The sequence below is a fragment of the Pristiophorus japonicus genome, chromosome 15 (genome assembly GCF_044704955.1).
Source record: "Pristiophorus japonicus isolate sPriJap1 chromosome 15, sPriJap1.hap1, whole genome shotgun sequence".
NCBI lineage: Eukaryota > Metazoa > Chordata > Chondrichthyes > Pristiophoridae > Pristiophorus > Pristiophorus japonicus.
In genome coordinates this window covers 132727068-132871246 of record NC_091991.1, presented here as the reverse complement: position 1 = coordinate 132871246, position 144179 = coordinate 132727068, and positions in this window count along the sequence as shown.

Sequence of the window (144179 nt, the reverse complement as noted above, 5' to 3'; positions counted from 1 at the left end):
GTTCAAGGAATACTAAAAACATTCGATGTCTGTCAAAGAGCATTACACCTATCAAATTGTGCTGATCAATAACTAAAAGTAAAAAAGGGCTTACTGCCTGCAGTAAATCCACTTCGATACTACACTGCTGATTGTAAGCCTCATGTTGAAATATTTAAATATACGCCTGCGGTATTATAATGGCTTTTATGAGAGTCTCACAGAGATTGCAGAGAAAAAGATAGAAGACACAAACTCTAGACCAGTAACTAAATGCCAGCTGCTTTGAAAAAAAATTCTAAAAATATTTCAGCCCACTTCTCCCACGGCCTAAACCCATCCTAAGTACATTGAGGATAGGAGTGAACTCCAGCTGCAGCAGTTTAGTGATAGTAGTTCTTTAAGCCTGACCTGTGTGGATTACAAGCACTCTCTCACTCCTGGGCTGGGAAGTGACTGTACCAGAATGCCGTGGATGGGGGAATCATATTGACTTAGGGTGTTACAGGTGCGACATCCAAAATCCGGAGTTCCGGAATCCGGAATGTTCTGGAATCCAGACACCGGGCCGATCCGTGGCAGGGTTGTCTGCAAACTGGAAAATGTTCCGAAATCCAGACTCCCCCAGCTGCCCGCCGCTCCACCTCCCCCGACCTCTGGCCCGACCTCCAGCCGTCCGACCTCTCCCGCCTCGGCCCGACCTCCGGCCGCCCCCCGACTTCCGGCCGACCTCCCCTGACCTCCTGCGGCCCGACCGACTTCCCCGGCCTCAGCCCGACCGACCCCCCTCCGACCTCGGCCCGACTGATCACCCCGGCCTCAGCCCAACCGACCCCCCTCCGACCTCGGCCCAACCAACTCCCCCTGACCTCGGCCCGACCGACCCCCCCTGACCTCGGCACGACCGACCCCCCCGACCTTGGCCCAACCGACACCCCTTGACCTCGGCCCAACCGACCTCCCCCGACCTCGACCCGACCGACCCCTCCCGACCTCTGGCAGCCCGACCGAACCCCCCGACCTCGGCCCCCCCAACCCCCCCCGACCGAAGCCCCGACCTCCGGTGGCCTGACCGACCCTCCTGACCTCGGCCTGACTGACCCCCCCCCGAACTCGGCCCGACCAACACCCCACCGACCTCGGTCCGACCGACCCCCCCGACCTCGGCCCAACCGACCCCCCCCCGACCTCCGGCGGCCCGACCCCCCCCGACCTCCGGCAGCGACCCACCCTCTCCTGACCTCCTGCAGCCCGACCGACCCCCCCCCCAACCTCCAGCAGCGGTCCACCCTCCCCTGACCTCTTGCAGCCCGACCGACCCCCCCGACCGGCAGCAACCCATCCCCCACGACCTCTGGCGGCCTGACCGACTCTCCCTCCCCTACTCTACCTACCTCCCTCAGCACAGGCAAAGACGTTCCGAAATCCAGAAATACACGGCATCCCGAACGGTCTCAGTCCCAAGGTTTCCGGATTTCTGACGTCACACTCTATTGTATTGGCTGCCTATTATACACACCGCACAATTTTCCCTTCCATTGACTTCAATGGAAAGGAATCAGAGATGTTTACAGCACAGAAGGAAGCCATTTGGCCCATCGTGTCTGTGCCAGCTGAAAAAAAGCTGTCCAGCCTAATCCCACTTTCCACCTCGGGGCTCAATTTTCCCGAATTATCTGCGCCGTGTTTTTGGCGCGCACCGCTTTTTTTGGCGTAAATTAAAATCTCCAAGTTTCCCCAAAGTTTCTGCGCCAGCGTAACTCAGTTAATTACGATTGTTTAAGATTAGTATTTTTTTGTGTCATGGGGGCGTAACCTGATGTCTGTGCCAGTTTTTCACATTTAAGCAAATTTGGCCAACTTAAATTTCTCCTGGGACGGCGTATGTGACCACTCTCAAAAAACCTTCTGGGCACTTAAGAAAAAGCAGCACACATTAAAAAATTGGTGCAGAAAGACGCCATTGTTTTAAGTCGAAATTTTGGAGGGAGTCAAGAAGGCACAGAATATGCATCATGAAGCTTAATTTTTTCAAAGTGAAAAGGGAGAAGATGGTTATCTAATGCAAATATTTAATTGTTGATTTTTTTTCAAAGTACCATGCCACCACCGAACATCTCCTCACCGGGCTCATTTTTAATTATAGACCAGACACAGGGGCTCGGGGCTCGGCTTCAAAAGAAGCCCGGGGGGGGGGAGGTGGAAGCCGAACTGAAGGGTTGAGAACCCTTAGGCTATACAGCAGCTTCAAAAGAAGCCTGGGAGTGGGGGGGCGATGGAGGTGGTGGACGCCGAGCCCCTGTGTTCGGGTGAGGGAGCGACTCTGCCGGCCAACTCTCAAACCTGGTGAGGAGACATTCATTAGTAGGGCAGTACTTTGAAAAAAAAAAGCAAAAATTAAAGAATTGCATTAGACTTTGTTTCTTTATTGAATGCCTAGCTTCCCATTCTAAGCAAGCCTATTGTGCATGCACAGACCAGGGTATTGTAGTGTCCTTACACCTTACTATAGAACCACACGAGGCATGTACTGCAGACATGGTCACTCTGTGACCTGAACCTTTATTCCCAGGACCAAGAAGTGATGACGCTGCGTGGGACCTCCTTTTATATACCTGGATGACTAGGTGAGGAGTGTCTCCCACAAGTTCACCCCCTATGGTCAAGGTGTGCATTACTCAGGTGTATACAGTGTACAGTGTTGTTACATAAAGGTTACAGTTATGTGAAGGTTACAAACATGACATCACCTCCCCCCAACCTCTTTGGGTCAAAGATTGAGTCTTTCAGGCGGTCGACGCTCTCTCGTGGAGCGCCGCAGTTGGGGCTCTGGAGGTTGGGCCTTGGCATGGGTGTCTGTCGCCTGAGGTGATTCCGGCCTGTCCGGGCCGGCCGCAGGGACTGTGCATGCTGGTGAATGTCGTTGTTGCTCGTTCACTGGCGGTGGTGTGGGTAGCATCTCATGATCTTCCTCAGGTTCCTCAGTGTCCATGCTGAACCTTTTCTTTACTTGGTCCAGATATTTGCGGCATATTTGCCCATTGTTAAGTCTGACCACTATGACCCTATTCCCCTCTTTGCCAATTACCCTCAAGCCACTTGGGTCCCAAAGCATGATTGAGAACGAATACAGGGTCATCGATTTCTATGCATCTCCCCACTGAGTTGCAATCATGGCACTCGATTTGGGACTGGCGCTTGCCCTCAACAATGTCTGACAGGACTGGATGATTGAGAGATAGCCACGTTTTAAGTGTACGTTTCAAGAGTAGTTCCGCGGGCGGGACTTCCGTGAGCGAATGCGGGCGGGACCTATAGGCCAGCAGGAGGCGCGATAGGCGGTACTGAAGGGAGGGTCCTTGAATCTGGAGCATGCCCTGTTTTATGATTTGAACCACACGTTCTGCCTGGCCATTGGAAGCTGGCTTGAACGGTGCTGTCCTGACATGTTTGATCCCATTACCCGACATAAACTCCTGGAATTCATAGCTAGTGAAACACGGGCCGTTATCGCTAACCAGGATGTCCGCAGGCCGTGGGTCGCAACGACCGTACGCAGACTCTCCACAGTGGTGGATGTCGTGCACGAATTCAATATGATGCACTCGATCCATTTCGAGTATGCATCGACAACAATCAGGACCATTTTTCCTATCAACAGGCCCACATAGTCTACGTGAATACGTGACCATGGCCTGGTGGACCAGGGCCACGGGCTGAGTGGGGCCTCCCTGGGGGCATTTCCCTGCTGAGCACACGTCGTGCACCTGTGAACCCAGTGTTCCAGGTCTGAGTCAATTCCTGGCCATCATACATGTGACCGGGCAATGACCTTCATTAACACGATGCCTGGGTGCTCGCTGTGGAGTTCCCTGATGAATGCCTCCCTGCCCTTCTGGGGCATGACTACCCGGCTGCCCCATAGCAGGCAGTCAGCTTGGATAGAGAGCTCGTCCATCCATCTGTGGAACGGCCTGACCTCCTCGGGATACACTCCTCAGTCAGGACACATTTCTTTATCAGGGATAGGAGAGGCTAGCTGTTGGTCCAGATTTTGATCTGGCGGGCTGTGATAAGGGAGCCTGTGCTGTCGAAAGCCTCAACAGCCATGACCATCTCCGCGCTTTGCTCTGACGCCCCCTCGGTGGTCGCCAGTGGAGCCTGCTGAGCGCGTCAGCGCAATTTTCGGTGCCTGGCCGGTGCCGTATGGTGTAGTCATACGCATGCCAGTGTGAGAGCCCATCGCTGTATGCGAGCTGACGCATTGGCATTGACAGCCTTGCTGTCGGACAACAGGGATGTTAAAGATTTGTGGTCCGTTTCTAACTTGAACCTTCTGCCGAGAAGGTACTGGTGCATCTTTTTCACCCCGTGCTTCCTTTTCAACCATTCCATATCCCCTTTCTGCTTGGGAGAGCGACCTGGAGGCATAAGCCTCAGGTTGGAGATGGCCCTCACCATTACTCTGCTGCAACACGCACCCAACCCCATAGGATGATGCATCACATGTCAAAACCAATTTCTTACAGGGGTTGTACAGGGTCAATAACTTATTAGAACAAAGCAGGTTCCGCGCCCGATTGAAAGCCTGTGCCTGACAGTCCCCCCAAAACCAATCGCAACCTTTGCGCAGGAGCACGTGTAGCGGCTCCAGCAATGTACTTAAGTTTGGCAGAAAGTTTCTGAAATAGTTCAATAGTCCCAGAAATGAAGGCAACTCTAGGTGTTGCCGGGCCTGAGCGCGTGACGGATCGCCTCCGTTTTGGATTCGGTGGGCCGGATCCCATCTCTGGCAACCCTCCTGCCCAAAAACTCGACCTCTGGGGCCAAAAACACACACTTGGACTTCTTTAGTCGCAAGCCTACCCGGTCCAGTCGGCGTAGCACCTCCTCCAGGTTGTGGAGGTGTTCCTCGGTGTCTCGACTCATGATTAGGATGTCATCTTGAAATACGATTGTTCCAGGGATGGATTTAAGCAAGCTTTCCATGTTCCTCTGGAAGATAGCGGCCGCTGAACGAATGCCAAACGGACACCTGTTGTAAACAAATAGCCCCTTGTGCGTGGTTGTTGAAGGGAGAGAGGGAAGGCTTCTTTTCCCACGAGCGGGCCCACTGATATAGAGGGTCGACGCTCGCCCCACATAGCAATTCTCGAAGTTAGCAGACAGAGACGGATGGCAAAGTATACCGATCTTTATTACGAATGTCCGAGAACATCCCTCATCACAGCCGCCTGTGAGTGGAGATGGTCCCTGAACAGCACAATCATACAACTTTTATACATTTCAAAAACCCCTCTGTTCCCGGACAAGACCTCCCTAGATTTCTAATTGGACTACCTTATCAGTGCTACTCCGGATTGACAGGTCATGAGCTCTGACTGACAGGCCATGATCTCGTGACCATCTTAGACCGTTCCCAGAATGGTATCTCTAGGGTGGAATTTGTTATACATTTCCTTTGGTGCCATGAAGTCTATCTCGGGTCTCTTCTCACGTCCTTATCAGCAGTCTGTTTAGGTTCTCTCCTATTGACATTCCATGTTGGAATACTATCTGGTATCCCAACCCATAACAGTATCTACTGGAGCCTTGGTGCTGGAATGTACAAGGCGTGAAAAGAAAGGTCTTTACCTCCTTATGGGCCAGTGCAGGAACCAGCACTTTAACCCTTGTCCCACTGGTACCCCTAATGCCAAATTTTCCTCTTACTGTGGTGATGGTGGTCAGAAGCTTGGATTCATCAGCCAGTTCCTGAGTCATGTAGGCTGAGGTGAGATCCAACTTGGTGAACAGTTTGCCACCTGTTAGCGTGGCAAAAAGATCCTCCGCTCTCGGAAGTCGGTATTGGTCCTGTAGTGACACTCGGTTGATGGTGGCCTTGTAGTCGCCACAAATCTTGACCGAGCCATCCGCTTTAAGGACAGGAACGATGGGGCTTGCCCAGTCACGGAATTCAACAGGTGAAATTATGCCCTCTCTTAGCAGCCTGTCCAACTCACTCTCAATTCTCTCACGCATCACATACGGCACGGCTCTAGCTTTGTGGTGCACCGGTCTAGTGTCTGGGGTGATGCGTATCACTACTTTGGTGCCCTTAAAAGTCCCGACACCTGGTTGAAAAAGTGTCTCGAATTTCTGTAGGGCCTGTGAACATGAACTTCACTCCACAGATGAAATGGCGTGCACATCCCCCCATTTCCAGTTCATCTTGGCTAACCAGCTCCTCCCCAAGAGCGCGCAATCATTCCCTGGGACAATTCAGAGTGGCAGCCAGTTCTCCGATCCATTGTGTGTGACCACCAAGTTTGCACTGCCTCGTACTGGGATGATCTCTCTGATGTGCGTCCGTAACTGCGTGTCAATGCATTCCAATTTGGGCCTGTTAGCTTTGTGTGGCCATAGTTTTTCAAATTGTTGGGCACTCATAAGTGACTGGCTGGCTCCTGTGTCCAGCTTCATGTGTACCGGGATGCTATTTAATAGAATTTTCATCATCATAGGTGGCGTTTTGGTATACGAGCTGTGGATGTCTGCCACATGAACCCTCTGGACTTCAGCATCCATAGCTTGGCCCCAAGCATCACCCTGCCTTGCAGACCCCTCGTCTGGTTCCTCTGCCTCATAAACTAGCCTCGCTACGGGCTTTCTGTACATTCTGGCCAGATGTCCACTGAAGTTACAGTTTCTACAGATAAATTGTTGAAACTTACAGGTTTTCGCAGTATGTCTGCCACCGCAGCTCCAGCATGAGCTGAGATTGTTGTGAACAAAGGAACTGTTAACAGGCATTCCTCTCTGATTGTCTCTTTGCTTACTCCTGAGCACTCTGTTGCTGAGTCTCAATGGTCCCATCCCGGGACGCATTGTCCCTTGTGATGGTGTGAATTGCCAATCCCCCTGCCATTGTCTCTGTTGCTGGCCCACTCTAGAGCCTGTTGCTGCCTGGGTGGTGTCAAATTGCCATTGCCTGCCTGCGGGGTTCTGAGTCTCGTTTACAATGTTAACTCGCTGGTCCATCGCCACGTTGGAACCAGGGCTGCGTGCGTAAATTATCTTGGTCTCCTCTTCCCCTGCCATGAAGGTCTGAGCTATCAACGTTGCCCTTTCCAAAGTCAAGTCCTTGGTCTCAATAAGCTTCCTGAAAATCCCGGCATGACCAATGCCCTCAATGAAGAAATCCCTTAACATCTCCCCCCTGCAGGCGCCTGTGAACTTACAGAGGCTGGCCAAACACCGAAGGTCCGCAACGAAGTTCGATATGCTTTGTCCCTCCCGACGCCGGTGTGTGTAGATCCGGTGCCGGGCCATGTGTATACTGCTCGCCGGTTTGAGGTGCTCAGCGGTCAGAGTGCTGAGCTCTTCAAAGGACTTGTCTGCCGGCTTCTCGGGTGCGAGCAGGTCTTTCATCAGCGCATACGTCTTGGATCCACAGCTGGTCAGTAAATGCGCCCTCCGCTTACCAGCCGCTTCCTCTCCCAGCCAGTCCTTCGTGACAAAGCTCTGCTGGAGCCTCTCAACGAAGTCGTCCCAGTCCTCACCGACACAGTACCGTTCCTCTGTGCTACCGGTGGCCATCCTCATGGGTCGTTGATTCCCGTTTCCCGTCGCCAAATGTAATGTCCTTATACCTTGCTATAGAATCACACGAGGCATGTACTGCAGACAAGGTCACTACGTGACCTGAACCTTTATTCCCAGGACCAAGAAGTGATGACCCTGCATGGGATCCCCCTTTATATACCTGGATAACCAGGTGAGGAGTGTCTCCCACAAGTTCACCCCCTGTGGTCAAGGTGTGCATTACTCAGGTGTATACAGTGTACAGTGTTGTTACATAAAGGTTACAGTTATGTGAAGGTTACAAACATGACAGGTATGGTTCACACTAGGGAGTCGACCTTGGGGAGAGGGACAGGAAAAAAGGTGTGAGTGCTTTCTCCTTTGTTTTGAGCTTCTTGCAAAGCTGCAATTTAATCATGGGGGCGATATTGACAATGCCATACCTCGTACAAGCCTTCTGCATGATGGTGCTGTGGAGGAAAAGATTGATTAGACATCATCGCTTGAGGAACCTCAGAGCACGTAAGGTGATGGGCAGGAGGCCTTACCCACGTCGGGTATATCAAGACAGGCATTCACACCTGCACCTGAGTGATGCAGACTGTGTGAGAAGGCTGTGTTTCTGCAAAGAAGTTGTAACTGAGATCTGAGTTAATAAAAGCAGACCTGCAACATGGAAGCGTCAGGAGGACTGCTTTGTCAGTTGAAGTGAAGGTTACAGCTGCACTTTCATTTTATGCATTTGGATCATTCCAGGCCACAACTGGGGATGTGAGCACCATTTCTCAACACACAACACTTATCTGCATTCAGCAGGTGACTGCTGCATTATATGCCCGGAGGAATGGCTACATAAAGTTCACCATGACCGCCTAAGTAATGTGTAACAGGGCTGTGGGCTTCTCCAGGATTGCTGGCTTCCCAAAGGTTCAGGGCTGCATTGATTGTACCCACATCAACTTGCGAGCACCTTTGGAGGATTCCGAGATGTACAGGAACAGAAAGGGCTTCCACTCCATGAATGTGAGCTCGTCTGTGACAACATGCATCACATCATGTCAGTTGATGCGAGATACCCTGGGAGCACCCATGATACATTCATCCTACGCGAGAGCGCTATATCTGCCATGTTTCAGCAGCAGCCAGAAGGGCAGAATTGGCTGCTGGGGTCAAAGGGTACAGCCTCGCCATCTGGCTCATGACACCCCTACACGTAACCCAGACGGAAGCTGACCGGGAACACAACATGTGACACGCAGCATAATAGAGAGGACCATTAGCATCTTGAAACAGCGTTTCCGATGCTTGCACCATTCCGGAGGCTACTTGCCATACTCCCCTGAGATTGTCAGTCTGTTATATGCTGCATGCTGCATAACTTAACCATCATGAGGCAGCAGCAGCTGGTAGTAGAAGACGTACCTGAGGTGAGAGTGGCTGATGATGAGGAGGAAGATGCAGATGACGAGTAAGAGGTCGAGGAAGCCATGCAACTACATGAACCCGGAGCATGATGGCGGAGGAGGGCGGACCGTCATGCCCCTTTAACGATTGCTCAAGCCTTGGGCCAGCAGTTCATCCGTGAACGCTTTGCTGCCTGAAGGCTCAGTGCCAACTATTCCACATGGACCATGTTTACTGTTTGGACTTGTTCCGTAATGTGTTGTGTTAATGGAACAATTAATGGAAATAATTATTCTTTAGTTCAAAAAGTTGTGTTAATAATGGAACAAATAATGGAAATGATTCAGTTATAAATTAAAATATATTTTATTCAAAAGTTTAACACTTGTTTATACTTAACTTTAATAAAAATATTCTTGTATTTCAGTTAAGATCACTTACAAACTTTATGATCACTTAAAAACTTTAAGGTCACTTACAAACTTTTACACTTGTAAATTTGCATCATTTACAAAAAACTTTTAATTTGAGAACAGATACAACAGATACAGATAACAACAATAATAATAACAACAACAACACAAGCAGCAAAGAAAGGCTGCACCCATCTCTCCTCCACCTTATTCTAAGACCGCCCGCTGCGCTTGGTCTTGGTGACTCCACCCCTGCCTTTAGGCAGTGGTGCAGCATTTCTCGGGTACCAAGTTTATTATTTCGAGCATCTCGGGTAATGCACACTTCTTGATGGGGGACATCGGCAGGTGGTAATGTGGAAGGCTCAGCTTAGGCCTCTTCAGAGGCTGGTCTTGGGATTGGAGTGGGAGTGGCTGTTGATTCCGTCAATGGCCATGGGGTCTGGGTGTGTTCCCATATTGCAGCAGCTAACTCCGACATTCCCTCCCTCATGTGCCCAGACAGTGTTCCCATTTCTCGTGAGAGTGTTGTTACTTCTCCCGACAGTCCAGATACCTCATCACCCACCCCACTAATGGTGTCCAGGAGTGATCGGGTAAGGTCAATGCTCGACGCGCTCATTGCTATCACCTGAACCACATCTGTTATATCTTGCACCTCAGGAGAGCGCTGTCGAGCTCTCCTTCCCTCCTCACTCTGGGTGTGCCTCACTGCATCCCATAGGGACCCACAGCCTCGGATGATGGGGCCCTGGGTGTAACTCGCTGCATCCCACTGGGACCTGCAGCCACAGACTGTGTGAAACCTGGAATGTCCCAACACTCGTACTGCTCGTACCTTAATCGGCGGCACCTGCAGCTCCTCCAGAGTGAGTACAACAGTGGGAGCTTCATCCTCCCCCTCCCCATCCATCCCCCTCCCCCTCACCCCATGCTCTTGGTCTGGAAGGTGGGTGATATGTCCTTACTATACAGTATAAATGCACACGAGGCCCATACTTGAGAGAAGGTCACTCTGTGACCAGTTACCTTTATTACCAAGACCTCAAGTGATGCAGGTGGGTGGAGCTTCCCCTTTTATATCTGAAAGTCCAGGTTAGGAGTGTCTCCCACAAGTTCACCCCATTTCGGTCAATGTTCTCAAGGTGTACAACTTAGGTCAGCTTATACATGGGTTGCAATGATAGTTGAATACATGACATCACCTCCACCCCAAAGTCTTATTGGGATCACAGGTTAAGTCTCTCTGGTGGTTTACACTTCCTTGTAGAGCGCCTGAGTTGGGACTCCGGTTGTTGGGCGCTGGCCTGAGTGTCTGCTGTTTGTGGTGCCTCAGGCCTGTCCGGACTGCCCACAGTGACTAGGCACTCCTCCACTTGGTTCCGGTGTGCGGTCATCTGTGGTGGAGTAAACTCTATGTCGTGTTCTTCCTCTGCTTCTTCTATGGGGTTGCTGAACCTCCTTTAGTTTGATCCACGTGTTTGCGGCAGATTTGTCCATTGGTAAGTTTAACTACCAAAACCCTATTTCCCTCTTTGGCAATCACAGTGCCTGCAAGCCATTTGGGCCCTGCAGCGTAATTAAGAACAAAAACAGGGTCATTGACATCAATACATCGTGCCCTCGCATTCCTGTCATGGTGGTCACATTGTGACTGACGTCTACTCTCAACAATTTCTTTCATTGTAGGGTGTATGAGGGATAACCTTGTTTTGAGCGTCCTTTTCATTAGCAGCTCTGCGGGTGGAACCCCTGTGAACGAGTGTGGTCGGGGTCTATTGGCCAACAGAAGGCGTGATAAGCGGCTTTGTAGGGAACCTCCTTGGATTCTGAGCATCCCCTGTTTGATTATTTGCACTGCTCGTTCCGCCTGGCCGTTTGAGGCCGGCTTGAACGGTGCCGTTCTGACATGGTTGATTCCATTGCTTGCCATCAAGTCCTTGAACTCAGTGCTTGTGAAGCACGAGCCATTGTCACTGACCAAGACATCTGGTAGACCATGGGCGCCGAACATTGCCCGTAGACTTTCTACCATGGCAGAGGATGTGCTTGAATTTAAAATGTCACACTCGATCCATTTGGAGTAGGCGTCCATTACAACCAAAAACATTTTTCCCATGAAAGGACCTGCGTAGTCCACATGGATGCATGACCATGGCTTGGCGGGCCAGGACCAGAGGCTAAGGGGGGTTTCCCTGGGTGCGTTGCCCAGCTGAGCACACGTGTTGCACCTGCGAACACAAAGTTCCAGATCTGCATCTATCCCTGGCCACCAAACATAAGACCTGGCAATTGCCTTCATCATGACAATGCCCGGGTGCTCATTGTGAAGTTCTCTGATAAACACCTCTCTGCTCCTCTGGGACATGACTCGGTTTCCCCACAGTTCATCCTTCCGCCTATGAAACGGTTTAAATTCCTCAGGGCATGCCCCGTATGGCTGTCCAGTCCCCATTCAGGACACATTTCTTAACTAAAGACAGTAGCGGGTCTTTATTTGTCCAGATTTTAATCTGACGGGCTGTCACAGGTGAGCCTTCGCTTTCGAAAGCTTCAATAGCCATGACCATCTCAGCATCATGCTCAGTGGTGACTAGTGGGAGCCTGCTGAGTGCATCGGTGCAGTTTTCAGTGCCCGGTCTATGCCGAATTGTGTAGTCATAGGCAGCTAACGTAAGTGCCCACCTCTGTATGCGGGCCGATGCATTCGCATTTATGGCCTTGTTGTTGGCCAAAAGGGACGTTAGGGGTTTGTGATCTGTCTCCAGCTCAAATTTCCTGCCAAACAGGTACTGGTGCATTTTTTTTACTGCATATACACATGCTAGCACTTCCTTTTCTACCATCCCGTAGCCCCTTTCTGCCTGGGACAGACTTCTGGAGGCATTAGGTACCGGCTGTAACTGACCATTGGCATTCACACGCTGCAACACACACCCGACCCCATAGGACAACGCATCGCACGTTAGAACAAGTTTCTTACATGGGTCATATAACGTTAATAGTTTGTTGGAGCATAACAAGTTGCGTGCTCAATCAAAAGCCCTTTCCTAGCTGTCCCCCCAGACTCAATCGCGACCTTTGCGTAGGAGCATGTGTAGCGTCTCGAACAGCATGCTCAATTAGGGAAGAAAGTTACCAAAATAGTTCAGGAGCCCCAGGAATGAACGCAGCTCCGTCGTGTTATGGGGTCTGGGTGCTCTCTGGATCGCTTCCGTTTTGGACGCAGTGGGTCTGATCCCGTCTGCTGCTACCCTCATCCCCAGGAATACTACCTCTGGAGTTAGGAAGACGCACTTCGCCTTTTTCAGTCGCAGCCCTACCCGGTCCAGTCTGCATAGCACCTCCTCCAGGTTCTGGAGGTGTTCTTCAGTATCGTGACCCGTGATGAGGATGTCGTCTTGAAAAACCACCGTCCTTGGAATTGACTTGAGGAGACTTTCCATATTTTGCTGAAAGATCGCGGCGGTCGGATGAATCACGAACAGACATCTGTTATACTCAAACAACCCCTTGTGTGTTGTGATGGTGGTCAGCTTCTTCGACTCACTCGCCAGCTCCTGGGTCATGTAAGCTGAGGTCAGGTCCAATTTTGAAAAAGGTTTGCCACTGGATAGCGTCACAAAGAGGTCCTCCGCTCTCGGTAGCGGGTACTGGTCTTGGAGTGACACCCGATTGATGGTGGCCTTGTAATCGCCACATATCCTGACTGACCCATCTGCCTTGAGCACCGGCATGATCGGGCTCACCCAGTCACTGAATTCGACTGGCGAGATGATGCCTTCCCTCAGCAGGCGGTCCAATTCGCCTTCTATCTTTTCCTGCATCACGTACGGCACCGCTCTGGCCTTGTGGTGTACTGGCCTGGCATCTGGGTTTATGTGAATCACTACCTTGGCCCCCATGAAAGTGCTGATGCCGGGTTTAAATAATGAGTCAAATTTGTCCAGGACCTGTGAGCATGATACTCGCTCCACAGAGGAAATTGCATTGACATCGCCCCATTTCCAGTTCATGACAGCAAGCCAACTCCTCCCCAGTAGTGCAGGACCACCCTCCGGGACAATCCAGAGTGGCAACCTGTTCTCTGAATCTTTGTGGGTCACGACTACTGTGGCGCTGCCTAGCACCGGAATGATCTCCTTTGTATATGTCCGTAGCTGTGCGTCAATCGGCAATAAGTTTGGCCTCCTGGCCTTGAACACCCACAACCTTTCGAACTGTTTGATACTCATCAGGGACTGGCTGGTCCCCGTGTCTAGCTCCATTAATACTGGGATGCCAGTGAGGAGCACTTTCATCATTACCGGTGGCGTCCTGGTATATGAACTGCATATGTGCTCCACATGAACTCACTGAACTTCAGCTTCCAGCGATTTACCCCAGTATTCATTTGGCCTCGTAGGGCTTACATCGGACCCGTCCTCCTCGTACACCAACCTCGCTGCAGGCTTCCTGCACATACGCGCTAAGTGACCGCTGATGTTGCAGTTTCTGCAGGTATATTGCCGATACCTGCAAGCTCTGGCTGTGTGTTTGCCTCCACACCTCCAACATGAGCTGGAGGTCCCGTTGTTGGAAACAAAAGGTCCATTACCAGTAGATTGTCTCTGACTGACTCTGTAACTGTCCTTAAGTGCACTTTTAACAGGTGTTGATGGCCCCATTTCTGCCCGCATTGTCCATTGCGCTGGTATGAATCGCCGTTCAGCTAGCCATTGTCTCTGTTGAATTCCCCCTTTGGGTTCGACTACATGCTGGGGCATGTCCGATTGCCCTTGTCTGCCTAGAGAACTGTGTGGCGCGTTAACAATGTTGACTCCCTGGTTGTTCGGCACATTTGTGCCAAGATTTTTGTCATACATCATTCTTGTCTCTTCCTCCACTGAGATAAATGTCTGGGCTATCAGAGCCGCCGCTTCCAAGGTCAAGTCTTTGGTCTCAATCAGTTTCCTGAAAACCCCAGCATGCGCGATGCCCTCAATAAAAAAGTCTCGCAGCATCTCCGCTCTGCATGCATCTGTGAACTTACATAGGCTCGCCAGTCACCGGAGATCTGCCACAAAGTCTGGAACGCTTTGCCCTTCTCACTGCCGGTGCGTGTAAAACCGATGTCTCGCCATGTGCATGCTGCTCGCCGGTTTAAGGTGTTCCCCGATCAACTTACTGAGCTCTTCGAACGTCTTGTCCGCCGGCTTCTCTGGCGCTAGAAGGTCCTTCATCAGGGAGTACGTTCTGGATCCACAAACCGTTTCGAGATGAGCCCTGCGTTTGTCGGCCGAATCCTGTCCCAACCATTCCTTAGTGACAAAACTTTGCTGTCGTCTCTCAATAAAGTCGTCCCAATTGTCACCAATACAGTACCTCTCTTCTGTGCTGCTAGTGGCCATGCTCACGTAGTTTAAATCCCAGTTTCTCATCGCCAATGATATCTCCTTACTGTACATGTATAAATGCACATGAGGCCCATACATGAGAGAAGGTCACTCTGTGACCAGTTACCTTTATTACCAAGACCTCAAGTGATGAAGATGAATGGAGCTTCCCCTTTTATACCTGAAAGTCCAAGTTAGGAGTGTCTCCCACAAGTTCACCCCCTTGATGTCAATGTTCTTAAGGTGTACAACTTAGGTCAGCTTATACATGGGTTACAATGATAGTTGAATACATGACAATGGGATTCGAAGATGTTCTCCTCTTCAGACTTGTCCGCGTCTGAATCTTTTGCATCGGCTTCAGCCTCGTCAGGGTTGGCCTCAAGTTCTGCAAAATATAACAGAACAAACAAATGGTTAGTAACAGATGAGGGGCAGGGTGGGTGGTATGAGTCGGCTCACACAGTGCAGGCAGCAGGCTGATTTGAAGGACCACGATGAATGATAGCACATTGCATCAACCGAAGCGTAGCTGACGGAGACATCCCCAGGAACCGAAGCATGGCTAGCCCACGCAGTACTTAACATTTAGCAAAGCCAGACTGTGGAATTTGCAGGACTTACTCTCTCCCTCGAGTGTGGGCCCAACTTGTGCAGTGGTGGTTGCTTTTCTCCAGGCAGGACCCATCAAATTCGCGACCCTGTCTTCCAAGGGTGTCAGTGGGTGCAGATTTGCCGGGCCTCCTCCTGTTCGAGTTCGCTCTCTTTTGTTGTGTGCCACCTTCCTCTGCAAGGATGAAAATATAACTTTTTAAGAGAGGGTGTCTTTCTGCTGGGGTGGGACATACAGGTGGTCACATTTACAATTGCTATTCAAGTGAACAAATGAAAATATTACTTACACTAACTACTTGACCAACGTCCTTCCATTTGCTTTTGCACTGGCCTCCAGACTCGGGGTGGTCACCATTGCACAGTAATCTTCTGCAAGTTGGTTCCAGTGTTTCTTCATTTCTTTTGGTGAAACTTTTATGCGACCTCTGTTGGTGTCCAGCTCGTACCATCTGGCCTCAATCACAGTAACTAGTGCCTCCACTTCATCCTGTGAGAAATTCTTGGTACTTGCGCCGCATTGCATATTGCAGCTGTGATTATTTTCACTGAGAATTAAAGTTCTCACACACAACTGGCTCTCTTAAAAAAGGTCGAATGTGGACCGGGAGGTGTACTGGGCATGCATGCCCATAGCAGTCACATAAAAACTTTTCTTTTTCATGCATGCGCAGAAGGGGTGGGTCTCCTTTTTTCGGTGCAGACATTAGGCTCCACACCCCGAAGTTAAGCCAATTTAAAAAAAATAGAATGGGGGAAACTTACAAGTTTTTTTTTGGAGTAGCTGGGGCCAAAAGAAACGGGCATAATTCTTGATATATGCCAAAAAATGGCATTGGGGAAAATTGAGCCCTTGGTCCGTTGCCTTGTAGGTTTAGGCACTTCAAGTGCATAGCCAAATACTTTTTAAATGCAATAAATGTGTCTGCCTCTATCACTTTTTCAGGCAGTGAGTCCCAGACATCCAGCACCGTCTGGGTGAAAACATTTGTCTTCAACTCCGCTCCAATCCTTTTGCCACAGGGACGAAAATAGGGCGTGGTGCATGATGTGCGGTGAATCCGACAGCGCCTGTTTTACACCATCTCCCAAAGTTAAAATCACCCCTGACTCCCGGCGAGAGAACGCCAGCAGAGCAGGACCAGCTTTAAGGATATTCTTCCCCCTCATATTTCAAAAACTGGAAATCAGGAGTGACCATTTGCTCTAATGGTTCATCCCTTAATTATCCCTGAACTGTGCGCAGCAGGATAACCTGGTTATCCTGATTAAATCGTGGTTTAAAAACTGGTATTAAAACACTCTACCTAAATGCACGCAGCATTCAAAATAAAGTAAATGAGTTGACGGCATAACTCATTACAAATGGGTATGATTTGGTGGCCATTACAGAAACGTGGTTGCAGGGTGGCCAAGACTGGGAATTAAACATACAGAGGTATCTGACAATTCGGAAAGATAGACAAGAAGAGAAAGGAGATGTGGTAGCTCTGTTAATAAAGGATGATATCAGGGCAGTTGTGAGAGACGATATTGGCTCTAATGAACAAAATATTGAACCATTGTGGGTTGAGATTAGAAATAGTAAGGCGAAAAAGTCACTGGTGGGCGTAGTTTATAGGTCCCAAAATAATAAATTCACGGTGGGGTGGACAATAATCAAGGGAATAATGAAGGCATGTGAAATAGGAACAGCAGTAATCATGGGGGATTTTAACCTACATATCGATTGGTCAAATCAAATCGCACGGCGTAGCCTTGAGGAGGAATTCATAGAATGCATACGGGATTGTTTCTTAGAACAGTATGTTACAGAACCTACAAGGGAGCAAGTTATCTTAGATCTGGTCCTGTGTAATGAGACAGGAATAATAAATTATCTCCTAGTAAAAGATCCTCTCGGAATAAGTGATCACAGTATGGTTGAATTTGTAATGCAGATTTGGCGTGAGGAAGTAGTGTCTCAAAAGAGTGTACTATGCTTAAACAAAGGGGACTACAGTAGGATGAGGGCAGAGTTGGCTAAAGTAGACTGGGAACACAGACTAAACGGTGGCACAATTGAGGAACAGTGGAGGACTTTTAAGGAGCTCTTTCATAGTGCTCAACAAAAATATATTCCAGTGAAAAAGAAGGGCGGTAAGAGAAGGGATAACCAGCCGTGGATAACCAAGGAAATAAAGGAGAGTATCAAATTAAAAACCAATGCGTATAAGGTGGCCAAGGTTAGTGGGAAACTAGAAGATTGAGAAAATTTTAAACAACAGCAAAGAATGACTAAGAAAGCAATAAAGAAGGGGAAGATAGATTACGAAGGTAAACTTGCGCAAAACATAAAAACAGATAGTAAAAGCTTTTACCGCTATATAAAATGGAAAAGAGTGACTAAAGTAAATGTTGGTCCCTTAGAAGATGAGAAAGGGGATTTAATAATGGGAAATGTGGAAATGGCTGAGACCTTAAACAATTATTTTGCTTCGGTCTTCACAGTGGAAGACACAAAAACCATGCCAAAAATTGCTGGTCACGGGAATGTGGGAAGGGAGGACCTTGAGACAATCATTATCACTAGCGGGGTAGTGCTGGACAGGCTAATGGGACTCAAGGTAGACAAGTCCCCTGGTCCTGATGAAATGCATCCCAGGGTATTAAAAGAGATGGCGGAAGTTATAGCAGATGCATTCGTTATAATCTACCAAAATTCTCTGGACTCTGGGGAGGTGCCATCGGATTGGAAAGCAGCTAATGTAACGCCTCTGTTTAAAAAAGGGGGCAGACAAAAGGCAGGTAACTATAGGCCAGTTAGTTTAACATCTGTAGTGGGGAAAATGCTTGAAGCTATCATTAAGGAAGAAATAATGGGACATCTAGATAGGAATAGTGCAATCAAGCAGATGCAACATGGATTCATGAAGGGGAAATCATGTGTAATTAATTTACTGGAATTCTTTGAGGATATAACGAGCAAGATGGATAGAGGTGTACCGATGGATGTGGTGTATTTAGATTTCCAAAAGGCATTCGATAAGGTGCCACACAAAAGGTTACTGCAGAAGATAAAGGTATGCAGAGTCAGAGGAAATGTATTAGCATGGATTGAGAATTGGCTGGCTAACAGAAAGCAGAGAGTGGGGATAAATGGGTCCTTTTCGGGTTGGAAATCAGTGGTTAGTGGTGTGCCACAGGGATCGGTGCTGGGACCCCAACTGTTTACAATATACATAGATGACCTGGAAGAGGGAACAGAGTGTAGTGTAACAAAATTTGCAGATGACACAAAGATTAGTGGGAAAGCAGGTTGTGTAGAGGACAAAGAGAGGCTGCAAAGAGATTTAGATAGGTTAAGCGAATGGGCTAAGGTTTGGCAGATGGAATACAATGTCGGAAAATGTGAGGTAATCCACCTTGGGGAAAAAAAACAGTAAAAGGGAATATTATTTGAATGGGGAGAAATTACAACATGCTGCGGTGCAGAGGGACCTGGGGGTCCTTGTGCATGAATCCCAAAAAGTTAGTTTGCAGGTGCAGCAGGTAATCAGGAAGGCGAATAGAATGCTGGCCTTCATTGCAAGAAGGATGGAGTACAAAAGCAGGGAGGTCCTGCTGCAACTGTACAGGGTATTGGTGAGGCCCCACCTGGAGTACTGCGTGCAGTTTTGGTCACCTTACTTAAGGAAGGATATACTAGCTTTGGAAGGGGTACAGAGACGATTCACTTGGCTGCTTCCGGAGATGAGGGGGTTACCTTATGATGATAGATTGAATAGACTGGGTCTTTACTCGTTGGAGTTCAGAAGGATGAGGGGTGATCTTATCGAAACATTTAAAATAATGAAGGGGATAGACAGGATAGAGGCAGAGAGGTTGTTTCCACTGGTTGGGGAGACTAGAAATAGGGGGCACAACCTCAAAATACGGAGGAGCCAATTTAAAACCGAGTTGAGAAGGAATTTCTTCTCCCAGAGCATTGTGAATCTGTGGAATTCTCTGCCCAAGGAAGCAGTTGAGGCTAGCTCATTGAATATATTCAAATCACAGAAAGGTAGATTTTTAACCAATAAGGGAATTAAGGATTATGGGGAGCGGGCAGGTAAGTGGAGCTGAGTCCACGGCCAGATCAGCCGTGATTTTATTGAATGGCGGAGCAGGCTCGAGGGGCTAGATGGCCTACTCCTGTTCCTAATTCTTATGTTCTTATGTTCTTATTAATGTTGGGGAAGTCCAGAACCAGGGGTCACAGTCTAAGGATAAGGGGTAAGCCATTTAGGACCGAGATGAGGAGAAACTTCTTCACCCAGAGAATTCTCTACCACAGAAAGTTGTTGAGGCCAATTCACTAAATATATTCAAAAAGGAGTTAGATGTAGTCCTTACTACTAGGGGGATCAAGGGGTATGGCGAGAAAGCAGGAATGGGGTACTGAAGTTGCATGTTCAGCCATGAACTCATTGAATGGCGGCGCAGGCTCGAAGGGCCGAATGGCCTACTCCTGCACCTATTTTCTATGTTTCTATGTTTCTATCCCAGGGCCGATACCACTGGGAAAATAGTGTTGCTTGGATGCTACCACTGTCAAGTAAAATGAGTCATGGATACTGTAATGTATTTGCTTCATGGGTTCTTTATTTAAGAATTCATAGCAACACATTGCTATTAAGAACTAGTCGGTTTATTAGCAAAAGGTTTAACAATCACACTGCACATTACCCGTTCATCCACCAAGCTCACAACCACCTGCCTCATCGTGGATCCCATGAACCCAACTGGCTGGGGCTTTATTGAGTCTTGTGAACATCACGTGGCTGGCTAAGCCAACTTAACAGCTCTACGACTATTTTGTTGTGGAACATTAATACAAGTGACCCCTGATTAAAGGGGGGCACTAAAACCGGAAAACTTAAATAAATTCAATTTTAGGCAGTCAACTTAAATCAAATTAAAATTGGTTGCCAGGGGTGATGATGCACTCCAGTCCCTCCGGCGCCCACCTCTCACGGAAGGCCGCGAGCGCACTGGTGGACACTGCGTGCTCCATCTCCAGGGACACCCTGGCTCAGATGTAACTGCGGAAGAGAGGCAGGCAGTCGGGCTGAACGACCCCCTTGACCGCCCGCTGCCTGGACCAGCTGATGGCCCCCTTGGCCATGCCCAAGAGCAGTCCTACGAGGAGGCCTTCTGACCTGCCCGCTCCCCTCCGCACAGGGTGCCCAAAGATCAGGAGTGTGGGACTGAAGTGCAACCAGAATTTGAGGATCAGCCCCTTCAAATAATGGAATAGGGGCTACAACCTCACACTTTTGACATAAACATGGAACACGGACTCCTCCAGACCGCAGAAATTGCAGGCGGCCTGGGAGCCCGTGAACCAACTTAAAAACATATTGCACGGAACTGCTCCATGCAACACCCTCCAGGCCAAGTCCCCAATAAATAGAGGGCGGACTCCCACGTAGAGAGCACTCCATGGGGGACCCTCGCCTCTTCTGGTCAACAGCTCTGTAAACCTGTGAACATACTCACAGGTGCATATATTACAGATACTTATTGTCCTTGTATTGCAGCACTTTGCCCATGATTTTCAACCATGAAGGTTAACCAGTTATTCCGGCACAGGATGGTAAACAGGAGGTTTCACCTTCAGCTACTAGTTACCCAAATAATGCACTGAAATGTTAGCGTTTGATTTCACAGAGAATTATATTAGGAGTGAGATTCAAGATCAGCAAGTATAACATGGATTATAAATCCACTTAAACACACGGAGCTGCATTTATTTTCTGAGTGACATGTATCAAAATACCTTACCCTTTTAAACCAAAGGTTTAACTATTATTTCCAGTCTGCCATGGTTATTATATTGCACAACTCCCTCAGTACCTAATTTCTCGATAGGAACTGTCAGGAAAAACCATCAACATTTATTCGTGGTCGATATGGTCAATTATGTAACTGGGCAAGATGCAAAAATCCTGCTGTGGTCAGTGCTGGAGAAACTAACTCAGCAGGTGTTTAGCAGCAGAATTTCTGCTTCCCATTGATCAGAACCAAAGTATTTTCAAACTTGTGTTACGAGTGAATTTCTATCTTGCTTAACTCCTTGACCAATTACAATATCTCTTAAAGAAAAACTTGGATTTACATAACGCTTTTCACATCTCAAAGCGCTTTACAGCCAATGAAGTAGTTTTTGAAGTGTGGTCACTGTTGTAATATAGGAATCCACAGTTCACTCTTGTCAATAGAAACCACAGTTCTCTGAATTTTGTATTAGATTTTAAATTGCAGCGAATGAAAATGACTTACTTTATACAGATATATTACACTCTTACTGAAGTACTAAAATGTATTGAGTTCTGGAGGTGCATATCATCCACCTAGAATTGCAATTGGAAACATAAACTATGCTTCTTAAAGTAAAAATATGTCTGTTCTATAAATCTCTCTCTTAGATTCATTTTATTTTAAGATGCTGGAGCCAGATATTTCCTTTTTTAAATAGTCGTCACCTGTGAGTAATGTTCTGACTCAAACTGTTTTCTCAACAGGAGAAAGTTAAATATTAAAATAAAAACAGAACATGCTGGAAATACTCAGCAGGTCAGGCAGCATCTGTGGAGCGAGAACCCGAGTTAATGTTTCGGGTTGATGACCCTTTGTCAGAACTGGAAAAAGTTAGAGATGTAACAGGTTTTTAAGCAAGTGTAGGGACAAGGAAAGGGGGCAGGGGAGGCATGAACAAAAGGGAAGGTCTGTGATAGGGTGGAAGGCAGAAGAGGTTAAGAGACCAATGGGATGATGGTGCAAGGCAAAAGGAGATGGTAATGGGGCAAGTTAAGAAACAAAAGATGAGTCTAGATGGCAGGAGCATCAACAGCTGCCATGGGAAACAGAAAAAAAATATGGGCAGAGGTTATTGTTTGAAATTGTTGAACTCGATGTTGAGTCCAGAAGGTTGTAGAGTGCCTAAACTAAAGATGAGGTGCTGTTCCTTGAGCTTGCGTTGAGCTTCATTAGAACAATGTAAGAATCCGAGGATGGAGAGATCAGAGTGGGAGCGGAGTGGAGTGGAGAATTAAAGTGACAGGCAACCGGAAGCTCGTGGTCACGCTTACGGACTGAACGGAGGTGATCTGCAAAGCGGTCACCCAATCGGCCCATATTTTTTTGATTTTTTCTCTTTCCCATTGTTCTCTCTCCACAGCTGCTGCCTGACCTGCTGAGTATTTCCAGTATTTTCTGTTTTTATTTCAGATTCAAGCATCTGCAACATTAATATATTGCACGGTGCTTCCTGTGCACATTTCTCACTCTTTTGTGAAGAATGTTGATGCTGTTGAGTTTTAGTTTACCCAGTTGTATATACTTCTTGTGAATTCAAAATGTTGACAATACAAGAGCAAGAGGCCAACAATGTGAAGGATTCTGCTACTTCAAGAAGTTATCCTTACAATGACATGATTTTTACATTAGTAACCACAGTATGCGTCGGATAATGTTGTAGCCTTGAAGTTGGAATAAGCAATTGCACGTTTCCATCTGTCTGCTGTTGATTCATCAACATCATAAATAATGAGTTCCATATACTGTCTTCCAATGTATTCGCTTATTAAGTGCTACGCCTTTTCAATCAACTTTTTAAATAATATGCTCACAGTTATTGTAACCTTTTCAAACAATTTGTCGGCACTTGTACAGCTTATTTCCTCATCTTACCAATCAAATTCATGTGGTTCTTTCCTAAATAGGTCATGTAAATGCTCCATGTAATTGCAGTGGTAGGTATGCAAGCTTCATTTTACATTTTTTGCATAAACGCAATCATTTTTATTGAAGTACTCCTTGATTAACAAGCCTTCATTGCACCCCATATTCGCTGTAACTTGCTGTCTCTATCGTAACTAGGAAAGGAAATAAGAACTGATTGGAATACATATTAATAGTGTCCGGGCACACCAACTGTTCAGGACAATCCAAGGCTTTAATTTGTTTTCTGTGTAACAGATGCTTCCAGCTCATTATAAAAGCAGGTTAATTCCCATCTTGCAGTGGTCAGTAAAGCAGCATAATGCAGGTAATTTAGCATGTGATTAAGAGCAAAATTTTTTGTCCACTTTAATTAACCACACGACTAATGATTATGATTCTCGTGCCCATGCAGTGATTCATATCAGAGGACCTAATTGTAGGTCCCTTTCAATGAATAATAAATCTTGTCTGTACAATAGATTTTAATGTTACTTTCCTGTAATCATGGATGTTATGTTCAGAATAACTCCACAAGACAGTATACTGTAAGCTCAAACTGTTGTGACCTTGGTCTCTTTAATGTAACTCCAGAGTGAGGAAGGAGCATGGTAGATTACCTTTTATACCTGCTTGCCCAGGGTGTGCAGGTGACCCTTAGGTCTCCAACAGGTGCGCCCCCTGGTGGCAAGTCTTACACACTAGTAAAGTTTACATACATAACATCACTCCCCCCAAAGTCTTAGATACAAGTTATTTACAAGTTGAGGCGATCTGGGGCTCTATGTTCCCGGGTTGATCGCCTGAGTTGAAGTCCTGGCATGGGTGAGTTGATCAGATCATTGCTGCACTGCAGCGCGGCTGGCCTGATTGGACTGTTGGACATGGTGGGTTCATCCTTGTGGTTGAGCGCGAGGTTGATTGCTGATTGGCTATACAGTGTTGGTTTTTAATTCTCTTGTTTAAAAAAAAATCCTGAACAGATTTTGGAAAAGCCTGTAAGTCTTGTTAATGAATGTTGTATTGGACTAACCTGTGCTTGCATGTGTGCTCAATTAAAGGTGCAGTGCCCCACAAGTGTGACAGAAGTATTATTTGTATAATACTTGGTGGATCAATGATGGTAATGTTCTCTTCAAACTGTTCTTGGTTGTCAGTGAATCGCAGTTTGGTCTGATCCAAATGCTTTCTGCACGTTTGTCCATTCAAAAGTGTGACAACAAACATTCTATTCCTCTCCTTGGCTAAAACAGTGGCAGCAACCCATTTGGGACCATGACCGTAATTAAGAACAAACACAGGGTCATTAACCTCAATGTCACGTGATACAGCCGCGTGATCGTGGTACATGTTATGCCGGTGACGCTGGGTTTCTACATGATCATTGAGATCTGGGTGGACTAAGGAGATCCTGGTTTTGAGTGCTCTCTTCATTAAGAATTCTGCAGGGGGAACACCAGTAAGCGGGTAGGGTCGCATCCGGTAGCTGAGCAGAACCCGAGATAACCGGGTCTGCAGAGAACTGTCCGTCACGCATTTCAAGCTCTGCTTGATAGTTTGGACTGCTTGTTCCACTTGACCATTGGATGCGGGTTTAAACAGGGCAGATCTGACATGCTTGATGCCATTGCAGGTCATGAACTCGTTAAATTCCGAGCTGGTGAAACATGGTCCATTGTCACTAACAAGGATGTCGGGCAAACCATGGGTGGCGAACATGGCCCGGAGGCTTTCAATGGTGGCAGTGGACCTACATGATGACATTATTATACATTCAATCCATTTAGAGTAAGCGTCCACTGCTACTAGGAACAGACTCAGTGGGGCCTCCCTTGGTGCATTGCTCAACTGTGAGCAAATGTTACATTGGTGTACGCATGACTCCAATTTGGAGTCAATGCCGGGCCACCAAACGTGCGACCTGGCGATAGCCTTCATCATGACTATGCCTGGGTGGGTACTGTGTAGGTCGCGTATAAACGTTTCCCTGCCTATTTTTGGCAAAACTACACAATTCCCTCATAAGAGACAATCCGAAAGAATGGACATTCCATCCTTGCGTCGGTAAAATGGCTTGATTTTGTCTTGCATTTCCTCGGGAACAGCCGACCAGCTCCCATTAAGGATGCAGCTTTTTACTAGTGATAGCACAGGGTCCTGGCTAGTCCAGGTCCTGATCTGGCGAGCCGTGACGGGTGAGCCCTCGCTCTCAAAAACATCCATTACAAGAAGCAGGTCTGCGGGTTGCGCCATTTCCACCCTGGTGATGGGCAATGGTAGGCGACTGAGAGCATCAGCACAGTTCTCAGTGCCTGGTCTGTGGCGGATTACATAGTCAGATGCACATAATGTTAGTGCCCATCTTTGGATGCGGGATGAAGCATTGGTGTTAATACCTTTGCTTTCTGAGAACAGCGAAATGAGCGGTTTGTGGTTGGTTTCGAGCTCGAACTGGATTACAAATAGGTATTGGTGCATTTTCTTAACCCCGTATACACATGCTAATGCTTATTTCTCTACCATACTGTAGGCTCTTTCAGCCTTAGATAAACTTCTAGACACATATGCAACCGGTTGCAGTTTGCCTGACACATTGGCTTGCTCTAACACACAACTGACCCTGTACGAAGATGCATCACAAGCTAGTACTAAACGTTTACATGGGTCATACAATACAAGTAACTTGTTAGAACATAGCAGGTTTCTGGCCATATTAAAGGCTGTCTCTTGAGATTTACCCCAAACCCAGTCATCACCCTTGCGTAGCAATAAATGCAAGGGTTCCAGCAAAGTGCTCAACCTCGGTCGAAAGTTACCAAAATAGTTGAGGAGTCCCAGGAATCAACGCAGCTCCATCACATTCTGTGGTCTGGGTGCATTCTTGATGGCTTCCGTCTTGGAGTCCGTGGGTCTGATGTTGTCCGCCGCAATCTTTCTCCCCAGAAATTCGACTTCTGGCGCCAGGAAAACATACTTGGAGCGTTTCAGCCTGAGTCCCACTCTGTCTAGTTGCTTGAGAACCTCCTTCAGGTTGTGCAAGCATTCGGTGGTGTTGCGACCAGTGATCAGGATGTCGTCTTGAAACACCACGGTGCATGGAACCAATTTCAGCAGACTCTCCATGTTCCTCTGGAAGATAGCTGCAGCCGAGCGAATCCCAAAAGGGCACCTGTGGTATATGAACAATCCTTTGTGCGTCTTGATGCACGTCAATTTTTTCGAAGGCTCAGACAGTTCTTGTGTCTTGTAAGCAGAGGTTAGATCAGCTTGGTGAACGACTTCCCCCCTGCTAGCGTTGCGGACAGGTCATCCGCTTGGGTAGTGGGTGCTGGTCCTGTAACGAGACTCTGTTGATCGTTACCTTGTAGTCCCCGCAGATTCTGAACGCCCCATTGCTCTTTAACACCGGAACAATTGGACTGGCCCACCCATTGAACTCGACTGGCGATATGATCCCCTCACATTGAAGTCTGTCCAGCTCGATCTCGACTTTCTCTCGCATCATGTATGGAACCACTCGTGCCTTGCAATGAATGGGCCGTGCATCAGGGACTAGATGGATCTGCACTTTGGTGCCTGTGAAGTTGCCGATGCCTGGCTCGAATAACGACGGGAATTTGTTTAGCACTTGAGCGCACGAGGCATCATCCACCGAAGACAGTGCTTTGATGTCGTCCCAGTTCCATCGGATCTTTCCTAGCCAGCTTCTGCCGAACAGCATTGGGTCACCGCCTGGTACAATCCATAGTGATAAATCAATTCCATCGTACGATACCTTCACTGCTGCACTGCCAATGACTGGTATGAGCTCTTTGGTGTAAGTACACAGCTTGGTGTGAATCGGGCTTAGTTTTGGCCTTTGTGCCTTGTTGCTCCACAATTTCTCAAAAGCCTTCTGGCTCATAATTGACTGACTCGCCCACTGTCCAATTCCATGGAAACTGGAATGCCGTTTAATTTGACTTTCAACATTATCGGAGGGCTTTCGGTGGTGAAGGTGTGTACCCCATGCACTTCCTCTTCAGCCTCGGGTTGAGTTTCCTCTCTTACTCATTCAGCCTGATCTGCGCCAGATCAGTCACCTTCTGCCGACCCTGCCATGTGGTGAGTCGCAGTACGTTTGCACATTCGCTGGAGTTGACCCATTGTTCCATAGCCCTTGTACACGTCGTGCTTGTGGGGCCGATGATTACCCCCGCAGTGCCAACATGGTGTTAATGGATTCGCATTACGCCCTACAGTGGACTCTGAGTCATCCTAGGTCTGGCCTCTGCAGGCGTATAGGCCCTGCCATGTACAGTTCTGCCTGCTGAAGACATTATTTTATGCAGAGTATTTGCCGGTGAGCTTCGATGCTGCAAAGATATCTGTTTAGTGTTATCGTTCGTGGCCATGAAAGCCTGGGCCATCGTGATGGCCTTTTTCAGATCTAGGGATTCGGCAGACAGCTGTTTGCGAAGAATAACCTCGTGGCTGACCCCAAGCACGAAAAAGACCCGCAACATTTCCCCCAAAAATCCAGAAAATACGCACGGTACCGCAAGGCGTCTTAGGTCGGTGACATAGCTCGCCATGTTCTGGCCCTCGGAGCGATGGTACATGTAAAAGCGATACCTGGCCATTAAGATGCTCTCCTTCAGCTTGAGGTGTTCCCGAACCAGTGTGCACAACTCTGCATATGTCTTGTCCATTGGTTTCGTCATTGCTAGCAGATTTTTGATGAGGCCATATATCGTGGACCCACAAACAGTGAGGAGAATCGCCCTGCGCTTGATCGTGGTCTCTTCCGTATCCAGCTCGTTGGCCACGAAGTACTGGTCAAGACGCTCAACGAAGGCTTCCCAATCATCACCCTCAACAAATCTCTCAAGAATACCAATGGCAGCCATAACCGCGTGAAAGTTCGTGATCTGTTACTCGTCGCCAATTGTTACATTCAGAATAACTCCACAAGACAATAAGCTCAAACTGTTGTAACCCTGGTCCCTTTAATGTAACTCCAGAGTGAGGAAGCAGCATGGTAGACTGCCTTTTATACCTGCTTGCCTGGGGTGTGCAGGTGACCCTTGAGTCTCCAACAGGTGTGCCCCCTGGTGGCAAGTCTTACACACTAGTAAAGTTTACATATATAACAATGGAGACCTGGGAAGGGAGCGGGGGGGCGGGGGGGAGCAGTGAAACCTGAAGATTATATTTACCACTGGACCAGTCTGATAAAAAGACAACCAGGCCTGTATTTTTCTTCAGATTACCACCTATTTTGGGGTAGTTAAAAAGAAAAATGATCTGAGCGATTTCTGCCTCAAATTTGATGCGAAGAAAAACGTACATCTATTTTCCTCCCAGAAAGTCCCCTTCGAAGCGCACTGGAAGCCCGACCCACTCTGCGTTAATGGAGCTATGGGCGTGTGGCTAATCCCTCCAACCCATCTCTCCCGACTTTTGCCTCAAACCCATCCAAATGATTTCCGCCCCTGGGAGCTTCAGGAACATATCCCTGAATCCAGCTACCACACTGAGGATGTCATTTAGTGTGCCAGTCACCATTCACTCCTGTGCTCGCTAAACCAACATTGGCTGTCAGTCCACCAACACCTCAGATTGAAAATTCTTATCCTCATGTTTAAATCCCTTCATGGCCTCACCCCACCATATCTCTGTAACCTTCTCCAGTCCTATAAACCTCTGAAAACAATGCATTCCTTCAATTATGGTGCCTTGTGCATCCTGAAATCCATTTGCTTCACCACTAGTGGCCATGCCTTTAGCCATCTAGACCATAAGCTCTGGAACTCCCTTCATGCATCTCACTATCTCGTCACCTTTCTCTCCTCCTTCAAGACCCTCCTTAAAACGCACCTCAAATATTTAGTCACCCTCTCAATATCTCCTTCTTTGGCTCAGTATTGATTTGTGTCTGATTACGCCCCTGTGAAGTGTCTTGGGACAGTTTTCCGCGAAGAGTTTGCCCAGTGGCTCTAGCTGCTGAGCTTCCATTGAAGGCACTTCAGACCAATGTGGTGGGCAACCTTGAGCAGCTCTGGGCCTTGCAGGTCTAGCTACAGACTGCAACATCTCAAGATGTGCCGGGGCAGTCTGGCTCAGCTGGCTGTGTGGCACTGATAAGGTCACTGATAAAGTGGGTTGGGGGCGGAGGAGGGGCGGGGCAGGCATACTGTCATCCCGAGAGAGGACAGCGTGTGCCTCTTCCATGGAGTCAAAGCCACTTTCCTGGGGCTGCGCCTCAGCACTTCTATGGCTCTGCACAAGGACAGAGTGCAGGAGTAGTGTGACATACTGGAAACCCCTGTCAACACTGGCTCCCCGAGCCAATACATCAGCCAGCTGAGCTTTCATGGCAGAAGTGTGAGCTCCCATCGAAGCTGTTGCAACAGGCAGCAGAGGCTCCATGATGGTGGACCCTACTGTCCTGCTCACAGAGTTGACCAGCCGTTCCATGTTGGGCAGAATGGTCTCTTGCTCTGTGCGAGTTGGAATTGGACAGCTCCATGCTCTGTGCCATTGTACCCAAGGTCGTTGACAGGCTGCCCAGTGCACCAAGCATCTCCTGGTGTATGCCCACAAGCCTTCTTCAGTAGTCTGGGCCATCGAAGGCAGCATCTAAGCTCTCTGCAGCAGAACAAGGAGGAGCTCTTGCCCCCCAGTGAGCTGGCACCTGTTGTATCCTGTCCCTCTGCCCTGGCTCCTGCACACATGCCCGATGATTTACCATGTGAAGGCCCCCTTCTCTATCCCACTCTCTAAAGTACGTGCGGTGCCAGTGACTGAGCTGGTGACATTTGCAGCACCTGAAAAAAAAGAGAGGGGGACATGGGTTAGCTTTTAATGAAAAGGGAGAGTGATGAGTGGCTGCTGAATTCAGCTGCAGTTTGTCATGCAGAGGCTGGTGCTGTGGTCAGTTTGAGTGACCTTCCATCTTCAGGAAGGCTGGCCTCCTCATCCTGAAATGATGCAGGGGCCTCGACATATTCAGTCCACAAAATGAAGGAGAGGGACAAGGATTAACGTTTAGTGTGAGGGGAAAGAAGAGTGGCTGTTGAATGTCGCTGCAGTTTGTCATGCAGAGTGTTCAGGGCGCGATAGAAGCATGTCGGCAAAAAGAGGACAGGTGTGTCGGTTCTGCGACAGGGAGGAGAGGAGGGGCGTGGGCCGGCAGCGGCCAGTAGCAGTGTTCTGGAACAGGAATAGCCCCACTACTCCTTAAAGTACTTATCTTTGTGGTGCCGGCCTCCAGCTGTACCTCTACGGTTAGGCTGCAGGAGAGGTGAGGACCTGAAACAACGCCTTATTAACATAAGCAGGGAGTCTGATGCCTGTTTTAGGCAGCCGGCAGGAAAGCCTGAATATCGCTCGACCCAATATGGCATCAGATGTATTTCAGGCGCCCTTGGGGCACGGGAAGCAGCACTGGGAAGTTGGTGCTTTTTGCCCCATTTTGTGCCTGGAAAATGTGTGTACTGGGTCCAATTTCTACCCCAATGGATGGGAAAGACAAATGAAAAGTAAGCATATATAAAAATAGCTTACTAATGTATGATTACAGTATGGCTTTTCGAGCTCCACACTACACAAGCTGATCCAGAAATCCATGGATCAAAGCCTGCATTACACAAAGCCGTACACATTCATCACTCTCCTTGTCCACATTGACCTCTTCAGCTCATTGACTTCAGAATCCTCTTCCTTAGATAGTGCATGCGTTCATTCTATCCTACCTCTGCAAAACTCTCCGACCCTTTGTGTCATGTATCCTACATACATGTTACTGTATGTACTATCACAAGGTGTGCCACCAGAAGGCACTGCAGTGGGAGACTTGTACAGGTGTGCCAGGCCTAGTATAAAAGGCAGGCCACCATGTGTGATCCTGCCCTCTGGAGTTACATTAACTGGACTAAGGTCACTACAGTTCAAGTATAACACATTGTCTCGTGGAGTCATTATCAGAGCATCTGAAGACATAACAATTGGCGACGAGATTATGGACCTTCACGCAAAAATGGCTAACTTTGGTATGTAACAGCAGTTAATCGATGGTGATGATTGGGACGCCTTTGTGGAGAGGCTCGACCATTTCTTCACAGCAAACGACCTGGCAGGCGACAATCCTACCACATTGGCTGATAAGCGCAGAGCTATCCTGCTAACCAGTTGTGGGCCCACCGTCTATGGCCTTGTCAGGGACTTGCTGGCATCAGCGAAGACCAAGACGTACGAGGAGCTTGTAATGCTGATCCAAGAGCCACTTAAATCCAAAGAGAGCATCCTCACAGCCAGACATCAGTTTTATACACACCGACGGCCCGAAGGACAGGAAATCGCGAAATATTCTGCAGACCTCAGGAGACTGGCGGCACTGTGTGATTTCGGCGACCACCTCACCAAAGCGCTGTGGGATATCTTTGTCATCGGAATCGGCCATGGGGGCCTTCTTCATAAGCTACTATCTGCGGATACCACAGTCACACTGCAGAAGGCCATTTCCGTGAGCCAAGCATTCATGACCTCAACCTGCGGCTCTAGGCGGATGACTCATCCTCAGGACGCAAACCCGGCAAGTACTGTGCACAGAATGGCGCCTTTTAGAGGCTGGGCTGTAGAACGTGAATCTTCTTGGGGAGAGAGAACAGGCCCCCGAGTCCCTTAACTCAGGGCATGCTGGCGCTGCGGAGGGAATCACAGAGCTCACCAGTGCCGTTTTAAAGACTATATGTGTAAAGGCTGCAGCTCAAAGGGCCACCTCCAGCAAATGTGTAAAAGAAATATGATTCACTGTGTTGATGAAGAGTCTGCAGATGGCCATGAATCCAGCACGGATTATGAAGCGATAGAGAGGCAGCTCAGCCTCACGAGGAGGTATATGGCATGTTTGCCTGCACCACCGAATGTTCTCCGTTGAGGATGGAAGTCGAGATAAATGACGTTCCAGTCTTCATGGAAATGGACACGGGGGCTAGCCAGTCAGTAATGAATCAAGAAGCCTTTGAGAGGCTATGGGACAATCAAGCTGAATGACCCAAGTTGGTCCCGGTTCAGGCAAATCTGCGCACCTACACCAATGAACTTATCCCAGTCGTTGGTAGTGCAGATGTAAAGGTACTCCATGATGGCGCGGTGCACAAGTTACCCCTGTGGGTTGTTGCAGGTGATGGACCAATGCTACTCAGAAGAAGGTGGATGGAGAAGATCCATTGGACCTGGGAAGATTTCATCCCTCCAGCTATCGACATCCTCCGCGCTCAGAGGCAAAACAAGCCCTCACCTGAGGTTGGATCCGGCACCAGAGAGCAGACTAGCACAGCAACCGAGGCACAGACCATTCAGCATGACTGCTTGGAGATGATCCAGCTGAGACGACCCGAACACACCTCCCGGGCTCCAGTGGTAGGACTCCGGAGGAGGAAAATCGGATCCAGAGGTGACTTCCCAGCCTCGGTGGCAGAACCCGGGGAGAAGAGGATCACAGCAGTCGACATCATGGATGGAAGAAAGATGGCGCACAAACCACGAGGTGAGGCGCTGAAGAAAAAGATGGCAGTGGCCAGACCACGAAGTGCAGCGTTGAGGGAGCAACACGTGGAACCAAGCGAAGAAGAGGATTGGGCTAAAGATAGCAAGGCTCTCTTAAAGGAGGCCTGCAACTTACCACACTTAAAGGAATAGTTCCACTCTCTCAATCAATGCAACAACAACTGTGAGTTAGATGTAAAATGTGTAATTGATGATCAGAGTTGTGTACGTGCAATAAGCAAAGAAAAGTTGCGCGATTGCTGTAGGATATGAAGGGGACGATTGGGAGGCCTTTGTGGAGAGACTCGACCAATGCTTTGTGGCCAATGAGCTGGAAGGGGACGTGAACACTGCCAAACGAAGGGCAATCCTCCAAACTGTCTGTGGGGCAACAACCTATAGCCTCATGAAGAATCTCCTAGCTCCAGTAAAACCAACAGCTAAATCCTAAGGAAAGCATTTTGATGGTGAGATATCAGTTCTACATATGTCAACAGTCAGAGGACCAGGAAGTGGCGCGTTATGTCACCGAACTAAGGCGCCTCGCAGGACATTGCGAATTTGAGGGATTCGTAGAACAAATGCTTTTTTGTACTGGGCATTGGCCATGAGGTAATCCTTTGCAAACTGTTGACTGTTGAAACTCGAATATAAGCAAAGCCTTAATGATAGTCCAGGCATTTATGTCCACCAGTGACAACATCAAACAGATCTTGCAGAGTAAAGAAGTTTTGGCCAGTACTGTGCACAAAGTAATGTCGTTTTCGAGCAGAAATATACATGGCAGAACTTACGCGCCGGCTGCTGCTGCTCGACCTCAGTTGACCCAGAGTTCGCCATCAATCGTTAATGCGAGGCAGTTAACACCTTGTTGACGCTGTGGAGGTGATCATCGGCCCCATCAATGCCGCTTCAAGCACTATGTGTGCAACGGTTGCAGAACAGTGGGACGCCTCCAGTGAATGTGCAGGCGTGCTGCAAACCCTGCAAACCCTGCAAACCACCATGTTGCAGAGGAAGATTGATCCACTGTGGATCAGGCTGAATTGGAGATTCATACCGAAGAGGCAGAAGTGTACGGTTGTAAGTGTGGGGGGGCGGTGGAAGGGGATGGTGGTCTCTATGAGGGGGTCAAGTTCCCTTCTGACCAACTTGAGCAGTTTCAAATCGCTCCCCCTCCCTTGGGTTCTGTACTCTGGATTTATTTGGGGGGTGTGACAAAAGTGCAGAGGACGCTGATTTGATGCAAAGAACTTTGGTTTTGTTACAGTCAAGGCAATACAGGCTTATTATTCTAGTAAGAAAATACAAGGCCAAACTTATAATCACTCGAATAAAGAACAATACAAGGAAAGGTACAAGGTCAAACTTGTAATCACTCGAATAAAGTACCTTACACTACACATTCAAAGGGGGTTGCAGTAAAATTATGCCTCCCACCTCCCAATACCTAATTCTAGCTAGGTTAGACTCCAGGGCAGGCAGGGACTTATGCTTACCAATCTTTTTGATAATTAATGGTAGGTGGTGATATTCTTCTTTCCTTCAGGACTTCAAGACTTCGAGGCTGGAGAAGTTAGTTTACAACTGTCACGTTGGTTTCTCTCCTTGTCTTGATGAGGTAGTAGCAACCACCTCTCTCCCCTCTCTCTAACCTCTGTTGAAAACAGTGCCCAGTTATACGACTCTATACTCCTTGAGTGTCAACAGGGGGGACTGCAGAATGCAAAATTCACCAGCACCCCTGTGTTTGAGCTCATTCGAAAGGAAATTTAATTTGGGACTATCTACCGAAAAGTTTGGAACTCGAAAGTGCTTATGGAAGAAACTACGAACTTTAATAGAATTATGAACTTTTGCAAGACAAATTCAAGCCTATGGGCGACCTAGGAAACAAAAGAAACCCACTTCATTATTGGAACTGTCTGAGTGTGAGGACTGTGTTAACCTGTCTGGAAGAATGAGTATCATCCAGAGATAGCTCCCCATCAACATGGGTCTGGACAAACCATTGCAGCATGTACATCACAAAGAGGCCCAATCCAGCCTGTATGCGAAAGACTAAGCGCAAAAGGACATTGCAATTACCAAACTAATATTTCCATCCGGAAACAGTTTTCAAACATCAACCCACCCAAGACATATCAACTTTAACGAGCCTGACAAAATATTACAAAGAAGAACCAAGCCCGCCACAATTATACAAAGGATTGTGAACAGATTGGGCGGCAAGATTAGAACACTGAAATCGTATAACTGGCCACTGTTTTCAACAGAGATTAGAGAGAGAAGAGAGAGAGAGAAAGAGGAGAGAGAAGAAAGAGAGGAGAGAGAAAGGAGAGAGAGGGGAGAGGCTCTCCAGCCTCGAAGTCTTGAAGTCCTGAAGTCCTGAAGGAAGGAAGAACATCACCATCTACCATTAACTATCAAAAGGATTGGTAAGCATAAGTCCCTGCCTGCCCTGGAGTCTAACCTAGCTAGAATTAGATATTGGGAGGTGGAGGTATAATTTTACTGCAACCCCCTTTGAATGTGTAGTGTATGGTACTTTATTAGAGTGATTGTAAGTTTGGCCATGTATTTTCTTACTAGAGTAATAAGCCTGTATTACTTTGACTGTAATAAAACCAAAGTTCTTTGCATCAAATCAGTATCCTCTGCACTTTTGTCACACCCCCCAAATAAATCCAGAGTACAGAACTCAAGAGAGGGGGAGCGATTCGAAACCATTCAAGTTGGTCAGAAGGGAACCTGACCCCCTCATAGAGACACACAACACCAGCCCCCCCCTACTTACACGATGTACACACATTCACCACAAAATGTCCACCAATGATGTTGAAAGTTGAACTGAACGGAATTCCAGTATCTATGGAACTGGACACGGGTGCGAGTCAGTCCATAATGAGTAAAAAGGCTTTCGACAGGCTGTGGGACAACAAGGCACACAGGCCCAAGCTCAGCCCCAATCACACCAAACTAAGGACTTAAACCAAGGAACTAATCCCTGTAATTGGCAGTGCAGAAGTCAAAGTCTCCTATGATGGAGCAGTGCTCGAACTCCCACTGTGGATTGTGCCAGGGGATGGCCCGACATTGTTTGGGAGAAGCTGGCTAGGAAAAATCCGCTGGAACTGGGACAATATCAGAGCGCTTTCGTCCATCGACAACGCCTCATGTGCCCAGGTTCTGAGCAGGTTTCCATCATTGTTCGAGCCAGGCATTGGAAGCTTCTCGGGGGGGAAAGTGCAGATCCATTTGGTTCCCGTCACACGATCATCCACCACAAGCCATGGGCGGTACAATACATGATGCGTGAGGAAGTGGAAATTGAACTGGACAGGCTGCAGCGAGAAGGCATCATCGCGCCAGAGGAATTCAACGAGTGGGCTAGTCCGTTGGCCCGGTACTTAAAGAGGACGGCACGGTCAGAATTTGTGGGGGCTATAATGTAACGATTAACCGTTTTTTGCGACAGGACCAGTACCCACTACCCAAGGCAAACAACCTATTTGCGACCCTGGCTGGAGGGAAGACGTTCACCAAGCTGGACCTGACCTCGCCTACATGATGCAGGAGCTGGAGGAGTTTTCAAAAGGCCTCACCTGCATCAACACGCACAAAAATCTGTTCATTTATAACAGATGCCCATTTGGGATTCGGTCGGCCGCGGCAATCTTCCAACAGAACATGGAGAGCCTGCTAAAGTCGGTTCCTCGCACCGTGGTTTTCCAGGACGACATACTGGTTACAGGTCGGGACACCATTGAGCACTTGAAGACTCTGGAAGAGGTTCTTAGCTGGTTGGATCACGTGGGGCTCAGGTTGAAACGGTTGAAGTGTGTTTTCCTGGCACAGGAGGTCAAGTTCTTAGGAAGAAGAATCGCAGCAGACGGCATCAGACCCACCGACGCCAAGACGGAGGCCATCAAGAACGCGCCGAGACCAAGAACGTGACGGAGCTGCGGTCGTTCCTGGGACTCCTAAACTATTTAGGTAATTTCCTACCTGGGTTAAGCACCCTGCTAGAACCCCTGCATGCGCTACTGCGCAATGAAGACGACTGGGTATGGGGGTATTCACAAGAGGCTGCCTTTAGGAAAGCCAGGAATCTGTTGTCTTCGAACAAACTGCTTGTCCTGTATAACCCGTGTAAACGATTAGTGCTAGCTTGCGATGGGTCGTCATATGGGGCCGGGTGTGTGTTACAACAGGCTAATGAATCGGGGATTCTGCAACTGGTCGCTTATGCGTCCAGGAGTTGGTCCAAGGCCGAAAGGGCCTGCAGCATGATTGAAAAAGAGGATCTGGCGTGCGTTTACAGGGTAAAGAAAATGCACCAGTACTTATTTGGCCTCAAGTTTGAGCTTGAAACTGACCAGAAGCCGCTCATATCGCTGTTCTCTGAGAGCAAAGAGATTAACACCAATGCCTCTGCCCGCATCCAAAGATGGGCGCTCACGCTGTCGGCATATAACTATGTAATCTGCCACAGACCGGGCACATAGAACTGCGCTGATGCTCTCAGTGGAAATGGCACAGCCTGTGGACTTGCTCATGATAATGGATGCATTTGAAAACGAAAAGTCCCCCGTTACAGCCCGCCACATAAGGATCTGGACCAGCCAAGATCCTTTATACTGTCCTTGGTAAAAAAATTGTGTCCTCCATGGGAGCTGGTCCAGTGTCCCAGCGGAGATGCAGGAGGCAATGAAGCTGCTCCACAGGCGCAAAGACGAAATGTCCCTGCAGGCGGACTGTCTGTTGTGGGACAATCGCGTGGTCTTGCCCAAGAAAGGCAGAGATACGTTCATTTGTGAACATCACAACACCCACCCAGGCATTGTAATGATGAAAGCCATAGTTAGATCCTATGTGTGGTGGCCTGGCATCGAATCAGATTTAGAGTCATGCGTGCACCAGTGCAACACTTGCTATCAGCTGAGCAATGCACCCAGAGAGGCACCGCTAAGTTTGTGGTCATGGCCCTCCAAACCGTGGTCGAGGATCCATGTGGACTATGCAGGCCCATTTCTAGGCAAAATGTTCTTGGTTGTCGTGGATGTTTACTCAAAATGGATTGAATATGCAATAATGTCTGTAAGCACGTCCACGGCCACTATTGAAAGCCTACAAGCCATGTTTGCCACGCACGGCCTGCCTGATGTCCTAGTCAGCGACAAAGGGCCGTGTTTCACTAGTGCTGAATTCAAGGAATTCATGACCCGCAATGGGATCAAGCACGTCACATCAGCCCCGTTCAAGCCTGCATCCAATGGCCACGCAGAACGGGCAGTTCAGACCTTCAAGCAAAGCTTGAAACACGTGTCGGAAGGCTCTCTGTAGACCTGGCTATCCCAAGTGCTGCTCAGCTACCGCACCAGACCCCACTCACTCATCGGGGTTCCTCCAGCCGAGCTTCTCATGAAAAGGGCGCTCAAAACAAGGCTCTCACTTGTCCACCCTGATCTCCATGATCACGTGGAGGGCAGGTGGCATCAACAAAGTGTGTACTATGACCGCGCAAATTTGTCACGCGATAATGAGATCAATGATCCTGTGTTTGTACTCAATTATGGACATGGTCCCAAATGGTTCGCTGGCACGGTCATAGCCAAAGAGGGGAGCAGGGTGTTTCAGGTCAAATTGCCCAATGAACTAACGTGCAGAAAACATTTGGATTAAATAAAATTGCGATTCACCAACAGCTACGAACAACCCGAAGAAGACACCACCAACTTTGACCCTCCAACACACACGCGTGGCAACTGACATCATGGTTAACCACAAAGCCAAACTCACCATCCCCAGCAGCCCGGCAAGGCCAGCTGCCCAGCAGCCCAGTGAAGAACTAATCAACTCACCCACACCCGCATTTGTACTGAGACGATCGACAAGGGAGCGAAAAGCCCCAGATCATCTCACCTTGTAAATAAGTGTACTATTGACTTTACAGGGGAGTGATGTTATTTATTTAACCCCTTACAACCTGTATTATACTACCACCAGAGGGTCTACCTGTTGGAGTCCCAAGGGATCCCAGCATCCCTTGGGAGCACGGTATATAAGCAGGCCACCCACGCGGTACCTGCGCTCTGGAGTTCTATTAAAGGAGCTAAGGTCACATTTGCTCATTGTACACAGTACTCAGTTTCATCTTTTATTATGAACGCATCAGAAGTTTGCTCATTAAATCTTTAAATCTGCTACGTCTCCACCCCATCTTCAAAAGCTTCCTTAGAATTTGTCCCTTTCTCCCCTCTTTTAACTCTCTACCACTCCCCACTTGGCATTCACTGCTGCTCTGGTAAAGTGCCCTGGGACTTTTAGTTACATGAAAGCTGCTATATAAATGTATGTTATTACAGAATAATATGGAGAGGGTTAGGTGAAAGAGCATATGTTTCTAAACACATTCCTGACAGCAAAGCTATTCAGTCAATCCACTGGTTAAATAATACTCCTCACTCCAGCCAAGCCCCTCCATACAGTATCCATTAACTTCGCCAGTGATCATTGATCACACTGTGACAGTGACATCACAATGATCAGATTGTTGCAATCACCTGATTATCTATCTTCCGTTTCTATAGTAACCATTAACATAGCCACTGTGGAACCTGCTGCTCCGATGACGGAAGCTTATACTCAATTCCTCGCACCTGCTGATATTAATACGGTGGTGAATCAACACACGTCAGTCAGTGTAATACACATCTCTGATTCATTGGCCACTCATTCGTTCATTTATGGAAACAATACAATTCCTTTGAAGACAACACATGGAATATCTATACATATTTTGTTACATTGCCAACATCCTAATATCTAAAATTATAAATCGTATCACTGTCACAGAAAAATATTGGTTTCGTTCCAACTTTGCACAATTTAAATATTCAGGAATTTATCAGCCAGTTCTCAGTATGAAGCCATGGATTAAACCCTTTCAAAACATTTGAAGTTACCAGGCTCCACAAGTGAAAGATAAGGCGCATCAATCTTTCAAGGATCCCGTGGGTGATCTCAACTCTGTAGACGAGAGTGATGCCCCTTTGTTTTTCTATGTGCTATCTTAATGGAGTTTCTCTAGTTTTATTTCAAGTCCTTTGCACACAATGGATCAATGCAGATAGCTGTCCCCAGCACCAGCCCAGGGTGGATGGAGGCTAAACACAATCTCCGACATTAGTCTGGGACCTGTAGTATCTGGGTTCGGCTCTCATTTCTAGCCCTTTCACCAGAGTTATGGTGGGAGTGCACTGGCAGGGCTGACCCCAGCTGGACCAGAGATTGTTGCTTTATTATAATTGATTTTCTGCTATCATGCACGACTGCCAAGCTTACACTTCATTCTGGATGCTGAACCCTCCAATAGTGAGGGAGGGAAGGAGGCACAATAGCCCAGAAATCGCGGCCTCCCCAGGTCCGTACGGAGTTTCTCTGGAGCCGGGAAGGCATCGGTAAAGCTGGTTTTGAGCACGCAATGTGCACGCACTGAAAACCGGCTTTTCCGATCTGTCAAGTTTCTGGCTTGACACATCGCATACCTCTCGGGGAGAAGGACAGTCCCACGGCAGAGATTGGGCTATTTGTCCATCTCTTGCCCAGCGAATGTCCTTAAAACTCTTGTGACTGGTAAAAGCAGGCGCAAAGCCTACTTTTACCAGCGTAAGAGTTTAAAAACATATCGAAAACATGTTAAAATAACATTTAAAAATACATATTTATGTTAAAAACCCTGCCCACTCAGGTAATTTTATTTTAAACCATAATTAAAACATTTTTTTAAAATTGGCAAATATTTTTTTTCAAATACATTTCTATCAAGTTTAATTTCTATAGTGTATTTATGTGAGTTTTTAAAAAATGTTTTATGTAGTGTTTGGGTGTTTGGAGGTGTTTCTCATTCATAGTAATAGTAGTTTCGGATTTACGAAACGCCTATTACTATGAATGAGAAAATACTTTACTGTGATTGGCTGTCCAGGCCTATGTGACTCCTACGAACGTCCCAATGTGAACGCGCTCCGTTGCGCAACAAGAGGAGGCCTCAAGTCCGGGATCTCTGGTGAGCGTTCGACCAAAAGGTAAGTGCGCATCTTTTCTCCTATTTTTAGTCAAATGCCCGCGGGAAGAAGAAACCGGGATTTCAGGGCCAATATATTCACCCTCCACCACCCGCTGCCCCCAATCTGTTGCTGTCATTGTCGTATCGTTATTACCTGTACATTAATTTTAAGTATAAAAAGATTGATTCCTGGTCTAGTCATAATATCAAGGTGAAAACAAACCAGTGGCAGCTAAATCTTCCTCATTTCCCATTTCCCTGCTTCCTGCTCTCTCTTCCTGTATGTTCATACGCTGTGGCTCAGTGGGTAGCACTCTCGCCTCTGAGTGTAGAAAATTGTGGGTTCAAGTCCCAGGGACTGGAGCACAAAAAAATCTAGGCTGACACTCCAGTGCAGTGCTGAGGGAGCGCTGCACTGTCGGAGTTGCCGTCTTTTGGATGAGGCGTTAAATCAAGACTGCGTCTGCTGTCTGCTCTCTCAAGTGAACCTATAAGATTCCATGGCACTATTTCGAAGACGAGCAGGGGAGTTCTCCCTGGTGTCCTGGCCAATATTTATCCCTCAATCAACATAACAAAAAAACAGATTATCTGGTTATTATCATGTTGCTGTTTGTGGGAGCTAGCTTGTGTGCAAATCGGCTGCCTCATTTCCCACATTTCAACTCCAAAAGTGGTTCATTTGCTGTAAAACACTTTGAGATGTCCAGTGGATGTGAAAGGTACTATATAAATCCAAGTCTTTTATATAATTGTGATCTCTACCTCTTGTGCTTTCACTTTCCCTCTCCCCTTTCGGTGCTCACTTGCATGCTCACTCCCATTCGCTCTTGGCCCTTACATGGTACATCAGTCATTGAAGGTAGGCATGCAGGTACAGCAGGCAGTAAAGAAAGCAAATGGCATGTTGGCTTTCATAGTGAGGGGATTTGAGTATAGGAGCAGGGAGGTCTTACTGCAGTTGTACAGGGCCTTGGTGAGACCACACCTTGAGTATTGTGTGCAGTTTTGGCCTCCTAATCTGAGGAAGGACATTCTTGCTATTGAGGGAGTACAGCGAAGGTTCACCAAACTGATTCCCAGGATGGCAGGACTGACATATGAGGAGAGACTGGATCGGCTAGGCTTATACTCATTGGAATTTAGAAGAATGAGAGGGGATCTCATAGAAACTTATAAAATTCTGATGGGACTGGACAGGTTAGATGCAGGTAGAATGTTTCCGATGTTGGGGAAGTCCAGAACCAGGGGTCACAGCCTAAAGATAAGGGGTAAGCCATATAGGACCGAGATGAGGAGAAACATTTTCACCCAGAGAGTTGTGAACCTGTGGAATTCTCTGCCACAGAAAGTTGTTGAGTCCAGTTCGTTGGACATATTCAAAAGGGAGTTAGATGTGGCCCTTACAGCTAAAGGGATCAGCGGGTATGGAGAGAAGGCAGGGGTGGGGTACTGAGGTTGCATGATCAGCCATGATCATATTGAATGGTGGTGCAGGCTCGAAGGGCCTAATGGCCTACTCCTGCACCTATTTTCTATGTTTCTATGTTACTCTATGTCTTGTTCTTCCTTCTCTCCACAGTTCCCCGACATTTGTTTATGCTGCTGTTCCACAGTTGCTATTCAAATAATAAAATAAAAACACTCATGTTACGCTCCTTGGAATTTCTTATCAATTACCACGGTACACCCTTCAATGTCCACTTCTTGCATGGCCTGTCTCTAGACGTGCGTTGTGTTTCTTTATTCTATCATAAATTTGCAAGCCTCTCTCCCAGCTCCTGCAGGATCACGTTAAGCTAGTTCCAGCTGTCAAATCCTACCCTGAAAATCTTTAGTGATGAATCAATAATATCCAGCACATTCGTTCCTTCTGCTCCGCTCCCTTATTTTGGAGGTGGGAGTTTCTTATTCATGGGGAGGGTATACAGTCCCTCCCTTTCATAGTCGGGCATTTTTCACATTGCTCACTGCCAGGTTGTTACCTGAACAGACTAATTGCCGACCAACAACAAGTAGGAATTATTCAGTCTTTTTGTTCTGCCATGCTTTGCCAAACCTTAGTGACTCCATCAGCAATGGCACCTTTGTTTTCATTTAGCAGGCCGAGCTTTTCTGTCTGCACCCTGCTCTTTTCTTAGATCATCAGGTGGTGTCCTCTGAGCTTATACCTTGCCAATCGGAATTTCCAAGAACAAACCTTTGCAGCGCATTATAAACAGACAGGATCTGAATGATTGCAGCTTAGTTTCTAATTGAACAACTTTGCAAAACCAGACAAAATGAGCAGACACAGGCCATACATACAAATAGCTCCAGTTTCAAACAGTGATTGGCACTGGCTAGTCAAATCAGTTTACATTTATGTAAATTCATTATAAATCCTGTTTAACCCTGAGAACTGCCAGCATTTCTGTGTCAAGATGATAAATGTAAGCATATCACAAGTGTTTTTAACTGGTCCAAAGTACTTTAGTGGGTAACACACTTGCGTCTGAGTCAGAAGGCTGTGGGTTCAAGTCCCACGCCAGAGATTTGAGCACATAAATCTAGGCTGGCACGCTAGTGCAGTGCTGAGGGAGTGCTGCACTGTCGGAGGTGCCGTCTTTCGGATGAGACGTCTGCTCTCTCAGGCGGACGTAAAACATCCCATGACACTATTCTGAAGAAGAGCAGGGGAGTTATCCCCGGTGTCCTGGCCAATATTTATCCTTCAATCAACATATCAAAAACAGTTTATCTGGTCATTATCATATTGCTGTTTGTGAAGGCTTGCTGTGCACAAATTGGCTGCTGCCTTTTCCACATTACAACGGTAACTACATTCCAAAAATACTTGCACAAAAGTGTCATGTATCCTACATTATTATAAATAACTGTATCCTAACATGCTATACATGACTGTAATAAGATATGACCTGTAACCACCAGCATACCTTGCCACCAGGGGTGCACTTGAAGAGACAGGTATATAAGCACAGATCTCAGGCAAGTGCAGCATTCCGGAGCTGGGAAATAAAGGTGCAGGTCCAGAGTGACCTTGACTTCACTACATGCCTCGTGTGAATCTGTACTGAGGGGACAGGACTTTACAGTGGCGACGGGTTACGGGATTACAGAATTCACAGAATGGCGAACAACGGATCAGATGAAAAGTGCGGGAGACAATTGGGAGCCTTTATAGAAAGGCTCCAGCAAAGCTTTGTAACCAAAGACTGGTTAGGCGACGATAAGGCAGACAAGAGAAGAGCCCATCTCTTGACCAGCGGTGGCTCGAAAGCATACGCTTTAATGAAGGATCTGTTGGCACCCGAGAAACCAGCAAGCAAGTCGTTTGAAGAATTGAGCACACTGGTAAGAGACCACCTGAAGCCAGCGAGCAGCCTACACATGGCCAGACACAGGTTCTACAACTACAGACGCTGTGTGGGCCAGAGCATACCCGACTTCATGACGGAACTTCGGAGTTTGGCTAGTTTATGTGAGTTCTCCGATGAACTGAGGAGAGAAATGCTGAGAGACTTTTTCATTGAAGGAATAGGCCACGCAGGCATATTCCGAAAGCTCATAGAGACCAAGAACCTGACCTTAGAGGCAGCAGCACTGGTTGCACAGACATTCTTGGTAGGGGAAGAAGAAACGAGGTTGATTTACAATGCAGATACGACACCTAACGAAATATCGGAAGAAGAAGTTCACAGCACTAAACAAGCTGCTACCCCCACACACAGACAAAACCGGGAGAACAGGTTCTCGACAGCAGGCAGAAGCCATCAAGGGCCACAGGAACGGCCGTGCACACCTCATCAACCCACAATGCGAGCAATCAACTACAAACTGAGAGAAGCTCAAGAGAGATCAGCCAGACGCAGCTCATTCGTTGGGAACACTTTGAACAATGGAACCGGTCTGTGCTGGAGGTGTGGGGGTAGGCACTCATCAAGGGGATGTCGATTTCAGCAGGCTGTTTGCAGAAATTGTGAATATACAGGGCATTTGGCCCGCATGTGCAAAAGAACGGCAGCTCGGCTGGTATACGAATCAGATGGGTCGGAAAGCGGACCAGAAGATGGTGGGGACAGTACCCGGGACACCGGTGTACAGCGGGTCAACACGATCAATGGCCGCTGCTCCTACAACAGGATGCCTCCTATAATGATGAGGGTCCTATTCAACGGGATATCTGTCAACATGGAGCTGGATACGGGAGCGAGTCAATCTCTGATGGGCGCTCAACAATTTGAACAACTGTGGCCGCATAAAAGAGACAGACAAAAACTCACAAGGGTCGACACCACACTAAGGACCTATACCAAAGAAATCGTACCAGTCCTTGGCAGCGCCATGCTCTCTGTCACACACAAAGGGACAGTGAACCGACTTCCCCTGTGGATTGTCCCCGGAGACCCCCCCAGCACTGCTGGGGAGAAGCTGGCTGGCAAAACTAAACTGGAAATGGGATGATGTCCATGCCATGTCATTAGAGGAACGGACCTCCTGCTCAACAGTTATAAAGCAATTTGAACATCTCTTTCAGCCAGGTTTGGGCACTTTCAAAGGGGCCAAAGTCAAAATCTACATCACACAGGATGCTAGACCGGTCCATCACAAGGCCAGACCTGTACCCTATGTGATGAGGGAAAAGATTGAACACGTACTAGACAGGCTTCTGCGGGAAGGCATTATATCACCTGTGGAATTTAGCGACTGGGCAAGTCCCATCGTCCCAGTCATGAAGCCTGATGGATCCGTACGAATCTGTGGGGACTACAAATCTACCATAAACAGAGTCTCCCTACAGGACCAGTACCCGCTGCCCAGAGCGGAGGACTTATTTGCCACATTGGCTGGAGGTAAACTTTTCTCAAAATTAGATCTCACATCTGTGTATATGACGCAAGAATTGACCGAGGAATCCAAGCTACTCACCACCATCAACACACATCAAGGCCTTTTCATGTACAATAGATGCCCATTCGGCATCAGGTCAGCAGCTGCCATATTCCAGCGCAACATGGAGAGTCTGCTCAAGTCCATCCCAGGGACGGTTGTATTTCAACCGCCGCGAATTCAATGGTGGGCACTCATGCTGGCGTCCTACGACTATACCATAAGGCACAGACCAGGCACAGACAACTGTGCCGACGCGCTCAGCAGGCTACCCCTGGTGACCACGGAAGGGTCTGACGAACAGGATTGTGAGATAGTCATGGCAATCAATGTCTTTGAGTCCACAGGTTCGACCATGATGGCTCACCAAATCAGAGCCTGGACGGCCAGCGACCCCACGTTATCCTTAGTAAAAAGATGTGTCCTAACCGGTGACTGGGCAGAGGCTCGCGATGCTTGCCCCGAGGAATTAAAACCCTTTCATAGGCGCATTCATGAGCTATCACTACAAGCAGACTGCCTGATGTGGGGCAGCCGAGTAGTCATGCCTCTGCAAGGCAGAGAGGCATTTGTCCGGGAGCTCCATCGCGAGCACCCGTGGATCATTCTCATGAAGGCCATAGCCAGATCCCACGTCTGGTGGCCTGGTATTGACGCGGACTTGGAGCTCTGCGTCCGAAGGTGCACTATTTGTGCCCAACTCAGCAATGCCCCCAGGGAGGCTCCACTGAGCCCCTGGCCCTGGCCTACCAAACCGTGGTCGCGAGTGCACGTAGACTATGCGGGCCCATTCATGGACAAAATGTTCCTCGTAGTTGTAGATGCATTTTCAAAGTGGATCGAATGTACCATTTTAAACTCGAGCACAACCTCCACCACTGTGGAGAGCCTCGCAACCATGTTTGCAACGCACGGAATCCCTGACATATTGGTCAGTGACAATGGTCCGTACTTCACCAGCGCAGAATTCCAAGACTTTATAATTGACCACGGCATAAATCACGTCAAGACGGCACCGTTCAAGCCGGCCAGGCGGAGAGAGCAGTGTAAATCATTAAACAAGGCATGCTTAAAATCAAAGATCCCACGCTGCAGGGTCACCTGTCGCGACTGCTGCTGGCATACAGATCTCGTCCGCACTCACTGACTGGGATCCCCCCTGCGCAACTGTTGATGAAAAGGACTTTAAAAACAAGGCTCTCATTAATCCTCCCAGACATGCATGAAATCGTTGAGGCAAAGCGCCGTAAGCTGACTGAGTACCATGACAGAAATTCGAGGGGGAGATGGAATGAGATAGGGGACAAAGTGTTGTACTAAACTATGGCAGGGGTCCCAAATGGCTTGCAGTGACAGTAACGGCCAAGGAAGGAAACAAGCTACTGGTAGTACAAATGGACAATGGCAAAACCTGCCGGAGGCATGTAGACCAAGTCAAAAGCAGATTTACCAACAACACTGCAGAACCAGAGGCAGACTACAATGTGGAACTCGCACCACACCTGGTGGACAGACAGAGGGAACAACCTGAGGAAAGAGCAATCCCAACAGACAGCCCAGGCGAGTCAACAACAATCACACCAATCGAAACAGACAGCCCAGACGAGATACCAGCAACCACACCCAAAGAAAAACAGACACCAAGGCAAACAACTGAACCACAACTCAGACGCTCCACGCGAGAGCGTAGACCACCTGAGAGACTGAACCTATAAAGACAATAAGACCTTGGGGGAGGGTGATGTCATGTATCTTACATTATTATATATAACTGTATCCTAACATGCTATACATGACTGTAATAAGATATGACCTGTAACCACCAGCATACCTTACCACCAGGTATATAAGGACAGGTCTCAGGCAAGTGCAGCATTCCAGAGCTGTGAAATAAAGGTGCAGATCCAGAGTGACCTTGACTTCACTACATGCCTCGTGTGAATCTGTACTGAGGGGACAGGACTTTACAAAAAGCAAAATACTGCGGATGCTGGAATCTGGAATAAAAACAGAAAATGCTGGAAATCTCAGCGGGTCAGGCAGCATCTGTGGAGAGAGATAGAGAGTTAGGGGCCGAAATTGCCCCTTTCAATAAAAGCCGTGACTGCCTCAAAGAAGTGGCCTTGGGTCGGTAAGGATTAACCGCTCTGTCAGCACGGAGGGGTGACATTTTGAAAATTGCTCTCCATTATTTTTGCAGCGGTGTGTGGGACCGCCCCAGCCATCTTCCCGCCCCATCAGACACGTGCCGACCCCTTCCTGTCCCGTCGGACAGGCGCCGACCACTTACCGATCGGCGGCGACCCCCTTTCCACCCCGCCTGTGAAATTGCCCTGCGGGAGCGGATCAGCCGCCGCTCGGTGACCCCGACAGTTTTCCCTGGCGGGAAGCTTCTTGTGGCTGGGCGGTGCGTCCGCCTGTAAAGGGGAGGGCGCATTGCCGCGGCTGCCATTTTATTTTATTTGTCGGCCGACTCTGAGGTCGGCCCGACAATGGTGGCCATGGGTTTGGCCAACTGCCCACAGGCAGCCCGGCACCCCTCTTGGGTACCGGGCCGCTGGCCGGCCAAAACCATCCGTGATATCATCGCCATGCGCAGTACTCCAGCAGCTTTGCTCGTACCCCCTGTGTTTCCGCCTGGCACTGACAACGACAGCTTCAGCTGTCGAATTTCAGTCGGCTGGAGGAGTGCTATTTAAAGATGCCATCTTTGGGAAACATTTTAATCGGCCATTAATAGTTTCTGCTTACTGCCACATAGGCAGACAGGCTTTTTGACAGATTTCAGCGATTTTCAATTAAACATTCGTGACTTTCATAGAAGGCAGATTTGAAAGTCCAACATTTATGTTGTGTAGGCATGCCAGTTCTCTGTGTGATGTCTGTAACACTGGCATGCAACATTGAATGTACCTTGTACTGTACACACAGCTTGTTGTCGTCACTCAGGAGCTGCTAATAAAGGACTGCAGGTCTGCACAGTTTAAGTATCATACCCTGCCTCGTGGAGTCATTACTAAAGATGCCGACATACACTACAACTGGCGACAGGAATACGGGATCACGAACTACACGCTCAACATGTCTAACCTCAGCAACTTTCAGCAATTTACAGAGGGGGAAGATTGGGATGCTTTTGTGGAAAGATTGGAACACTTTTTTATAGCCAACGACCTGGACGGGGACACACCGGCCACACTACTGGACAAACGCAGGGCCATCCTGCTTAGCAGTTGTGGGCCCACAGGAACAACTAAAACCGAAAGAAAGCATCCTCACAGGCAGGCACCGGTTCTACACTTACCGGCGACCTGAGGGCCAAGAAATTGCCAAGTACACTGCACACTTAAGAAGTCTAGCTGCACCGTGTGAGTTTGGCGACCACCTTAATGAAGCACTAAGGGACATATTTGTCATCGGAATCGGCCACGAAGGCCTCCGACACAATATGCTCTCAGCTGACATAACGGCCACCCTGCAGAAAGCAATTCAAGTGAGCCAGGCCTACATGGTTTCGGCCAGCGACTCCAGGCAAATACTGACCCAGGACTCTAAACCGGCGAGCGCAGTGCACCGCATGGACACTTCTAAAGGCAGAAATGCTGCCCCGAGTCCCGCAACCCTGAGTCCGCCACATGGGGCAAACCGGATGGTCCCGTGCTGGCGCTGTGGAGGAAACCACAGGGCCCACCAGTGCCGCTACAAAGACTATGCATGCAAGGGCTGCAAAGAAAAAGGGCACCTTTAGGGAATGTGCAGAAAAGGCTGTACTCACTGTGTCTCTGATGAGTTGGCTAATCACCGGGGCTCCGACACAGATGAAGATGAAGCTGCTCAAACCCTGGAAGAAGAGTATGGAATCTTTACCTGCTCCACCGAAAGTTCTTCGTGGATGATGGAAGTGGACGTCGACGGGGTCCCAGTCTCCATGGAGATTGACATGGGGCGAGCCAGTCTGTGATGAGCCAAAAGACCTTTGAAAAAATTTGGAGGAATCCTGCCACTCGACCAAAACTGTCTCCTGTCCAGGCAAAGCTGCTCACCTATACCAAAGGTAAAATCCAAATCGTTGGCAGTGTGGACGTCCAGGTCTCCCAGCGCGGCGTGTTGCACAAACTCCCCCTGTGGATTGTAGCCGGCGATGGTCCCACGCTGCTGGGCAGGAATTGGATGAACCGGGTCCACATCAGGTGAAGTGGTGCTGTGGAAGAAAAGAGCACCACAGCCTGCCTGCAGCAAGACCACAAAATGGCTGCAGTACCACAAGCATGTGGAAGAAAGGAGTACCACAGCCTGCCTGCAACAAGACCACAAAATGGCTGCAGTACCACAAGCATGTGGAAGAAAGGAGTACTACAGCCTGCCTGCAACAAGACCACAAAATGGCTGCAGCACCACAAGCAGCAGACCTGCATTCAAAATGGCCGCCTCCATGCCACGAGACAACATGGAGGAGCATCATGTGACATCGAGCGGCCAATCGGATTTGAAAGCTCCCTTAAAGGAGACCAGTAACCAAAAAAATTTAAAGGGGAAGTTCCAACTATTTGAGTACATGGACTTTAAAGCTAAAGATGCAACTAAAGGGTGCAAGTATGAAAATGTATGCAATGTAACCATGAATTGTGATGCTGGTTTAACTAATGTGACTAATGAGATGAATGCAGGTGTCAGTAAGGTTAAGAACAAGTTTATTATGCTTAACAATAATGATAGAGATTGTGAAATGCCTAATGTAACCATGTCTGTTGAAACCAGGACACCCAAAAGTGATGCAAGTGCTACAATGTATAATGCAGCTCGACTATGTGTGATCAGAGCTAAGGTGTCATGCATACCGGTAGGACACTGCCAAAGGACATTGGATCCTACAGGGACCATGCTGATGCCAATGGAATCCCCCTGTGGGAGACCCCCAGGTCCAGCAGGCTACCTGACCATGTAGCCTGGACCTTTGGAATGAATGTGATGCCCCTTGCAGGACACATACACAGCTAGTGGGAGCAGACCCACTACAGGAACAGTGGTCAATGGGTAGCCCAGCCACCACCAATGGCAACCTGCACCAGACCAGCCCTACAGCCCCTGGCCACCAGGGCCAACACCAGAAGCATGAGGCCAATACCCTCCAGCTTCCCTGGCAAACCCTGGGATGACCTGACCCTCATACCCATTGTGGACAAGGAGCCCACCCAGTCTTGTGGCCCTGCCCACCACCCCACAACTACCCATAATCACAGTGTATACACACCACCCACTGCTGCCGTGGCTACCTCTCCGAGGGATCCCACAACAGTGACACCCATTTGGTGTGTGTGAGGGAGGGGAAATGTACGAGGCCAGCCTCAAGCACAGGGGTCACACCTGGCAACCACACAACCCTCACCACAACCTCCCATAGCCCACCACTGATCACCTCCATTGATCATGACATCTAGGATATGAAAAATGCTCATGGGGGAGTATTGTTGTGTAGGCATACCTGTTCACTGTGTGATGTCTGCAACACTGGCATGCAACATTGAATGTGCCCTTGTCCTGTGCACACCTTACCGGTACACTAGAGGGTGCTGTTGCTGGAGATCCAGGGATTGCCTGCACACGGCAGGTAACCCAGTATAAAAAGGAACACACAGCTTGTTGTTGTCACTCAGGAGCTGCTAATAAAGGACTGCAGGTCTGCACAGTTTAAGTACCATACCCTGCCTCGTGCAGTCATTACTAAAGGTGCCTACATATACAACAATGTATATCCTTTCAAAGGGGCTGTGTTGGCACTCGATCTCCTGCTCCGAAGTCACCATCAGAGGCAACTTAGGCAGAGAGAAAGGCAGCAAAATGTGGCCAGAGCGAGGATGGCCAACAGGGCTCTCAACAGGAGACCTTACCCTCCCAGGGTATTCCGGCAGCATTTGTCCTACAACAAATTCACTGAGAAGCAGTGTGTTCGAAGGCTATGCTTCAGAAAGGATGTGGTCACAGAGCTCTGCCATCTCTTGCAACCAGACCTCGAGCCTCTGACAAGGCGGCGGACGGCTCTCGCAGTGGCAGTCAAGATCACCATCACGCTCCATTTCTATGTCAGTGGATCCTGCCAGTGTGCATCAGGAGACATCTTCAACATCTCCCAGTTTGCTGTCCATTGCTGCATCCATGAGGTTAAAGATGCACTCTACAGAAGGAGAAGGGAATAAATTACCCTCCCCATGACCAGAGAGAAGCAGCAGGAGTGTGCATGTGGCTTTGCCAGAATAGCAGGCCTCCCCATAGTGCAGGGCACCATTTAAGAATCACCCTTGTGCAATACCTTATAATCCCCTCTAATCACTCAGTTTTTCTATTCTAGAGCTCCTTCGCAGTGTGTCCCCTGTGGCTGCAGCACGACTGGTGGAGGGCTGCTGTATGTCAGGGCCAGAGACTACAGATGGCCTTGCAGGATGCCCTCGACCAGCTCTGGGCCTGGAAGGCCCGGCTGTAGACTGCACCACCTCAGACTGGGCGGCGTCAGTCTGGGCTGGCTGGGTGACAGGCAGCGACAAGTGCAATGGCAGAGTGGCTGTGTTGGGCTCATGGAATGCTGTCATTCTGAGAGAGGACAGCAGATTCCTGCTCCACTGACCCACTGCCACTTCTCTGGGGCAGCACCTCAGCATCCCCACCAGTCTGCTGGAGCACAGATTGATGGGCTGCTGTGACACCGTGAGATCCCCAGTGGCCTGTGGTGGAACCAGTGGTGATGGCAGCAGTCAGAGCACATGTGGCATCCAGCTGAGAGTGCATGAGAGCAGTCTGTAACTCAAAGCCAACAGCCATTGACTGCATGACAGCACTAAGACATTGCGTTGCTTCACCTGTGCTGCAATGGAAGCTGCCACATTGCCAATGAGATGCCTCATGAGGTCTGGATCCGCACGGTTTCTCTGGGAGTCCACAATCGTCTGCAAAAATGATGGGCTCCATGGTGTGGGCAGAGCTCTGTACAATGCTGGAGACGAACGCCTCCATGCTCCTCACCATGGCTGAGAGGCTCTCGGGCATCCTTGCCATTGCACCTATCATGTCGGAGTGCATAGCCATCACCTTTCTGTGTAGCCATGTTGGAGGACAGGGAGTTGGAGGCATCATTAAACAGCGAGCATTGCGAGGGATTAGTTATGGAAGTGGCTGCTTTAAGAGGGTGAAGACCGTGCTGGTGTCAAGGGTGGGTAAGGAGGAAAAGGGAGCGGTGTGTCATGTGTTACCTGGCCTAATCTGCTGAGGATGCGGAACTTCTTGCAGCACTGTTCTGCAGTGCTGGGGTCAGAGAGTTGGCAGTCAGAGCCAGTGTCACTTCCCGCCAGGTAGCACGCTGAGGATGCTTGGTGACATGGTGTCACCCAGGCCCAGGAGTCTGTTTATCCTGCCTTCCGTGCTCCAGGAGGGCTTCGAGGTCTGAAGGTTTAGGTTGTGCATTCTTCAACTCTAGCTTGGTGCCATCCCCTGCTACTCTTTGAGCACAGATGACACTTAATATTTATAATTCAGCCCAAGTATAATAAAAATATTATTAAGACAGAAAGTGAAGTGATTTTGAGAGTGAAATTAAAGCGCCAAGCAGTGTTCCTGCCTTACCTTCCTGCTGCACCGATTTTACACCGATTTTACATCACTGCTGACATCAATGGATATGAAACTGAGCATACCCACAAAACTTCTGTGTATCTCCTGCTAGAGGTGGATACAACACTTCTTTTTAAAGAGTGGTATAAATCACATTCAGGAAATTCCAGGCATTAAGCCGGTAATTTCCTCAGCATGCTCCCGCACTGCTGTGGTAACCTGGGTTTCTGCTGCACTTCTGGCAAAGTTATGGAGGAAGAGTAGTAGGAGCTTTGAGGAAATTCCTGGCCTTAGGGGGAGGAATTGGCCAGGTTTGCGCCTCCCATTAGCACCTGCGAGGGGCGGTAATGGGGCGCTGAAGGGTTACTGACCAGGCACGCAAATTCACCGACACCCACAAACTTCCCTGGCGGTTATGCGCTGGCGCTAACACTTACCACCTCACTCTCTTGCACGTCATCGATCATGATGTCATCCGGTGCGCAGTGCCCTGCTACTGCCCTGGATGTGATATTCACTCCCGCCCCTCCTGCAGCATCGCCGGGCATCAACAGCGGCAGCTGCGGGAGACATTGTCACCTCAGCTGGCTGCTTGGGGAGTTGGTCAGCTAGGGCAAACTTTATTACTCTCCCCAGTTTGGTGCCTCCTGATTGATTTTGACCCTGCGATTGCTCAGCCCGCCACTCTCTGAGAAAGCTTGGGGCTAGTATGCAAGTAGTGCAGGTCTCGTGGCCCCACAGAGACCGCATGAAGATTGATTGAACCCATCATTGGTCCTTCCCTTTAAGCGAGGGAAGGAGCCTCTGATGCCAGCAGCACCGCACTGAACATTGCGCAGTGCTCTGCCGCGATCCTCCCTCTCACACACTTTAGTGCTCTAAGGGAACTGGTAGCGCTTGATTTCGTGCTCCACTTCCCTCTTGTAGCGCCAAAGCTGAAGTTCCCGAGAACAAAAAATCAATTTCGCCTGGTGATACTTTTACGACTCTTCAAAGGTTATCACCCCAAATGGGCCCAAGTGTTCATTCCTATCAATTTACTGAAGGCTAATTGATAAGCAGACTCTTGTGCCTAGACTGCTGTTACACCGCACATGGACTCAGACTGTAGCCATAAAAATAGTGCCGCACACACCAATAGTGGAAGTACATAATAATATTAGAGTTATTTCAGAGTCTTATTATTATTTACAAAACTGAATACATTGTTCCTGATGGAATTGTATAGCCCGTTAAGAACTGAATAACCATCAATATAATTTATTATAGTAGATGTGAACATCAATCATTTTCATTATAATTCATCTTTTCTAATTAAGTAAACGCTTCTCCCATTTTTCTCTTCATAACCAGAAGTGCAAATGCAGGGCAAAGACGTATGCAGGACACCCTAAGCAAATACGTGGAGATACTATTTACCTTGTAGACTATTAATTGGACAGTTTCAATAAGCCAATTAGTTCCATCTCGGTTTGTGTGCAGTTGCACCCATCCATGTACGCAATCAAAGTGGAGGATGCACCTGGAGTTAAGAGCATGAACTTCAGAGCTTGTAAAAAAACATTTATCCATTCAAAAGTGGTGGTTCAAATCTTGTTGGTATCTGAATGGAAAAAACATAATTTCTTTAATTAAAAACAGAAATTGGATACCAATGTAGCATATAAAAAAGGAGGCAGACAAAAAGCAGGAAACTATAGACCAGTTAGCCTAACATCTGTCATTGGGAAAATGCTGGAGTCCATTTTTAAGGAAGCAGTTGCGGGACATTTGGAAAAGCATAATTCAAACAAGCAGAGTCAGCATGGTTTTATGAAAGGGAAATCATGTTTGACAAATTTTTTGGAGTTCTTTGAGGATGTAATGAGCAGGGTGGATAAGGGGGAATCAGTGGATGTGGTGTATTTGGATTTCCAGAAGGCATTCAATAAGGTGCCACATAAAAGGTGACGGCTCAAGATAAAAGTTCACAGGATTGGGGGTAATATATTAGTATGGATAGCGGATTAGCTAACTAACCGAAAACAGAGAGTTGGGATAAATGGGTCATTTTCCAGTTGGCAAACAGTGACTAGTGGGGTGCCGCAGGGATCGGTGCTGTGTCCTCAATTATTTATAATCTATATTAATGACTTGGATGAAGGGACCAAGTGTAAGATAGCCAAGTTTGCTGATGATACAAAGATGGATGGGAAAGAAAATTGTGAGGAGGACACACAAATTCTGCAAAGGGATACAGACAGGCAAAGTGAGCGGGCAACAATTTGGTAGATGGAGTATAATGTGACAAAATATGAGGTTATCCACTTTGGCAGAAAAAATAGAAAAGCAAATTATAATTTAAATGGAGATAAATTGCGAAGTGTTGCAGTACAGAGGGACCTGGGGGTCCTTGTGCATGAAACACAAAAAGTTAGTATGCAGGTACAGCAAGTAATCAGGAAGGCAAATGGAATGTTGGCCTTTATTGCAAGATGGATAAAGTATAAAAGCAGAGAAGTCCTGCTACAACTGTACAGGGTATTGGTGAGACCACACCTAGAGTACTGCATACAGTTTTGGTCTCCATATTTAAGGAAGGATATACTTGCATTGGAGGCTGTTCAGAGAAGGTTTACTAGGTTGATTCCGGAGATGAGGGGGTTGACTGATGAAGATAGGTTGAGTAGGTTGGGCCTATGCTCATTGGAGTTCAGAAGAATGAGAGGTGATCTTATCGAAACATATAACATAATGAAAGGGCTAGACGTGGTGAATGAAAAGAGGATATTCCCACCCATAGGGAAAACTAAAACTAGGGGGCATTGAATAAGAGGCCGCCCATTTAAAACTGAGATGAGGAGGAATTTCGTCTCTCAGAGGGTTGTAAATCTATGGAATTCTCTGCCCTTGAGAACTGTGGAGGCTGGGTCATTGACTATATTTAAGGCGGAGATAGACAGATTTTTGAGCGTTAAGGAAATCAAAGGTTATGGGGAGCAGGCAGGGAAGTGGAGCTGAGTCCATGATCAGATCAGCCATGATCTTATTGAATGGCGGAGCAGGCTCGAGGGCCAGGCGGCCTACTCCTGCTCCTATTTCTTATGTTCTTATGTTCTTATATTATTCATACATTCATGGTTTGGGTTTGTACCACACTAAGCTAATGGCCACAGACAATAAGGAAAGATTGGACTCAGGCAAAAACCTAGCACTTTTATATATGTTACAAATTTACATTGTTAATGCCTACAAGTACATCACAGGTTGAAAAATTGTACAAAACCTGTTTGCCTAAAGCAAATTGAGAGCAAGTCACAGACAAAACTAAAAAATGAATATTGGATGCAACACAGAATTTTATAACCTTTGTGGAGTTGTATTCTGTGACCCTGTGATTGGATAATGGGATAGAAATTGCTTTCTGAATGTAATAGTTTTGAATTTTACAGCAAGTAAAATTTAAATATTCATAACCTGACATTGGATGAAATCTTGAAGAGTATGTGTTAAGTTTTCTTCATGTCACAGTAGGCGAAAAGGTTTTTTTACTGTACTCAATAATGCATATGACAGACAATTTTTACCACCAAGTGGAGATACTCAAACATTAAGTACAAGGAGATCATGAATTTCTTCATCACCACAACCAAGTCTATCCATGCAGCTGCCTTTTGTACCCTTCCCCTGTCTCTCGTGCCAACCCGTCCTCACAACTCTGAAGGAATGGATGTTCTTACTCATAGGTTTTATGTAATTTCTCAAGATAATAGGGTTCAAAAACATTTATTGGCTCTCACTGGAATTAAGTATAATGATAACTATTATTACCAACAATTACACATATGCAATAATAGCTATTATTCATAAAAATAATACTCGAGGATATACTTATTGTGTAAAATACTGGAGAATTCACACATTACAGTTCTCAAGCTCGAGGCCATCTGCTGGTCAGGCCTTGATGGATTCTGAAGAATTTATTCTAACACCCTTTATGTATTTTTTCTCTAGTGCAGATTCATATATTATCAAAGGATTACCTCATCCCTTTTTCACTTAATGAATTTCAGTTTTAACAACAAGGCCTCCCTGACCAAGGCTTTATCTTGACTGGGTTGTCACTTAAATCATTCAACTAGAGGCAGTTACAGAGACCCAGGGGTTGAAATTCGGTTTGTTAGCGCTGGAGAGGGGCGGAGCTGGTTCCTCGCTTCCCGAAAAATGTAGTTGGGCAGTGGGGGCGGCGCTAAGAGATACCATTGCGCGCTCTTCCGCCACCCACGTGGTGACGTCATCGAGCGTCCAACGTCCCCTTGGCGCTGCGGCCACGACTTTAGGTAGGTTTGGCGGTTTCACCGGCAGGCGTTTGTACCGACTGGGAAAGTTGTCGATACATCAGGGATCCCGGGGCGGTATCGTCCAGAGATCAAGGTAAGTTGTTAACTTAAATTTTTTCAGCATATATTTACTAATGGCGCCACTGGGGGAGTGTGGGTGTGGGTGAAATAAATTTTTGTAAACTTTGTTTTCAGTTTTATCGGCGAGGATGCTGGTGGTCTACCATCAGGAAATTGAGTGGGCCTCCTGAGCTCGTGCTCCATTGGTGCCCGAGGACGAGTGTGTAATGCCTCTATTAGTGCTGTTTTCTCATCTTTGGGTAAAAATACTGAATTTGGCAATGTGAGGCGGTGATTACCGCCTGGTGGTAAAATCACCCTTCAGGTAGTGTCACCGCCTCAAAAATGGCAGTACCGAATTTCGACCCCCAATACTTTAGTTATCACTTGAACAAATTCCTCAACAAAGTTTTCGGAGGAACTAGCTATCTGAGCTACATCTCAAATGGATGTCACCATTAACCTGTCAACTACCTCACAGCTGCACACCTTATGGAAGTTGATGTCGAACAAGGGAGGTCTGGTTATACCTCTGCTGAACTCTTATCAGTTAATATACTGTCCTTGTTTTTCATTTCACTAGAAACAAAATTTCCAGCCTTCTTACAGAAACTCACATAGCAGAGAAAAGCCAGAAATTAAAGAAATTGATAAAAAAAGAAATCCATATTAAATTATTTCTTACACAGCCTCTAGCACTCTATCTCTGTTTGACCGATCTTCCTTCATCTCCCGCATCCTCTCGAAACTCATCTGGTCCATGAAACACACTTCCCATTTCTTCGATCTCCTTCTTACTCAACTCCTCACCACCCAGCTCCCTTTCCAGGTCCCCATATTAGCTGACATGGTTAATGGTGGGAAGGGAAGCCATTACTCAAGGTGCTTTGAGTTCCTCCAGTCCAGCTTCCATCCTTCTCCCAGCACCAAAATGATCCTGAGTCAAATTCATGAACGACATCCACTGTAGCTGTGAGTGTAATGCTTTATTATGCCTCAACTTCTCCTCAATGCTCAACTCTGTTGACCAGACCATCTTCCTCCAACATCACTTCTCCATTGTCCAGCTTCATGTAATATTCTTGCATGGTTCTATTTCTGCCTGCCCAAACGTTGCTGAGGAATCTCCAACAATGGCTTCTCTTCTATTCGCCGCACAATTTCTGAAATCCCAGCAGAATCTTTAAGAACATAAGAGATAGGAACAGGAGTAGGCCATACGGCCCCTCGAGCCTGCTCCGTCATTCAATAAGATCATGGCTGATCCGATCATGGACTCCGCTCCACTTCCCTGCCCGCTCCCCATAGCCCCTTATCATTTAAGAAACTGTCTATTTCTGTCTTAAATTTATTCAATGTCACGGCTTCCACAGCTCTCTGAGGCAATGAATTCCACAGATTTACAACCCTCTGAGAGAAGAAATTTCTCCTCATCTCTGTTTTAAATGGGCGGCCCCTTATTCTAAGATCATGCCTTCTAGTTCTAGTCTCCCCCATCAGTGGAAACATCCTCTCTGCATCCACCTTGTCAAGCCCCCTCATAATCTTATACATTTCGATAAGATCACCTCTCATTCTTCTGAATTCCAATGAGTAGAGGCCTAACCTACTCAACCTTTCCTCATAAGTCAACCCCCTCATCTCCGGAAACAACCGAGTGAACCTATCTTTAACTCTCTCCTCTTCTTCGTCGATGTGCTGCCCCTCGGAGGCATTTTCTGGAGACATGGGGCACCTTTCCCATTTACACTGAAAATACCCAGCTCTACCTCTTCACCACATCCCCTCTGTTCTATAAGACAGCTTAGCTGATTCTGGGATTGGATTTTCCTCTGCTATCCTGACCCAAATCAGGCAAGATAGTGGCAGAAATGGCAGGAAAATAGGTTGATGAGGCCTTTCTTATTTAGACCTGGATTTCCCTCCCCCCACTCTATTGGGACTGTCGGATACTCCTTCCTTGTGGTCTGGTGAGGGACAGGGCCCGGCCTTTCGTGCCAATTCCCTCCTGTCCACTCCTCTTATTGCCACACCATGGGCCTGTCTTATGGAAGGTGTCAGTAGGCCTAGGTTAGCAGTGGTAAGGTGCTGATGTCAACTTATAGAGGGAGGGGACCTAGTAAAGGCCTTATTTCCTTCAAATTTGGGCCCCATGTACCTACCTTTTGAGGCTTTGGTCTCAGCCAAGACTGACATGAACTGCAGCTGCTTTGTACTTTGGGAATCTTCTCCCCTTTAAATTCCCTTGCTTCCTCTTCATGTACAGTGGTGTTATCATTGAAGCACCACTGAATTACCCTCTTCCATGCTGGTGGACTCCCTCTTGACGGCAAGAATCCCTCCTGGAGCCTGCCTTGCATGCTAATGTCCCCCAACCCAGAAAAGTGGCTTTGGAGTTGCTGCTGCTTAGAAGGGGCAGCCGTAAATCCTGCCCCATCACTAGTTTAGCTTAAGCAGCAAAGCTCCAGATTCCCATCTTCGCACAGTCCCAGTAGGTGGAGGGAGGGAAATCCAGGTCTAAGCGGGAAAGAAGAAATAGGCCTCATCACCCTATTTTCCTGCCAATTCCGCCACTATCCTGCCTGATTTGGGCCAGGATAGTAGAGGAAAAGTGTCATCCGTGGCTCAGTGGGTAGCACACTTGCCTCTGAGTCAGAAGTTTGTGGGTTCAAGTCCCATTCCAGGAACTTGAGCACAGAAATCTAGTCTAACACTCCAGTGCCGTGCTGAGGGCGCGCTGCACTGTCGGAAGTGCTGTCTTTCGGATGAGACGTTAAACCAAGGCCTCGTCTGCCCTCTCAGGTGGACGTAAAAGATCCTGCGGCACTATTTTGAAGAAGAGCAGGAGAGTTATCCCCACTATCATGACCAATATTTATCCCTCAATCAACATAACAAAAAAACAGATTATCTGGTTGTTATCACATTGCTGTTTATGGGAGCTTGCTGTGCGCAAGTTGGCTGCCGTGTTTCCCACATTACAACAGTGATTACACTCCAAAAGTACTTCATTGGCTGTAAAAGCATTTTGAGACGTCCGGTGGTCCTGAAAGGTGCTATATAAATGCAAGTCTTTCTTTCTTGCTTCTTTCTTTCCACAGATCGGGTCTCCCCTGCCCCCAGACACCTATCATACTTCAGCCCAGAGGCTGGCCACTCCGCCTGATATTGCGCCAACCCCAGATCCGGCAGGCTGTCCTGGGACGTCCGATTTCCTGAGTCCACCAGCCCGATACAAATGAGGCCCTGTCCTCAACTGGGCCCAGGTCTCCCGGCAGGAATACCAGCCAGCCAGCCTCCAGGGGGAAACCCCATCCTGTCGTCTCCCCACCTCCCTGTCCTCCTTTGCAAACTTGTTCAAAGCCCATCTCTTGGACCACCCGTGCTAACCTCTCCCTTGCTGATTTTGGCACTGATTTTCCTCATGCCTACCTGTACTTTTTCAGAAAGGAGCTTTATAGATATGAGTTGTCTGCTATTTTAACAGAAGCAGTAAGCCATTTAAAATAATTTCAAGGCCACAGTCCAGCTGAGTGTAAGAGCCACTTTAACTCCTGGGCCCTATTTACATTTTTCTGGACTGTCTCCCACCTGAAGCCGACAGGAATGAAATAAGAGCATAAGAAATAGGAGCAGTAGTAGGCCATTTGGCCCCTCAAGCCTGCTCCATATTCAATGAGATCATGGCTGATCTTCCACCTCAAATCTATTTTCCTGCACTATCCTCACATTCCTTGATTCTCTTAGTATCCAAAAATCTATTTATCTCTGTCTTGAATATACACAAAGCCCCACAGCCCTCTGTGGTAGAGAATTCCAAAGACTCACCATCCTCTGAATGAAGAGGTTGCTCCTCATCACCGTCCTAAATGGTCGAGCCCTTATTCTGAGACTGTGACCCCTGGTTCTAGACTCCCCAGCCAGAGGAAATATGCTCCCTGCATCTACCCTATCAAGCCCTGTAAGAATGTTATATGTTTCAATGAGATCACCTCTTCTAAACTCTAGAGAACATAGGCCTATTCTACTCAATCTGTCCTCATAGGACAATCCCTCCCCATCCCACGAATCAGTCTGATGAACCTTCATTGCACTCCCGCTCTGGCAAGTATATCCTTCCTTAGGTAAGGAGACCAAAACTGTACACAATACTCCAGGTGCGGTCTCACCAGGGCCCTATATAATTGCAGTAAATGCCGGCGAGCGGGAGCGGGAAATCAGTCGGGAGGCCTTCGCTGCCTGGGACCCAAGTGATCCTTCCCCGGTAAGGTAAGCGAACAGGAGGGGGCCAGGGCCGGTCGCAACCTGTGGAGGGCGAAAGAAAGCCCGAGGGAGAGGAGGCACCTACCACTCCTCCTGGGACACAAGCAACCTTAAGAAAATGTGAAAAAAGTAGCACTTACCTGGGCCTTTTCTGGGCTGAAGCTGATTGCTTGCCACTTCTGCTGGTAGGTTTGGTGTCGTGTGGGCCTTCCGATCCATGGAGTTAAAATTGCAGCGCGGCGCCAATGATGTCATCAGGCTGCGACTTCCCATTTTAATCAGGCCCATCTGCGGCAGATGGCCTTTACGCTGCCGGAATCCCAGCAGTAAAAATGTCGTGGGGCAGGAATGTGTCGGGAACTCAGTGTCAGGCAGGCTACACTAAAATCTGAGCTTCACAGTGCCAGCAAAGCAGATCAGAGCATCATTAAAAGAACTGATTCTATAAATAATACCATGAAGCATACTGTATGGAAATTTTAATAAGCAGCATTAATTTAATCACGGTTATCTTCATGCTCCAACAATAAGTTAGAAGTGATATGCAACACGGGTATGAACTAATGTCAGCAAAAATGACAACTAGCCACTGCCCTGTTTAGTAACAGTTCGCAGCTGTTTATCCAGTAATTGCTCATTGTCAACGGCCTCATTGCCATTCAAAGCAAATAGCATAATTTACATCCTCAGCTAATTGTTCTCTCACACATAGTTTGATCTTTAGTAGTCATTAATCCCTGTCGAGGAAGGAACTTTACTATCAGTTGGTGGTGTATTGCTTGGAGCTGTTTATTCATAGTTTATCTAAATCACAATGTTTGTTTTAAAGACACTCCGGTTCGCTGTGTAATGTGCATTTGCTTTGCTATTCGCTATATTTAAAAATTTGTGTAATACATTTCTTCTGAAATATGAGAAACATTAATAGGGGCCGATTTTCAGCAGCCCACCACCAGCTGCCACCGACTGCCGCCCACTGCCGCCGACATTCCTTGCGTAGATCCGCCCAGTGCCACTTTGGAGGTGGCCTGGAGCAGGCGGGAGGGGAGAGCCGCCGGGAAGTGCCCGCTGACGTCAGCGGACGGCCGAGTGACTCAGCTGACCTCCCGCTCGCTGAGCTCCCAGATTCCTGCGGGCGGGAGTCGGCGGGACCCGGCGGCAGAACGGGGGTGGCCCGCTGGCTGGAGGCCGGTCTGTCCCCGACGGTAAGTATGAAGATCCTGAAAAAAAGGTAAGTGAATATTTAAAAAAAAAAAAATTCAACAGCAACTTACCTGCAAGGGGTCCCCTGAAGGTCTTCAGATAGTTTTTGTATTTTTTTATTTGTGATTTTTTTTTTCAGGTCTTCGACCCTCCGTGAGCCCAACTCCATCCTTGGCGGCACTTGGGCAGCAAGCGCCTCTGCCACCGAGAATGTGACCTTCCGCCTGCTGCCGCCCAGATTGTCAGTGTACGTTGTCCATGTGCCGCCCGCCGACCTTCGAGGGACCTCGGCGATGAATATCCCGCCCAAATTACCGTCTGGTACCTCGGCAGCCATCGCCAGCACTTGGGCAGCATTTGGGTGGGCGGAGGACTTACTGAAAATTGGCCCCTAAGGTTAACAAACTTTGGAAGAATTCCATTTCTTACAGAGGGTTTTTTTTATTCAGAGCAGTTTGGATCAACTCTTAAACTCCAATATTATAGAATCATAGAATCATACAACACAGGAGGACATTGGGCCCATTGTGCCTGTGCTGGCTCTTTGAAAGAGCTCTCCAATTAGTCCCACACTCTGCTCTTTCCCCAAAGCCCTGCACATTTTTCCTCTTCAACTATATATCCATTTCCCCTTTGAAAGTTACTATTGAATCTGCCTCTAACCCTCTTTCAGGCAGTGCATTCCAGATCATAACAACTGATTGTGTAAAAAGAAAATATATCATCTACCCCCTGGTTCTTTTCCCAATTATTTTAAATCTGTGTCTTCTGGTTATCGACCCTCCTGCCAGTGTTCCTATCTACTCTATCAAAACTCTTCAGTTTTGAACATCTCTGTTAAGTCTCCCACAACCTTCTCTGCTCTCAAGAGAACAATCCCAGCATCTCCAGTCTCTACATAACTGAAATCCCTCATCCCTGAGACCATTCCAGTAAATTTCCTCTGCACCCTCTCCAAGAGCATGACATATTTCCTAAAGTGCGGTGCCCAGAATTGGATGTAATCCTCCAGCTGAGGCCAAACAAGTGATTTATAAAGGTTTGGCATAACTTCTCTTAACCACATACTTGTTTAAGATTTCTTAGTACATGTTGAATGAATAACATTTCCTTTGTTTTATGTTCTAAATGATGTTGCATGTTTTAACCCACTCTAATGCTTATGGCTAAAAATCAATTTACAGCAGAGCACTGATTTCTGGAGCAGCAGAAACAGAAACAAGAATTCCTGATAATCTTTTGTTCATATAGAAAATAGGTGCAGGAGTAGGCCATTCGGCCCTTCGAGCCTGATATAATTTGTGATATATAATTATAAATTTCAGTTATAAATCCAGATTATTGAGGAAAGAGTACAATAATCAACGGGAACCCGAGAGAGAATTAATTTAACAGCCCCCTCCTGAAGTCATTGGTGAGAGACCCAATCCATTTTGAAAGGTTTAATGCTGGCAAGCTGTGAGTGCTGAACCAGCTTGCTGGTCGACGGGGGAAAGGGGGGTGTCGAGACTTCCATTGGTTCCTCCATGGAGGCGAGCCAGAAGTTTCATCTTAAAGAGAAGGAGAGTCAATTGTTCGGGTGGTGGGGTGGGTGGGGGGGGGCAGGGAGGACAGATAGTCCTTCTGGCCCACATAAATTAGTGCAACAGCATTTAGGCCATGCTTTCTGAATGACCTGCAGCAGTCCCTTTAGGATCGTTGGTTAGGTCTCTCACTGACTGGTACCAGTGGTGCAGAGCATGCTTCATTCATTGGTACCTCACAATTGCATTGGAGACTGACAACTGGCATGGAACCGAGATTTGCATATTATAATTCGGCTCCTGCCTGAAACAGGTGGGCACCTGGGCCACCCATGTGAAAGCCCCAGTGAAAATGACAGTGGATGGATCGAGAGTGGGATGGGGTGGTAAGCTCTGTGCCGTGATATTCAGAGCACTACCACCCTGATCTCCCCAGGCGGAGGCCCTCAAAACTGGGGCCCAAGATTATATCGGCATTTGCAGACCTCTCTCAATTTTAGAGTACTACGATCAGGTTTCCCCTCAAGGTTATGGCGGACAATCGGGAGAACACCTGTGAAAATTCCAGACAAAAGTGTTTTCGTTTATGTATGCATAATTGTCTACTTTCCCTTATTAGACCACCTAATTTCCCACACTGCTCACATTAAACTTGTGATGTATGCCTAAAAATTCCGTGGGGTTCCCACCATAACGTTAGATGTTTCCTGCGTGTCTTGCCAAAGATGGAAACTTCATGACAAATGGTAGCCAAGGGGTGCAGTCATGTTCACTGAGGACTATAGGATGATTTACAGAGTGGGTTGGATAGGCCCTGGACAACACCCCATTCCACAGGTGGCACAATGCTGAGGTCCATGGGCATCGGACGGGCGGGAACCAGAGATGAAACCAACATGGCTTTTGAGCCCATCTGTCCCATTCTAAGGATGTGCCCTCTCATGGGCCCCATTCGGAACTCCTACATGGCAAGCGAGCCCCAGGTGGGCAGAGGAAACATTTCATAGACCTGCAAGGTCTCCTTGATAAAATGCAACAACCCCACTGGTACCTGGGAGTCCCTGGCCAAAGACCGCCCTAAGTGGAGGAAGAGCATCTGGGAAGGTGCTGAGCATCTCGAATCTCGTCGCCAAGAGCATGTAGAAAACAAGCGGAAGGAGCATGCGGCAAACCAGGCTCCCCGCCCAGCCTTTCCTTCAACGACTGTCTGTTCCACCTGTGACAGAGACTGTAATTCCCGTATTGGACTGTTCAGTCACCTGAGAACTCACTTTTAGAGTGGAAGCAAGTCTTCCTTGATTTCGAGGGACTGCCTATGATGATGAAAGTCCCCAGTGGGGTCAGTGCTGGAGGACACTGTCGCGCATGATGTCAGCGAAAAAATAGGATATGGTGCTCTCTACGTAATTCTGGTGAAAAGATGTCCATTAGTAACCTATTGTTGTGCTCCACTAAGGCTCTTGAATAGCAACTAATCACAGCCGGGTTTTGCAAACCAAGAACAAATAGGAAACATTTACAAAGATGAGCTAATGAAAATATTGTTTAGCTTGAACACTGAGGTCTAACAGCAGACTGAAAGGATGACATACTATGCTTGTAGTCATTAATATGAAGTATTAGTCAGATATGCCAGTACAAGAGGCCTGGAATTTATCTCTAGTTGAAACCACTCAAAACCCATTAGCAGTTGCTATGTAAAAGTATACCATTTATGTACAAAATAAGGTGACAGAATGACACAAACAGAGCATTAATAGCTGAATTGTCTCCTTTTAGCTTTGAATAACAATCATTTGTTGTTCTGTAAAGTAATGGTGAATTTCATAGAAGGTTTTTTTTATGTAATCAGTTATGCAGTATGGTTCATAATACATTCATGCACATTGCTGCTGTTGCAAGACTTCAGAAGGCTATAGCTCAGAGAATGTGACTTGAAATTTATGGATACAGAGTTTACTTACAATCTGTTGCCTTGACAATGCACCTCAACCCTAACCTCTTCCTGCACCAGCATGATATTTTATTCCTTACGTTCTGTATCCTTGAGGCATGAGTGGCAATTAGTGAATACATAACGGATAGGTGCTTAGACTGCTAGAACGCCATTCTTCACAGCCATCACAAGACTCTTTAATCTCATCTGTCTGAACTAGAATCAAATCTAGTTCTCAAACTGAAAGTGCAGTGTTCCTGTGCAATGCCATTACATCCCAGAGTATTGCCCAATAACAAAGGCGGATCAAGTGTCTGTGAAGAGTAAGATGCATTCTATACCTGACAGATATCCACGGGGTGTTCTATCTGTATCAGATGTGTGTCTAACACCAGAGTAAAAGACCTGTTCTTTTGTGTAATTTTTGATTCTTTACATTCAGCATGAGGCATTTGTTTCATGGAGGAAGCTCGGTGGGCGTGTTTAATCATTTCTGATGGAGATGTCACTGTATTGGATTACCTTAGAGACCATGGCAATGACACCTTGGGGATACTGCTCTATCATAAGGTTTAGATCAGCTATGGAAAAGGACACAGAGCAATCTAGAGTAAAAATACTTAATTGGAGGGGGGTTAATTTCAGTGGGTTATAAACGGATCTGGCCTGGATAAATTTGAATCAAAGATTAGCAGGCAAAACTGTAATCGAACAATGGGCTGCCTTTAAAGAAGAGATGGTTTGAGTACAGTCGAGGTACATTCTCACGAGGGGGAAAGGTAGGGCTCTCTATCTCAAAAGAGATAGAGAGTAAGCTGAAACAGAAAAAGGGGGCGTATGACAGATGCCAGGTTGAGAATATAAGTGAGAACCAGGCTGAATACAAAATGTTCCTAGCTGACGTTCTCTTGCAGAGAGCCAGCACGAGCTTGATGGGCCGAATGGCCCCCTTCTGTGCTGTAACCCTTCTATAATTCTACACTCAAAAGGTGAGTTTGTTTATTCTGCAATTTTTAGGTTTGTTATGCTTTGCATAATAAGTGAATTGATGTAAGTGATCTCATAATTATTGCAAGGGAACCCATATTTTTATTTATTCCAAGTAGATCTGGCAGGTCAGTAACACATGGGAAGGAAAGAAGGAAGGGAAGGGAAAGAGAGGGAGAGAGGGAGAGAGGGAAGGGGAAGGGAGGGAAGGGAAGGAAGGGAGGGAGGGAGAGAGGGAAGGGAAAGGGAAGGAAGGGAGGGAGGGAGGGGGAAGGGATGGAAGGGAGGGAGGGGGATGGGAGGGAGAGAGGGAGGCAGGGAAGGAAGGGAGGGAGGGAATGGGAACGAAGAGGAAGGGAGGAAGGGAAGGAAGGGAAGGGAGGGATGGAAGGAAGGAATGATTGGAAAGGAGCTGGAGAGAAAGAGCAAGTGTTGACTATTATCTGGATTTTATAGTGTGTTTACAGTAACTTGTTGAGAGGATTCAACAAAAAATAAAAATACGAAAATTAAGTTTAATGGATACTTCTGGACTTGCCAGCTGTGGCTCAATGGATAGGACTCACACCTTTCAGTCAGAAGGTCGTGGGTTCAAGTACCTCTCCAGAGAGTTGAGCTCAAAATATAGACTGATCGTCTTTTTGACCTGAATCTATGAGACTTCATAGGACATGGGGGTCAATGAGGACCTCCAGGGCCACTCTGTCCCAACTATATACCACTATGCCCTCCCCTCTGAAGGGCATTGGTGAACCAGTTTGTCTTTTATAACATACTGGCAGGTTCCATCCCACAAATTAACAGATTTTATTGAATTTGATTTCACAACTGTCATAGTGGGACTTGAACTCCTAGGGCGGAATTTTAACCTGGAGGAATTGGGTTTAGGTGCAGGAAGAGGGATTAAAATTCGGCAAAAATGCAAGTATGTTGGCAAGCCGGTTCCAACCCTTCTGCATTTAGCTCGGGTGCATCAGACTGATTGCACGCAACCCCTCGGGAGAGGCAGGTTGTCTATTAACATTTGGTAACCGCTCAATTGGAGCAATAGTTCAAACAGTTTTAAATTTAACAGCACATCCATGGGTTTCCCGGGCTTCCTGAAACTCCCTATTGAAACCAAGGCAAGAACACAATGGCAATCGAGGGGGCTGATTAAAACTCATGGAAATACTGCAATAAATACTGAGTACTCACAGCTGCTTTCTCACCTACTAGTGAGAAAAGGTTTGTTCACAGTATGTTTGTGAGAGTTTACTTTCTGCACTTTGGAGGTTTTGTGAATCACATCAGGCTGGCTGGTGTCTTGGCTGCCTTAGGTTGGACCTCGGACAAGGAGCAATGTGACCAGCAGCAGCAGCAGCTGGCAGCAGAGGAGTGCAGCTCGAGAATCACTGCACACCACACAGGGTATACAGGCAGAGGCTAAGTTTCCTTGACATGTCAGAACAGCAGTGCTTCAGGATTCATTTGATTGCCATGTTTGTTGTTCCACGGAGTTGGCGACTCTACCAAGCAAGACATCTTCGCAATGCACTGTGACATCATCCTAGTCATGCTTGAGGCAGACTCCTCCATTCTCTCTGCCATCATGATCAGTGTGCTTAGAAGGACTGTCAGTACATCACACGTTCTCTGCTGCTCTTCAATAATTATCCTATATATCGATGGCCCCTGGGGTACAGCATCTGTGCCCAGCTGAGTAGAGCTTGCAGAGGGCTGCACCCTCCGACGCGGAATCCCCACTGCTATCCCCGCCACCACCATCTGCTCTTGCTCACTTGTGAAGTGTGAGTCACCAAGGGAAAACCCAACTATCTGTCTTACTGGTCCAACTGAAGTATGAGTATCTGAGCTGATGCATGGTCTGAATGAGTCCTGTGACGGTGTGCCCTCAGAATGAAGCAGCTCCTCTGAGCAATCGTCATTGGCGAGGTCCATGGACTCCTGCTGCACACGTAAAGGCACTGGTGAAGATAAAAGATATGAATTAGTATTGACAAGGTAAGAATATTGCAAGTTGTCATCATGAAGATGATCATATTTCACTCCCTGCTGAAATCAAGTCAATATATCTGTTTTATATTTGATTCTGTCACCAGGTAGCTGCGGAGTCCCCATCTTCAATGGCCAGAGATGCCACTGATCCCAACGCTTCCTGCTCTGCATTTGTCAACTATGTGATCTGTGGAAGCCCATCTCCGGTTCCCTCCCTTGTATTTTGTGCTCTTTTCTCCTGCAAAGGGGGAAAGATCAGACCTATGAATGTGTGTAATGGCATGAGTTCACACGATGGATGCAGTGCATTTGGTGAGGTTGACTATCAGGGAGAGGGATGAAATCGTATAAAAATGAGGGTGAGTGGCAGTGGTGGATGGTTAGATGGAGAGGTGAGCAAGTGCACAGAAAGAGAAGAATGGGTGCGCTTGCAAGGTAAGTGGGTATGAGGAATGATGTGCTGGAGTAGGCTTGAGAAGGCAGAGTTGGGGGGGTGGGGGAGAAAGTGGTGGGTGATGCGCACAGCAGGATGTAGGTGAATGTGCAACTGTACTCACCTTTCCCGATCTGGTTAGATCATTAAAGCTCTTCCTGCACTGAATCCAGGAGTGTGGCACCATGCTTCTGCTGCTGGCTTGCAGGGCCTCCTCTTGCCACATCTTCTTGGTGGCAGCAGCATGTTGTTTCCTCCCATTTCTGGGGAAGAATATTGCTCTGTGCCTCCTTACAGCTGTACATCAAGGGAAATGTTGTTGAAGTGTGGCGCAGGCTTTGATCATCCTGAATCCATTGCCACAGTTTGTCTTCCAAATCCCAACTCCTCCAATTTCCATCTTAGGATTGGTGCTTTTAATACTCGTCATGCCCGCTGCCACGCATTGGACAGCAAGCCCTGCAGTAAAACAATAATGAGGTGGCTGCGTTAAAATGCCACTAACAGGTACGCTGAACTTACTTTTGGGATTCTCACACGATATCGAACCCCCCGCTTCCAACACGACTCTGAGTGACTATCGGGACCATAACCTCTGGATAGCTCGTCTGATATATAATCACTACAATACGATAGATGCTACCATGTGCATAAACAGAGATACATTAATAATAATAGGTGCAAGTTTAACTCGTTACCCTGGCATTGTTGCGCATTGGCATCAAAATGGGGTTTTCAGCAGTCTGGCACCCAAAAGGTCAAATTTACCCCAAACCTTCTCATCGCAGAACTGTTGCTGAAGAGGAAATGCTGCCACTCGGATTAATATTTTATTGAGTTTGGGGTTGGGCTAGAATTTCGCCAGACTGTCATTATTTGACAAATAACGGCATTTTAGAGAAAAAATAATAAGAAAAATATCGTCATTTTTTTCATAGGGTAAGTTTGACCAATAAATACACCCATCGTTAAAAAACTGCGTTGCTGGCGGAATCGTGTTGGAAAACGCCGTCCTCTCCAACTTTACCCCGAGGCCGATATCACGAAAAATACAGGGCGAAAAACACCCCTAAAAATTTTCAAAAATAAAAAAATAAAAATTGAGAAAACATTCACAAAAGCATTAACAATAGAATTGCTGAAAAAAATTTTAAAAATTCAACATACCTTTTTTGTAGGTCTTCTTACTTATCGACATTCTTGAAGCTGCAATGCAAGTTTTTCAAAGCGATGTTTTGCAAAGCGAGTACGGCGGTGCCAATCAGCCAAACTTAGGCAGTACGTTTTTTTAGGAATGGCGTTACTGAAAATGGTGATATTTTGGCAACGCTATCCTTAAGGTTTAAGCGCTTTATTTTAAGGACAAAACATTTGTTTTTGGTCCATCATGCCTGTGCCGGCTCTCTGAAAGTGCTTTCCAATCAGTCCCATTCCCCTGTTCTTTCCCCAGAGCACTGTGTACTTTTCAAGTATATATCCAGTTCCCTTTTGAAGCTACTATTGAATCATCTTCCTTCACCTTTTCAGGCAATGCATTCCAGATCATAGCACCTTGCTGTGTATAAAAAGAAAATTCTCCCATCTTCTCCCTAGTTGTTTTGCCAATTATCTTAAAAACACTTTTTAGACTATTTTATAGCTAGGACCTTAGTTTGTTCATTCACAATGCAAAGCATTATGATTTGCATCAATTCTGTTCCGATCTGTTCCCTTGTATTGCATGCTTCCTTGTCCTGCAAGCAGAGAGAGAATCTCGAGATATAAGCTGAAGGAGCATATACTGTGACACACACGGTGAACCTGCAACCCATTCGCTGAGTCAGTAAGTGACCATGCATCATGCAGCTAGATTGTGTTAGAATGGGTTGTTGTGTGAAGCCTTGTTTAAGATGTCAGTGCACCAGAGTTTTCAGTTGCAATCTGCTGCTTCAATGTGTGACCTGCAGATGTACAGGCATGCATGGCACGTACTGAAAGAGCTATTGGGTTGCCTGAGGGCTTTGCATGAGCCAGCAGTAAATGTGGTAATAGGTTGACAGGCACCATTTTGTGGCATGCATACTTGATAGATAGTGCTGATAGATAGTGCTGCTCAGTAGCTGTGCTACAGCAGCTTGCTGAAGGTCTTCCATCTTCTTCACCTGCTCCCAAGGCCTGTGGGTACTGTGCATGGTGTAGCCCATAGCCAGTACTTGCAAGTATACTGCACTTCTGTCCTTTGGGGAGGGTGCCCTAGAGTGCCAAACAAGGCAATCATCCTCATACCCATCTCCTGACACATTACCTCCACTTGGCCATCCATGAAATAGAAGGGCGAACACTTGGGCACAGACTGTTTCCTGCCTCTATATTTTGCTGGTTTCTATCAGCCACATTTTTTTTCCATTAGGAAACCTTCTAGAGCATTTATAAGTATTGCCCACCACAGTCTTTTGGAAGCCTGAAACAATTTTTGCCCGACATGCAGACATTTACCTTTAAGCATCTAACGGGGAGCAATTTAGCTGCTTTGCGCCTCCTGGTAACGCCTGCAGGGGGCAGTAATGGGGCACTGAGGGGTTACCGACCGACGCGGCGAATTCACTGACGGCCGTGAACCTCCCTGGTACTTTGGCACTGGCGCTAACACTTACCGCCTCGCTCTCTTACGTCTCATAGATTGTGATGTCATCAGGTGTGCAGCACCCTGTTTCCGCCCCGGATGTGATATTCGGGCCTGCCCCCTGCAGCATCGCCGGGCGTCAACAATGACAGCTGCAGGAGGAGTTGTCACCTCAGCTGGCCGCTTGGGGAGCGGTATTTAAAGGCAGTGGTGATCAAGTAGGGCAAACCTTATTACTTCCACCAGTCTGGTGCCTTCTGATTGATATTCACCGCTGATTTCTGCGCGATTCCTCAGCCCTCCACTCTCAGAGTGTGCTTGGGGCTGTAATGCACGTCACGCAGGTCCCGTCCCCCACAGAAAGAGCGCAATAAGAATGTTTCAACCCATCATTGACCCTTCCCTTTAAGCGAGGGAAGAAGCCTCTAAAGACAGAAGCACTACACGGAACATTGCTCAGGGCTCTGCCGTTACCGCCCCTCTTACACACTTTCGCGCTCTAAGGGAAGTGGTTAGTGCCAGATTGAGTGCTCCACTTCCCTCTTGGAGCGTTAGAGCTGAAGTTCCCAGGGGCAGCAAATAATTTTCGCCTGGCAATACTTTTGCAATAATTCAAAAAGTTATCGCCCCAAATGGGATACTGTGCAATTTCTAGCCCTTCAGCTTGGCTCAGTGGAAGCACATTTTTGGCTACCAACGCAAACTATTTCCTGACACTAAATTTATCCACCACCCAATGTTAACGCCTCAACAAACCATCAAAAAACAGCCCTATGATCTCATGGCATTATTTGAAGAAATAACACCACCACAACAGATTACCTGATCGCTTATTTCATTGCCGTGTGTGGGATCTTGCTATGTTCAAATTGGCTGCCAGGTTTGCCTTTCTCATCGATGTAACTCAGTACTGTGCTAGGTGGCACATTTATCACTAAGCCATTAGGTAAGCAATTCAATTCTAAATACAACATTCAACTAAATATTTTGCTATGACCAGTGATTCTATCAAACACTAACATGGAATCTCTGAATTTTCACTCATACCAACTTCCCATGCAAACGATCCTCAGTGCCAACCATATCATTAAAAGTGCACACTGCTGCACCAGTTATCATTTCCAGTCTCCGGGGACTAAATTTGATAGCCCCCGAAAACAGGCGTGGGTATCGCGATACGCGACTAGCCTGTGCCTGTTGAGTCTGCCGCAGGCAGCACGTAGATTTTGTGCAGCCTGCTAATTTAAATGTTAGTAGCACGCAGCCCAGTGCTGAATGTGTTTTTGAGTGGCTGCATGCCTCAGCAGGGGGTCCAAGTTCATGCCAGGCTAGCACCACTTAAAGCTAACCTGCACTTCTTAAAGCCAGCCTTCATCTCTTAAAGGCGAGCTGCATTCTGGCTGCAGCAGGTGGTGGAAGTGGCTGGGGAAGAGAGTGTGAGCAAGAAGAAGGCATACAGGGCAGAGAGTGTGCTCCAACCTTTTCCGACACAGCACTGGAGGCCTTGGTGTGGGAGGTGGACAGGAGGAACGAGGTCCTCTACCACAGGGTCCAAGCAAACTGTCTCCAGACAAACTGTGAGAAGGCAATGGGAGCAGATAGCCGTCGCAGTCTGTTATGTATGTAATAACTCGGTAGACTGAATACTCTAAACTAACATAGGTACAAACCTGGCTCTGCTTGATTAGGGCCCAAAGTGATTACATTACATGATGGGTTTTCTTTTATACCAGGGCCGCGCACACGTGCGTACAGCCCAATGACCTCCGACAGTGGCGCCACCTGGTGGCTAGTAACCCCAAGCATACATACATGACAATATCCCCCTTTAAGATATTAGTAACAGTCTTTTTACAAATTGAGACGGTCCGGGGCTTTCCGCTCCAGAGTTGTTCGTCTCAGTTCAACTCCAGCTTTGGGCGAGCGTTCTGAGTCTGTTATGACTGGGGGCTGGGTAGCCGATCTGATTGGAGTGGCAATGACCACGTCAGGGATTGAAAGTCCAGATTCATTGATGACAGCGGAGTCCTTTGATGACTGAGGGTAGATTGGTTAGTCACTGATTGTGTCTTCCTCAGACTGTTGCAGTTCATCCGTGTGCTGCAGCTTTATCTGATCAACATGTTTCCTGCATGTTTGCCTATTCTTGAGCTTGACGATAAACACTCTGTTACTCTCCTTGGGCGTAACAGTACCGGCGATCCACTTGGGACCTTGACCATAATTTAGTACATACACAGGATCGTTAACAGAAATGTCGCGTGACACAACAGCGCGATCATGACACCACTGCTGACTTTGACGTCTGTATTCAATAGCCTAACATCTGTGGTTGGGAAAATGTTGCAGTCCATTATTAAAGAAGCAGTAGCAGGAGATTTGGAAAAGCAAAATTCGGTCAGTCAGAGTCAGCATGGATTTATGAAGGGGAAGTCATGTTTGACAAATGTGCTGGAGTTCTTTGAGGATGTACCGAACAGGGTGGATAAAGGGGAACCAGTGGATGTGGTGTATTTGGACTTTCAGAAGGCATTAGACAAGGTGCCACATAAAAGGTTACTGCACAAGATAAAAGTTCATGGGGTTGGAGGTAATATATTAGCATGGATAGAGGATTGGCTAACTAACAGAACAGAGAGTCGGGATAAATGGTTCATTCTCTGGTTGACAATCAGTAACTATGGGGTGTCACAGGGATCAGTGCTGGGACCTCAACTATTTACAATCTATATTAACAATTTGGAAGAAGGGACTGAGTGTAACGTAGCCAAGTTTACTGACGATACAAAGATGGGAGGAAAAGCAATGATTGAGGAGGACACAAAAATCTGCAAAAGGACATAGACAGACTAAGTGAGTGGGCAAACATTTGGCAGATGGAGTATAATGTTGGAAAGTATGAGGTCATGCACTTTGGCAGAAAAAATCAGAGCAAGTTATTGTTTAAATGGAGAAAGATTGCAAAGTGCCGCAGTACAGCGGGACCTGGGGGTACTTGTGCATGAAACACAAAAGGATAGTATGCAAGTACAGCAACTGATCAGGAAAGCCAATGGTACCTTGGCCTTTATTGCAAAGGAAGTATAAAAGCAGGGAAGTCTTACTATAGCTATATAAGGTATTGGTGAGGCCACACCTGGAATACTGCATGCAGTTTTGGTTTCCATGTTTACGAAAGGATATACTTACTTTGGAGGCAGTTCAGAGAAGGTTCACTAGGTTGATTCCGGGGATGAGGGAGTTGACTTATGAGGAAAGGTTGAGTAGGTTGGGCCTCTCCTCATTGGAATCCAGAAGAATGAGAGGTGATCTTATCGAGACTTATAAGGTTATGAGGGGGCTTGACAGGGTGGATGCAGAGAGGATGTTTTCACTGATGGGGGAGACTCGAACTAGAGGGCACGATCTTAGAATAAGGGGCCGCCCATTTAAACAGAGATGAAGAGAAATTTCTTCTCTCAGAGGGTTATGAATCTGTGGAATTTGCTGCCTCAGAGAGCTGTGGAAGCTGGGACACTGAATAAATTTAAGACAGACATAGACAGTTTCTCAATCGATAAGGGGATAAGGGGATATGGGGAGCTGGCAGTGAAGTGGAGCTGAGTCCTTGATCAGATCAGCTATGATATTGATCGGCGGAGCAGGCTCGAGGGGCCACATGGCCTAGTCCTTTCCTATTTCTTAATATGTCCTTACTATACAGTATAAATGCACACGAGGCCCATATTTGAGAGAAGGTCACTCTGTGACAGGTAACCTTTATTAGCCAGCACTGAAGTGATGAAGGTGGGTGGAGCTTCCCCTTTTATACCTGATAGTCCAGGTTAGGAGTGTCTCCCACAAGTTCACCACCTGGTGGTCAGTGTTCTCACGGTGTACAACTTAAGTCAGTTTATACATGGGTTACAATGACAGTTGAATACATGACATCACCTCTCCTCAAAGTCTTATTGGGATCACAGGTTAAGTCTCTCTGGTGGTTTACGCTCCCTTGTAGAGCGCCTGAGATGGGGCTCCGGTTGTTGGGCATTGGCGTGAGTGTCTGCTGTTTGTGGTGCCTCAGGCCTGTCCAGACTGTCCACAGTGACTGGGCTCTCCTCCACTTGGTTCCGGTGTTCGGTCACCTGTGGTGGAGTGAGCGCTACATCGTGTTCTTCCTCTGCTGCTTCTATGGGGCTGCTGAACCTCCTTTTTGTTTGATCCACCTTTTTGCGGCAGATTTGTCCATTGGTAAGTTTAACTACCAGAATCCTATTCCCCTCTTTGGCAATCACAGTGCTTGCGAGCCATTTGGGCCCTGCAGCGTAGTTGAGGACAAAGACAGGGTCATTGACATCAATACATCGCGCCCTCGCATTCCCGTCATGGTAGTCACATTGTGACCGGCGCCTGCTCTCAACAATTTCTTTCATGGTGGGGTGTATGAGGGATAACCTGGTTTTGAGCATCCTTTTCATTAGCAGCTCCGCGGGTGGAACCCCTATGAGCGAGTGAGGTCGGGATCTGTTGGCCAACAGGAGGCATGATTGTAGGGAAGCTCCTTGGATTCTGAGCATCCCCTGTTTGATTATCTGCACTGCTCGTTCCACCTGGCCATTTGAGGCCGGCTTGAACGGTGCCGTTCTGTCATGGTTGATACCATTTCCTGCCATGAAGTCCTGGAATTCAATGCTTGTGAAGCACGAGCCATTGTCGCTGACCAAGACGTCAGGTAGACCATGGGCGGTGAACATTGCCCGTAGACTTTCTACCATGGCAGAGGGTGTGCTTGAATTGAGAATGTCACACTTGATCCATTTGGAGTAGGCGTCTACTACAACCAAAAAAATTTTTCCCATGACAGGACCTGCGTAGTCCACATGGATGCGTGACCAAGGCTTGGTGGGCCAGGACCAGGGGCTAAGGGGGGGCTTCCTTGGGTGTGTTGCCCAGCTGGCCACACGTGTTGCACCTGCGAACACAAAGTTCCAGGTCTGCATCTATCCCTGGCCACCAAACGTGTGACCTGGCAATTGCCTTCATCATGACAATGCCTGGATGCTCATTGTGGAGTTCTCTGATGAACACCTCTCTGCCCATCTGGGGCATGACTACTCGGTTTCCCCATAGTAGGCAATCAGCCTGAATCGAGAGTTCATCCTTGCGCCTGTGAAATGGTTCAAATTCCTCAGGGCATGCCCCGTACGTGGCTGCCCAGTCCACATTCAGGACACATTTCTTGACTAAAGACAGCAGTGGGTCTCAATTTGTCCAGACTTTGATCTGATGGGCTGTCACGGGTGAGCCTTCGCTTTCGAAAGCTTCAACAGCCATGACCATCTCAGCAGCATGCTCAATTGCCCCCTCGGTGGTGGCTAGTGGGCGCCTGCTGAGTGCATCGGCGCAGTTTTCGGTGCCTGGTCTGTGCCGAATTGTATAGTCACAGACGGCTAACGTGAGTGCCCACCCCTGTATGCGGGCCGACGCATTTGCATTTATGGACTTGTTGTCGGCCAAAAGGGACGTTAGGAGTTTGTGATTTGTCTCCAGCTCAAATTTCCAGCCAAACAGGTACTGGTGCATTTTTTTTACTGCATATACACATGCAAGCGCTTCCTTTTCTACCATCCCGTAACCCCTTTCTGCCTGGGACAGACTTCTGGAGGCATAAGCTACTGGCTGTAACTGACCCTTGGCATTCACATGCTGCAACACACAACCGACACCATAGGACGACGCATCGCACGTTAACACAAGTTTCTTACATGGGCCATATAGCGTTAACAGATTGTTGGAGCATAACAAATTGCGTGCTCTATCAAAAGCCCTTTCCTGGCTGTCCCCCCCAGACCCATTCGTGACCTTTGCGTAGGAGCTCGTATAGCAGCTCTAACAGCGTGCTCAATTTGGGAAGAAAGTTACCAAAATAGTTCAGGAGCCCCAGGAATGAACGCAGCTCCGTCGTGTGACGGGGTTTGGGTGCTCTCTGGATCGCTTCTATTTTGGACGCAGTAGGGCTGATCCCGTCTGCTGCTACCCTCATCCCCAGGAATTCTACCTCTGGAGTTAGGAAGGCGCACTTCGCCTTTTCCAATCGCAGACTTACCCGGTCCAGTCTGCGTAGCACCTCCTCCAGGTTGCGGAGGTGTTCTTCAGTATCGCAACCTGTGATGAGGATGTCGTCTTGAAAAACCACCGTCCTTGGAATCGACTTGAGGAGGCTTTCCATATTTCATTGAAAGATCGCGGCGGCCGAGCGAATCCTGAACGGACATCTGTTGTACTCAAACAACCCCTTGTGGGTCATGATGATGGTCAGCTTCTTTGACTCACTCACCAGCTCCTGGGTCATGTAAGCGGAGGTCAGGTCCAATTTTGAAAAATGTTTGCCACCGGATAGCTTCACAAAGAGGTCCTCCGCTCTCGGTAGCGGGTACTGGTTTTGGAGTGACACCCGATTGATGGTGGCCTTGTAATCATCACATATCCTGACCGACCCATCCGCCTTGAGCACCAGCACAATCGGGCTCACCCAGTCACTGAGGTCGACTGGCGAGATGATGCCTTCCCTCAGCAGGCGGTCCAATTCGCCTTCTATCTTTTCCCGCATCACGTACGGCACTGCTCTGGCCTTGTGGTTTACTGGCCTGGTGTCCGGGTTTATGTGAATCCCTACCTTGGTCCCCATGAAAGTGCCAATGCCGGGTTGAAATAGTGAGCCAAATTTGTCCAGGACCTGTGAGTGTGATATTCGCTCCACAGAAGAAATTGCATTGACATCGCCCCATTTCCAATTCATGACAGCAAGACAACTCCTCCCCAGCAGTGCGGGACCATCCCCCGGGACAATCCAGAGTGGCAACCTGTTCTCCGAATCTTTGTGGGTCACGACTACCATGGTGCTGCCTAGCACCGGAATGATCTCCTTTGTATATGTCCGTAGCTGTGCGTCAATCGGCAATAATTTTGGCCTCCTGGCCTTGGACGCCCACAACTTGTCGAACTGTTTGATACTCATCAGGGTCTGGCTGGTCCCCGTGTCTAGTTCCATTGATACTGGGATGCCATTGAGGAGGACATTCATCATTATCGGTGGCGTCCTGATGTATGAACTGTATACGTGCTCCACATGAACTCGCTGAACTTCAGCTTCCAGCGATTTTCCCCAGTGTCCATTGGGCCTCGTAGGACTTACATCGGGCCCGTCCTCCTCGTGCATCAACCTGGCTGCAGGCTTCCTGCACATACGCACCAAGTGACCGCTGATGTTGCAGTTTCTGCAGTTATATTGCTGATACCTGCAAGCTCTGGCTGTGTGTTTGCCTCCACACCTCCAACATGAGCCGTTGTTGGAAACAAAAGGTCCATTACCAGTCGATCGTCTCTGACTGTCTCAGTAACTGTCCTTAAGCTCACCATTGACAGGTTGATGGCTCCATTACTGGCTGCATTGTCCCTTGCGATGGCATGAATCGCCGTTCAGCTAGCCATTGTCTCTGTTGGATTCCCCCTTTGGGTTCGACTACATGCTCGGGCATGTCCGATTGCCCCTGTCTGCCTGGAGAACTGTGTGCACATTAACAATTTTGACACCCTGTCCATTTGCTGCATTTAAACCAAGATTTTTGTCAAACATCATTCTGGTCTCTTCCTCCCCTGAGATAAATGTCTGGGCCATCAAAGCCGCCGTTTCCAGGGTCAAGTCTTTGGTCTCAATCAGTTTCCTGAAAACCCCAGCATGCCCGATGCCCTCAATAAAAAAGTCTTGCAGCATCTCCGCTCTGCATGCATCTGGGAACATACATAGGCTCGCCAGTCGCTGGAGGCCTGCCACGAAGTCTGGAATGCTTTGCCCTTCTCGCCGCTGGTGCGTGTAAAACCAATGTCTCGCCATATGCATGCTGCTCGCTGGTTTAAAGTGTTCCCCGATCAAGTTACTGAGTCTTCAAAAGTATTGTCCGCCGGCTTCTCTGGCGCTAGAAGGTCCTTCATCAGGGAGTATGTCCTGGATCCACAAACCGTCAGGAGATGAGCGGTGCGTTTGTCGGCCGAATCCTGTCCCAGCCATTCCTTAGTGACGAAACTTTGCTGTAGTCTCTCAATAAAATCATTCCAATCATCACCAACACAGTACCTCTTGTCTGTGCTGCTAGTTGCCATGCTCGCGTGGTTTAAATCCCAGTTTCTCGTAGCCAATAATATGTCCTTACTATACAGTATCAATGCACACAAGGCCCATTTTTGAGAGGAGGTCACTCTGTGACCAGTAACCTTTATTAGCCAGCACTGAAGTGAAGAAGGTGGGTGGAACTTCCCCTTTTATACCTGAAAGTCCAGGTTAGGAGTGTCTCCCACAAATTCATCACCTAGTGGTCAGTGTTCTCACGGTGTACAATTTAGGTCAGTTTATACATGGGTTACAATGACAGTTGAATACATGACATTTCTTATGTTCTTATGTTCTTATTATGATTGTTCAAGTCAGGGTGGACAAGAGAAAGCTTAGTCTTGAGACATCGCTTCATCAATAGTTCTGCAGGGGAGACCCCGGTAAGCGCGTGGGGTCTTGTCCTGTAACTAAGCAATATGCATGACAAGCGAGTCTGCAGTGAACCTTGAGTTACACGTTTCATACTCTGCTTGATGGTTTGGACAGCACGCTCTGCTTGACCATTGGATGCGGGTTTGAATGGTGCTGACCTCACATGTTAGGTACCACTGAGTTTCATGAACTCTTAAAACTCCAGACTAGTGAAACAAGATCCATTGTCGCTTGCAACGATGTGGGGCAGACCATAAGTGGTAAACATGACATGAAGGCTCTCAATGGTAGCTGTGAATGTACTGGATGTCATGATTATACACTCTATCCATTTGGAATATGCATCCACCACAACTAAAAACATCTTTCCCAGGAAGGGACCTGCAAAGTTGATGTGGATCCTGGACCATGTTTAGATGGCCACGACCATAGACTCAGCGACGATTCCGCTGGTGCTTTACTTAGCTGCATGCAAGTGTTGCACTGATGCACACATGATTCCAGATCAGAGTCAATTCCAGGCCACCATACATGAGACCTAGCAATGGCTTTCATCATGACAATACCTGGATGAGTGCTATATCGATCATGTACAAATTTCTCTCTGCCGTTCTTATGCATAACAACACGATTACCCCACAGTAAACAATCTGACTGAATGGATAGTTCATCTTTGTGACAGTTGTAAGGTTTTGTCTCATCACCCATTTGCTTGGGTATGGCAGACCAATCACCACTAAGGACACAATGTTTCACAACCGATAATATCGGGACCTGGCTGGTCAGATCTTAACTTGTTGAGCCGTGACAGGGGTTCCTTCACTTTCAAAAGCATCCATAACTAACAGTAGCTCTGCAGGTTGTGGCATCTCCACCTCCGGTGTGGGCAACGCCAGATGGCTCAGTGTATCGACACAATTCTCGGTGTCAGGTCTATGGTGAATGACATAATCATAGACAGACAATGTCAGCGCCCACCTCTGGATGCAGGATGATGCATTAGTATTGATACCTTTGTTTTCCGAAAACAATGAAATGAGTGGCTTGTGATCTGTTTCCAGTTCAAACCAAAGACCAAACAGGTACTGACGCATCTTTTTAACTCCATACACACAGGCTAATGCTTCTTTTTTTTACCGTGCTGTAGGCTCTTTCTGCCTTTGACAAACTTTTAGAAGCATACGCCACAGGTTTTGGTTTACCCAACTCATTAGCTTTTTGGAGCACGCAACCAATTCCATATGACAAAGCATCACAGGCCAATACTAGACACTTGCACAGATCATAATTTACCAGCAGCTTGTTAGAGCAAAACAGATTAGTAGCTTTCTCAAAAGCCCTATCTTGAGACGCACCCCAAACCCAGTTATCACCTTTTCTTAGTAGCATATGCAGTGGCTCTAATAAAGTGCTCAATCTAGGTAGGAAATTACTGAAGTAGTTGAGTCGACCAAGGAACAAATGCAGCTCCGTCACATTCTGAGGCTTGGGTGCATTTTTGATGGCCTTGGTTTTCGAGTCCGTAGGCCTGATGCCGTCAGCAGCAATTTTCCTCCCAGGAATTCGACTTCCGGTGCCATGAAGACGCACTTCGAGTGTTTCAGTCTGACTCCCACTTTGTTCAGACGATGTAGAACCTCTTCCAGTTTGTTCAGATATTCGGCGGTGTCACGACCTGTGACCAGGATGTCATCTTGGAACATGACGGTTCTGGGGACGGACTTCAGTAGACTCTCCATGTTCCTTTGAAATATGGCTGCAGCCGAGCGAATTCCAAAAGGACACCTGTTGTAGATAAACAGTCCATTATGAGTGTTGATGCACGTAAGTTTCTTCGATGTCTCGACCAGCTCCTGTGTCATGTAGGCCGATATCAGATTCAGTTTAGTGAACGACTTCCCCCTGGCTAGCATTGCAAACAGGTCTTCAGCCTTCGGTAACAGGTATTGATCCTGTTTCGAAACTCGGTTGATCATAACCTTGTAGTCTCCACAAATCCTGACAGTGCCATCACTCTTCAACACAGGAACAATGGGGCTGGCCCATTCTTTAAATTCAACCGGTGATATGACCCCTTCAAGGTGTCTGTCCAGTTTGATTTCGACCTTCTCCCTCATCATGTACGGAACTGCCCGGGCTTTATGATGGACGGGTCTTGCATCCGAGTCCACATGGATCTGCACCTTGGCTCTCGTGAAATTGCCGATGCCTGGTTCAAACAGCGAGGGGAACATGCTCAGCATTTGAGCACATGGAGTATCATCCTCCAATTCCACTTGATTTTTTCTAGCCAATTCCTGCCGAACAGCATTGGATCATTGTCTGGAACAATCCAGAATGTTAAATCATGAACCGCACCAACATACGACACCTTGACTACTGCACTGCCAATCACCGTTATGAGTTCTTCAGTGTGCGTACGCAACTTGGCATTGACTGGACTCAGCTTAGGCCTCACAGCCTTAGTATCCCACAGCTTGTCGAATGTCCTCTGGCTCATTATTGATTGACTCGCACCCGTGTCCAATTCCATCGGTACTGGCACACCGTTAAGTTTCACATTAATCATTATCAGTTGGCTCTTTGTTAGGAACAAATACAGTCCATACACTTCCTCCTCTGGTATCTCGGATTGCATATCCGGATCCGCGCTATACTGATCATCATCCTCCACGTGGTGTGTCACAGCACGCTTGCTCAGTTGCGGACACATGCACTGGAGATGCCCCCGTCTCGAACAGCCTTTACAAATGTACTGTTTAAATCGACACTGATGAGGCCGATGATTGCCCCCACAACGCCAACATGGTGAAATCGGATTCATTCCCGTTGGCGGACTTTGAGCAGCCACAGGTTTCGCATACGCAGTCAAGTAGGCTCTGCCATATGCAGCTCTGCCAAACGACGATACAATCTAGTTTACAGTACCTGCCGAGTTCTGATTTTTTGTCCGTCATCATGCATACCTGGGCAATCGTGATGGCCTTGCTCAAATCCAGTGTCTCCGCCGCCAGTAGCTTATGCAGGATCACCTCGTGGTTGATGCCGATTACAAAAAAGTCCCGCAGCATGACTACCCGCAGGGAGACAGGCTGATCCCAATGGGGGAAACGGTGCTGGAAATTATTGGAGTGGCCATCGCTGAGCCCGTGGCCAGTGGTGGGGCTGAAACCATTGAAGGAGACGGTATTCTCATACCTAATCCTACTTCTCACATCCCACGTCACCCTCATCCCACAATCTCTTCTGATTTACAAGCTGCAGATGATGTAAGCATTCACCTCTTGCTTTCCCCCACTCCACTCCCCTCACCACAACCCTACCCTTGTGCCTTTCTCCTTTTCAGATAGCCAAGAACTGAAAACTGGCCAGGCAGTGATGGAGGAGCAAGAAGTGGCAGAGGAAGAAGGCAGTGATGCTGAAGACAGCACTGTCGCTCAATTTTACACTCGCAGCCACCAGCTAAGAGACTGACACTCCGTGCACTTCAGAGGAGGTTAGGCGCGGGATCTGCATGTGGTGAGACACCAGGCACGAGTGGCCTGCAGCCAGGGCAGGGGGTCAAGGGTAGTACAGGTGCCAGCTCCCCGGAAGATGAGGTTGCACATGAGTTCTGCTGCACAGGACTCAGATGACAAGTTCGATATGTCTGCCAACAAAAGAAGGCTGATGGGTATGCATGATGAAATGCTTGTTGCAATGGCAGACCTGCCAGAAAGCCTGCATTCAATGTCCAGCGCCAACCTTGCATAGGGCTTTGTGCAGAGCGTGGAACTCATGATATCCATCACTTCCATGCTGTGACCCAATCTGATGGCCGATGTCTCAGCTTCCATTGCAGCACAATTAGAAGCCACCCAGCGTCTGAGTGTGGCAGTGAAAGCTCAGACTTCTGTCATGCAAGCTCAGACTGCTGCCATCACAGCTGCACATACCAATGTTAAAAGGGGCTTGCAGGGTGTCACAGCATTCCAGCATTCTGTCCTCCAACAGATTACTAGGATTGCTGAGGCACCACCCTGGGGGAGTGGCGCTGGCTCCGTGGAGCTCGAACCTGCTGTCCTCTCTCAGGATGGCAGCATTCATCCTCCCACCACTGTCACTCCGCCAGTGCCCTTGCTGTTGCCTGTCAGTCAGCCAGCCCAGACTGCTGCCGCCCATGTCTAGGCCCAGAGCTGCTCAAGATCGTCCTTCAAGGCCATCTGCAGTGTCCCCCACTGAAAGTCAGCAGCCTTCCACCAACCATGCTGCAGCCACTGGGGTAGCACTGTGTAGGAGCACTAGGACAGGCAAAGACACATGGAAGAGAGGCACTAAGGAGATGCACTAGGGTGATTGGTTGACTTTGGCATGTAATATTGGATGGTTTGATTTACAAAGTTGGTTTGGAATATTTGTTTTATGGTGGCTTTTATTGTGACATTGTGACCAAGAGGACGCTGTGATTGTCAGCTATGGAGGGAAGATAAGATGTGGGAGTATTGGTGAATGGGGAATTGGTGTTGCATTCACTGGTACCACAGGTAGATGAGTCGATTATGGACAGTCTGGCTAGAAAGGGGCTGTGTTGATTGCCTCCTCCCTTCCTAATTTAACGCCTCTGTTTAAAAATGGGGGCAGACAAAAGGCAGGTAACTACAGGCCGGTTAGCTTAACATCTGTAGTGGGGAAAATGCTTGAAGCTATCATTAAGAAAGAAATAGCGGGACATCTAGATAGGAATAGTGCAATCAAGCAGACGCAGCATGGATTCATGAAGGGGAAATCATGTTTAACTAATTTACTGGAATTCTTTGAGGATATAACGAGCATGGTGGATAGAGGTGTACTGATGGATGTGGTGTATTTGGATTTCCAAAAGGCATTCGATAAGATGCCACACAAAAGGTTACTGCAGAAGATAAAGGTGCGCGGAGTCAGAGGAAATGTATTAGCATGATAGAGAATTGGCTAACTAACAGAAAGCAGAGAGTCGGGATAAATGGGTCCTTTTCAGGTTGGCAATCGGTGGTTAGTGATGTGCCACAGGGATCGGTGCTGGTACCACAACTGTTTACAATATACATAGATGACCTGGAAGAGGAGACAGAGTGTAGTGTAACAAAATTTGCAGATGACACAAAGATTAGTGGGAAAGCGGGTTGTGTAGAGGACACAGAGAGGCTGCAAAGAGATTTGGATAGGTTAAGCGAATGGGCTAAGGTTTGGCAGATGGAATACAATGTCGGAAAATGTGAGGTCATCCATCTTAGGAAAAAAAACAGTAAAAGGGAATATTATTTGAAGGGGGAGAAATTACAACATGCTGCGGTGCAGAGGGACCTGGGGGTCCTTGTGCATGAAACTCTTTTTGGAGTTCACCTGCAAAACATAAAACATTAAACTGTGCCACTCGACCTGGGTGACACTCCAGACATTTACAAGGCCCCTTTTTTTTTCCCCCCTTTTTTTGTTTTTTTTCCTGTTTTTTTTTTTGGGCACTAAAATCACAATTTTCCCCAGTGCCCCCTATAAAAGGGAAGGGAGACACTAAAAGCACGGGCAATGAAAACAAATTAAACTTTAAAACGTAAAATCAAATTAAAATTTGGTTGCCGGGCGTGATGATGCACTCCAGTCCCTCCGGTGCCCACCTCTCGCGTAAGGCCGCGAGCGTACGGGTGGACACCGCGTGCTCCATCTCCAAGAACACCCTGGACCGGATGTAAGAGCAGAAGAGAGGCAGGCAGTCAGGTTGAACGACCCCCTCGACCGCCCGCTGCCTGGACCGGCTGATGGCACCCTTGGCCGTGCCCAGGAGCAGTCCTACGAGGAGGCCTTCGGACCTACCCGCTCCCCTCCGCACAGGGTGCCCAAAGATCAGGAGGGTGGGACTGAAGTGCAGCCAGAATTTCAGGAGCAGCCCCTTCAAATAATGGAACAGGGGCTGCAACCTCGTGCACTCAATAAAAACATGGAACACGGACTCCTCCAGACCGCAGAAATTGCAGGCGGCCTGTGAGTCCGTGAACCGGCTTAAAAATTTGTTGCACGGCACTGCTCCGTGCACCACCCTCCAGGCCAAGTCCCCGATGAATAGTGGGAGGACCCCTGCGTAGAATGCCCTCCATCGGGGACCCCCGCCTCCTCCGGACGGCAAGATGGTACGCCATGGCGTGTCTGGACGGCCGGCGAGGATGGCAAAGTTGAGGGTGTGCAGGAGCAGCCCGTACAGGAAACCCCTCCGCGCGGAACTGAAAGGCACGGAGGGGATTTCCCCGAGGCGGCTCAAGTTGTGAGGCGCCGGCCCCCGAGGGAGGTTCCGGGGTTTGGCGCCGATGAGGAATTCCGTCCGGACGGGGGTCAGTTCGGACGGGATCTCCCCACGTGCTTGAGCCTCCTCGATGCACCTAATGGAGTCAGGGCCCAGAGCTGTTTTTAGCGACTCGATGGCATCGGCCGCGTGGCGGACGTTGGCAGAGTTTAGGCACCGCGCCAGCGTGTCTGGCGCCATCCAGCCCGCTCCTCCGCCATCGAGCAGGTCCCTGACCCTGGTCACCTCACCAGCCACAGCCCTCTCTTCCGACCGGCGCATGAAACCTCGGCCGTGGAGGTACGGATTCCCGAGCAGCGGCTCCTGCAGGACGGCCGCCACTCCAGCCGGCGGAGAGCTGCGCTTGGTGGAGACTTTGTTCCAGACCCTGATGAGTTCCCTGTAAAAGACAGGCAGCTCCCGGAGGGCGGTCCTGGCACCCCCCAAGTTCACAAACAGGAGCTGCGTGTCATAATTGAGGTCGCGCTGCTGGCGGAAGAAATACCTCGCCAGAGCACACCACCTAAGAGGGGGCTCGACGTAAAGGTATCTCTGCAGGGTCTGAAGACGGAAAGTCGCGAGCTGGGCGCTGACGCACACCAACGACTGACCGCCCTCCTCAAGCGGGAGACTCAGGACCGCGGCAGAGACCCAGTGCTTCCTGTTGTTCCAGAAGAAGACAAACGCAGGGGAGGGGTCAAAGTGACCAGCCGGTACCACAACATTGCGGCCACCAGCTGGTTTATGACGAGCGCTCGACCCCTGTAGGACAGCACTCGGAGCAGTCCTGTCCAGCGCCCTAGGCGAGCGGCGACCTTGGCCTCCAGCTCCTGCCAGTTCGCCGGCCAGGCTCCCTCGTCGGGGCTAAGGTAGACTCCCAGATAGAGGAGATGGGTCGTGCTCCAGGCAAAAGGCCTGAGCTCCTCCGGCAGGGAGTCCACCCGCCACTGACCCACCAGGAGTCCGGAACATTTCTCCCAGTTGATCCTGGCGGAGGACGCGGCCGAGTATATCTCCTGGCACTCACGCATCCTCCGCAGGTCAGCGGGATCCTCTACCGCGAGGAGCACGTCATCGGCGTAAGCCGAGAGGACGACCTCCACACCCGGCCCTTGCAGAGCCAGTCCCGTCAACCTCGTCCGCAAGAGGTGCAGGAAAGGCTCCACGCAAACGGCGTATAACTGGCCGGACATGGGGCATCCCTGGCGCACCCCTCTCCTAAAGCGAAGGGGCGCCGTCAAGGACCCGTTAACCTTAATCAGACACTCCGCGGCGGCGTACAAAAGTCGGATCCGGGCGACGAAATGCGTCCCGAACCCGAAAGCGCGCAGAGTTCCGAGCAGATAGTCGTGATCCACCCTGTCAAAAGCCTTCTCTTGGTCGAGGGATAGGAAGGCGACCGACAGACCAGCCTCCTGGGAGCAATGGATGAGGTCCCGGACCAGATGGATGTTATCGTGGATTGTCCGGCCCGGGACCGTGTAGGACTGGTCGGGGTGGATCATGTGGTCCAGCACGGCACCAAGGCAAGCAGAAATCGCCCTGGCGAAGATTTTGTAGCCCGTGCTGAGGAGGGAGACCGGGCGCCAGTTCTTAAGGAGGCGGAGATCGCCCTTCTTAGGCAGCAGGACGATGACTGCCCTGCGCCAAGAGAGGGGCATCTCCCCGGTCGCCAGACTTTCCCCCAGGACCCGCGCGTAGTCGCTCCCCAGGACGTCCCAGAACGCCCTGTGGAACTCCACGGTCAGCCCGTCCAGCCCCGGGGATTTTCCCCTCGAGAGCCGGGCGAGGGCACCGGTCAGCTCCGCCAGGCTTAGCGGAGCTTCCAGATTTTCGGCGCCCTCCGGGCTGACCTTCGGCAGGTCCTCCCACAAAACTCTACGCGCTTCCTCGCTGGACGGATCCGGAGAGAACAGAGCCCCGTAATATTCACGGGCTCTGTTGTTGACGCCCTCCGGATCCGAGACGAGAGAGCCGTCGTCGGCCAGCAGCGTCAAGAGCTGCTTACGGACACTCTGCCTTTTTTCCAGCGAGTAGAAGAAGGGGGAGCCGCGGTCCAGATCCCGCAGGAACCGGATCCGCGACCTCACGAACGCGCCTCGGGACCCGACGAGCTGCAGGTCCTTCAGCGCGGCCTTCTTCGCTTCGTACACCGTCCGCAGGGCCGGGTCCTGGACGACTTGACCGAGACGGGCTTCCAGGTCGAGCACCTCTTTTTCTAGGCGCCCGACTCTGGCCGCCCGCCTCTTGGTCGACCCCCTCGCGTACTCTTGACAGAAGACGCGGAGGTGAGCCTTGCCCACGTCCCACCATAGCCTCAAAGGAGGGGAAGCCCCCCTGCTTCCTTCTCCAGCCGGACCAGAATCGACGGAACGAGTCCTGGAACCGCACGTCCTCCAGCAGCCGGTTGTTAAAGTGCCAGTACGCGGACCCCGTCCTCGCGCAGAGCGAAGCGAGCTCCGCCCACACCAGGTGGTGGTCCGAGCACGGCACCGGCCGCATGGAGGCCGCCGGGACGCAGGAAACGTACGCCCGAGACACGTAAAGGCGGTCGACTCTAGACCATCCAACTCCAGGCCTCACCCAAGTAAAGGCGCTGGAGTCGGGGTGGAGATTTCGCCAGACGTCCACCAAGTCGAAGGACCCGACCAGGTCCCTCAACTTCTCCATCGCCGTCATGCACTGCGGGGCACCGGAGCGGTCCCTCGCCTCGAGGGTGCAGTTAAAATCCCCCCCGAGGACAATGCAGTCGCCGACGTCGACGGAGCCAAGAAGAGCGGACACCTCTTCAAAGAAGCGCGTTTGCTGCGGGCCGGGATGAGGGGCGTACACGTTCACGAGATGGAGCGGCACGTCCCCCAGGCGAACCGTTATGTGCAGCAAGCGGCCTGGCATGGGCTCCTCGACCGCCAAGATCTCCGGCTGAAAATGCGGGCCCAGCAAGATGGCCACCCCACTAGAAATGGCGGTGAGGTGGCTCATGCGGACCTCTCCTTGCCATTCCAGGAGCCACGTGGCTTCGTCTCCCGGAACGGTGTGGGTTTCTTGCAGGAAGCACACCGCATATTTCCCCTCCCGCAGGAGCGAAAAATTGTCAAATCTACGGCATGCCCCTCTGCCGCCGTTGATGTTGAGGCTGGCTATGGTTATCTTCATGGCAAAAGCATAGTGCAACCTCTACCTTAACCTATTGTGGGGGAGGGAGCGGAGTCTTTTGTTGAGCTCCGCTCCCTCCGCAGCCCAGCGAGGAGTCCCTCGAGCTCGCGCAGCTCAAGGTGTTGCTCCTTTGTCAAGGGCCCGCCCGCGGCCAAGGTTTTAACGGCGGCGCGGACGGACGCCTTGATCAGCTCTGGCTCGGACCATTTTTCCAGGGCCAGTCGGGCTTGGTCGCAGCGACCCCGGCTCTGGGCCAAAAAGTCCCGGAGTTCCTTTGCAGGAATGAGGATGGTCTCGGCGGCGGCCGCGAGCAGATCCACCGCCTCGCTGGCGGTGGTCTCTAGTTCTTCTCCCATGTCCCCCACCGAGTCCCCGTCCTCCTCCGGGAGGTGGCCGCCAGCAGCCGGCCCATCGACCGCACTTGGTACGGCAAATGAACCGGCCGCTCCAACCAGCCCTGGCTCTGCCCCGATCCCACCCCCAGGATCGTCGGTAGAGGAGTCCCCACTGGGTTCTTTTAAAAATGGTGCTGGGTCGGGAAACGACAACGGAAGGGGTTCCCCCTCCGCCCCAGGAACCGGGGAACAAGGAGAGACCCGGCCATAGGAAATCCCCAGGCTCCCCAAGTGCTCCAGCTCCAAAGTAAGGGGCGAGGGTGGGTGTTCCTCCCCCTCCCCGCTGCCACCCCCCGGCCCAGCATCTACAGTATCATTAAAATCAGTTGTTTCATTCTCTGCTGGGCAGCCTCAACTGTCTCACCCTCCCCGGGGACAGACTCCTCTCGCCTACGGCGCAGCTTGTGGGCGCTGGTGGGGGACGCGGGACACGCGGCGGGCACCGACTCCTCCGCGGAGGGATGTTGTTCCCCCTCCGCCTCAACGGAGCGGCGCCTCCTTTTGTTCCTGGGGGCGCGCGGAGGCAGGGAGACCTCCATGTCTGCCAAGGCCTCCCGCACCACCCCCCCTTTTCCTTTTCTTGCCCGCGCCCGAGCCCCTCTGTGGTATTGGTCAAGGGCTCAGGCACGGGCTCGGGGCACCCCGCGCTCGCCGGTGACTGGGTTGGGCTGAGGGCGGTGGTCAAATTGTCTGGCGCACTGAGGGGACCCGCCTCTGGATGTTTTGCCTTCTTCCGCGCCTTCTTTCCGGTCGGACGCTCTCCCTCCCCCCCGCCGGAGGCCCCGAAAACAAAGGCCTCCGACGATGCCCGCGCACCTACGGCTCCCGGCACGCGGACGCAACTAGGGGGAGGGGTGGCGGCGGCGCCAGCCTTGGCCGCCTTCGGTGGTTTGGCGGCCTTGGAGGCGGGGCAGTTCTTGTGAACGTGCCCCACCTCCCTGCAGGCATGGCACCGCACGCCGTCCGACGTCCAGAAGACGCGGTAGGCAGTCCCCTCGTGCACCACATTAAAATTTCCCTCCGTCGTGTCCTCCCGCGCCAGCCGGACAAAGAGCTGGCGGCGGAAGGAGAACACGTGGCGCAGGCTGTTCTCCCTGAGGCCGAGCGGTATGGGGTTGATCCCCGACCTTACCTCCCCCAGTTGTTGTAGGTGAGGGAGGAGGAGCTCAGCGGGAACAAAGGGCGGGACGTTCGACACGATGACCCTCTGCGCGGTGGCCTCGAGAGGATCCACCGGCAGGAACGTCCCGCCCACCGTGAGCCCCCTTTCGAGGGCCAGGGACACCGCCCGCTCCGACCCCAGGAAGAAAACAGCCTTCCCAGACATCTTGGTGGCCGCGACAATGGCCGAGGGGCCGACTACCCCAGCCATCGCCCGCACGCACTCCTCGATGCTCATTGTGGGGTGAGTGTAGCTCTTGACCCCGTGTTTCTTCGTAATGAGTCTGAATGGTGGCAGGGCAGCGGGTGGCGCAGGATGTGCCGTGGAAGCGGTCGCCACCTGCGCATATGTCTTCGCTGGCCCTGCCACCGGCGTGGATGGGGTCGCCATCACGCGGTCCCTTTAAGGGCTACACCCACCCCAAAGTCACAGGCCTTAATGGTCTTTATTAGCCTCGTTAGTGTTTGAACAGAGGGAGCTCTGAAAGAGGCACACCTCTCCCCTTGTTAATGATTGGGGAGGGGCCTTGTTCCCTCTGCTCAGTGTCTTAATTGTTTTTTTTTAAATTAGGAGAAAGGGGCCTCAGAGAGAGAGGGGAGAAACAGAGTAACAGAGAAAGAGAGAGGGGGGTGGGAAGGGGGGGGGAACTGCGAGGGCAGGTCTCCCCTCGCAGCTGTGGGTGGGTGCACTCCCCAGATGGCAAAACACAAAAAACACAGTCCTTGGGGTGGGTCTTCAGGTGGGGGGAGAAGACGTCTTCACCTGGGGCAGCTAGAGCCACCAGGCACACACTCCTAACGATGTTAATAGGGTAAATGAGAAAAATCTTCAGCCTGGTAGCTCCAGCTATCCCAGGCTAGGCAATTGGGGGGGGGGGGTTCAATTGTGGGGGTTCAATTGTGGGGGGGGGGCCTAGTTGTAAGCAAGGCCCCCACACACACTACCACACACACACACACCCCCCGCGATGTTCCGGCCCTCAGTGGTCTTCTTTCCTCCCCCCGCCGATACAACAAAGTCTGTTTGGGAAATGCACCCACACCCACCTGTTGAAATGTAGAGTCTCCCTCCTTCCACACTGGATGTTGTTGGTCTTTCCCCCTCTCTCCAACTCTTTGCAGAAATGGTAAAGATGTACAAAGTTTTCTGTTCTCATCCTCTCCCTCTGGGTAAAAGTTGGTGGTGAGGCCCCTTCCTTCCTTCTCTTCCTGGGCTGTTCTCAGGGCTCTCCAGGCAGGAGCAAAAGTTGATAGCTGCTCCTCTCTCTGCAGCTCAGCTCCAACTGTGCAGGACACGCCTCCACTGCTCCACGATTGGTCCTTGTGCATGAAACTCTTTTGAGATTACCTGAAAATAAACATAAACATTAAAACCATGCCACCCGCCTGGGTGACACAGCAGACATTTTCAAGGTCCCTTTTTTTTTACTTTTTTTTTTTGGTTTTTTTTGGGGCGCTAAAATCAAATTTTTCTAGTGCCCCCTATAAAAGGGGAGGGGGACACTAAAAGCACCAGCAATGAAAACAAATTAAACTTTAAAACGTAAAATCAAATTAAAATTTGGTTGCCGGGCGTGATGATGCACTCCAGTCCCTCCGGTGCCCACCTCTCGCGGAAGGCCGCGAGCGTACCGGTGGACACCGCGTGCTCCATCTCCAAGGACACCCTGGACCGGATGTAAGAGCGGAAGAGAGGCAGGCAGTCAGGTTGAACGACCCCCTCGACCGCCCGCTGCCTGGACCGGCTGATGGCACCCTTGGCCGTGCCCAGGAGCAGTCCTACGAGGAGGCCTTCGGACCTACCCGCTCCCCTCCGCACAGGGTGCCCAAAGATCAGGAGAGTGGGACTGAAGTGCAGCCAGAATTTCAGGAGCAGCCCCTTCAAATAATGGAACAGGGGCTGAAACCTCGTGCACTCAATAAAAACATGGAACACGGACTCCTCCAGACCGCAGAAATTGCAGGCGGCCTGGGAGTCCGTGAACCAGCTTAAAAATTTGTTGCACGGCACTGCTCCGTGCACCACCCTCCAGGCCAAGTCCCCGATGAATAGTGGGAGGACCCCTGCGTAGAGTGCCCTCCATCGGGGACCCCCGCCTCCTCCGGACGGCAAGATGGTACGCCATGGCGTGTCCGGACGGCCGGCGAGGATGGCAAAGTTGAGGGTGTGCAGGAGCGGCCCATACAGGAAACCCCTCCGCGCGGAACTAAAAGGCACGGAGGGGATTTCCCCGAGGCGGCTCAAGTTGTGAGGCGCGGCCCCCGAGGGAGGTTCCGGGGTTTGGCGCCGATGAGGAATTCCGTCCGGACGGGGGTCAGTTCGGACGGGATCTCCCCACGTGCTTGAGCCACCTCGATGCATCTAACGGAGTCAGGGCCCAGAGCTGTTTTTAGCGACTCGATGGCATCGGCCGCGTGGCGGACGTTGGCAGAGTTTAGGCGCCGCGCCAGCGTGTCTGGCGCCATCCAGCCCGCTCCTCCGCCATCGAGCAGGTCCCTGACCCTGGTCACCTCACCGCCACATGAAACCTCGGCCGTGGAGGTACGGATTCCCGAGCAGCGGCTCCTGCAGGACGGCCGCCACTCCAGCCGGCGGAGAGCTGCGCTTGGTGGAGACTTTGTTCCAGACCCTGATGAGTTCCCTGTAAAAGACAGGAAGCTCCCGGAGGGCGGTCCTGGCACCCCCCAAGTTCACAAACAGGAGCTGCGTGTCATAATTGAGGTCGCGCTGCTGGCGGAAGAAATACCTCGCCAGAGCGCACCACCTAGGAGGGGGCTCGACGTAAAGGTATCTCTGCAGGGTCTGAAGACGGAAAGTCGCGAGCTGGGCGCTGACGCACACCAACGACTGACCGCCCTCCTCAAGCGGGAGACTCAGGACCGCGGCAGAGACCCAGTGCTTCCTGTTGTTCCAGAAGAAGTCCACCAGCTTCTTCTGTATCTTGGCGACAAACGCAGGGGGAGGGGTTAAAGTGACCAGCCGGTACCACAACATTGCGGCCACCAGCTGGTTTATGACTAGCGCTCGACCCCTGTAGGACAGCACTCGGAGCAGTCCTGTCCAGCGCCCTAGGCGAGCGTAGACCTTGGCCTCCAGCTCCTGCCAGTTCGCCGGCCAGGCTCCCTCGTCGGGGCTAAGGTAGACTCCCAGATAGAGGAGATGGGTCGTGCTCCAGGCAAAAGGCCTGAGCTCCTCCGGCAGGGAGTCCACCCGCCACTGACCCACCAGGAGTCCGGAACATTTCTCCCAGTTGATCCTGGCGGAGGACGCGGCCGAGTAAATCTCCTGGCACTCACGCATCCTCCGCAGGTCAGCGGGATCCTCTACCGCAAGGAGCACGTCATCGGCGTAAGCCGAGAGGACGACCTCCACGCCCGGCCCTTGCAGAGCCAGTCCCGTCAACCTCGTCCGCAAACGGCGTATAACTGGCCGGACATGGGGCATCCCTGGCGCACCCCTCTCCTAAAGCGAAGGGGCGCCGTCAAGGACCCGTTAACCTTAATCAGACACTCCGCGGCGGCGTACAAAAGTCGGATCCGGGCGACGAAATGCGTCCCGAACCCGAAAGCGCGCAGAGTTCCGAGCAGATAGTCGTGATCCACCCTGTCGAACGCCTTCTCTTGGTCGAGGGATAGGAAGGCGACCGACAGACCAGCCTCCTGGGAGCAATGGATGAGGTCCCGGACCAGATGGATGTTATCGTGGATTGTCCGGCCCGGTACCGTGTAGGACTGGTCGGGGTGGATCATGTGGTCCAGCACGGCACCAAGGCGAGCAGACATCGCCCTGGCGAAGATTTTGTAGTCCGTGCTGAGGAGGGAGACCGGGCGCCAGTTCTTAAGGAGGCGGAGATCGCCCTTTTTAGGCAGCAGGACGATGACTGCACTGCGCCAAGAGAGGGGCATCTCCCCGGTCGCCAGACTTTCCCCCAGGACCCGCGCGTAGTCGCTCCCCAGGACGTCCCAGAACGCCCTGTGGAACTCCACGGTCAGCCCGTCCAGCCCCGGGGATTTTCCCCTCGAGAGCCGGGCGAGGGCACCGGTCAGCTCTGCCAGGCTTAGCGGAGCTTCCACAAAACTCTACGCGCTTCCTCGCTGGACAGATCCGGAGAGAACAGAGCCCCGTAATATTCACGGGCCCTGTTGTTGACGCCCTTCGGATCCGAGACGAGAGAGCCGTCGTCGGCCAGCAGCGTCAAGAGCTGCTTGCGGACACTCTGCCTTTTTTCCAGCGAGTAGAAGAAGGGGGAGCCGCGGTCCAGATCCCGCAGGAACCGGATCCGCGACCTCACGAACGCGCCTCGGGACCCGACGAGCTGCAGGTCCTTCAGCGCGGCCTTCTTCGCTTCGTACACCGTCCGCAGGGCCGGGTCCTGGACGACTTGACCGAGACGGGCTTCCAGGTCGAGCACCTCTTTTTCTAGGCGCCCGACTCTGGCCGCCCGCCTCTTGGTCGACCCCCTCGCGTACTCTTGACAGAAGACGCGGACGTGAGCCTTGCCCACGTCCCACCATAGCCTCAAGGAGGGGAAGCCCCCCTGCTTCCTTGTCCAGTTGGACCAGAATCGACGGAACGAGTCCTGGAACCGCACGTCCTCCAGCAGCCGATTGTTAAAGTGCCAGTACGCGGACCCCGTCCTCGCACGGAGCGAAGCGAGCTCCGCCCACACCAGGTGGTGGTCCGAACACGGCACCGGCCGCATGGAGGCCGCCGGGACGCAGGAAACGTACGCCCGAGACACGTAAAGGCGGTCGACTCTAGACCATCCAACTCCAGGCCTCACCCAAGTAAAGGCGCTGGAGTCGGGGTGGAGATTTCGCCAGACGTCCACCAAGTCGAAGGACCCGACCAGGTCCCTCAACTTCTCCATCGCCGTCATGCACTGCGGGGCACCGGAGCGGTCCCTCGCCTCGAGGGTGCAGTTAAAATCCCCCCCGAGGACAATGCAGTCGCCGACGTCGACGGAGCCAAGAAGAGCGGACAACTCTTCAAAGAAGCGCGTTTGCTGCGGGCCGGGATGAGGGGCGTACACGTTCACGAGATGGAGCGGCACGTCCCCCAGGCGAACCGTTACGTGCAGCAAGCGGCCTGGCACGGGCTCCTCGACCGCCAAGATCTCCGGCTGAAAATGCGGGCCCAGCAAGATGGCCACCCCACTAGAAATGGCGGTGAGGTGGCTCATGCGGACCTCTCCTTGCCATTCCAGGAGCCACGTGGCTTCGTCTCCCGGAACGGTGTGGGTTTCTTGCAGGAAGCACACCGCATATTTCCCCTCCCGCAGGAGCGAAAAATTGTCAAATCTACGGCGTGCCCCTCTGCCGCCGTTGATGTTGAGGCTGGCTATGGTTATCTTCATGGCAAAAGCATAGTGCAACCTCTACCTTAACCTATTGTGGGGGAGGGAGCGGAGTCTTTTGTTGAGCTCCGCTCCCTCCGCAGCCCAGCGAGGAGTCCCTCGAGCTCGCGCAGCTCAAGGTGTTGCTCCTTTGTCAAGGGCCCGCCCGCGGCCAAGGTTTTAACGGCGGCGCGGACGGACGCCTTGATCAGCTCTGGCTCGGACCATTTTTCCAGGGCCAGTCGGGCTTGGTCGCAGCGACCCCGGCTCTGGGTCAAAAAGTCCCGGAGTTCCTTTGCAGGAATGAGGATGGTCTCGGCGGCGGCCGCGAGCAGATCCACCGCCTCGCTGGCGGTGGTCTCTAGGTCTTCACCCGCGTCCCCCACCGAGTCCCCGTCCTCCTCCGGGAGGTGGCCGCCAGCAGCCGGTCCATCGACCGCACAAGGCACGGCAAATGAACCGGCCGCTCCAACCGGCCCTGGCTCTGCCCCGATCCCACCCCCAGGATCGTCGGCAGAGGAGTCCCCACTGGGCTCTTTTAAAAATGGTGCTGGGTCAGGAAACGACAGCGGAAGGGGTTCCCCCTCCGCCCCAGGAACCGGGGAACAAGGAGAGACCCAGCCATAGGAAATCCCCAGGCTCCCCAAGTGCTCCAGCTCCAAAGTAAGGGGCGAGGGTGGGTGTTCCTCCCCCTCCCCGCTGCCACCCCCCGGCCCAGCATGTACAGTATCATTAAAATCAGTTGTTTCATTCTCTGCCGGGTCAAGCAAATCCCGGGGGAAGTTGGGTATTGGCTGGGCGGGCTCAGGTTCGGCCTTTTCGGCCCCGCCCGCCTCAGTCCCCGGGACGCCCGGCCCGGCGGCAATGCTTTCCTCCGCAGTCCCCATGCCCCCCACGACGGGCAGATCCCCCACGCCATCCCCGGGAGGCTGAGGCTGGGCAGCCTCATCTGTCTCACCCTCCCCGGGGACAGACTCCTCTCGCCTACGGCGCAGCTTGTGGGCGCTGGTGGGGGACGCGGGACACGCGGCGGGCACCGACTCCTCCGCGGAGGGATGTTGTTCCCCCTCCGCCTCATTGGGGCGGTGCCTCTTTTTGTTCCTGGGGGCGCGCGGAGGCAGGGAGACCTCCATGTCTGCCGAGGCCTCCCGCTCCGCCCCCCCCTTTTCCTTTTCTTGCCCGCGCCCGGGCCCCTCTGTGGTATTGGTCAAGGGCTCAGGCACGGGCTCGGGGCACCCCGCGCTCGCCGGTGACTGGGTTGGGCTGAGCGCGGTGGTCAAATTGTCTGGCGCACTGAGGGGACCCGCCTCTGGATGTTTTGCCTTCTTCCGCGCCTTCTTTCCGGTCGGACGCTCTCCCTCCCCCCCGCCGGAGGCCCCGAAAACAAAGGCCTCCGACGATGCCCGCGCACCTACGGCTCCCGGCACGCGGACGCAACTAGGGGGAGGGGTGGCGGCGGCGCCAGCCTTGGCCGCCTTCGGTGGTTTGGCGGCCTTGGAGGCGGGGCAGTTCTTGCGAACGTGCCCCACCTCCCTGCAGGCATGGCACCGCACGCCGTCCGACGTCCAGAAGACGCGGTAGGCAGTCCCCTCGTGCACCACATTAAAGTGCCCTTCCGTCATGTCCTCCTGCGCCAGCCGGACAAAGAGCTGGCGGCGGAAGGAGAACACGTGGCGCAGGCTGTTCTCCCTGAGGCCGAGCGGTATGGGGTTGATCCCCGACCTTACCTCCCCCAGTTGGTGTAGGTGAGGGAGGAGGAGCTCAGCGGAAACAAAGGGCGGGACGTTTGACACGATGACCCTCTGCGCGGTGGCCTCGAGAGGGTCCACCGGCAGGAACGTCCCGCCCACCGTGAGCCCCTTTTCAAGGGCCAGGGACACTGCCCGCTCCGACCCCAGGAAGAACACGGCCTTCCCAGACATCTTGGAGGCTGCGACAATGGCCGATGGGCCGACTACCCCAGCCATCGCCCGCACGCACTCCTCAATGCTCATTGTGGGGTGAGTGTAGCTCTTGACCCCGTGTTTTCTGGTAATTAATCTGAAAGGTGGCAGGGCAGCGGGTGGCGCAGGAGGTGCCGTGGAAGCGGTTGCCACCTGCGCATATGTCTTCGCTGGCCCTGCAACCGGCGTGGATGGGGTCGCCATCACGGGGTCCCTTTAAGGGCTACACCCACCCCAAAGTCACAGGCCTTAATGGTCTTTATTGGCCTTGTATATTTAACTGAGCAGAGGAGCCCTTAATGAGGCACCACTCCCCTAGTTGGCAATTGGGTAGGGGCCTTGCTCCCTCTGCTCAGTTGTCTCAATTATTTTTTTTTTAAATTAGGAGAAAGGGGCCTCAGAGAGAGAGGGGAGAAACAGAGTAACAGAGAAAGAGAGAGGGGGGTGGGAAGGGGGGGGGAACTGCGAGGGCAGGTCTCCCCTCGCAGCTGTGGGTGGGTGCAATCCCCAGATGGCAAAACACAAAGTCTTTGGGGTGGTCTTCAGGTGAGGGGAGAAGATGTCTTCACCCGGGGCAGCTCGAGCCACCAGGCACACACTCCTAATGATGTTTAATAGGGTATTTAAGGAAAATAAATCTTCAGCCTGGTAGCTCCAGCTACCCCAGGCTAGGCAATTGGGGGGGGGGCGGTTCAGTTGTGTGTGGGGCCTAGTTGTAAGCAAAGCCCCCACACACACTTCCACACACACACACCCCCCGTGATGTTCCGGCCCTCAGTGGTCTTCTTTCCTCCCCCCACCGATTCAACAAAGTCTTTTTAGGACTGCACCAACACCCACCTGTAGAATGGTAGAGTCTCCCTCCTTCCACACTGGATGTTGTTGTTGGTCTTTTCCCCCTCTCTCCAACTCTTTGCAGAAATGGTAAAGATGTAAAAAAGTTTTCTGTTCTCCTCCTCTCCCTCTGGGTGAAAGTTGGTGGTGAAGCCCCTTCCTTCCTTCTCTTCCTGGGCTGGTCTCAGGGCTCTCCAGGCAGGAGCTCAAGTTGATAGCTCCTTCTCTCACTGCTCACTCAGCCAATTGAGCAGGACACGCCTCCACTGCTCCACGATTGGTCCTTGTGCATGAAACTCTTTTGAGTTTACCTGAAAATAAACATAAACATTAAAACCATGCCACCCGCCTGGGTGACACAGCAGACATTTTCAAGGCCCCTATTTTTTTCCTTTTTTTTTTGGGGCGCTAAAATCAAAATTTTTTCCAGTGCCCCCTACAAAAGGGGAGGGGACACTAAAAGCACCGGCAATGAAAACAAATTAAACTTTAAAACGTAAAATCAAATTAAAATTTGGTTGCCGGGCGTGATGATGCACTCCAGTTCCTCCGGTGCCCACCTCTCGCGGAAGGCCGCGAGCGTACCGGTGGACACCGCGTGCTCCATCTCCAAGGACACCCTGGACCGGATGTAAGAGCGGAAGAGAGGCAGGCAGTCAGGTTGAACGACCCCCTCGACCGCCCGCTGCCTGGACCGGCTGATGGCACCCTTGGCCGTGCCCAGGAGCAGTCCTACAAGGAGGCCTTCGGACCTACCCGCTCCCCTCCGCACAGGGTGCCCAAAGATCAGGAGAGTGGGACTGAAGTGCAGCCAGAATTTCAGGAGCAGCCCCTTCAAATAATAAAACAGGGGCTGCAACCTTGTGCATTCCATAAAAACATGGAACACGGACTCTTCCAGACCGCAGAAATTGCAGGCGGCCTGGGAGTCCGTGAACCGGCTTAAAAATTTGTTGCACGGCACTGCTCCGTGCACCACCCTCCAGGCCAAGTCCCCGATGAATAGTGGGAGGACCCCTGCGTAGAGTGCCCTCCATCGGGGACCCCCGCCTCCTCTCCTTGTGCATGAATGACAGAAGGATAGTTTGCAGGTGAAGCAGGCAATCAGAAAGGCGAATGGAATGATGGCCTTCATTGCGAGAGGGATGGAGTACAAAAGCAGGGAGGTCATGCTGCAACTGTGCAGGGTATTGGTGAGGCCGCACCTGGAGTACTGCGTGCAGTTTTGGTCACCTTACTTAAGGAAGGATATACTGGCTTTGGAAGGGGTACAGAGACGATTCACTAAGCTGATTCCGGAGATGAGGGGGTTACCTTATGATGATAGATTGAGTAGACTGGGTCTTTACTCATTGGAGTTCAGAAGGATGAGGGGTGGTCTTATTGAAACATTTAAAATAATGAAAGGGATAGACAAGATAGAGGCGGAGAGGTTGTTTCCACTGGTCGGGGAGACTAGAACTAGGGGGCACAGCCTCAAAATACGGGGGAGCCAATTTAAAACCGAGTTGAGAAGGAATTTCTTCTACCAGAGGGTTGTGAATCTGTGGAATTCTCTGCCCAAGGAAGCAGTTGAGGCTAGCTCATTGATGGTATTCAAATCACAGATAGATAGATTTTTAACCAATAAGGGAATTAAGGGTTACGGGGAGCGGGCGGGTAAGTGGAGCTGAGTCCACGGCCAGATCAGCCATGATCTTGTTGAATGGCGGAGCAGGCTCGAGGGGCTAGATGGCCTACTCCTGTTCCTAATTGTTATGTTCTTATGTTCTTATGTTCCTCCTCCTCCTCTTCCTTCACCTCCTGCTCTTCCTCCTCAGCTCTTCACCGTACACTTGGTGGCAAGAGTTGTGCCCTTATGAAGGTGAGATTGTGAAGCAGGCAACAAACCACGCAAATTTTGAGATGCTCTCTGGCGAGTACTGCAGTGCTCCTCCAGAGTGGTCCAGGCAGCGGAAGCATTGTCTAAGCACCCCACTGGTCTACTCGATCACATTCCATGTGGCAGCATGACTTTCGTTATATGCATGGTGCCCACGTGTGCTTGGATTGCAGATGGTCAGTGGATAGCGTTTGTCACCCAGTCACTACCCTCTGCCTTGTCATGTTGGCTCAAGTACAGGCAAAGACACACGGAAGAGAGGCACTAAGGAGATGCACTCGGGTGTTTAGTTGACTTTGGTATGTAATATTGGATGGTTTGATTTATAAAGTTGGTTTGGAATATTTGTTTTGTGGTGGCTTTTATTGTGGCATTGTGACCAAGAGGACGCTGTGATGGTCAGTAATGGAGGGAAGGTAAGATGTGGGAGTAATGGTGAATGGGGAATTGGGGTTGCATTCACTGGTACCACAGGTAGATGAGTCGATTATGGACAGTCCGGCTAGATAGGGGCTGTGTTGGTTGGCACAGTGGACTGACGCAGAATGAAGGCATCGTGACTGCCACCAGGATATCGAGTATTGATCTGCATGATGCGCTGAGTATGGTCACATGCCAGCTGGACATTGAGGGAGTGGAATCCCTTCCAGTTGTGCTACATCTCCAAATTCACATGCGGTGCCGGTAAAGCAAGATGTGCACCGTCAATGGCACCCTGCACCATGGGGAAGCCTGCTATCCTAGTGAAGCCATGTGCTCACTCTGCCTGCTGCTCTTGAGCAAGAGAGAATGAAATGTATTCACCTCTCTTTGCATACAGAGCCTCAAAGACCTCCGAAATGCAACAGTGTACCGACAACTGGGCGACGTTGGAAATACCGCCTGCTGCAGCCTGGAAGGACCTCGACACGTAAAAATTCATGGCCATGCTCATCTTCACAGGCAACAGCAATGCTGTTCTCACCCTGCTCTAAGGCTACAGTTCTGCCTGCAACAGGTGGCAGGTTTCAGTGAGCATCTCCTTAGTGAAGCAGAGACATCGCATGCTCTGGTCCATGCTGAGGATGAGGTAGGAGAATTGTTCCTTGAACACCCTGGGCAGATATGGTCTCCTGCTGAGAGCCCTTCTCTCCCTCCCTCCTCCTCCTTCTTCAAGCAACTTGCCCTGCTCTGCGTCATCTTTGTTCATCCTCCATCTCATGCTGCAGGCCAAGGGGGATACAAACTACTGCACCCATGTCTGGGAGCAACTGGTCTGAGCAGAAGCTTTGAAGTAACCTGCCACGCCACTCCTGGAGACTTCAACAACTTCACATAAGGAAACAAACCAGCAAACACCTCTACAAACTCACCAAGTGCCAGTAAAAATCAATCAGCAATTAATCTGAAAGCAGTTGATGATCCCTTTAAATATTGTTGGCAGGGGTCCTTCCTGCTGCTGAATGCATGATCAGCTGTGCGTCTTTAAGAGAGGATGTTAGCTGGAGCATTGAGGTGGAAAATGGCAGTGCTGGCGTCAAATCAGTGTTACATGCTAACTGACGTCACGATCTACCTACTCTGCATACTGTCGCCACACGCTCCCAGCAGCCGCACTAACGATCTCAAAAATGGAGCCCAGCACGGCCTGCACCTGAAGTGTGCACACGGACGCTATTTTGGACACAAAACTTCACACATAGCGCCCAAAAACTGGGTGCTACGGAGCCGAATTTCACGGCCTACGTGTTTTCACTGGGTAGGAATCTGCAGTTTTGTTTCACAGACTCCATATACTGTTAAATGCAATGTCCCTGGAAGGACTAACTTTTTGAGATAACCATTAAAATTAGATGTGACTTCATCACCAGGGGCTCAATTATAATCATCACACAGTGGTTAAAGTTAGTGTGCCTCATTCTGGTTTAATATATGATACCTTAAGGCAGCTGAAAACTGATTAGATTGTAGCTTTGGTTTCTGGGCAAGATTTGCAAAGTTCAGACTCTGGCGGCAGTACCTACGTTACATGTCGGATTTCCTTATTTGGATAACTAGGTTGAGAATTGTCATGTAAATCCTAAATGGCAAACTTTCAGAATTCTGCTATGAAATGTATCCTCATTTGCTCCATGGATTGTTCCAATCTGTGAGTAATAAAACATTTTTGTATGCCAGTATGGTAATTTCTCATTGACAGTAAGTTAAACCATTCATCGATCAATTTAAATGATACAAATTTTATACTTTAATTGTAAATGAACCACTTGACCTTTGTTAATGCGTACCATTTCGACTGGAGAAATTTACATTTATAGTTGCTTTTGGTGTCTGTGGTGTATCTGTACTCTCCTGATGAATGAGGTACACATAGCCAATAGCACCCAATGTAAACCCAATGGACTTGATGGATTTGCTAAGGCAGCTGTCCAAGAACATCCGATAAGAAAACCCAGTAATAAAAGAATACATATAATGACACCACAAGTCCGAGTCAGAATGGAGATGATTGGGTAATTCCCCCATCCATCACACCTGTTGTAAGCGACTGGTTTGATTTTACGCATATAATTTGTATGATCTAACTATCCTCTACTCATTGCATTTTGATTCAGAAATAACCCTGCTTTTATCAGGAGACTATGCTATAGTTTTGGACATGAGTAATACACAGAGATTGTTTAAATAGACTCTGCTTGCTGAGTAAATAGACCGCTGCAGTGCGCTATTTGAATAGACTCTGTTTGTTGTTTGCTGAGTAAATAGACTTGTTTGCCATAAGTCATGCTGTAAGTCCTGCCCACCTCTATCTCATTGGCTGACACAATGGTGTCAATACTCACTTCAGTAAGAAAATTGCATCTCTCTCTGTGACACACAGGCTGGAATCTTCCTGTTGCCATGCGAGCGGGTTTGGAGGCAGGTCAGCTGTAAAAATTGCGGAAATAGGAATCATGTTGGGATCCCTCCTCCTAGCGCCCTTAACTCAAGCACGTTTGCCAGCGTGCCACAGACCTGATCGGCAGAGGTGGGCGACCTAATTAAACTCATTAAATGCTTGTCATTAGATACTTAAGAGAGATTTTAACTGCAGCTTCTGAATTTAACGGCATGAACGTGGAAAACACACAGCTCAGGAACCTCGCCATTGTGTGAGGACATTAATGACAGCGGGTAAAACCACATAAATACACGTGCCTTACAACTCATTAGTGATCTAAGGGAAAGGCTGATGCTGACTCCATTTTGTGCACAGATTTAGGTGTCTGGAGTTTGCAGGTCATTTCTGCAACCTCAGAAGCCCTCTCAGCACATTGCTAGTCAGTGTTATAAAATAGAGGGATTAGTTCTGCTGCACTCCTCCAACAACACCATAATGCATCCCTACAATAGCCAGTCCATTCCTCTCACCCAAAGCCCCAGTGCTCGAGGTTAAGCAATGTCTCACCATTCACTCCAAATGACAAAGCCACTTCCAATGTTTGAGGCAAAAATGGACAAAACCAGAAAGTGGTGCAAAGAAAAATAATTATATGTGTCATCAAATAACTGAAACCTACCACTCACATTTTTTGATACATCCATGTACATTTTCTTTTGTGTCATTTTTCTTTTGCAAGTCCCTCTACGAGGTTTTATCCCTGTGGCTTCAACAGAGGTGTTTGCAGCCTGCTCATTTCTCTGCTGTAACTGCAGAGACACTTTTGGCGGACTCCTGTGGGTTTTGGAGCCTGTGACGGCCACGCAAAGTCTGCTCCTCCTGCAACTGTACAAGGGCAGACTCGGCCATCGGGATCCGAGGCAGCATGTGGGGCTCTGACTGAGGGGGAGGCAACAGGGGAGAAATGTGAGCACTTTGAGAAGAGCCCCCACTTTCATGTCCCCTCTCGCTATCATCCCTCTCATGGGCCTCCCACACTTCCCTGCTAGCAAGGAGCTGGAGATCACCTTGCTGCACAGCAGTGGGGCGATGAAGGCCCAAGTCTACGTTTACATCCCTCCTTGAGAGGAGGTCTAATAGCACCTGCCTCTGTTGTCCACAGCTAGCATGTGCTCGTGTGAGTGGTGCATTTGCTGCTCCATGCAGGTGGCCAACCTTTCCATGGAAGAGCACGTCGTCGCCATCATCTGCGACATGGTGCTGTTCATGTTGGCGATGGGCTGCTCCATTCTCTGAGCATTTGCAGACATCGCGGCTGCAAAAGATGCCAGAGCCTCATGCAATTGTTGCTGGCCCCTCCAGGATCACCCTCTTTCTGGATGGCCCCCGAGGCTCAGCGTCTGCATGCAGCTCAGCAGAGTTTGGAGCGTCCTGCGCCCTCCGGTGAGGAGTCCCCACTGCTATCCCTGTCAACACCACCTGCTCTTGCTCACTTGTGAATTGTGAGACACCTGGTGACAACACTACTCTATGGCGTGTGTATCTGTGCTGGTGCTCGCTGCACATCTGTAGAGGGTGACTATGAGGGAGTGTGGTACTAATGCTAAATGGCCTCCTTCTGTGGTGTTACTTGCTATGTTTGCATTAGGATGAGGGTAAGTTTGAGGAGTGGTTAGTCAAACGGGAATGTGAGTATGTACACAGAGAGAGACGGATGGGTGGACAAGCAAGGTTCGCCTGAGGAGTCATCGTCCTCCTCCAACTGGACAGTAGGGGAGGGGATTGCAGTTGATGGACTTGTGGGAGAGTAAAGAGATGAATTAGAATAGGTAACATTACCATTATGCACATATTGACATTTCACTGGCTGCTGACATCAGTCACCATAAGAGTGACTGTTGTATGTCACGTGGCGTATGAGATCTGATTCTGTCACCAGGTTGCTGGGATGTACCCCTCTCTCTGTCTCCCACCACCAGCATCTCTTGACCTCCTGAAATGTCCAGAGCCGCCTCCTCTGCTGTGAGATGTGTAATTACTGGAGGGTACCTCTGCTTCTCTCCCTCTCCCTGTTGTTGTTGGATCTCCTCCTGTAAGGAGGGAAAGAAGAGAAGAATGAGTGTAAAGAATGGGTGAGTTACATCTGTAGAGGGTGACTATGAGGGAATGGGGTGCCAATGCCAAATGGCCTCCTTCTGTGGTGTTACTTGCTATGATTGCATTAAGATGAGAGTGAGTGTGCTGGCTGGTTAGTCAGATGGGGATATGAGTATGTACATAGAGAGGGATGGGTGGACATGCAAGGTATGTTGGTGTGAGTAATGATGTGAAGGAGTAGGCTTGGGAAGGCAAAGTGATGGGAATGTGTTGACAGGCACTTCAGGATAAGAGTGAGTGAGGCATTGCACTCACCTTTCCTGAACTCATCAGATCATTGAAGCGCTTCCTGCACTGTATCCAGCCCCTCTTCAGCAATATCCAGCCAGGCTCGTTCTGTTGCTTGTGGAGGTCTCCTTTGCCTATCAGCAGGGACGAGGACCTCCCTGGTGCTCTGACTCTCATCAGAGTATGCAGCGAAGAATCAGAGAACCGTGGAGCAGCCCTCTGCCTTTGGCTGTCCATGTTTCAAGAGTTTTAGTCGTACTGTTGGCTTTCCTTCACACCTTCCATCCTCCTCTGGAAACCTTCAAGTGAGTTGAGTGCAAGGCTGCTTTAAATATGGCCGCTGGAAACGAGTCATCAATGATATCATCAGACCCACATCATTTAATAGGGAACGGTGGCATAGTGGTTATATTACTGGACTAGTAATCCAGAGGCCTGGATTGATGATCTAGAGATGTGAGTTCAAATCCCACCATGGCAGCTGTGGAACTTTAATTCAGTTAATTAAATAAAGCTGGAATAAAAATACCAGTATCAGAAATGGTGACCATGGGATGGAGTTTGGTTGGGATGTTCGGCGTTATTCCTATTTTTCGGTGGTAGACCTCCGGTGTGAGTTTGATCAAAGTGTTCCGCTGGCAGTTTCGGAATATCGCTGGGGAGTGGACCACCAGCATGCAACACGAGAAATAACCGCTTCCGACCGAGTTTGGTAGTAGCGGTGTTCCGTAGCTGCTGCAAAAAAACGCCCAGGAGAAACCATCTGGACCAGCCCTCCGACCGGTGGTCGGTGTGAAACCTGCAAAAAAAGGTAAGCAAAAGTTTTTTTTTAAATTCTTTTGCAGCGATTCACTGGAAAAGGGTCCTTTGAATGTTTTCCGATTTTTTTTTTGAAAAATATTTTTGTGCTTTCCCCCCCCTCCCGAAGCCCAACTCGTAGCCTCGGACTAAATTTTGACTAAATACCATTAAATTTGACCAGGATCGCATTTTCCGCCATGAATCCACGTGGAACACCAATTTTTCCTGCCAGGCGGATATTTGATTAATTTTCCACCAATCTTCATTAAATAATCATTGTGGTTTTTTGGGTGGTATTTTAAATTCAAGCACATCCTCTGCCACGGTAGAAAGTCTACGGGCAATGTTCGCCGCCCACGGTCTACCGGATATCTTGGTCAGAGACAATGACCTGTGCTTCACAAGCACTGAATTACAGGACTTCATAGAAACATAGAAACATAGAAAATAGGTGCAGGAGTAGGCCATTCGGCCCTTCTAGCCTGCACCGCCATTCAATGAGTTCATGGCTGAACATTCAACTTCAGTACCCCATTCCTGCTTTCTCGCCATACCCCTTGATCCCCCGAGTAATAAGGACCTCATCTAACTCCTTTTTGAATATATTTAGTGAATTGGCCTCAACAACTTCCTGTGGTAGAGAATTCCACAGGTTCACCACTCTCTGGGTGAAGAAGTTCCTCCGCATCTCGGTCCTAAATGGCTTACCCCTTATCCTTAGACTGTGACCCCTGGTTCTGGACTTCCCCAACATTGGGAACATTCTTCCTGCATCTAACCTGTCTAACCCCGTCAGAATTTTAAATGTTTCTATGAGGTCCCCTCTCATTCTTCTGAACTCCAGTGAATACAAGCCCAGTTGATCCAGTCTTTCTTGATAGGTCAGTCCCGCCATCCCGGGAATCAGTCTGGTGAACCTTCGCTGCACTCCCTCAATAGCAAGAATGTCCTTCCTCAGGTTAGGAGACCAAAACTGTACACAATACTCAAGGTGTGGCCTCACCAATGCCCTGTACAACTGTAGCAACACCTCCCTGCCCCTGTACTCAAATCCCCTTGCTATGAAGGCCAACATGCCATTTGCTTTCTTAACCGCCTGCTGCACCTGCATGCCAACCTTCAATGACTGATGTACCATGACACCCAGGTCTCTTTGCACCTCCCCTTTTCCTAATCTGTCACCATTCAGATAATAGTCTGTCTCTCTGTTTTTACCACCAAAGTGGATAACCTCACATTTATCCACATTATACTTCATCTGCCATGCATTTGCCCACTCACCTAACCTATCCAAGTCGCTCTGCGGCCTCACAGCATCCTCCTCGCAGCTCACACTGCCACCCAACTTAGTGTCATCCGCAAATTTGGAGATACTACATTTAATCCCCTCATCTAAATCATTAATGTACAGTGTAAACAGCTGGGGCCCCAGCACAGAACCTTGCGGTACCCCGCAATGGAATTAACCATGTCAGAACGGCACCATTCAAGCCGGCCTCAAACGGCCAGGCAGAACGAGCAGTGCAGATAATGAAACAGGGGATGCTCAGAATCCAAGGGGGTTCCCTACAAAGCCGCTTATCACGCTTCCTGTTGGCCTACAGATCCCGACCACACTCGCTCACAGGGGTTCCACCCGCAGAGCTGCTAATGAAAAGGACGCTCAAAACCAGGTTATCCTTATACACCTCACCACGAAAGAAATTGTCGAGAGCATGTGCCAGTCACAATGTGACTACCATGAAAGGAATGCGAGGGCGCGATGTATTGATGTAAATGGCCCTGTCTTTGTCCTCAACTACGCTGCAGGGCCCAAATGGCTCGCAGGCACTGTGATTGCAAAAGAGGGGAATAGGATTCTAGTAGTTAAACTTACCAATGGACAAATCTGTCGCAAACACGTGGATCAAACAAAAAGGAGGTTCAGCAACCCCATAGAAGAAACAGAGGAAGAACACGATATAGAGTTCACACCACCACAGGTGACCGAACACCGGAACCAAAGGGAGGAGAGCCCAGTCACTGTGGGCAGTCCGGACAGGCCTGAGGCACCGCAAACAGCAGACACTCAGGCCAGTGCCCAACAACCGGAGCCCCAACTCAGGCGATCTACAAGAGAGCGTAAACCACCAGAGAGACTCAACCTGTGATCCCAATAAGACTTTGGGGGGGGGGGAAAGGTGATGTCATGTATCCAACCAGCATTGTAACCCATGTATAAACTGAGAAGTTGTACACTGTGAGAACAATGACCACCAGACAGTGAACTTTTGGGAGACACTCCTAACCTGGACCTTCAGGTATAAAAGGGAAAGCTCCACCCACCTTCATCACTTGAGTGCTATGAAATAAAGGATAGGTCACAGACTGACCTTCTCTCAAGCATGGGCCTCGTGTGCATTTATACTGTATAGTAAGGACATATCAAACATTGTGAAGCAATGATTTGAACCATCTGATTAGTTGATCTTGTCATTTCTGCTGGTTCATAAGTGACAGCTTTGACAGATAACATTTCTGCTGATGAATGTTTCCTCATGCTATTTTTGATTTGTTGATATTAAATCAGTTGTATATTTGATTGACTCAAATATTTACTTATCTAGGTTACCAATCATGACTTCTTTACCCTATGCACATTTGCTGTTTTGAGGTTTGACAATATAGATGCACTTTAGATACAAGACTTTTGAATTTGTCACATGTGGGCTGCATTTTCGGATTTTTGCATTTTCACTCGTTTCCGGACGCAATTCATGGCGCAGGCAAAAATTTAGCGCCGGGTTAAAGTTAGTGCCAGAGCTCGAAACTTTCGCCGAATGAAAGTTCATGAGGAGCGTTAGCGTTAGCTCCGGCATTGCATCACACACTTTGTGCGCTGGAGCCGAATGTTCCGGTGCTGAAAAAAATCGGCCGTCCTGCGCATGCGCAAATTTTTATTTTTTTCTTCCCGCACTTCTGGCCTGGTCTCCAGTCACAAATGCTAATGCAGAGCACGGCCATGTGTATACGCAGTACAACCGGGGCTGAATCAGCCATTTTACATTTTGATTTTGATCATGGAGGACGACGATTCCAGACAGCATGCCAGGTGATTCAGCCACGAGGCTAATGAAGCTCTAGTGTGGGCTGTGGAAAGAAGATGGCAGAAGTTGCAACTTTGGGGTGGATCTAGACCACTGCCATTCATATTTAAAAGGAGTTTGAGGCGGATAGTAGAGGAAGTCTGTACCTCAAACACTGTGGTCAGGACTGGCACACAGTGGCGAAAGAAGTTTAATGATATGATAGGGGTCGTCAGAGTGAGTACAATTTTAATTCATGCACTCCTTCATTACTTCAATTATAAATCTGACACACTATTTGTTCTCATGCTGTTGGTGCCTCTCAGCACTCTGTGGGTTGCCTCCTAAAATGCATGACACATAGGTAGGCTTAGTTCGGAACCCTATTTGCCATGAATAATCATTACTCATTATTAAGATTGCTTTCTGAGATCTCATAAGATTGCTCCCCACTTCGAGGTCCTCCTGATGAACCACTTGCAACTTCAAAGGCCATTAAACAGAGGACTGTATTACATTCAGACAGTATGGTATAAGTGCTTTGGTGGCTATCTGTGAGTGCCAAAAGAGCAGATGGATCCTCTGGTAATCATTCCCATTTTCATCTTTGCAGGCAAAGATGTCTCATAATCGCCGCAAGCAGGTGTGGAGAGGCGGCGGTCTGCCTCAGACCCTGCCACTCATGGACATTGTGGAGAGAGTGGCAGGCCTCATTGGTGTCACAGGTCGGGCAGCTGCCACTGGGGGCGCTGACCCCCGCTCGGATACTGAGTGTAAGTCCTGCACACTCCCTGGGCTGGGTTGGGGCAATGTCCTGCAGTGTCTCTGGACTAGGTATAATGGCGTAGTGGCAGTCCTTCAAATGAGCCTGTGCTATGCAACCTATCTCATGTTAATCTACCCCCTCCCCTGCTGCTAACCACTCATCTGTTGCTTTCTACTTCCAGATGATCAGTCACAGGCACAGCATCCTTCAAGGGACCCCTCTATGTCAGGCCATTGTCTGGAGGAGGAGGAGGAGGAGGAGGAAGAGGAGGAGGATATGGATGAGCCGAATCCGGCACAGCATCCGACGACCCCTGCTCCACCATCGGCACTCTGCTCCTCTGGGAACGATGTGACCGGGGATCTCAGGGTTCGTTGAATCCGGTGCTCCTGGGGCCAGTAGTGTGCAGTAACGCAGTGCTGGGATTGAATTCCGCATGCCATCTCTCCAGACGGTGAGTCGGAAAAGTCAGTTTGTGGACAGACAGGCAGATGTGGAACGGAACATGGTGGGAATGTCTAGGGAGAGCATCCAGGTCAGCTGTCAGCTGCTTGATGTTTTGGGAAGGATTCCCGCAATCATTGACAGTGCGAAAGCGACCATTACGGATGTCGCAGATTGTCGGTGTGAGCCGCGATACCAGCGAGATCATCAATGCCCACACGAGCAATGACAGTGGAGACCCGGAGAGTGTGGCGCGAACCCTTGCGGAATATGGCCAATCACAGGCATAAGCTCTGCTTCAGCTTGGGCAGGTGATGCATTCCATGCCTGCCGCCATACTCTCTGCGTTCCCCACTGTCACACCCAAAGTACCTGTGACTGGTGACGCCCATGATAGGCTAGCCAGTCAGAAGCAGTCAGTGCATCCCCAGACAGCGTCTCCATTGTCTCTCCCCCCAACACAGCAGGGCTCTAGTAGCCTTGCTGCATGCCATCTTGGTGCCACTTTGAGTAGGAGCAACGGAGGGTGGTAAGGGGAAGGGGGGTGCAAAAGACGGTGGGAAAAAATAGTGGGGCAGGATATAATGTTGCTGCATTATGTTGTTGATGCTGGATGCAGTGTATGTTTTATGTTACAGTGTTATTATGTTACAGATTATATTAAAATTTCACACTGGATTATGTTGTTGATAATGTTGTTGAATTATCACACTGCTGGATGTAACTTATTTTATTTAAGTCTCGCAATAAAGGTTACCAATGTTACAATGTTTACTACATTTTTTTGTTCACCTTAACCATTCCTGTGTAATGTCTCAGAATACGAGGGGGAATAGTCAACATGGTGGGATAGAGTGGCCAGGCAATACTCAAACGTGCTGTTCACTCTTCAAGCAAAGCATTCAATTATGAGCTGCCGACATAAGGCTTTTGCAGCGGCGAAATCTCCACGATGCCTCCCCTGTGGTTGTGTTGGTGGTGGTGGCATGGGCTCCTCGCCAGGCTCCTCTTCCTTGTCTTCCTTCTCCTCCTCTTTCTCCTGAGGTAGTCCTGCAATCACCATTGGCAATTCCTGTCCCCTCATGATGACCAAGTTGTGTAGCATGCAGCACACCACAATCAACTCAGAGACCTGCTGAGGGAAGTATCGCAGGCAGCCTCCAGAGTGCTCCAGGCATCAGAAGAGCTGCTTGAGCACTCCAATTGTCTGTTCGACAATTTGCGTGTTGGTGCATGGCTCTCATTATAGCAATGCTCGGTTTGTGTCTAAGGGATCTGGATAGGGGTCATGAGCCAGGTGGCGAGGCCGTAACCTTTGTCCCCGAGCATCCAGCTCTGGCCTTGTGGTTGATGCTGGAACATATGTGAGACACTGCTCTCGCGCAAGATGAAAGCATCATGGATGCTCCCTTGATTTTGGGCATTGACTGCCATGATGCGCTAAATATGGTCGCAGACAATCATGGAGTGGAATCCCTTTCAGTTTCAGAAAACCTCTGCATTCTCTAAAGGTGCTCGTAAAGTCAAGGGCATCCTGAGTCTTGGGGAAGCTAGAAAATCATCCAAACTTTACAACCCTCTTATTTTGGGTCTCCCTGGTCATTGAGAAGTTTATGAAGTCCATTCTGCGAGCATACAGTTAATTAGTCACCTGGCGAATGCAGCAATGTGTAACGTGCCAACAGGTCAGGGCCATAAAAGGAGCGGCGAGCAGCGGCCTGGGAGCAGTGTGGAGGCATGCCACTCCAGGGAGCAGCGCGAACTGCGACGGCAGTGAAGAGTGACGTCATCAAGGTCCAGGTCGGTGATTGGAGCGTGGGTAGCTACAGCAGGAGTGGCGAAATCGGGGCGAAGGAGCAACGAGAGACTCTGGAGGGATGTGATCGGGGCCCAGGGGAGGTGTGAGTTCGGGGCCAGAGGCCCGGGGCAGCACGGGTCAGGCCACACTGCGATATGTGTACACACTAGCTCCATGCAGTAGAGCAGGTCTCCAGTCGTCTTGGGTAACCCTTGCCACTGGACCAAGACCTAGCTCTGTGGTGGCTGATGTGCAACGGTCACCACGCGTTAAAAAAATCCACGCACAAGCATTTTCCACCCTTCAGGATGTAGTTCAGGACCTGGAATATTAGGTCCTTCATTGTGAACTCATCCATTTTTTGGAAACAAGTCATCCTCGCTTCGAGGGACTGCCTACGATGATGAGCATGCTGCAAGATGGAGTATATGTCCCCCGATGATGACTGGAAGGAGCCAGAGGCATAGAAGACAAGTGCCACAGTCACCTTCATCTCGATGGGCAGTGCGGTCCTGTTGCTGCTGGTAGGCTTTAGGTCTGTCTGTAGGAGCTGGCATATCTCTGTGACGACCTCTTTTTGGAAGCGCAGCCTTCTAATGCACTGTGCCTCAGTGAGCTGGAGGTATGAGCCATGTTCCCTGTAAACTCATGGGGGCTAAGGCCTCCTCCCCATATGTCTGCGACCTCTTCAATTATGTTGCAAGTGATCAACAATAAGCCTTCTTCCAGCTTGAAGCCGTATGGCAATAGCAGCCAGGATTACTGGCTCCCGACCTAGCATGGCCCCCATCTTTTAAAATGTCCTTAAATGTCGTTTATAAAAGAAACTAGAAACTCACATAAACTTAGCTATCAAAAGTTTACAGTAACACAGCGTTCTTCTCCCAATCCTTTTATTCACTCACAACTGCGACATTCTTCTCTGCTTTCAACATAGCGCTGTTAGCGCCTGGTGCTCTGGGTCCGACTGGTTTTTCTGGGCGGGTTCTCAGGCAGACGCTAAATTGGGTGAAATGCTCGAAAGTTCCGCCCGAGGCGCTAGCGCAGCGATGCGCGGCAATTTACGTTATCCAAACAGTCAAAACAGCGGCGGAGCGATAAGTTTTACCGCCGCCGCAAAACCTTTGGCGAAAGTTCCGCCCAGGCGCAAGATGTTATGCGCCTCGTTTTACACCCAACAAATCATTTTGCCGCCCTGCCGAGGCGCTAAGTGGGGTGCAAGTCAGCCGACAATCCAGCCCTATATATTTTCCATCACTTTTCTCTGCCTTGCTTTTCTTTCTTTGTTAGCAATCCATATTTTGGGATATGGTAGTGTAGTGGTGATTGGACCCAGTGAGCCAGAAAATTGGAGTTCAAGTCACACCAGTCTGAGAATTTCATTTCCGACTGAAAGAAAATCTGAAAATAAAAAGCTGGTATCAGTAAAAGTGACCACAATGTGCACACTAATGTCCTTTAGGGAAGGAAACCTGCTGTCCTTACCCTGTCTGGCCTATATGTGACTCCATGCCCACACCAATGTGGTTGACTCTTAACTGCCCTCTGAAGCGACCGAGCAAGGAACTCATTGTATCATTAGGGATGGACAATAAATGTCAGCCTTACCAGCGTTGTCCACATCCTGAGAATGAATATGTTAAAAAAAAATAATTTGTAAGTGATTCCGGATTGGACCCTTACATCCATAGGGATTGGAACGGTACGCCCAATGAGACCAGCTGTTCCTGCACTGATCATATGCCAAGTCGTGACTGGGGGATAGAGCATGAGTACTCCCAACTCACCCCTCTTATATCGATGGCCTTATATGGATAGTTGGAGGCTATGCCCCTACAACGTACTCCGGAAAACTCGCACTGAAGGCCAGGACCCAGTTTCACCGATCTCATCCAAATTTGTCGCTATTCCATCAGACTGCCATCAGACTTACAGTAGACTGCTCTGCAAGAGCTTTCCGTTTCCAGGGTCCCTGCATCCAACATTTTCAGTTTCTGAAATGTTCCGATGCCTGTGGACCTCCTTTATCCTCTGGGTCCTAAGTGCTAAATCTCCCCGCCTCTCTCTCCTCCTTTAAGACATAGCTTAAAATCCACCACTTTGACCAAGCTTTTGGTCATCTGTCCTGATATCTCCTTATGTGGCTCGGTGTCAAAATTTTATTTGCTAAGCTCCTGTGAAGCGTCTTGGGACGTTTTACTACATTAAAGGCGTTACATAAATACAAGTTGGTATTGTTGTCCTTGTTTTCAAAATACCAGCAAATTCAAAGAATCTTGTCCAATGTCAATTAGCTTGGAAATTATGTCCAAAGGTGTGACTTGTCAAATCCTGACCATATTGTCAGTGCTCCTTAAAATCTAGTCATCATCATCATAGGCAGTCCCTCGGAATCGAGGACGACTTGCTTCCACTCCTAAAGTGAGTTCTTTGGTCCAACATGAGAGCCACAGACTCTATCACAGGTAGGACAGATATTCATTGGGGGAAGTGGGGGGGGGGGGGGAAGAGGTGACACTGATTTACCACACGCTCCTTCCGCTGCCTGCGCCTGACCTCTTCACGCTTGCGTTGAGATTCGAAGAGCTCAACGCCCTCCCGGATGCACTTTCTCCAACTAGGGTGGTCTTTGGCCAGGGTCTCCCAGGCATCAGTGGTGATGTCGCACTTCACCAGGGAGGCTTTGAGGGTGTCCTTATAACGTTTCCGCTGCCCACTTTTGGCTCGTTTGCCATGAAGGAGCTCCGCATAGAGCTGAGGGAGTCTCATGTCTGGCATGTGAACTCAGTGGTCTGCCCAGCGAAGCTGATCGAGTGTGGTTAGTGCCTCAATGCTGGGGATGTTAGCCTGGGCAAGGACACTGATGTTGGTGCATTTGTCCTCCCAGGAGATTTGCAGGATCTTGCAGAGGCATTGTTGGCGATATAGCTCCAGCGACTTGAGGTGTCTTCTATAAGTCGTCCATGTCTCTGATCCATACAGGAGGGCGGGTATTACTACAGCCCTGTAGACCATGAGCTTGGTGGTAGGGTTGAGGGCCTGGTCTTCGAACACTCTTTTCCTCAGGCGGCCAAAGGCTGCACTGGCGCACTGGAGGTGATGTTGAATTTCCGCATCAATGCCTTCCTTTGTTGATAAGAGGCTCCTGAGGTATGGGAAGTGGTCTACATTGTCGAGGGCCGCACCCTGAATTTTGATGACTGGGGGCAATGCTGTGCGGCGAGGACAGGCTGGTGGAGGACCTTTGTCTTATGGATGTTAAGCGTAAGGTCGATGCTTTCATATGCCTCGGTGAATACATCGACTATATCCTAGAGTTCAGCCTCAGAATGTTCGCAGACGCAGGCGTCGTCCGCATACTGCAGTTCAACGATTTTTTGGGTTTGAGTGGTCTTGAACCTGGTCTGGAGGCGGCGTAGGTTAAACATCCTCTCACTGGTTCTGTAGTTTAGTTCCACTCCAGTGGGGAGCTTGTTGACAGTGAGGTGGAGCATGGCAGCGAGGAAGATTGAGAAGAGGGTTGGAGTGATGACGCAGCCCTGTTTGGCTCCGGTTCGGACGTGGAATGGTTCAGTAACAGATCCGCTGGTAAGGATCACGGCCTGCATGTCGTCATGGAGCAGGCGAAGGATGTTGATAAACTTTTGGGGGGTACCCAAAACGGAAGAGGATGCTCCATAGACCCTCGCGATTGACAGTGTCAAAGGCCTTTGTAAGATCGAAAAAGGCCATGTATAAGGGCTGGCGCTGCTCCCTGCATTTTTCCTGCAGTTGTCGTGCTGCAAAGAACATGTCCGTTGTTCCCCGTTGGGGATGAAATCCGCACTGTGATTCCGGGAGGAGCTCCTCGGCCACAAGGAGAGAACGGTTGAAGAGAACTCTAGCGACAACCTTCCCAGTGGCTGATAGCAGGGAGATTCCCCTGTAGTTGCTGCAGTCAGATTTGTTCTCCTTTTTAAAAATGGACATGATCACTGCATCTCTGAGATCCCCCGGCATGCTCTCCTCCCTCCAAATGAGAGAGATGAGGTCATGTATCCGCGCCAACAGCGCCTCTCCACTATATTTTAGTGCCTCAGCAGGAATTCCATCTGCACCCGTAGCCTTGCTGTTCTTGAGCTGTTTTATGGCTTTGCCTACCTCGTGCAGCGTTGGAGTTTCACTAAGGTGGTGGCAGGTTGCATGCTGCGGGATGGAGTTGAGAATACTCGAGTCAAAGGCAGAGTCTCGATTGAGGAGGTCTTCAAAGTGCTCCTTCCAGCGGGCCCTGACAGCCTCGGTGTCCTTGATGAATGTTTCCCCGTTCTTTGCCAGAAGTGGGGTGGGGCCTTGGGAGTTTGGACCGTAGTAAATTATACAGTGTAAACAAGTCTGTTAGCTTTCAAAAGTCATCGATTGACTTACACCATCTGAAATGCATCAGGTCAAAGCAGAAGCAATACAGAAGCAAAATGCTGCAGATGCTGGAAATCTGAAATAAAAATAGAAGATGCTGGAAATACTCAGCTGGTCACACAGCATCTGAGGAGAGAGAAACAGAGTTAACGTTTCAGGTCACCTAATAATTGTATGGGTCACAGTAGACAAATTCAGCCAAAATAATTGCCAGATATCTATAACACAGAATGTATTAAACACTTTTACATAGGATTACATAGGATATATGGCACAGAAACAGGCCATTCGGCCCAACCAGTAAATGTTGGTGTTTATGCTCCACTTGAGCCTCCTGCCTTCACCCATCTAAATCTATCAGCATAACCCTATATTTCCTTCTCCCTCATATGGTTAGCTAGCCTCCCCTTAAATGTATCTATACTATTCGCTTCAACCACTTCCTGTGGTAGCGAGTTCCACATTCTCACCACTTTTTGGGTAAAGAAGTTTCTTCTGAATTGCCCATTTGATTTCGTGGTGACTATCTTATATTGATGGCCTCTAGTTATGCTCTTCCCCACCAGTGGAAACATTCTCTCTGTATCCACTCTATCAAAAACCGACCCAGCCTGTTCATCCTTTCCTGATAGGTATACCCTCGCATTTTTGGTATCATTCTTGTAAATCTTCTCTGCACCCTCTCCAGTGCCTCTATATCCTTTTTATCATATGGTGACCATAATTATATGCAGTATTCCAAGTGTGGTCTAACCAAGGTGCGAGACAAGTTTAGCATAACTTCACTACTTTTCAATTCCATCCCTCTAGAAATAAACCCTAGTGCTTGGTTTGCTTTTTTTATGGCCTTGCTAACCTGTGTCGGATCTTTTAATGATTTGTGTTTTTGTACTTCGAGACCTCTTTGCTCCTCTGCCCCACCCAGACTTGCACCTTCCAAGTAATAAATGAGCTCCCTATTCTTTCTACCAAAATGTAATACCTCACATTTATCTATGTTGAGTTTCATTTGCCAATTATATGCCCATTCTGCAAGTTTATTAATGGCTTCCTGGAATTTGTTGCAATCCTCCTCAGTATTAATTAACTCTCCAATGTGGTGTCATCCGCAAATTTAGAAATTTTGTTTATGATTCCAAAGTCTGAATCGTTAAAATAAACTGTGAACAACAGGGATTCCAGATGATTTTGATAGGTTGTTTATGAGCCCGTAAAATGTGGAAAATATCGTGGCTTATTCAAATGAGATCCATTCCTAATGATTGTCTTAATTGGTGTTTTAGTTAATGTTAAGTATTCTAATATAGCATAAGTTAATATTGCACAAAAATATAAAGTAGCAGTGTTTGCTGTTAGTGTTAGTTTACCACCAGCAACAACCTAATGCAATCAATGGAAAAAGTGTGGAACATCCTCACACACAGGACCTTCCAGGCTTGGACATACCTTCTGTTTATTCCGTTTGTTTTTCTCCCCTCTGTATTGTTATTGGACTGCACTGTTAGCAATGTTATCTGTCAAACCCATGACAACACTCACTTGCCAATGCTGTAGATTCAGGACATTGAACAGTGGATTTTATTGAAAGGATCATTGGCTGTTATTATTTAAATAGTCTGCTGTAACTCAAGGGTTTACACTGATGATATGGTTCCCTTGGTTAGTCATGGCGATATTTTTATTTAAATAAATAGCATCTTAAATTCCCATTACAATACAATACCTTGTAAAAAGAATTTGCTGCTTTGTTTATATTTAATTTACTTTAGGAACATAATTTGTCTTTAGGAAGAAATCAGTGAACAAAAACAAAATTTTGAAAGAGTTATAAAACTAGGCTAAAGAAATGGATATCAGATCAGATTTCCAATACCTTTGGTAATATCCGCTCTCCTATATGCTTCAGCGACATGGACTATGTACACCAGGCACCTCAAAGCACTGGTGAAGTACCACCAACTCTGTGTCCGCAAGATCCTGCAAATCCATCGGCAGGATAGGCGCACCAAAGTCAGTGTTCTTGCTCAGGCCAACATCTCCAGCATCGAAGCATTGACCACGCTCGATCAGCTCCGATGGACGGGCCACATCGTCCGTATGCCCATCACGAGACTCCCAAACCAAGCGCCCTACTCGAAGCTTCGACACGGCAAGCGAGCCCCAGGTAGACAGAGGAAACACTTCAAAGACACCCTGAAAGCCTCCTTAAAAAAGTGCAACATCCCCACCGACACCTGGGAATCCCTGGCCCAAGACCGCTGAAAGAGGAGGAAAAGCATCTGGGAAGGCGCCGAACACCTCGAGTCTCTTCGCCAGGAGCACCCAGAAGCCAAGTGCAAACAGCGGGAGGAGCGCACGACAACCCAAGCACCCCACCCACCGGTCCCGCATTGGACTCATCAGTCATCTGAGAACTCATTTTTAGTGTGGATGCAAGTCATCCTCAACTTCGAGGGACTGCCTAAGAAGAAGCAGCAGCAGCTCTGGAATCCCCTCCCTAAATCGCTTTGCCTCTCCACCTCTCTCTCCTCTTTTAAGATGCTCTTTAAAATCTACCTCATTAATTAAGCTTTTGGTCACTTCTCCAATGTCTATGGCTCAGTGTCAATTTTTATCTGATAATGCTCCTGTGAAGCGCTTTGGGATGTTAAAGGTGCTATATGAGTGCAAGTTGTTGTTGTTGTTGCCAACACCTGGGTAACTGTACCCCAGCAGGAGTTAATACCTTTAAGAGAGAATGGAAAACAATTAGAGGAGGAGGAATACTGTAAATTAAATCATAGTGAAAATTGTTCCCTTAATACATATTCAATGGTAATTAAAATCCAACAAGTCATCAGTATTTTGACAACCATGCTACAACATTTAAAGACTGTCATTTGGCAGTTTATTAATGATGTCATTATTCTTGCCGTGTGTGTGTTTTTCTACATTGCCAACAGCATTTATAAATAACCCAATAACACAATCAGTCTTTAACCACAGGAGTTGGCTATTAAATTTCAAATAGTACGAGCCCATGTTTTGGTCCCCTCATCAAAGATCATCCGGCAGGATTGGAAATATAGGTGTGCCAAGTGGGGATATGAATGAGCAATATCCAATGTTTAAAATTCTTCTGTTACACTGCTGTTGACTATTTTGCTTAGGCTTTTAAGACCATATATATTGTTGAGGTTATTATACACTTCTGCGTGTTCACTCAGTAATTGTACTCTTGTCACAATCTGTGCTGATCAGTCACCATGATTGTGTAGGTTGGTGACACAGATCAACTGCTTGAGCCTTCAAAATGACAAATCAATCCTATGTGAGAATAAATCAGGTAAATCATATTAGTTAGCTTTCTATAATTAAATGTGCTATTAATGGCACCTGTTATCTCCCAACCTAAACTAACATAAGCAATGATGCAGCTGTGTAGTCAATAGGGATTTCTCACAATGGCAGTTTGTATGGGACGACCAAAATATTAAATTTACTTCACGCTGCATGAATAATATTGCATGTCAAAAAGCCTCACGTTAAGCAAAACACAATTTTTGGTTCACAATTCCCTTAACAGTGTGTAGTATAAAGGCACCAGGGCCAGGTCTAAAGATTCCACGCCCATGTTGGAAAAACGAACGGTGAGCTGTAGTTCACAGTGTGTTTAACATTAACAAGTCACTCATACCTGCTGCTGTCTTCCTCATGCACTGTTTAGCCAGACACAGACAAAATGCACATTTGTTTGTTACTATGGAGACATGAAAGTCAGACAGAGACCCACAACCCCTGAATGCCACTCTCCACTTTTCGTACCCTCTCCTATACCCTTCCAGTCCACTGTTGGAGAACTAATAAAAGAGGTGATGTTGGACTTCATCTTCGATGTCTGTCCTTGCTGATAGTAGGCTCCCAAGGTATGGGAAGTGGACCACATTGTCCAATGTCTCGTCATGGATCTTGATAACCGGAGAGCAGTACAGTGTGGCGGGGGCAGGTTGGTAGAGAACCTTTGTCTTACAGATGTTGAACACACGCCAGGAGATCGAGGCCCTGATAAAAGGGCATGGGGAGTCGGAGGAGCAACACACGCCAGGAGATCGAGACTGAAGGTAAAACAAAGAAGGAAAAAGAAATCGAAGTGTGACATCACAGCCAAGCGGGTAAGTGATTGGCTAGTGGATTGGTGAGTATTTTATCTTTTTCTTTTTCTTTTCTGATCAGTAGTAAAACCCTTGACATTGTTGCCAAATTAAGCTAATCTAAGGGTTAAGTCATGGCAGGAGAGCCCAGACTCGTGTCATGCTCCTCCTGTGCTATGTGGGAAATCAGGGATGCTTCCAGTTTCCCTGACAACGACATGTATAGGAAGTGTATCCAGCTGCAGTTGTGACAGACCGCATTGCGGCACTGGAGCTGTGTATGGATTCACTCTGGAGCATCTGCGATGCTGAGGATGTCGTGAATAACACGTTTAGTAAGTTGGTCACACCGCTGGTAAAGGTTACACAGCCAGATAGGGAATGGGTGACCATCAGGCCGAGCAGTGGAAGGAAGGTAGTGCAGGGGGCCCCTGCGGTCATCTCCATCCAAAACAGAGACACCATTTTGAGTACTGTTGGGGGAGATGACTCATCAGGGGAGGGCAGCAGCAGCCAAGTCCATGGCACCAGGGCTGGCTCTGCTGCACAGGAGGGCAGGAAAAAGAGTGGGAGAGCTATAGTGGTAGGGAATTCTATTGTAAGGGGAATAGATAGACGTTTCTGCAGCCGCAATCGAGACTCCAGGATGGTATGTTGCTTCCCTGGTGCAAGGGTCAAGGATGTCTCGGAGCAGCTACAGCGCATCCTGGAGGGGGAGGGTGAACAGCCAGCTGTCGTAGTGTATATATAGGTACCAATGATACAGAAAAAAAATGGGATGAGGACCTACAAACTGAATTTAGGGAGGTAGGAGTTAAATTAAAAAGTAGGACCTCAAAGGTAGTAATCTCAGGATTGCTACCAGTGCCACGTGCTAGTCAGAATAGGAATTGCAGGAGAGCTCAGGTGAATACGTGGCTTGAGGAATAGAAACATAGAAAATAGGTGCAGGAGCAGGCCATTCAGCCCTTCTAGCCTGCACCGACATTCAATGAGTTCATGGCTGAACATGAAACTTCAGTACCCCCTTCCTGCTTTCTCGCCATAGCCCCCGATCCCCCGAGTAGTAAGGACTTCATCTAACTCCCTTTTGAATATATTTAGTGAATTGGCCTCAACTACTTTCTGTGGTAGAGAATTCCACAGGTTCACCACTCTCTGGGTGAAGAAGTTTTTCCTCATCTCGGTCCTAAATGGCTTACCCCTTATCCTTAGACTGTGACCCCTGGTTCTGGACTTCCCCAACATTGGGAACATTCTTCCTGCATTTAACCTGTCTAAACCCGTCAGAATTTTAAACGTTTCCATGAGGTCCCCTCTCATTCTTCTGAACTCCAGTGAATACAAGCCCAGTTGATCCAGTCTTTCTTGATAGGTCAGTCCCACCATCCCGGGAATCAGTCTGGTGAATCTTCGCTGCACTCCCTCAATAGCAAGAATGTCCTTCCTCAAGTTAGGAGACCAAAACTGTACACAATACTCCAGGTGTGGCCTCACCAAGGCCCTGTACAATTGTAGCAACATCTCCCTGCCCCTGTATTCAAATCCCCTCGCTATGAAGGCCAACATGCCATTTGCTTTCTTAACCGCCTGTTGTACCTGCATGCTAACCTTCAATGACTGATGTACCATGACACCCAGGTCTCGTTTCACCTTCCCTTTTCCTAATCTGTCACCATTCAGATAATCGTCTGTCTCTCTGTTTTTACCACCAAAGTGGATAACCTCACATTTATCCACATTATACTTCATCTGCCATGCATTTGCCCACTCACCTAACCTATCCAAGTCACTCTGCAACCTAATAGCATCCTCCTCGCAGCTCACACTGCCACCCAACTTAGTGTCATCCGCAAATTTGGAGATACTGCATTTAATCCCCTCGTCTAAATCATTAATGTACAATGTAAACAGCTGGGGCCCCAGCACAGAACCTTGCAGCACCCCACTAGTCACTGCCTGCCATTCAGAAAAGTACCCGTTTACTCCTACTCTTTGCTTCCTGTCTGACAACCAGTTCTCAATCCACGTCAGCACACTACCCCCAATCCCATGTGCTTTAACTTTGCACATTAATCTCTTGTGTGGGACCTTGTCGAAAGCCTTCTGAAAGTCCAAATATACCACATCAACTGGTTCTCCTTTGTCCACTCTACTGGAAACATTCTCAAAAAATTCCAGAAGATTTGTCAAGCATGATTTCCCTTTCACAAATCCATGCTGACTTGGAACTATCATGTCACCTCTTTCCAAATGCGCTGCTATGACATCCTTAATAATTGATTCCATCATTTTACTCACGACTGAGGTCAGGCTGACCGGTCTATAATTCCCTGTTTTCTCTCTCCCTCCTTTTTTAAAAAGTGGGGTTACATTGGCTACCCTCCACTCCATAGGAACTGATCCAGAGTCAATGGAATGTTGGAAAATGACTGTCAATGCATCCGCTATTTCCTAGGCCACCTCCTTAAGTACTCTGGGATGCAGTCCATCAGGCCCTGGGGATTTATCGGCCTTCAATCCCATCAATTTACCCAACACAATTTCCCGACTAATAAGGATTTCCCTCAGTTCCTCCTCCTTACTAGACCCTCTGACCCCTTTTATAGCCGGAAGGTTGTTTGTGTCCTCCTTAGTGAATACCGAACCAAAGTACTTGTTCAATTGGTCTGCCATTTCTTTGTTCCCCGTTATGACTTCCCCTGATTCTGACTGCAGGGGACCTACGTTTGTCTTTACTAACCTTTTTTTCTTTACATATCTATAGAAACTTTTGCAATCCGTCTTAATGTTCCCTGCAAGCTTCTTCTCGTACTCCATTTTCCCTGCCCTAATCAAACCCTTTGTCCTCCTCTGCTGAGTACTAAATTTCTCCCAGTCCCCGGGTTCGCTGCTATTTCTGGCCAATTTGTATGACACTTCCTTGGCTTTAATACTATCCCTGATTTCCCTAGATAGCCACGGTTGAGCCACCTTCCCTTTTTTATTTTTACGCCAGACAGGAATGTACAATTGTTGTAATTCATCCATGCGGTCTCTAAATGTCTGCCATTGCCCATCCACAGTCAACCCCCTAAGTATCATTTGCCAATCTATCTTAGCCAATTCATGCCTCATACCTTCAAAGTTACCCTTCTTTAAGTTCTGGACCATGGTCTCTGAATTTACTGTTTCAAGATAATGTCCTTCCTAACTATTGCATTAATCTCCTCCTTAACCAGCAATGCTACCCCACCTCCTTTTCCTTTCATTCTATCCTTCCTGAATGTTGAATACCCCTGGATGTTGAGTTCCCAGCCCTGTCTCTGTAATCCCAATCACATCATATTTGTTAACATCTATTTGCACAGTTAATTCATCCACCTTATTACGGATACTCCTTGCATTAGGACACAAAGCCTTCAGGCTTGTTTTTTTAACACCCTTTGTCCTTTTAGAATTTTGCTGTACAGTGGCCCTTTTTGTTCTTTGCCTTGGGTTTCTCTGCCCTCCACTTTTCCTCATCTCCTTTCTGTCTTTTGCTTTTGTCTCCTTTTTGTTTCTCTCTGTCTCCCTGCATTGGTTCCCATCACCCTGCCATATTAGTTTAACTCCTCCCCAACAGCACTAGCAAACACTCCCCCTAGGACATTGGTTCCGGTCCTGCCCAGGTGCAGACCATCTGGTTTGTACTGGTCCCACCTCCTCCAGAACCGGTTCCAATGTCCCAGGAATTGGAGCTGAGGGTGGATTCACTCTGGAGCATCCACGATGCTGAGAATGACGTGAGTAGCACGTGTAGCGAGTTGCTCTTACCGCAGGAGAAGGGTCCACAGCCAGCTAGGGAATGGAAGACCAGCAGGAAGAGTAGTGCAAGGAAGGTTGTGCAGGGGTCCTCTGTGGTCATCCCCCTGCAAAACAGATACACTGCTTTGAGTACTGTTGAGGGGGATGACTCATCAGGGGAGGGCAGCAGCAGCCAAGTTCATGGCACCGTGGCTGGCTCTGTTGCACAGGAGGGCAGGAAAAAGAGTGGGAGAGCGATAGATATAGGGGATTCAATTGTAAGGGGAATAGATAGGCGTTTCTGCGGCCGCAACCGAGACTCCAGGATGGTATGTTGCCTCCCTGGTGCAAGGGTCAAGGATGTCTCGGAGTAGGTGCAGGACATTCTAAAAAGGGAGGGAGAACAGCCAGTTGTCGTGGTGCACATTGGTGCCAACGACATAGGTAAAAAAAGGGATGAGGTCCTACGAAACGAATTTAAGGAGCTCGGAGCTAAATTAAAAAGTAGGACCTCAAAAGTAGTAATCTCGGGATTGCTACCAGTGCCACATGCTAGTCAAAGTAGGAATCGCAGGATAGCGCAGATGAATACGTGGCGTGAGCAGTCTGTCAGCAGCTGGAGGTGGATAGACTTCCTGCAGATGGAGTCGTCAGGGACACCGGACGTGTCCCTGAGTTCCCACATGGTACAGGAGGAGCATATCATGTGACTGAGCTCCCCTGCCATGACTTAACCCTTAGATACACTTAAATTGGCAACAATGTTAAAAGTTACTGACTGATATAAAAAGAAAGAAAAAGAAAAGCTACTCACCAATCACCAGCCAATCACTTATCCCCTTGGCTGTGACGTCACCTTTTGATTTCTTTCTACTTCTTTTTTGCCTTCTCTCCCAGCTGGAGCTGTACAAGCCCCGCCTCTCTCGACGCTGCCCGGACTGCCCGACTGCTGAGCCTTTATAGGCCGCTGCCTCTCGCTGACTCCCGCCTCTCTCGACGCTGCCCGGACTGCCCGACTGCTGAGCCTTTATAGGCCACTGCCTCTCGCCGACTCCCGCCTCTCTCGACGCTCTCGATGCAAGGGGGAGGGATTCAAATTCCTGGGACATTGGAACCGGTCTGGGGGAGGTGGGACCAGTACAAACCGGACGGTCTGCACCTGGACAGGATCGGAACCATTGTCAGAGGCGGAGTGTTTGCTAGTGCTGTTGGGGAGGGTTTAAACTAAAATGGCAGGGGGATGGGAATCTATGTAGGGAGGCAGAGGGAAGTAAAAAGGGGGCAGAAGCAAAAGGTAGGAAGGAGACAAGCAAGAGTGGAGGGCAGAAAAATCAAGGGCAAAAATCAAAAATGGTCACATTACAACATCATTGTAAAAGGACAAAGAGTGTTAAAAAAACAAGCCTGAAGCCTCTGAGGCTCAATCCAAGGAGCATTTGTAATAAGGTGGATGAATTAACTGCGCCAATAGCTGTTCACGGATATGATGTAATTGGGATTATGGAAACATGGCTCCAAGGTGACCAAGGCTGGGAACTCAACATCCAGGGGTATTCAATATTCAGGAAGGACAGACAGGAAGGAAAAGGAGGTGGGGTAGCGTTACTGGTTAAAGAGGAGATTAACATAATAGTAAGGACATTAGCGTGGATGATGTGGAATCTATTTGGGTAGAGTTGCGAAACACCAAAGGGCAGAAAACATTAATGGGAGTTGTGTACAGACCACCAAACAGTAGTAGGGAGGTTAGGGATGGCATCAAACAGGAAATTAGGGATGCGTGCATTAAGGCTATAGCAGTTATCATGGGTGACTTTAATCTACATATTGATTGGGCTAACCAAACTGGTAGCAATGCTGTGGAGGAGGATTTCCAGGAGTGTATAAGGGACGGTTTTCTAGATTAATATGTCGAGGAACCAAGCAGAGGGCAGGCCATCCTAGACTGGGTCTTGTGTAACGCGAGAGGATTAATTAGTAATCTGGTCATGCGGAGCCCCTTGGGGAGGAGTGAACATAATATGGTATAATTCTTCATCAAGGTGGAGAGTGACAGTTAATTCAGAGACTAGGGTACTGAACTTAAAGAAAGGAAACTTTGATGGTATGAGACGTGAATTGGCTAGCATAGACTGGCAAATGATACTTAAAGGGTTGATGGTGGATAGGCAATGGCAGACATTTAAAGATCACATGGATGAACTACAACAATTGTACATCCCTGTGTGGCGTAAGAATAAAACAGGGAAGGTGGCTCAACCGTGGCTAACAAGAGAAATTAGGGAAAGTGTTAAGTCCAAGGAAGAGGCATATAAATTGGCCAGAAAAAGCAGCAAACCTGAGGACTGGGAGAAATTTAGAATTCAGCAGAAGAGGACTAAGGCTTTAATTAGGAGGGGGAAAATAGAGTATGAGAGTAAGCTTGCAGGGAACATAAAAACTCACTGCAAAAGCTTCTATAGATATGTGAAGAGAAAAAGATTAGTGAAGACTAATGTAGGTCCCTTGCAGACAGAATCAGGTGAATTCATAATGGGGAACAAGGAAATGGCAGATTAATTGAACAAATACTTTGGTTCCGTCTTCACTAAGGACAACAAGACTAACCTCCCGAAATTACTAGGGGACCGAGGGTCTAGCGAGAAAGAGGAAACAGAGAAACTGAAGGGACTGAAGGCTGATAAATCCCCAGGGCCTGATAATCTGCATTCCAGAGTACTTAAGGAAGTTGCCCTCGAAATAGTAGATGCATTGGTGGTCATTTTCCAACATTCCATGGACTCTGGTTCAGTTCCTATGGATTGGAGGGTAGCTAATGTAACTCCACTTTTTAAAAAAGGAGGGGGAGAGAAAACAGTGAATTATAAACCAGTTAGCCTGACATCGGTGGTGGGGAAAATGCTGGAATCAATTATTAAAGATGTAATAGCAGCGCATTTGGTAAGCAGTGACAGGATCGGTCCAAGTCAGCATGGATTTATGAAAGGGAAATCATGCTTGACAAATCTTCTGGAGATTTTTGAGGATGTAACTAGTAGAGTGGATAAGGGAGAACCAGTGGATGTGGTGTATTTGGACTTTCAAAAGGCTTTTGACAAGGTCCCACACAGGAGATTAGTGTGCAAAATTAAAGCACATGGTATTGGGAGTAATATATTGACGTGGATAGAGAACTGGTTAGCAGACAGGAAACAAAGAGTGGGGATGAACGGGTCCTTTTCACAATGGCAGGTAGTGACTAGTGGGGTGCCACAGGGTTCAGTTCCGGGGCCCCAGCTACTTACAATATACATTAATGATTTAGACAAAGGAATTGAATGTAATATCTCCAAATTTGCAGATGACACTATGCTGGGTAGCAGTGCGAGCTGCGAGGAGGATGCTAGGAGGCTACAGGGTGACTTGAACAGGTTAGGTGAATGGGCAAATGCATGGCAGATGCAGTATAATGTAGATAAGTGTGAGGTTATCCACCTTGGTGGCAAAAACAGGAAGGCAGATTATTATCTGAATGGTGACATATTAGTAAAAGGGGAGGTATAACGAGACCTGGGTGTCATGGTACATCAATCATTGAAGGTAGGCATGCAGGTACAGCAGGCAGTAAAGAAAGCAAATGGCATGCTGGCCTTCATAGCGAGGAGATTTGAGTATAGGAGCAGGGAAGTCTTACTGCAGTTGTACAGGGCCTTGCTGAGACCACACCTTGAGTATTGTGTGCAATTTTGGTCTTCTAATCTGAGGAAGGACATTCTTGCTATTGAGGGAGTGCAGCGAAAGTTCACCAGACTGATTCCTGGGATGGCAGGACTGACATATGAAGAAAGACTGGATCGACTAGGCTTATATTCACAGGAATTTAGAAGAATGAGAGGGGATCTCATCGAAACATTTAAAATTATGACGGGATTGGACAGGTTAGATGCAGGAAGAATGTTCCCAATGTTGGGGAAGTTCAGAACCAAGGGTCACAGTCTAAGGATAAGGGGTAAGCCATTTAGGACCGAGATGAGGAGAAACGTCTTCACTCAGAGAATTGTGAACCTGTGAAATTCTCTACCACAGAAAGTTGTTGAGGCCAGTTCATTAGATATATTCAAAAGGATGTTAGATGTGGCCCTTACGGCTAAAGGGATCAAGGGGTATGGAGAGAAAGCAGGAATGAGGTACTGAAGTTGCATGATCAGCCATGATCATATTGAATGGTGGTGCAGGCTTGAAGGGCCGAATGGCCTACTCCTGCACTTATTTTCTATGTAAGGCCCAGACTCTCATACGCTTCAATGACGGTGTCAACGATGGTTTGGAGTTCGGATTCCGAGTGTGCAGAGACGCATGCGTCATCTGCATATTGTAATTCAACGACAGAGGTTGGAACAGTCTTGGATCTGGACTGGAGGCGCCTGAGTTTGAAAAATTTCCCGTGTCCTGCAGGTTAACTCTGCTCCAGCAGGGAGCTTATTAGAGGTGAGATGAAACATTGCAGCGCGGAAGATTGAGAAGAGTGTTGGTGCGATGACACAGCTTTGCTTGACCCCGGTCTGCACTTGTATTGCCTTTAGTGTGCCAGTGCAGCCTTCGGCTGCCTGAGGGAGTGAATGTTCGCAGATCAGGTTCTCAAACCCGGCACCAAGCTCATGGTCTACAGAGAAGTAGTAATACCCGCCCTCCTATATGCTTCAGAGACACGGATCATGTACAGTAGGCACCTCAAAGCACTGGAGAAGTACCACCAACATGGCCTCCACAAGATCCTGCAAATTCATTGGCAGGATAGGCACACCAACATCAGTGTTCTTGTTCAGGCCAACATCCCCAGCATCGAGGCATTGACCACGCTCGATCAGTTCCGATGGACGGGCCACATTGTCCGAATGCCCAATACTCGACTCCCGAAACCATCACTCTATTCTGAGCTACGACACGGAAGGTGAGTCCCAGGAGGGCAGAAAAAACGCTTCAAGGACACCCTCGAAGCCTCTTTAAAAAAATGTGGCATCCCTCTTGGGAATCCCTGGCCCAATACCGCTCAAAGTGGAGGAGAAGCATCCGAGAAAGCACCGAACACTTCGAGTCTCTTCGCCAGGAGCACGGGGAAACCAAGTACAAACAGCGGAAGGAACGTACGACAAATCAAGCACCCCACCCACCAATTCCTGCAACCACCATCTGCCCCACCTATGACAGAGACTGTAGATTCTGCATTGGTCTCATCAGTCACCTTAGAACTCATTTTAGTGTGGAAGCAAGTCATCCTCGGACTCTGGGGGACTGCATAAGAAGAGAAGAAATAAAAGAGGTGCATATTTTCTATACTTTCACCCTGAGGATCAATAGGAAGCTCAGTCCATTGGGGATTGGAGTCCACCTGTTTTATATTATACTGCAGTGGGAGTATGATGTTCTCATCAATGACAAACTACCAATGTAAAATTGCCTAAATTCTCAACTTTGGCAAGTGACCTTTCTGCTAATCTGAAAACCTGAAGGGGAAGGTAACTAACTATATGAGTTGGTACTTTGATTGTAAAGTGCTCACCCCTCGATGTGTTCTAGGTGGTTAGTTTTTAATTATCTTCTGTATTTCCATAGTAGTCTATCAGTCAGCCTGGATGACATCCATTAAAAAATAAATTGTTACCACAGAGGTTAATTTTGTACTTGTGAAGGTGAGAAACAAGACTGCTCAGTATTGGAACATTTTTCTAAGTTTTGTATTGAATGTAAAAACCTCTCCACATGGCCCCAGTAATGTGGCTTCACCTTGACCTCAGATGATCATTCCCTTACTGCATTAGTGTGATTTTCCATTGCCCACACCATCCATAATGGGGTCTCTCTGAGCGAGATTGTCAATTGAATCACAATTGATGCTGAGTTATGAGCAGCTTTGTTCTGTGAATTTGTGCCAACCAGGAAATAGCTGAGGCTTTCCTAAATTCAATCTACATAGGATTCTTCAGCTCTCAGGGTGAGAAGACTTTAATCCTATCACCTGGGCTAGGTTTCAATCAGTCCCAAGAGGTGAATGGACAATGGGAGTGGAAATGGTAGAGTGAGCATCCATTTGATTTCCTTTCTTTATTGAAGTCAGTGGAAAAGAACATTGTCCGAGGTGCAATATGGGCTGCCAATTCACTGCCATTTCGCACTACTGTCGAACACTAATGTGCCTTGAAAAGACCCACGTAATCCAAAAATGTATTCATTTTATAGATGAAAAATAAAACAGACTTTGACATGAGTGTAAATGGATTGTTTCTGGATCTATTGGCGATGAATTCACCAACCGTGGCGAGACCGGGGAGGCCAGAGTGGGTGGCGGGGGGTGAAGCTGCTCCTTGCTCCTGCCCATACTGTGTGAAGAATCTTCCGGTGATGCGGCTTGTTAAACCTGCACTGTGAGGTTCCCGGCCAATTAAAAGGAAGGGGGCTCTGATTATGTCATTTGATGATGCGTCATCAGGCTCTTTCTTTAAAGGGATCATGGCCACATTGATTTTGACAGTTGTTCTGTCAGTATTCCGCAGCATTGAGGTGCTGCAAACACTGACAAACACTGCACAAAGGTGCACAGTTGCACCCAGGCTCTCCCATGACTTCCTCCAGATGCTTATGGAGGAAGTCACAGCACACAGGGACTTTCTTTTCCCTTCCAATGGATGGAAGACACCTCCCCAGGACACTAACGCAGCCTGGTTGCACATTGTACAGGAGGACACAAGCAGGGATGTCGTCTGGAGGACCTGGCTGCAGTGGCACAAACATTTCAATGATCTCAGTAGATCACGAAACATTACTGCAAAGCCACACTCAACCTCATCCTGCAGTGCCACTCATCACATCCCCATCACTCTGCCTTCCCGACCCTACTCCTGCACACACTTACTCACACCAACTTACCTTGCACCTCCACCCATCTCTCTCTGTCTACATTATCACAACACTGTCTCACTAGCCACACCACACCATCCTTGTCCAATCATACCAACTAACAACATACAAGGGTCGGCACTTGGGTCTTTTAGCCAATGTTCACGTAGGGTTTCTGCTAATGTGTTGTCAAACATTGAAATCTTGAACCCTTTACGTTCTTGGACAGATTTGTGTGCACCTTTGGAACTGGTTTAGTGAGTTGCAGTGAATGGTGAGACATAAGGGTACCCCTGCAATGGTGATGACTGTGAAAGGAATGGCTTGGGCATTACAGGAATGCTTTATGGTGCTGGTGTGGGATGGTACCAACCTGGTGCACCATGTGGCATCCAGGGTGTCAAGTGAAGTAAATCTGGCCATGGTGAGGCCACCCCTGGCGTCCCAGGCAGCAATGTGGTCGGATGCTGATGCCCTCTGTCCTGTGCAACGTCAGGTGATTGCGGAGAAGTTTGGTGTTGTTGGTGGTGATGCTGTTGTGCTTAGTGATGTTGCGCCGGCAAATGGTTTGCGTCTGCCGCCACAAAATTCATCAGCTGAGCCCAGAGTTTGGAGCAGGATGCTAAGGGAGGCATTGGTTGCTTCTTTAAGGGTGCTAGGTCGGCTGAGCAAGGGAAAATCTCGAGCTAAACAGCCAGCTTCAGAGAGCCATAACAGAGGCCTGGGGGAAGGGGGGGGGGGGGGGGGGAAACTAAAAAAAAAACACCAAAAACATTCCCAATACATAGCTCACATCACCACAACATAAATCGCAAAAAAAACCTTAAAAAAACAATCACACTTATCTGAGGTCGGCATTACTTACCTGACTGCGGCCGCTACAGTTTGGAACGCCCGCTTTCATGTGCGTTCCCACCAGGGTGCGTAACGGATCACTAAGGGTCGGGCGGCAACCAAAAATCGAGCCAGTGTCACAACCAGGGGCGCTGCATACCAGCTCGCCTCTCCCGGGCGGTACTGCTCCGCGCCCCCTCGATACCGGCACCGAATGTCCCGGCGAGGCGCTGGAAGCTGGCTGCTTGGGCGCAAGTGCTTTCGGCCGCCATTGCTGCCCCTCCAGGGCGCTAAGGGGGGTGGCAGAAGACTGAATTTCCACCCCTACGTATTCAAATGTGAAGTAACAGGATTATCAGCTATGAGGTCGAACCTGAGCCTTATAGTTGAAAACACTAATTGAGTTTTATAACTTGAAAACATGATCTTCAAGAACATTTGAAGGACCACTGACATAGGTTTAATTACAATCATGTTTTAAAGGTAGAACTTTAGTAATATCTAAGAAATACAGCAGCTTTTGATCTAAAAATGATTTTCTGGATAACCAATGCAACTAACTAATAAGCCAATACTGAATAAATTGCTTTTTTATGAACCCAAGAAAAATTAGAAAAAAACTAACCAGCATGATGTGGAAATAGTACAACATACTCTTTAAAAGTTTATGTGAAGAATTAGGCTTCAGTTATTATGCGTTTCATTGTTAAGACTCTTCACATTACTGACTGTGCTCATGAATTATTCTTAAGACATTCCTTCGAGCTTAATTGAAGAGTGCGACTTGTAACATCGATGGGTACATCATTTTCCCCACCACTAATGTTCAGAAGGAAAGAATGTGTATTCACTATAAAATTAGAATGAGTCCAGTGTCATCAGCTTCTTAATTAAAGTCGACTTCCAAAGTCGAGTTTACCCAGTAGAATTTATTGCGTGAACGGAATCCGACAAGGAAGCCTGAAGGAGTACCAGTGACAGACTTATTAGTAACCACAGAAACGAAGTGTTAATTAGGGAACATGTGATTCCCACCTTCCAACTAATTTCCAGGAATGGGAACAATATGCAAAAAAAGCTGCCTGTCTTATAATAAATCATAATTACAGCTAACATTACACTGACGCTAATGGTCCCGGGGCAGCAGAGTGGAATGCTGGCTAATTCATATTAATGTCAAATGAGGCAGCTAAATAACACCATAAGAATGTACGAGGAAATATGTTGACATATTTAACTATCATCAACTGCAAGATGAGGTGTTCCATTTGTATTTGTTGAAAATAGGCATAAGTGCCTTTATATCGAATCATAGAAAAATTATGACACAGAAGGAGGCCATTCTGCCCATCGTGTCCGTGCCGGTAGCTGAAGTTTTTTTTCCTTTCAATATCAAGCTTTTAAAAATCAAATGGAATATTTTGTTAAAATACTTCAGCATCGCAATTGCCAAACTCTGGTATCTTCTGGCGAGCTATGGAAAGCATACATAGGAAGGATTACTCTCCGATCCAGTACACCCACCAGTGGACCAATGAAGGTGTTCGAAAATATGAATTCATCCCATTGTAACCAATGTGCTGTGCTTGTATTTAGAGTTATCGGACTTTGTTGGTTTTGGATCGAATCGGACGGGGTCAATTTTAATCGTTCCTATCTGGGACTGGGGGAAGGGGAACAGGCAACAGTGGGTCGGCCGCCGAATTTACAAGTGGCCTGAATTTCCTTTCCATTGCAGAACGAGAAATCGGGAGGGGTGTAAAAGGCGGCGGGGCGGGGGCAGTTGCCGATGCACTGTCTCCTGTCAAATGCTTCAGGAAAATGAAACTTCATGTTAAGCACAAGTGTGGAAAGATCCAAACATATTAAGTTGCACGATAGAAAGTTGCTGAATTAATTTTAATTCAAAGATAAAGATAAAGAACAGCTTTGAATATGAATTCCAAATTTAGGTTCCCTCAACCATGCACACCTCTAATTAGATTATTATACATTACATGTGTTGCGCTAAATTACAGCAGCAGATTTTTTTATAGAAAAATCTGTAAAAGAATAGACAACCCATCAAAGGAATATTTATTAATAGATTATTAACCAGATGTAGACTTCGTACTAAAGAAAGACTGCAGACATAAAAGACCCAGGGTGTGATTTTCAGATGCTGGCCACTCGTTTCTTACCTGAAAAATGGGCGACCAGCAGTGGGAGACTTTGAACAACTCTCTGACATCCAAGACCCGTCTGATTCAATGTTCAGGAAGGCCTTTAAAATGGACAGCTAGCACTCTTGCCCAACACAGATGGAAGGCCATTTAAATAAAAACATTTTGGCCCTCCGCCAATTGTTGAAACTCGATTGCAATTTTCATGTACAAATGGCCAGACGGTGCACGGTGCATGATAAGCACAGTTGTACAAAGTATTGATTGAGCAGTCTAAGCAGTGGCACTGCAAGCTGCTCAGGAACAGGCAAGTTTTGGGTTTTCCGAAGGAAAGCAAAGGACTTGCAATTACACAGCACCTCAGGACGACGCAAAGTGCTTTGCAGCCAATGTAGGAAATCTAGTCTCTATTGTAATGTAGGAAACGCAGCAGCCAATTTGCACACAGCAAACTCCCACAAACAGCAATGAGATGCTGATCAGATAACCTGTTTTAGTGATGTTGATTGAGCGATAAATATTGGTCAGGACACCAGGGAGAAGTCCCCTGCCATTCTTCGAATACTATCATGGGATCGTTTACGTCCACCTGAGAGGGCAGACTGGGCCTCAGTCTAACTTCTGATCCAAACGATAGCACCTCCGACAGTGCAGCACTCCCTCAGCACTGCACTGGAGTGTCAATCTGGATTTTGTGCTCAAATCTCTGGCGTGGGACTTAAACCCACAACCTTCTGACTCAAGGGTGAGAGTGCTGCCACTGAGCCAAAGCTGACGCCTTTTAAGATTTCTGTAGAAGTCAGCCAATTTTCAGCCAATCAAAACTCATAAACTGAGCACTTGATGTTGCCCGCAGCTCACCAGTTAAATTCAAATTTGGCCTGAACCTGAAAATGGTTTGGGCCTCCTAACGGGTGACTGTGGGCGGGCACAGCTTCACACCCATTTGGGCCAACATTAAAAATTGCCCCGAAAGTGTAAGTGATTGGTCCTCCAACTTTTTAGATAGCCTCAGTGAGAGATTAGTGACTGAGTTGGGAGTGAGAGAAAATCCTGGGCATAAACACAGTAGGATCCTTCCATCACCTCTTTTGTTCAGTCGTATGTTTTTATACACATCATGTGCGGACATTTGCAATAAATCAATGAATTTTTGTTTGGGTTTTAATTTCTTTTTAGCCAGGACCTCTTTTAAGTGTTGGATGCTTAGGTCATGGAGGTGACTGGAATATAATTCATGTTTCCATTGACAACCGTGAGAAAGTAAGTACAAATACAATTGTCATTCTGACCAGGGCAGTGTGCACTTTACTTGCCTTTTTTGCTCCCATTGTTCATCAATGAGACTGCTTGCTGATAAGTATTGTGTTACTATATTTTCTTATGGAGGTGGGAGTGGGGGGTCGGTGCAGGGGGGGGGGGATCCTATATTATCAGACGGCAGGCTCTAGTTGAGATGCACAGAAGTTACATTGATTTTGTGGTCCTGCCAAGAAGAACACCTGAGTATGGCACCTGCTATTATTAATACATCTGTCTGGCCTGTGATAACTCATTCAGTCCCTGAAGGGTAATGCAAAGCCATTAGCAGGTTCTTGCCTTTTTGCCCTCATTTAATTACACCCCAAGGAAAGGGTTTTGGCAGAAGGCTTGCAGACAGGCTGAGGTGACCCTCCACAGTCTCCAGATGATATGACTGGGTTTTAATATTTCATGCGAGGACTAAGCAATACCATATTAGAGGACATTGTTGTGTGTCAGTAAGCACACCATACCACACTTTACAATGTCTCGTTTTTCAGCTGAGATTTTTAAGAAAAATAATAGGAATGTCAGAGGCAATTTTCATTGCATCGATATTACTATTACAAACATCCTTATAATGCAAAATATAAAAGCATGCTATGTACGATAAATTCTATGGGGATTTTGTTAATGGAAGTATTAAACAGAATGATTTTATTTAAAGATGTGATGATAATAAAAATTAGCAATTATATTTTTGAACTTTTAAAATGAGACAAAATAACAATAATAAATTAGTGCAGGCAGTTTCAATCGGGCAAAGATTTCCTCACATCACCTATCCACATAATCATCCACAATGCAATTCCTTTTTAAGCACACATTACCTTAATTATATTACCTCTTAAATCATTTTAGATGAGAGGATGGAACCATTTTCCTTCATCAACAACCACTCTATGCTTTTGTGGCCAGGCGGTGAGAACATCTGGATTTCTTTAGAGTTGAGATATTTCGTCACATTTTAAAATAAATCCGTGGATGAAGGGGAAAGTTTGGGGGTGATTTTAACATTAACTACCCAGTGACAAGCAGGCAGGGCGGCAGTTAAAATGGCCCAGGACACTTACTCGCCTTTGAGTCGCCAGGAGATGACAGTTCCCGATTCTCAAACTGCACCAGTTAAAAGGCGGTATATAAATACAAGTTGTTGTTGTTGCTCAACTGAGCGGGCGGCAAGGACAACTGCCCAAAGCCAACTTATGCATGTCGGGTCCTGATGACAATACCGGGGGCTGACTGCAATTTTAACTCAGTGGCCTGAGCAGGAATTCACAGTGGCTTTCCCACCAGGTGAAAAGACAGTGGGGTAAAGGATCTACGGCCAGAAGAGGCCCAGCCAGGCAAGGGTTTGAATTTTCTGTACTTTCTTTGTGGGGCCAGCGCTCCTCTGGCCCGCACAAGGAGAGCTCAGCCCCCCCACTGCTGCAGACGTGACCCCCCCTCTCCTGATCGCGGGACCCCCACCGCTCAGTCCCCACAGCCAATCCCATCACCTACACACTGTCAGCAGGTGGCCTCTGGGCTGCGCGGCTTTCCACTTCTTCCTGCCATTTTCCCGGCCGGCCAGAACAGGTGGGAAGTGGTATTTAAATGAGGCCCTGCAGTTAAAATGTGCCGCGCCTAATTACTGGAGCAATGGATGGGATTCTCACTCACAGCTCGACTCACCCATCGAACACTGGCCCGCAGTTACAATTGGACCTAAAGTTTTCTGAAAACAGCTGCAATCTTCAGAGGACTTCTGCCCCATTGCTCGCCTAAACTACAACCCAAATTTTTAGAGCAAGTAAAAATACAGATTCTATGTGAATTATTCTCCAGCATGTTTGTGATGAAATATGTTGGCCCCCGCCTTATCTTCAAGGCACGTTCAGTGCTGGAGGAGAAATTATGGACGGGAAACCCGAATGTCTTGTACTTTATAACTGCAAGGAGTCTTTTAATTGTTTTCTGAAGGTTTCCCACCCAACACCTAGCTTGACTGACAGGCTAGCTGCCTGTAGGACGGGAAAGCCTGCAGCACAAGGCCGCAGCTGAGCTAAGAGCAGGTAGGTCTAGTGGGAGGTGGGGGGTGGGAGAGACCGCGAGGTGGGGGGGGGGGCAGGTGTCTGATCGCAGAGGGGGAGCAGATGGTGGTTGGGAGTTTCGAGCATGGTGAGGGTAGCAGATGGCAGTGGAGGGGGCAGGGTCCGATCACTGTGTGGGGATGAGCAGATGGCAGTGGGGGTGGGGGTTGGGGGGAGCAGGGTCCAAGCATGGCGGGGGTAGCAGATGGCAGTGGGAGGGGCAGGGTCTGATCATTGTGTGGGGGGGAGCATATGGCAGTGGGGAGGGTGGGGGCATGGTCCGATCACTGTGTGTGGGGGGGGAGGGGCCAGCAGATCCCGCGGAGTGGGTACACAGGTAAACTTGTTGGGTCTGGAAAAAACACTCCTGCTCCTCCTGGCCCATAAGCAGTGCAATGAAGGTGCTTACCTCATGGATTCAGCCCTTCTCACCTCCTTTTACCTGTCGGGTTTCCCGAGGCATGGGAAACCCGGCCAACTGTGGTTACAAATAGAATCACTGTTAAATTAAAGCCACACGGCCTCCTTAAAAGGTTTTGAGTGGATTGATCATCCGCCCGTCGTTAAAACTGGAAGTGGCCGGGTTCCAGATGGGTTGCGTTCCTGTTTTAGATTTTTAGCTTTTTACCATGCCCCCCAAATCAAACCCACTTGTTTTGGGGGGTTAAAATCACCCACCTTGTTTTTAAGGATCTGCTAACTGTTCAGGGCCCCGATATTAACGACGGGCAGCAAAGGGTTGGGGGAGGGGGGAGGCATTTAAAGACTTAAATATCAGATATGCATCCCTAACACTCAGCACAAGCCTTTTTTACAGTGTGGGATATATCGTTATCATATTTAAATTAGTCTCCCACAGTGCAATTGGGAGCCCGATTTAAAATTCACTGCTTCTGCACGGTTTCCGCAGGGGCCGGGAACTCACCAGTGAAAGGGAGCTGGCTCCACAAGGTGAGTGCCTCTTTTGGCACTCCTGGTGCAGGGGAGCTCCCCCCCCGGCCTCACAAAGAGCCTTCAGCCGCCCCATTCCCGATTGCTGACCTCTCTCCCCACTCCACACTGCAACCTTGCCAGGTTCCTCGGCCATTTTCGGCCTTCCTGCACCCCTCCCACCTCCCCGTAAATACCGGGGCTAATATCTCTGTAACTTGTCATCTTTGGGATAGTAACAGCAATTTAGCAGATTTCACCAATGGGAATGATCTCCAAAACCAATGAGCAGCATTTTCCTCCAGCAATAAATATAAAAATTTTAAGTTGCCTTTACTTGTTTTTGCCTCGATACTCTTTAGTAAGTTTCCGTAATTATATTAAAAACTAATTAAATACATTACAATAGTGACCATACTCCAAAAGTACTTCATTGGCAGTAAAGCGCTTTGAGACGTCCGATGGAGGTGAAAGGCTATATAAATATAAGCCTTTCTTTCTTTTACTGTTCTTTTATATGGATTTGTGATCAATTCATGCAAATTTGGTAATTTTACATTTTAACCAGGTGTCCTTGGATTTCCAGTCCATGAATATTGTAGTGTCTTTGACTTTTTATCCTTCTGTCTTATTCTGTCTTTGAAATATTCAATCGGTATTTGCCAGGCCTTGTCTTTAAATTCTATTAAATTATATCTTTTCAAAATTCCAGCCCTTGATAGCACAGTGCTATTACATATGTGTGTTGCTACTTTTTTTAAACTACAGTGGTAGACTTCTCTTTAAAAATTAATGACTATCACTGTAGTGAAAGCTATCTATTAATTGGGGGCATTGTATTATTAAAACTATTCTTTTGCTGAGCTTGTAATGATGAGAACCTTTCAGGTATTTCACAGCTCGACAACGAATTAAACATGTGCAGTGCTCCAGAATAGACTCGGGAGCGTGTTTAGGGAATACATGAAGGAGATGTAACAATTATTATGGTGGGTGCTGTTTTAAAAGTATAATTGCAATGTATGAAATTACAGTCCATTGTGAAGGTAGCCCAGATTAATTCAAACAACCAACCACTTACGAGAAATAGATGAATTGTAAAACTAATGACTTTAAGAGATTATGGCCTGGATGTTCCTTAACAAAGCCATTGTTTTCCGACAGGAAAGAGGCAAAAAAATAGTAAAATTGAGTGATTTGGCTCAATTTCACCCTAAAAACAACTCTGTCCCATTGCTGGCCCATTTGATGAACACCCCACCCCAGACTGCTGTCTCTCCACGAGACCCGATTTACTGGCTGGCTCAGGGTAAGAATCAGCTGATTTCCCACAGCTGGCGAGTTACGACTGGTGCCTGTCTGGTGTCCACTACTCGCCGCTGCATTTAAATGAGGCCCGAGCCCAGATTTGATTGGAGCCTCATGCTGGCACAAATGGGCAGCTGCTCCAGTGATTCAGCGCTGGTTTTGGGTGGCAGTCGAATCCTTCAGCCAGTGACCTTCTGTTACCATTCCCTCCAGCTCACTGATGCTGTGCACCAGCTCAGCAATGTTACTGGGTGCTGTGAGAACAGGCTGAATAGTCCCACTTAAATCATGAAAGCTCTGCTAATGTTAAGGCCAACCCTTGAGGCATCTATTGCAGCTACCTCGCTGGGAAGCACCAGTGCGTCCTCCTGGTGCCTTGTTTTCGCATGTATCTCCCGGACTCTCCAGGGTGTTTTGCTTAGCATAACAAACGTTTTGCGGCAGGTTTCAGATGTGTGCCGTGGGCGCCTTCAACTTGGCCACCACCTCAACCACATACAGGACCTGTCTCCACTGCCTACACATGTTCTTTTGAAGACTCGGCCCCTGAGATCGGGATTTCTCTGCTCCTCAGCCAATGGTGGCCAATGATTCGCTCTCCGCCGAGGAGCGGTATACACTCTATCATCCGCTCCCAAGTCCTCGGTGTTTCACCCGATGAAGTCCCACCTGACTCGCCAATTTTCTCATCCTGAGTGGGTGTATCTGGGCTTGTGCTGGAGCACCTGAGATCGCATGGCGGAGTTGGTCAGGGTGGGGCAGAAATTGGGGAGTTTGATGTTCCGGGCTGTAAAACCTGATTGCTTCTCCTCTGACTCAATGGAATCCCCATGGAAGTTTTAAAAAACTCAAACATCGATTTCATCATAGGCAGTCCCTCGAACGAGGATGACTTGCTTCCACATCAAAAGGGATGAGTTCACAGATGTTTCAATGAAGGACCCGATGTTCCGGTCCTGAACTCCAATTGAGGGGGTGGAAGATGCCTGTGCGTGGATTTTTTTAACGTGTGGTGACCGTTGCACATCAGCCACCACACAGGCGTGACAGAGCTAGGCCTTTATCCAGTGGCAAAGGTTAATCAGGGCGACTGGAGACCTGCTCTGCTGCACAGATCTAGTGCGCACACATATCGCAGTGTGGGCTGGCCCGTGCTGCCCCTGGGCACTCGGCTTTTCTGGGCCCCGTACCACCATTTGCCGCACCTCTGCCACGACCTCTTGCTGCTCCTCCGCCACAAACATTTGCCGCACCTCCGCCACGATCACTCACCGAACCTCAGCCACGATCCCTCACCGCTCCTCCGCCCCGATCATCCGCCGCATTTCTCTCTCGATCTCTCGCCGCTTCTCCGCCTCAACCATCCGCCGCGCCTCCGCCATGATCTCTTGCCGCTCATCCGCTCCGACCTTCCCGCTCCTCTGCTGTACCTGGGCCTCGCCGATGTTCCTGCCCACGCTCCAAACAGCTGACCTGGGTACACGATTTAGCCGTGTACTCACTTACACGTCTCTTTGAAGAAGAAACAGATCAGTCATAGTCCATATATACATTTTAAAATTCAACATAATGCTAAAATCAGCTGTCAGTCAGCCAGTAGAGGATCAACTCTCCTTCTGGTGCCCATCCCCACCCTCCACCCCCTCATTAACATATTTAAGGGTCCTAATGCGACGCTTCAAAAATGGTCTCCATGAATTTGCAGCGGGATCAGCGAAGGTATTCAACACTGGCGACTTCATCATGTGACCTTCTCCATCAAACTGCTCCATCCCCCGCTTCCCCAATTGGTTGCCCAACATGTCCATTCTCACAGGCCAACGTCTTTCCATGCCAATGGGAAAGCGAACAGACCCTTCATTACCTGATTGACTCTTAGTTAAACAGCCTTTTCTTTTCCAACTGATAACTAATAAACAAGAATATTGAAAAATAATTATTTTTTTCAATGCCCCTATGAATTTGCCCCTGGGTTGCTCCCAGCAGTGTCCAGGAGATTAATCTTCAATTGCTGAAGACACCAGGGCAATCCTGCAGGGTGGGCAACCCTAGCACGGGCCTGTCGCTGCTACCATCGTGCGAGCAGTGCAACTAATCCGCTCACCACCTGCCTCATGTACGCTGTAATTAAAGACGGCCCGCATGACAATATATAAAATAGGTTAGGTAGGTGGTTGAAGGAAAGAGGAATGAAGGGATGTGGGAACAGGATAGGCAAATGGGATTGGGACAACTGCTCATGTGGAGGATCAACACCAACACCAG